A 123,369-nucleotide genomic window follows, 5' to 3' on the forward strand; every position below is an offset into this window, starting at 1 on the left:
TATAGCACCCCACATTGCAAGTTGTGTCTGCATATACTGGTTTTTGTTCTGAACTATTTTAACCTTTCCATAAAAGTTTATGTATTTTTATCTTATCATTCCTTTGCATTTTTGTTGATATGAACTATATAGGTATCCAATCTATATATATAAAACTCAACGTGTCTGTGTGTGTATGTATGTATGTATGTATGTATGTATGTATGTATGTATGTTCCAGCATCACGTCCAAACGGCTAAAGATATTAACATGAAACTTGGCACACATGTTACTTATATGTCAGCAACAAACATAGGATAGGTGGTTTAACCCTTACCCACCCCCATTTGCCATGGTCGGGGTTTTTCTTTAAAGTCCCATTCAACTCTATGGGAAATACATGTTACTTCATAACTTCCAAACGGCTGTAGATATTTCGATAACACTTGGTCACATGTTACTTATATGTCCACTTAAACTATAGGATAGTTAATTTATCCCTTAACTACCCCCATTTGTGAGGGTCGGGGTTTTTGTTTAAAGTCCCATGCAAATCAATGGGAAATGTATGTTCCCACATAACTTCTGTACGCCTGGAGATATTTCAATAATACCTGGTACACATATTACTTATATGCCAAATAAAAATATATGACAGTTAAATTAACCCTTACCTACACCCTTATATAAAAGATGGGTATATTTATATTACTATGATTTTCCTCCCCAAAAGTTTAAGATAGGAAGACCGGGCAACGCCGGGTATTCAGCTAGTATTATATATTTATGAATTTCTTCAATAATGTAATAATGTCATGTACGATACATTATGTGAAAGTATTAAAAGATTAAATTATACAACGAATAATAGATATTGTTATTATCTTTTACCATTTCAAGCTTTTCCCGCACATACTTCATTTAAAGTCCCGCTCTCTTTCGCTCTCCTTTTATACATCTTTTAAATGGTGCATGTGCAAAATGGTATTCTCATACAGTGAGCCCAATAATAAGGGCTCCCACAATCCTAGCTAAATTTTTACATATTTTATGTTATTGAAAATGTACCAGGGGGAGATGGAAAACAAAGGTGGCTGGAAAAATCTAGAACTTCCAGGGGGACAAAAACATTTTAAAAATATGGCAAGGGGATCTCGCACCGTTTAAATATTCCAGACATATTTGAAGCCAGGAATATTCTCAGCCCACAAGGCTCCACCTATAATAAATTTCTGAGCAAACTATCCCTTTAATGAAGAATAACCATTTATAAAATCTTACACAACATTTTCTTTCCCCGCAGAGACTGTGATATCCACTGAGTACACCATTCAAGTTAATCAAGAAGTGAAAATCCCACAGACTATGTGTGCCATTGTGCCTTGTAAATTCACTGCTGACAGTAGAGGGGAATTCAAAAATTCAAAAGGATATTGGAAGGCAAGATTAGTAATCGAAGTAGCTTCTACTGACGGGTCCGAAGTGATGAAGCAAAACTTTCATGCAATCGGTAACCATGATCATGGTGACTGCACCTTGAAAATCACCAATGCCAGGAAGAAAGACATTGGCTCTTACTTTTTCAGATTTGTGGAGAAAGAAGACAGTACAAATAAATATAATTATTTAAATAATCAAGTAAATGTAGAGGTAACAGGTGAGTGCAAATTAAAGGGTAACTAAATCCAATAACCAAAAATATAATATATTGCATCTTTTCCAATCCTAAGGCCCCGTACACACGGTCGGACCAAACCGATGCGACTGGCCCGTCGGACCGCTTTCATCGGTTCACCTCTGAAGTGGCCGTACGGCCTGATATGTGTACACACCATCAGTCCAAAATCCGATCGGGTCAGAAAGCGGTGACGTCAAACACACGACGTGCTGAATAAAACGAAGTTCAATGCTTCCAAGCATGCGTCGACTTGATTCTGAGCATGCGCGGGTTTTGAACCGATGCTTTTCTGTACTAACCATCGGTTTGGTCCAATGGGGCAGCGGTCCATCGGTTCGGTTTTGAAGCATGTTTAGAAATTTTGGACCGAAGGAAACCAGACCGATAGCCTATACACACGGTTGGTTTGGTCCGATGAAAATGAACTTCGGTTCATTCTCATCGGACCAAACCGACGGTGTGTACGGGGCCTTAGATGTGGCTAATCAATTTATTTTTTTCCATGCTATAAACATTTGCATCAAGTACAGGAAATACCTTCTGATCTTGCCTGAAATCTTCTTGTCACTCCCTGTGAACTGAAAGAGAAAAACAATGTTATCTTCTTATATAATGTCCCATCCCTCATATAATGGAGATGAAAAAAAGCAGACATTTTTGCAGTCCAGCCTGGATGTCAACTATAGCTGACTCTATAAATATAGTACACATGAGTGGTTGTTGTCACTCTAGGACAGGAGGTGTGTTATTTGCATTATTATAAGATGAAACCTTGTTAAAAAGCAAACAAACCCATCACATCTAAAGGCAGCTAAGCTGCAAAATTTGTATTAGTTTTTGGGTTTCAATACTCATTGACCACTTCCATACCAGGCACTTAACCCCCTTCCTGCCCAAGCCAATGTTCAGCTTTCAGCGCTGTCGCTGTTTAAATGACAATTGCGCGGTCATGCTACACTGTACCCAAACAGAATTTTTATCATTTTGTTCCCACCAATAGAGCTTTATTTTGGTGGTATTTGATGACCTCTGCAGTTTAAATTTTTTGCTAAACAAATAAAAATAGACCGAAAATTTTGAAAAAAAAAGTTTTGCTTTTGTTTCTGTTATAACTTTCATAAATAAGTATGTTTTCTCCTTCACTGATCGGCACTGATAAGGCGGCACCAATGAGGTGCCCACTTTACTCTTTTTTTTTTGTGGATCGGATTGGAGGTAGGTGTTTGTAAACGGACACAAATCCATTTACATCTGTCACTCCTTAGAAGTGAATGGAAGGTCCAATTGGGTCGGACTGACCGTGTGCAATTACCATGTTCTCATCCTAGGCTGCTCTCTGCTCTCCCCCTGATCACAACAGGGGACACAGAGCAGGGATGTCTTTAATATTGATTGGACCCTGGGCAAAAAAAATCTTGGGGCCCCCCCGCCCCCATGCAATTTCACTCTCCACCTGCTCTGAGACATACAATAAATATCAGCTAGACTTAAAATCTGTTTACTGTATCAGATCAGACAGCAATTGGTTGCCAGAAGTTACATCATATCATTACCGCTTACTGACTGGTTGCTAGAGGTACAGCACATGATTTCTGCTTGTTGATTGGTTGCAAGAGATTACTGTACAGTAATACTGCTTACTGATTGGTTGCTAGAGGTTACAGAACACCATCTCCTCACTGCAGATGAATGCCGCCTTTATTTACATATGATTGCCACTGGCTGCCACTATTTACATATGAATGCTCCCATTATTTGCATATGAATGACTGTTATTTACATGTAAACACATGGAACGCAGGTGAGTCATCTTTACACAACAATGGGGCAAAGGTGGGCAGCATTAGTAGCAGCACTTTACACTGAGATATCGGGACACAGCACATGACTAAAACTTCAAGGGACAAGGGAATTTAAACTGGGATAGTTGGCAAGTATGAGGCAGCTGCTGTGGGCCCCACAACAATGACAGGGCCCAGGGCAGCTTCCCCTTTTGCCCTGCCTTAAAGATGGCCCTGAAACAGAGAGCAATAAAAACTTGACAGATGGTCTAACCCTTTCTAAAAAACAAAAGCTTTGCTTTTGCCTTTACATATATTTTCTGAATGTTTTTTGAATATGTTAAAATGTTTCTACTCATCTTTCTCTCTTAGACATTAGAGACGTACCTGGCTATTCTATTCAGGTGGATCAGACTGTCACTGTCCAGAAGGGTCTTTGGGTCACCATTCCTTGTACATTTACTGCTGATCACATGAAATCCTTTACCGTCTCTAAAGGTCACTGGAAGACGATATGCCAAGAATTTGCAGCCTCCAGTGACAAGTCAATTGTTGGTACAAAGCCAAATTTTCAGTTGATGGGAAATCCAGATAATGGAGATTGCACACTGAAGATAACTGACGCCAAGGTGCAAGATTCTGGAACGTATCACTTTGCATTTGAATATGGGAAAGACAACAACCAGAAACACAGCTATATATCCAAAATGATAACAATACAGGTCACAGGTAGGCTTACTGTCCAAAAAAGTCAACAGCTTATTTTAAGCCTAGGTTCACATTGGTCCGATTTTCCATGTCAAATCGCATGCCTAATCTGTGGCTATTTCCTGAAAATAGAACAGTCCGAATCGGTGCAACGCTGACTTTTACGACGCCGCACCAATCCCCAAAAGTCGTTTCTGCACTACTCTTGGTGACTTTGGGTGTGATTTCAATAGACATCTGTGCAGGAACCATCACAGATGGAAAGCAGTTAATAAAACATTTTACTAATACATGTTTATATATTGAGTGCTGTTCTCTGCCGTATTGTATTGTGAACCCATAGCTGAATTTTTACATATTTTATGTTATTGAGAATGTACCAGGGGGAGATGGAAAACAAAGGTGGCTGGAAAAATCTAGAACTCCCAGGTTGACAAAAACATTTTGGAAATATGTCAGGAAGAGCTTACCATTTAAATATTCCAGACGTATTTGAAGCCAGGATTAGTCTCAGCCCATGAGGCCCCATCTATAATTCATTTCTGGCAAACTATCCATTTAACAAAATCTTGCAAAATTTTCTTTCCCTGCAGAGATTGAGTACACCATTCAAGTTAACCATGAAGTGACAATCCCACAGTCTATGTGTGCCATTGTGCCTTGTAAATTCATTGCTGACAGTAGAGAGGAATTCAAAAATTCGAAAGGATATTGGAAGGCAAGATTAGGTGTCAAAGTAGCTTCTACTGACAGGTCCGAAGTGATGAAGCAAAACTTTCATGCAATCGGTAACCCTGATGATGGTGACTGCACCTTGAAAATCACCAATGCCAGCAAGGAGGACAGTGGCTCTTACTTCTTCAGATTTGTGGAGAAAGAAGACATTAAAAAGAATTATAATTATTTAAATAATCAAGTAAATGTAGCTGTAACAGGTGAGTGCAACTTAAAAGGTAAATAAATCCAATAACAAAAATATTATATATTGCATCTTTTCCACTCCTTAGATGTGGATAATAATTTATTTATTTTATTTCATGCTATAAACATTTGCATCAAGTACAGGAAATACCTTCTGATCTTGCCTGAAATCTTCTTGTGAACTGAAAGAGAAAAACAATGGCCCGGATTCAGAAACAAGATACGACGGCGTATCTCCAGATACGCCGTCGTATCTCTGAGTGCGGGCCGTCGTATCTATGCGCCTGATTCAGAGAATCAGTTACGCATAGATTTCCCTAAGATCCGACCGGCGTAAGTGTCTTACACCGTCGTATCTTAGGCTGCATATTTACGCTGGCCGCTAGGTGGCGCTTCCGTATAGTTACGCAAGGAATATGCTAATTAGGTATTTACACCGATTCAGAAACGTACGTCCGGCCAGCGCATTTTTTTACGTTGTTTACGTTAGGCTTTTTTCGGCGTAAAGTTACCCCTGCTATATGAGGCGTAGCTAATGTTAAGTATGGACGTCGTTCCCGCACAGAGTTTTGAAAATTGTACGTTGTTTGCGTAAGTCGTTCGCGAATAGGGCTTTGCGTAAGTTACGTTCACGTCAAAACCAATGAGGCTTTGCAGCGTAATTTCAAACATGCGCACTGGGATTTTTTCACGAACGGCGCATCAAATACGTGGGGTCAAAGTGAATTTGAATAAAACACGCCCCCATCAAACACATTTGAATTAGGCGGGCTTACGCCGGACGACATACGTTACGCCGCCGTAATACAGGGCGCAAGTCCTTTCTGAATACGAAACTTGCGCCCTAATTTACGGCAGCGTAACGTTTCGCAGATACGTTACGCCAGCAGATAGATACACAAATCTATCTGAATCCGGCCCAGTGTTATCTTCTTATATAATGTCCCTTCCTTCATATAATGGAGATGAACAAAAGCAGACATTTTTGCAGTCCAGCCTGGATGTAAACCATAGCTGCCTCTATAAATATAGTACAAATGAGTGGTTGTTGTCATTCTAGGACAGGAGGTATGTTATTTGCATTATTAGATGAAATACAGAAAAGAAACATCGTTAAAAAACAAACAAACCCATGACATCTAAAGGTAGCTAAGCTGCAAAAATGTAATTCGTTTTTGGGTTTCAATACTCATTAACCACTTCAATACCGGGCACTTACACCCCCTTCCTGCCCAACCCAATTTTCAGCTTTCTGCGCTGTCATTGTTTAAATGACAATTGCGCGGTCATGCTACACTGTACCCAAACAGAATTTTCATAATTTTGTTCCCATACATAGAGCTTTATTTTGGTGGTATTTGATAACCTCTGCGGTTTTTATTTTTTGCTAAACAAATAAAAAAAGACCGACAATTTTAAAAAAAACGTTTTGCTTTTGTTTCTGCTGTAACATTTTATAAATAAGTAAGTTTTTTCCTTGACTGATGGGCACTGATAAGGCAGCAATGACAAGCACTGATAAGGCGGCACCAATGAGGTGGCATCAATGAGCGGGCACTGATATGCAGCACTTATGGGCACTGGTAGGCGGCACTGATGAATGGCACTGATATGCAGCACTGATAGGTATTGATGTGCCTGGTGGCACTGGACGTGGTAGGCATAGTGGGTGGGCACTGATTGGCAGCTGCCTGGGCATTGATTGGCAGCTGTCTTGGCACATATTGCCATTTCCCCCGTGGTCTAGGGGGCATACCTGGTGAATCCAGTGTGGGTGCCCATCCCTGGTGGTCCCAGGGGCATCCTGGTGGTCCTGGGCAGGCATCTGAGGGGGGGCTGCACTGATAAACAATCAGCACAGACCCCCCTGTCAGGAGAGCAGCCGATTGGCTCTCCTCTACTCGCGTCGGTCAGACGCAAGTGAGGAAAAGCCGATCAACGGCTCCTACTGTTTACATCGTGATCAGCCATGATTGGACACGACTGATCACGTGGTAAAGAGCCTCCGTCAGCTTTTTACCAAGATCGGTGTAGCGCTGTGTCAGACATACACATCACACCACCGATCGCAGCGATGCACGCACCCACGGGCGCGCGGCGGCTGTTATCCTGCTGGACGTAATATGACATCCAGTCAGGATAACTGAACCACTGCCTGGCTGGGCGGGGGAAGGGTTTAATGTAAATGTTATGTAATCTTCTCTAAAGTTTACAGTTGTGAGGAAAATAGGAAGTGAAGGTAAATCTTCCATTGGAAGTTCTGGTGACAAGAGACTAAACATTTTGATTTCTGCACTTTTTAAAAAGATTTCCTTTTTACTGTATATCCTGCTGTGTTTCTGGGACTAGAAGTCAAGTGATATCTCCCAAATTAAAATATTTCTTACTCTAGACTTGCTTTAAGTTATTCAGTTTCATACTCCCTTCATTTGGCTCCCATAACCCCAGGGGTTTGGATTCCCTCTGGTTACAAACCCCTGATTAAATGTTTAGAAAAGTCTACAGTCAACTACAGTCAAGTAATTAAGTGGGCGTATTATTATATTTATAATGCATTATGTCATCCAATGGTTTATCAGCTACTCAGGGTCAGTCCCCAGAGAAGGTCCTTTATCACCTTTAGGGTGAAATGCCCAAAATGCAACCCTTCTCCATTAGCTGTGAACTACCCCGTCAGGATAGATTGCAGATTCTACCCTTTTTTTTGCACTGCCCCTCTTCATGGGCTGTGAACAATATCATCAGGAGAGGTTTCATGTTCTGCTCTTTTCTGCCCCCCCCCCATGCATCACATACTAAATATTAGAGGAATTGAAAGCATTATTTACCTGTAAGCATTATTCACCTGCATATGTAAAGGTTTAACTGCAGAGTCCCCCCCCCCCCCCCCGGAGCCCCAGTGACAAATACTTCTAGTAGAGAGATTGTCATACCAAAAGCGGGAAAATCTCTGTGCTCAGTGGGGCTGACAGTTCCATCTTCACACCGCTGACAATGGTCACCAAAGAGAGAGCAAATCTCCTTAAAAAAAGTTTATGATGTGTGCGTTGAACCAAAAGAAGTGAAGCTTGGTTTTGATGGGTGTAGAATGGAGTGTGTATCCCTTCACGGGAGTGTATACGTAATGAAGATATTGTGCCCAACCTTTTGAAGAGCGAGTGCCACTTAAGCGACTTGGTAACCAACCGGTCATGGGCCACAATGAGCAAAGCGGGTGGATGGAATCCCACTCTACTCTATAGAGCCCACTCTACCCTTTTTTTTTGTGGATCGGATTGGAGGTAGGTGTTTGTAAACGGACACAAATCCATTTACATCTGTCACTCCTTAGAGGTGAATGGAAGGTCCAATTGGGTCGGACTGACCGTGTGAAAGGGGCCACTGATTGGGCACCCCTGGTGTAGAATTACCATGTTCTCATCCCAGGCTGCTCTCTGATCAAAACAGGGGACACAGAGCAGGAACGTCTTTAATATTGATTGCACCCAGGGCAAAAAAAAATTTGGGGCCCCCCCCGCCCCCATGCAATTTCGCTCTCCACCTGCTCTGAGACATACAATAAGTATCAGCTAGACTTAAAATCTGTTTACTGTATCAGATCAGGCAGCGATTGGTTGCCAGAAGTTACACTTCAAGGGACAAGCGAATTTAAACTGGGATAGTTGGCAAGTATGAGGCAGCTGCTGTGGGCCCCATAACAATGACAGGGCCCAGGGCAGCTTCCCCTTTTGCCCTGCCTTAAAGATGGCCCTGAAACAGAGAGCAATAAAAACTTGACAGATGGTCTAACCCTTTCTAAAAAACAAAAGTTTTGCTTTTGCCTTTACATATATTTTCTGAATGTTTTTTGAATATGTTAACATTTGTCTACTCATCTTTCTCTCTTAGAGATTAGAGACGTAACTGGCTATTCTATTCAGGTGGATAAGACTGTCACTGTCCAGAAGGGTCTTTGGGTCACCATTCCTTGTACATTTACTGCTGATCGCATGAATTCCTTTACTGGATCTAGAGGTCACTGGAAGACAATATGCCAAGAATTTGCAGCCTCCAGTGACAAGTCAATTGTTGGTACAAAGCCACATTTTCAGTTGATGGGAAATCCAGATAATGGAGATTGCACACTGAAGATAACTGACGCCAAGGTGCAAGATTCTGGAAAGTATCACTTTGCATTTGAATATGGGAAAGACAACAACCAGAAACACAGCTATATATCCAAAATGATAACAGTACAGGTCACAGGTAGGCTTACTGTCCAAAAAAGTCAACAGCTTGTTTTAAGCCTAGGTTCACATTGTTCCGATTTTCCATGTCAAATCGCATGCCTAATCTGTGGCTATTTCCTGAAAATAGAACAGTCCGAATCAGTGCAACGCTGACTTTTACGACGCCGCACCAATCCCCAAAAGTCGTTTCTGCACTACTTTTGGTGACTTTGGGTGTGATTTCAATAGACATCTGTGCAGGAACCATCACAGATGGAAAGCAGTTAATAAAACATTTTACTAATACATGTTTATATATTGAGTGCTGTTCTCTGCCGTATTGTATTGTGAACCCATAGCTGAATTTTTACATATTTTATGTTATTGAGAATGTACCAGGGGGAGATGGAAAACAAAGGTGGCTGGAAAAATCTAGAACTCCCAGGTTGACAAAAACATTTTGGAAATATGTCAGGAAGAGCTTACCATTTAAATATTCCAGACGTATTTGAAGCCAGGATTAGTCTCAGCCCATGAGGCCCCATCTATAATTCATTTCTGGCAAACTATCCATTTAATAAAATCTTACAAAATTTTCTTTCCCTGCAGAGGCTGTGATATCCACTAAGTACACCATTCAAGTTAACCACGAAGTAACAATCCCACAGACGATGTGTGCCATTGTGCCTTGTAAATTCATTGCTGACAGTAGAGGGAAATTCAAAAATTCTAAAGGATATTGGAAGGCAAAAAGCTCCGACGGGACGAAGCAAAACTTTCATGCAATCGGTAACCCTGATGATGGTGACTGCACCTTGAAAATCACCAATGCCATGAAGGAAGACGGTGGCTCTTACTTCTTCAGATTTGTGGAGAAAGTAGACAGTAAAACGAATTATAATTATTTAAATAATCAAGTAAAGGTAGAGGTAACAGGTGAGTGCAACTTAAAGGGTAACTAAATCCAATAACAAAAATATATAGCCAGATTCAGAGGGAGTTACACCGGCGTATCAGTAGATACGCCGGCGTAACTCTGAATCTGCGCCGTCGTAAGTAAGTGCATTCTCAAACTGAGATACACTTAAACCTAGCTAAGATACGACAGCCTGCGCCGTCGTATCTTAGGGTGCAATATTTAGGCTGGCCGCTAGGTGGCGCTTCCATTGAGTTCGGCGTAGAATATGTAAATATACAAAAATGTGGAGTAGCGCTAAAAAGACTGAAGGCCTTCAGATGATAGGAGGCTATGTGAAAGTCCAATGTCAATCAAAAATTTGTTGCACAAATAAGTGAAAAAAACAGATGATTAATGGTCCAAATGTGCATCAAATTTAGAGTGTGACACCCCAATGTGAAACAGAGGAGAAAAGACTGGCTCCAAATGGAAAATGCAACTTGCTGACCCTTACCGAAAAGGAAGGTCCCAACGGACCTAGTCAAGCAGAAATCCCTGGGTATGTTGTAGTAGAACTTGTCTGTTGAGACGATCCCTCCAGGGGTCACAAATCCACCAATAAAGCAACCAGACAGGGAAAAAGACTCATATAGTGTGAATCCGTATGAAAAAAACATAAGTGAATCCCCCAGTGACTGGCAACAGACAGTGTGAACACAAGAAACCACCACCGGTACACACACTGACCCTTACCAGAGCGTATGATCCATCAGGATCAGTCAGAGCAGAGGGGATGTAAACAATAGGCAGTATTGGGACGTCTCAGCCAGTGGTAGAACTGGTAGAACTGGCAGTTCTACCACTGGCTGAGACGTCCCAATACTGCCTATTGTTTACATCCCCTCTGCTCTGACTGATCCTGATGGATCATACGCTCTGGTAAGGGTCAGTGTGTGTACCGGTGGTGGTTTCTTGTGTTCACACTGTCTGTTGCCAGTCACTGGGGGATTCACTTATGTTTTTTTCATACGGATTCACACTATATGAGTCTTTTTCCCTGTCTGTTTGCTTTATTGGTGGATTTGTGACCCCTGGAGGGATCGTCTCAACAGACAAGTTCTACTACAACATACCCAGGGATTTCTGCTTGACTAGGTCCGTTGGGACCTTCCTTTTCGGTAAGGGTCAGCAAGTTGCATTTTCCATTTGGAGCCAGTCTTTTCTCCTCTGTTTCACATTGGGGTGTCACACTCTAAATTTGATGCACATTTGGACCATTAATCATCTGTTTTTTTCACTTATTTGTGCAACAAATTTTTGATTGACATTGGACTTTCACATAGCCTCCTATCATCTGAAGGCCTTCAGTCTTTTTAGCGCTACTCCACATTTTTGTATAAGATTTTATGTTAGTATAACATTTTTGAGTTAGCAGCTTGTTCACTATTTGTTCTTTTTTTGGTAAGCGCACTATTTTCCTTTTTATAGAATATGTAAATGCCTAGATGCACCGATTCACGAACGTAGGTGCGCCCGTCGCAGTAAAGATATGCCGTTTACGTAAGGCGTTTTCCGGTGTAAAGTTATTCCATCAAATAGCTGGCCTAGTCAATGTTAAGTATGGCCGTCGTTCCCGCGTCTAAATTTGAAAATTTTACGTCGTTTGCGTAAGTCGTCTGTGAATAGGGCTGGACGTAATTTACGTTCACGTCGAAACCAATACGTCCTTGCGGCGTACTTTGGAGCAATGCACACTGGAATATGTACACGGACAGTGCATGCTCCGTTCGTAAAAACCGTTAATCACGTCGGGTCACCCCCCATTAACATAAAACATGCCCCCTCATCCTCATTTGAATTTGGCGCGCTTACGCCGGCCCCAAAATAAATAAAAACGAATTTCGGGAGTAACTAAATACATTTATTTTTCGGACGAAAACGAAATTATGAAACAAAATATTTCAGTGTGCACATGTCTAGTGACAAATACTTCTAGTAGAGAAATTGTCATACCAAAAGCTGGAAAATCTCTGTGCTCAGGGAGGCTGACAGTTCCATCTTCACACCGGTGACAATGGTCACCAAAGAGAGAGCAAATCTCCTTAAAGATAGTTTATTACAAGTCTGTGTGTGTTGGGCCGAAAGAAGTGAAGCTTGGTTTTGATGGGTGTAGAATGGAGTGTGTACTGTATTCCTTCAAGGGAGCATATACGTAATGAAGATATTGTGTAAAAGGCCCATGTTCTCATCCTAGGCTGCTCTCTGATCACAACAGGGGACACAGACAGCAATAAAAACTTGACAGATAGTCTAACCCTTTCGAAAAAACAAAAGTTTTGCTTTTGCCTTTACATATATTTTCTGAATGTTTTTTTGAATATGTTAACATTTGTCTACTCATCTTTCTCTCTTAGAGATTAGAGAAGTAGATGGCTATTCTATTCAGGTGGATCAGACTGTCACTGTCCGGAAGGGTCTTTGTGTCACCATTCCTTGTACATTTACTGCTGATCGCATGAAATCCTTTACCGGCTCTAGAGGTCACTGGAAGACAATATGCCAAGAATTTGTAGCCTCTAATAACAAGTCAATTGTTGGTACAAAGCCAAATTTTCAGTTGACGGGAAATCCAGATAATGGAGATTGCACACTGAAGATAACTGACGCCAAGGAGCAAGATTCTGGAACTTATCACTTTGCATTTGAATATGGGAAAGACAACAACCGGAAACACAGCTATATATCCAAAATGATAACAATACAGGTCACAGGTAGGCTTACTGTCCAAAAAAGTCAACAGCTTGTTTTAAGCCTAGGTTCACATTGGTCCGATTTGGCATGTCAAATCTCATGCCTAATCTGTGGCTATTGCCGGCAATAGCACAGTCTGAATCAGTGTGACGTCAACTTTGCGGCGCCGCACCGATTCCCAAAAGTAGTTGCTGCACTACTCTTGGCAACTTCGGGTGCGATTTCAATAGAAATCTGTGCAGGAACCCTCTGTCAAATGAGGGTGTTAGGCAGAAGTTCTTTTTGTATCTTAATGTATTCTATGCATTAACCGCTTCAGCCCCGGAAGGTTTTGCCCCCTTCTTGACCAGAGCACTTTTTACAATTCGGCACTGCGTCGTTTTAACTGACAATTACGCGGTCGTGCGACGCTGTACCCAAACACAATTTGCATCCTGTTTTCCCCACAAATAGAGCTTTCTTTTGGTGGTATTTGATTACCTCTGTGGTTTTTATTTTTTGTGCAATATACAAAAGAACAGTGACAATTTAAAAAAAAAAACAATGGGGGTTATTTACGAAAAAGGCAAATCCACTTTGCACTACAAGTGCAAACTACAAGTGCAAACTACAAGTGCAAAGTGCACTTGAAAGTGCACTGAAAGTGCACTTGGAAGTGAAGTCACTGTAGATCCGAGGGGGACATGCAAGGAAAATAAAAAACGGCATTTTAGCTTGCACATGATTGGATGATAAAATCAGCAGAGCTTTCCTTCATTTCAGATCTTCTGCTCATATTTACAGCAACTGCACTTCCAAGTACACTGTCAGTACAATTTCAAGTGCACTTTGCACTTGTAGTTTGCACTTGTAGTGCAAAGTGGATTTGCCTTTTGTAAATAACCCCAAATATCTTTTACTTTTTGCTATAATAAATATCCCACATTTTTTTTTAAAAGAACACATTTCTTTCTCAGTTTAGGCCGATACGTATTCTTCTACATATTTTTGTTAAAAAAAAAAACGCAATAAGCTTACAGTATATTGATTGGTTTGCGCAAAAGTTATAGTGTCTACAAAATATGGGATAGAATTATGGCATTTTATTGTAAGACTGTGTCGGCTGGTCGGCAAGTGGTTAAGATAGAAAAAACATTTGTGTGTAGAAGCCAACCTTGCACCCCCCTAATTACTTACCTGAGCCACATCTCTCTTCAGCTATGTGCACGAATGTCTAAGCCTTTCCGGGACACTTCTCCTGATTGGCTGAGACACAGTGGCAGCACCATTGGCTCCCGTGGCTGTCAATTAAAGTCAGTCAGCCAATCAGGGGAGAGAGGGGCAGGGCCAGGTTCCAATCATGTGCCTCATCTAAAGTCCCAATTATCTACGCTTGCTGTGTAATGCAGTCATAGTTTTAACTGCTAATTAATGTTGCTGTAATGCTAAGAGTGAATAACAGTAAAAAGAGCCGCAACAGAAGCAGAAGGTTGTTTCTTGTCTGGCTGCTCTTCTTGGCATTTACTGTGTGCTGAAGTGTACTGAAAAAGAAAGGCTGCATGTAATTTGTTTGAAATACCTCACTTCCGCCATCACTTCAATGCAATGTAGACTGGATTGTGTTCCTCCAAGTTCTCTTCCCTTTCTTATAAACCTCTGTCACAAGGCTAAAAGAGTAACGAGCCCAGTAGTTGATAGGTGTCAAGACACCAATAAAATAAATGCATGTAACTTGACATAATATTAAATCTTATCAATAGCACCAAAATGTTTACAACATTTTGTCTTTTAAAACCCTTTTAAATGTTTTTTTGGTGGGGCTTCTTGTAGATGTTAATGAAAAACCTGTAATTTCGGACCCCGGAGTACTCACCGAAGGTAAAAAGGTGACGATAACATGTAATGAGCGGAGAGGCTGCCCCAACGCACTAATTACATGGGAGAATCAGATGGCAATATGGACTAATTCAAAAGACCTGACATTTGTCCCGACTCGGAGTCACCATCAAACTTCATTGACCTGTAAGATGACCTTCCCATCATTCAAGAATTCTACCCAAAAAGAAATCACATTATCTGTTCAGTGTGAGTATAAAATATGTGGCTGGGGAAAAAAACAACAACAGCTAAAATGTTTAAATATAAATTTTCATCTCACCATGTCAGTATATTAAACGCTAATGCCGCGTACACACGATCGGTCCATCCGATGAGAACGGTCCGATGAAGCTGACTTTGTTTAAAAAAATGATCGTGTCAGAACGTGGTGACGTAAAACACAACGACGTGCTGAAAAAAACGAAGTTCAATGCTTCCAAGCATGCGTCGACTTGATTCTGAGCATGCGTGGATTTTTAACCGATGGTTGTGCCTACTAACAATCGTTTTTTTTCTATCGGTTAAATTTAAAACAAGATTGCTTTTATTTAACCTATGGATATATAACCGATGGGGCCCACACACGATCGGTTTGGTCCGATGAAAACGGTCCATCAGACCGGTCTCATCGGTTAGACCGATCGTGTGTACGCAGCATAAGCCTTTTTTTTGGGGGGCTATATTAGAATAAATAGGATTAAAATCTCTGTCAGGTTGTTTTTTCCTATGGCTTTAATAAGGATACCAGACCAAGGAGCTAAGAGTTTTTAACACGGATGTAAATTAATACAAGAAAGCATAAAACATCCATCATGTTTCAGGGGCTCAAAGTTCTCCCTCTTCTTCAGGACATGTTAGGACAAATACAAGGGTGGTTGTAAAAAAAAAAAAAAAAAAAAAGAATGCAGTTCTATGTTGCTCAAATCATATTCAAATTCATCAACTTATATAAGAAACAAAATTTGACAAAAATTATAATAATCAGATTTTTTTTTATAAAGAATGATTATATCATAATTGATTCCATTGTTGATAAAACATATAAAAACCATATTGCTTTATAACTTCTTAAATACATATTTTTTCTTCAAGATTTACTAGTACTCAAATAAATTATAATAGTGTTTAAAAAAATCAGATTTTTTTGTTTGTTTCATATGTGGATTTATAAATTTCAATGTGATTTGATTAGCATATAACTTCATATAGTTACATACAACCTCCATTGTATTTGTCTCATAGCCTTCATAAAAGGGATCTTTTCAATCCAAAAATTTATTGCCCGCTTTATGCCTTCTTGTATGAATTTTTATCAGTAGTAAAATATTTTTGGACTCTTATGCCTCATTTCCACTGAGTGGATCGGTTTGGTACGGTTCGGTACAGTACGCTATTTTGGGTGTTTTCATTATGAAAGCGTGCCATAAATCCGAACCGTACTGGACCATTCTGGGTCCTGCTTCAGACGTGGGGCCATAGAAAATGGAACGGTTCGATTAGGGCGGAGATGCAATACATTCCACTGATTGGTGGACGTGCTAGGCATTTTTTCTAAATCCTGTATGGTCCCTAACGGTCCGATTTGCAGTGGAAATGCTCACGAGAATAGACCGGTCCATTCTAACCGTTCCAAATTTATTGACCCGAACCGTTCCGTTCAGTGGAAACGAGGCATTAGCTTCTTGCTCTGGTGCTCTCATTAGAGCAACACGTTCTAGTACCATCCTCTTCATCTTCCTTCTCTCCTCTTTGAGCTTCCTTTCATTTATCCCTTCCCCCATTCCTCTCCTCCATCCTTTTATTTGTTTTCTATCTTCAGTCTTTATGTGTCCCTGTGATAATAAGTTGATAACTTATTATGTGGAATACGGTACATTTGGTACTTTTTTTTTCTTTCTATGTACCACTTACTTTGTATATGGACCTGCTCATGTACCTATGTCGCCAGGGACCAGTCAACATATATTTTTCTCTTGTTAAAATCAATAAAGAGATACAGTAAAACCTTGGATTGTGCGCGTAATTCGTTCCCGGAAACATGCTTGTAATCAAAAGCACTTGTATATCAAAGCGAATTTCCCCATAAAAAATCATGGAAACTCAAATGATTTGTTCCACAACCATTTATTCATAGGTCCTTCAGTTTATAGTCCGTATAAAAAGATTATAGCCATGTGTGACCATGAAATGTCCATCTACAAATGGAAGCCTCCACAAGGGGATTAAAAGCAAAATCCAGCAGGAGCTCCAGAGTATAAAAGAGAACAGAGGCACCTCTTAATGCCCTGTACACACGATCGGTTTGTCTGATAAAAACGGACCGATGGACCGTTTTCATCGGACGAACCGATCGTGTGTGGGCACCATTGTTTTTCTTTTCCATCGGTGAAAAAAAATAGAACCTGTTTTAAATTTTTCCTATGGTTAAAAAAACGATATACCATATACGTACATGGGTGTCAAATGCCCAAAGCGATTTGGTTCCTTCTGCTGGCCCTACATCACTATTTTGTCCTACAGTGACATGGGAGCCGGAGAAAGAAATATTGACATGTAAAGGAGTACCAAGTATCTGACACTGCTAAAAAAAAATGTTAACCTACATGGGAGTAGTAGGTATTAAAGCTTTTTTTTCAAGCATGGCTTTGATTTTGGGTTTTAAAATAATGACTGATTCAATTTAAATGGTAGCTACAGAATAATTAGGTGACAAAATACTGATCATCTGATGAAACTATAAATGTCTGGTTCTAATGTGTATTGATTTACTTTTGTTTCTGTTTATATTACAGATCCACCTTCCATCATTATTACCACACCAGGTACTGTAGAACATTTCAATAAATGTTACCGCTTTTACTCTTTTATATAATTATACATATGAAACATTGCATAACAAGTTGTATATCTTCTGTAAAGCTAGCATGTGGTGCTCTCAGTTCTTTTTAACATTTTCCAGTGTCTCCTCATCTCCTGTAGCAAGAAGCCCATTGGGGCAGATCCACATACATCTGCGCAGTGCGCAGCGTATGTAAGATACGCTACGCCGCTGTAACTTACTTTGCTTTGGTTTGAATCCTGAAAGAATTTGCGCCGTAAGTTACGGCGGCGTAGTGTATCTCTCGCTGCGTAAGGGCGCGGAATTCAAATTCGGCGGGTAGGGGGCGTGTTTCATTTAAATGAAGCGCGTCCCTGCGCCGAACGAACTGCGCATGCGCCGTCCGTAAAAACTCCCAGGGTGCATTGCTCCAAATGACGTTGCAAGGACGACTCCAAATGGCGTCCAGCCCCATTCATGGACGACTTACGCAAACGACGTAAAATTTTCAAAATTATACGCGGGAACGACGGCCATACTTAACATTGAGTACGCCACCAGATAGCAGCTTTAACTATACGCCGGAAAAAGCCGAACGGAAACGACGTTAAAAAAATGCGACAGCCGGTCGTACGGTCGTACGTTCGTGGATCGTCGGAAATAGCTCTGTCGGATCTAGCCGAGATGCCGTCGTATCTTGTTTTGAGGATTCAAAACAAAGATACGACGCAGGAATTTTGAAATTACGCCGGCGTATCTGTAGATACGCCGGCATAATTTCTTTGTGGATCTACCCCACTGTCTACAGGGCTCAGTAGCTCAACCTGCATTTTATACACACCCAGAGAAAAAAGTTACTTTAATGATTTATTTTCTTGTCAGGAGCATTCATATCAGTTTACTCATTCAGCGTGACCACAGATACTCCCCTCTTCAGCAATTCACCCCTTACATCTTCATCTAGCTTAACGTACATAAAAAAGGTGCTTCCAGGTATAGGAGAGCAGGTGACCACCTCTCATGTGTTCAGGTCTAGTGGCCAATTAATAGTTCCAAGCGCTATCACATGACTAAGACAATGACATCCACCCATCTTACAGGCTCTGATACTAGCCGATAGTTTGGTGCCAGCTGTGATGATGAAGGCATGTTGGGGGATTACTGAAAAAATAAGTATCAGTGGGATGGAGAGGGGTTCACAGACATGACAGTGCCTCTTTAATAGCTGTTTTTTTCTGTCTTACAGAAATACAAAACCACACCAGCACTGACCGCATCACAAATCAGGAAGTGACAGTACAAGAAGGAAGCTCACTGGCTCTGAAATGTTCGGTGGACAGTAACCCAGGAGCTCAGGTGACCTGGATGAAGGGCGAGAAGAGTGTGCTCGTTAAGGGCAACGGGAATGAGGTTATGCTCTATCTGAGAAAAATACCAGCCAGTGGGGCAGATAAATATCATTGCTTGGCTGAAAATAATCTTGGGGCCATGAATCAAACCATCAATATCATTGTACAATGTAAGTATATGTACTGTTGCAAATATATAAATTAACGGTGGTAGGAATATAAGGTATCTAATTTCTAATGTACTGGGAGCATCATCCCAAACAACATAGAAAGTGATGCAGATAAAAAATTAAAGGGACTTTAAATATGTCTAGGATATCATCCTGCATATCACTAACATAAAAACAATATTTTTTTTATATTGTTTACACAAGGTTTAAAAAGATATTGGGTCAAACCAGCACATAGAATACAGTTAAAATCACACACTCATAAAGAGCGAAGATAAAGAATCTGAGTCCTAACATAACTGTGTAGTGTCAGTGTTAGAGTTGAGCGGACACCTGGATGTTCGGGTTCGGACCCGAACCCGATATTTAAAAAAAAAGTTTGGGTTCGGAAACCCGAACCCGAACTCCGAACCCCATTGAAGTCAATGGGACACGGACTTTTAGTGAAATAAAAAAAAATGCGTGGAGGTCCCCCCAAATTCAATAACCAGACCCTTTAGGTCTGGTATGGATATTAAAGGGAACCCCGCCATCAATTTAAAAAAAAAAATGACGTGTGTTCCCCCTAAATATCCATAACCAGACCCTTCAGGTCTGGTGTGGATTTTAAGGGGAACTCCACCCCAAATTAAAAAAATAAAATAAAAAATGGCGTGGAGTTCCTCCTAATATCCACACCAGACCCCTTATCCGAGCACGTTGACCTGGCCGGCACACTCTGCTACGTCTGGGCTGTCCCAGTGACGTAGCAGAGTGTGCGACAGAGGGGGACGGGGTCACATGACGTGTGGCCCGCCTCCGTCATTCGCTGAGCTGTGCTCTGAATGGATGGATCTTCTCATCGCTGGACCAAACACCCGTCACTGCAGAGAACACCTGTCGCTGGAGAAATCACCCGGGGCTGGATACAAGACAACGTTGGAGCGATCGTCTATTTTCACCGCTGGATTTTTATTTGGTTTAATTAATAAAGTAATTTGTTCTACGGTGTGTGTGTTTTTTTTCCTGAAAACTACTATTTACACTTCCTTCGTGAAATGGTAGGGGTACAGTGTACCCCATTACCATTTCACACAGGGGGGGGGCATGATCTGGGGGTCCCCTTTGTTAAAGGGGTTTTCCAGATTCTGATAAGCCCCCTGCCCGCATACCCCCACAACCAGCGGGCAAGGGTTGTGGGGATGAAACCCTTGTCCCCATCAACATGGGGACAAGGTGCTTTGGGGGGCACCCCAAAGCACCCTCCCAATGTTGAGGGCATGTGGCCTGGTGCGGTTCAGGAGAGGGGGGGCCGCACTCTGTCCCCCCCTCTTTTCTGCGGCCGGCCAGGTCAACGTGCTCGGATAAGGGGTCTGGTGTGGATATTAGGGGGAACTCCACCAATTTTTTTTTAAATTTGGGGTGGAGTTCCCCTTAAAATCCAAACCAGACCTGAAGGGTCTGGTTATGGATATTTAGGGGGAACCCCACGTCATTTTTTTTTAATTGACGGTGGGGTTCCCCTTAATATCCATACCAGACCTAAAGGGTCTGGTTATTGAATTTGGGGGGACCTCCGCGCATTTTTTTTTTCCAAACCCGAACTTTTTCCAATTATTCGGGTTCGGGTCCGGGTTCGGGAAAAACCCAAAGTCTGTACCGAACCCGAACTTTACAGTTCGGGTTCGCTCAACTCTAGTCAGTGTATTTCATGGGACCCGTCTCATCAGAACATAGACACATAATATCAATCTTCAATATATTAAAATATATTTCCATAAAGCAAATAAATAAACATAATAAAAACCACATTCAATTGAAAAAAATTAAAGACATCACTTCTCTGCACTGTAGACTGCATTGTGTTTCTCTAAGTTCTCTTCCCTTTGCTATAAACCTCTGTCACAAGGCTAAAAGAGTAATGAGCCCAGTAGTTGATAGGTGTGAAGACACCAATAAAATAAATGCATGTAACTTGACATAATATTAAATCTTATCAATATCACCAACATGTTTGCAACATTTTGTCTTTTAAAAGTCTTTTAAATGTTTTTGTGGGTGGGGCTTCTTGTAGATGTTAATGACAAACCTGTAATTTCGGACCCCGGAATACTGACCGAAGGTAAAAAGGTGACGATAACATGTAATGAACGGAGAGGCTACCCCAACGCACTAATTACATGGGAGAATCACACGGGAATATGGACTAATTCAAAAGACCTGACATTTGTTCCGACTCGGAGTCACCATCAAACTTCATTGACCTGTAAGATGACCTTCCCATCATTCAAGAATTATACCCAAAATGAAATCACATTATCTGTTCAGTGTAAGTATAAAATATGTGGTTGGGGGGAAAAAAAACAGCAGCTAACATTTTTAAATAGAAATTTTCATCTCACCATTTCAGTATATTAAACGCTAAGCCTTTTTTTTTTTGGTTTGGGCTATATTAGAATAAATGAGATTAAAATCTCTGTCAGGTTGTTTTTTTCATATGGCTCTTATGAGGATGCCAGACCAAGGAGCTAAGAGTTTACATTTTTTAACACTGATGTAAATTAATACAAGAAAGCATAAAACAGCCGTCATGTTTCAGGGGCTCAAATTGTTCCCTCTTCTTCAGGACATGTTAGGACAAATACAATACAAGGGTGGTTGTAAAAATAAAAATAAAAAAAAGAATGCAGTTCTATGTTGCTCAAATCATATTCAAATTCATCAACTTATACAGGGAACACAATCTGACCAAAATTATAATAATCAGAACAAAATTATAAAGAATGATTATTTCATAATTGATTCCATTGTTGATAAAACATATACAAACCATATTGCTTTATAACTTCTTAAATACATATTTTTTCTTCAAGATTTACTAGTACTCAAATAAATTATAAAAGTGTTTAAAAAAAAATCTGATTCTTATGATTTTTTTGTTTGTTTCATATGTGGATTTATAAATTTCAATGTGATTTGATTAGCATATAACTTCATATAGTTACATACAACCTCCATTGTAGTTGTCTCATAGCCCTGATAAAAGAGGAGATCTTTTCAATCCAAAAATGTATTGCCTGCTTTATGCCTTCTTGTATGAATTTTTATCAGTATTAAAATATTTTTGGACTCTTAGCTTCTTGCTCTGGTGCTCTCATTAGAGCAACACGTTCTAGTACCATCCTCTTCATCTTCCTTCTCTCCTCTTTGAGCTTCCTTTCATGTATCCCTTCCCCCATTCCTCTCCTCCATCCTTTTATTTGTTTTCTATCTTCAGTCTTTATGTGTCCCTGTGATAATAAGTTGATAACTTATTATGTGGAATACGGTACATTTGGTACTTTTTTTTTCTTTCTATGTACCACTTACTTTGTATATGGACCTGCTCATGTACCTATGTCGCCAGGGACCAGTCAACATATATTTTTCTCTTGTTAAAATCAATAAAGAGATACAGTAAAACCTTGGATTGTGCGCGTAATTCGTTCCCGGAAACATGCTTGTAATCAAAAGCACTTGTATATCAAAGCGAATTTCCCCATAAAAAATCATGGAAACTCAAATGATTTGTTCCACAACCATTTATTCATAGGTCCTTCAGTTTATAGTCCGTATAAAAAGATTATAGCCATGTGTGACCATGAAATGTCCATCTACAAATGGAAGCCTCCACAAGGGGATTAAAAGCAAAATCCAGCAGGAGCTCCAGAGTATAAAAGAGAACAGAGGCACCTCTTAATGCCCTGTACACACGATCGGTTTGTCTGATAAAAACGGACCGATGGACCGTTTTCATCGGACGAACCGATCGTGTGTGGGCACCATTGTTTTTCTTTTCCATCGGTGAAAAAAAATAGAACCTGTTTTAAATTTTTCCTATGGTTAAAAAAACGATATACCATATACGTACATGGGTGTCAAATGCCCAAAGCGATTTGGTTCCTTCTGCTGGCCCTACATCACTATTTTGTCCTACAGTGACATGGGAGCCGGAGAAAGAAATATTGACATGTAAAGGAGTACCAAGTATCTGACACTGCTAAAAAAAAATGTTAACCTACATGGGAGTAGTAGGTATTAAAGCTTTTTTTTCAAGCATGGCTTTGATTTTGGGTTTTAAAATAATGACTGATTCAATTTAAATGGTAGCTACAGAATAATTAGGTGACAAAATACTGATCATCTGATGAAACTATAAATGTCTGGTTCTAATGTGTATTGATTTACTTTTGTTTCTGTTTATATTACAGATCCACCTTCCATCATTATTACCACACCAGGTACTGTAGAACATTTCAATAAATGTTACCGCTTTTACTCTTTTATATAATTATACATATGAAACATTGCATAACAAGTTGTATATCTTCTGTAAAGCTAGCATTTGGTGCTCTCAGTTCTTTTTAACATTTTCCAGTGTCTCCTCATCTCCTGTAGCAAGAAGCCCATTGGGGCAGATCCACATACATCTGCGCAGTGCGCAGCGTATGTAAGATACGCTACGCCGCTGTAACTTACTTTGCTTTGGTTTGAATCCTGAAAGAATTTGCGCCGTAAGTTACGGCGGCGTAGTGTATCTCTTGCTGCGTAAGGGCGCGGAATTCAAATTCGGCGGGTAGGGGGCGTGTTTCATTTAAATGAAGCGCATCCCTACGCCGAACGAACTGCGCATGCGCCGTCCGTAAAAACTCCCAGGGCGCATTGCTCCAAATGACGTTGCAAGGACGACTTCAAATGGCGTCCAGCCCCATTCATGGACGACTTATGCAAACGACGTAAAATTTTCAAAATTATACGCGGGAACGACGGCCATACTTAACATTGAGTACGCCACCAGATAGCAGCTTTAACTATATGCCGGAAAAAGCCGAACGGAAACAACGTTAAAAAAATGCGACAGCCGGTCGTACGTTCGTGGATCGTCGGAAATAGCTCATTTGCATACTTGACATGGATTACGACGGGAACGCCACCTAGCGGACGCCGAAAAATTGCATCTAAGATCCGACGGCGTACGCCTGTCGGATCTAGCCGAGATGCCGTCGTATCTTGTTTTGAGGATTCAAAACAAAGATACGACGCAGGAATTTTGAAATTACGCCGGCGTATCTGTAGATACGCCGGCGTAATTTCTTTGTGGATCTACCCCACTGTCTACAGGGCTCAGTAGCTCAACCTGCATTTTATACACACCCAGAGAAAAAAGTTACTTTAATGATTTATTTTCTTGTCAGGAGCATTCATATCAGTTTACTCATTCAGCGTGACCACAGGTACTCCCCTCTTCAGCAATTCACCCCTTACATCTTCATCTAGCTTAACGTGCATAAAAAAGGTGCTTCCAGGTATAGGAGAGCAGGTGACCACCTCTCATGTGTTCAGGTCTAGTGGCCAATTAATAGTTCCAAGCGCTATCACATGACTAAGACAATGACATCCACCCATCTTACAGGCTCTGATACTAGCCGATAGTTTGGTGCCAGCTGTGATGATGAAGACATGTTGGGGGATTACTGAAAAAATAAGTATCAGTGGGATGGAGAGGGGTTCACAGACATGACAGTGCCACTTTAATAGCTGTTTTTTTCTGTCTTATAGAAATACAAAACCACACCAGCACTGACCGCATCACAAATCAGGAAGTGACAGTACAAGAAGGAAGCTCACTGGCTCTGAAATGTTTGGTGGACAGTAACCCAGGAGCTCAGGTGACCTGGATGAAGGGCGAGAAGAGTGTGCTCGTTAAGGGCAACGGGAATGAGGTTATGCTCTATCTGAGAAAAATACCAGCCAGTGGGGCAGATAAATATCATTGCTTGGCTGAAAATAATCTTGGGGGCATGAATCAAACCATCAATATCATTGTACAATGTAAGTATATGTACTGTTGCAAATATATAAATTAACGGTGGTAGGAATATAAGGTATCTAATTTCTAATGTACTGGGAGCATCATCCCAAACAATATAGAAAGTGATGCAGATAAAAAATTAAAGGGACTTTAAATATGTCTAGGATATCATCCTGCATATCACTAACATAAAAACAATATTTTTTTTATATTGTTTACACAAGGTTTAAAAAGATATTGGGTCAAACCAGCACATAGAATACAGTTAAAATCACACACTCATAAAGAGCGAAGATAAAGAATCCGAGTCCTAACATAACTGTGTAGTGTCAGTGCATTTCATGGGACCCGTCTTATGAGAACATAGACACATAATATCAATCTTCAATATATTAAAATATATTTCCATAAAGCAAAAAAATAAATATAATAAAAACCACATTCAATTAAAGAAAATTAAAGACATCACTTCTCTGCACTGTAGACTGCATTGTGTTTCTCCAAGTTCTCTTCCCTTTGCTATGAACCTCTGTCACAAGGCTAAAAGAGTAACGAGCCCAGTAGTTGATAGGTGTGAAAACACCAATAAAATAAATGCATGTAACTTGACATAATATTCAATCTTATCAATAGCACCAAAATGTTTACAACATTTTGTCTTTTAAAAGTCTTTTAAATATTTTTGGGGTGTGGCTTCTTGTAGATGTTAATGAAAAACCTGTAATTTCGGACCCCGGAATACTGACCGAAGGTAAAAAGGTGACAATAACATGTAATGAACAGAGAGGCTACCCCAACGCACTAATTACATGGGAGAATCAGACGGGAATATGGACTAATTCAAAAGACCTGACATTTGTCCCGACTCGGAGTCATCATCAAACTTCATTGACCTGTAAGATGACCTTCCCATCATTCAAGAATTATACCCAAAATGAAATCACATTATCTGTTCAGTGTGAGTATAAAATATGTGGTTGGGGGAAATAAAAACAGCAGCTAAAATTTTTAAATAGAGATTTTCATCTCACCATTTCAGTATATTAAACGCTAAGCCTTTTTCTTTTTGGTTTGGGCTATATTAGAAAAATGGGATTAAAATCTCTGTTAGGTTGTTTTTTCCTATGGCTCTAATGAGGATGCCAGACCAAGGAGCTAAGAGTTTACATTTTTTAACACTGAAGTAAATTAATACAAGAAAGCATAAAACAGCCATCATGTTTCAGGGGCTCAAAGTTTTCCCTCTTCTTCAGGACATGTTAGGACAAACACAGTACAAGGGTGGTTGTAAAAATAAAAAGAATGCAGTTCTATGTTGCTCAAATCATGTTCAAATTCATCAACTTCTATAGGAAACAAAATTTGACCAAAATTATAATAATCAGAAAAAAATTATAAAGAATGATTATATCATAATTTATTCCATTGTTGATAAAACATATAAAAACCATATTGCTTTATAACTTCTTAAATACATATTGTTTCTTCAAGATTTACTAGTACTCAAATAAATTATAATAGTGTTTAAAAAAAATCTGATTTTTTTTATGTCAATATTTTTTTTTGTTTCATATGTGGATTTATAAATTTCAATGTGATTTGATTAGCATATAACTTCATATAGTTACATACAACCACCATTGTATTTGTCTCATAGCCCTGATAAAAGGGGAGATCTTTTCAATCCAAAAATGTATTGCCTGTTTTATGTCTTCTTGTATGAATTTTCATCAGTAGTAAAAATATTTTTGTACTCTTACTGTAGCTTCTTGCTCTGGTGCTCTCATTAGAGCAACACTTTCTAGTACCATCCTCTTCATCTTCCTTTCACGTCTAAAAAAACTTTTTTCCATGTTATGAATAACAATCGCGTGTACGCGGCACTAGAGTGAATAACAGAATAAAGAGCCCCAGCAGAAGTACATGGTTGTTTCTTGTCTGGCTGCTCTTCTTGGCATTTACTGTGTGCTGAAGTGTATTGAAAAAAAAAGGCTGCATGTAATTTTGTTTGAAATACCTCACTTCTGACATCACTCATCTGCACTGTAGACTGCATTGTGTTTCTCCAAGTTCTCTTCCCTTTGCTATGAACCTCTGTCACAGGGCTAAAAAAGTTTTAAGCCCCAAATCAAAAGGTACTATATCCATGTTGCCTATTTCTGCTCTCTTCTCAAACATCTTCCAGTATATGTACATGGGTGTCAAATGCGCAAAGCTCTTTTTTTGCAAGCATGACTTTGGTTTTGGGTTTTAAAATAATGACTGATTCAGTTTAAATGGTAGCTACAGAATAATTAGGTGACAAAATACTGATCATCTGATGAAACTATAAATGTCTGGTTCTAATGTGTATTGATTTACTTTTGTTTCTGTTTATATTACAGATCCACCTTCCATCATTATTACCACACCAGGTACTGTAGAACATTTCATAAATGTTACCGCTTTCACTCTTTTATATAATTATACATATGAAACATTGCGTAAAAAATTGTACATCTTCTGTAAAGCTAGCATGTGGTGCTCTCAGTTCTTTTTAACATTTTCCAGTGTCTCCTCATCTCCTGTAGCAAGAAGCCCATTGTCTAGTGTTCAGGTCTAGTGGCCAATTAATAGTTCCAAGCATTGTCAGATGCCTAAGACAATGACATTAACCCATCTTACAGGCTCTGATACTAGCCGATAGTTTGGTGCCAGCTGTGATGGATGAAGGCATGTTAGGGGATTACTGAAAAAATAAGTATCAGTGGGATGGAGAGGGGTTCACAGACTTGACTTTCTTCAACTACAAACTATTGATGAATCAAATCCAGTGCCTCAGTCATACATGTCCCAATTAGCCGATAGTTTGGTGCTAGCTGTGATGGATGAAGGCATGTTGGGGGATGACTGAAAAAATAAGTATCAGTGGCACTTTAATAGCTGTTTTTTTTTCTGTCTTACAGAAATACAAAACCACACCAGCACTGACCGCATCACAAATCAGGAAGTGACAGTACAAGAAGGAAGCTCACTGGCTCTGAAATGTTTGGTAGACAGTAACCCAGTAGCTCAGGTGACCTGGATGAAGGGCGAGAAGAATGTGCTCGTTAAGGGCAACGGGAATGAGGTTATGCTCTATCTGAGCAAAATACCAGCCAGTGGGGCAGATAAATATCATTGCTTGGCTGAAAATAATCTTGGGGCGATGAATCAAACCATCAATATCATTGTACAATGTAAGTATATGTAATGTTGCAAATATATAAATTAACGGTGGTAGGATTATAAGGTATCTAATTTCTAATGGAAAGGGAGCATCATCCCAAACAATATAGAAAGTGATGCAGATAAAAAATTAAAGGGACTTTAAATATGTCTAGGATATCATCCTGCATATCACTAACATAAAAACAATATTTTTTTACATTGTTTACACAAGGTTTAAAAAGAAGTTGGGTCAAACCAGCACATAGAATACAGTTAAAATCACATACTCATAAAGAGCGAAGAAAAGAGTCCTAACATAACTGTGTAGTGTCAGTGCATTTCATGGGACCCGTCTCATCAGAACATAGACACATAATATCAATCTTCAATATATTAAAATATATTTCCATAAAGCAAATAAATAAATATAATAAAAAACACATTTAATTAACAAAAATTAAAGACATCACTTCTCTGCACTGTAGACTGCAGTGTTTTTGTCCAAGTTCTCTTCCCTTTGCTATGAACCTCTGTCACAAGGCTAAAAGAGTAACGAGCCCAGTAGTTGATAGGTATGAAGACACCAATAAAATAAATGCATGTAACTTGACATAATATTTAATCTTATCAATAGTACCAAAATGTTTACAACATTTTGTCTTTTAAAACACTGTTAAATGTTTTTTGGGGTGTGGCTTCTTGTAGATGTTAATGAAAAACCTGTAATTTCGGACCCCGGAATACTGACCGAAGGTAAAAAGGTGACAATAACATGTAATGAACGGAGAGGCTCCCCCAACGCACTAATTACATGGGAGAATCAGACGGCAATATGGACTAATTCAACAGACTTGACATTTGTCCCGACTCGGAGTCACCATCAAACTTCATTGACCTGTAAGATGACCTTTCCATCATTCAAGAATTATACCCAAAATGAAATCACATTATCTGTTCAGTGTGAGTATAAAATATGTGGTTGGGGGAAGAAAAAACAGCAGCTTAAATTTTTAAATAGAACTTTTCATCTCACCATTTCAGTATATTAAACGCTAAGCCTTGTTTTTTCTTTTTGGTTAGGGCTATATTAGAATAAATAGGATTAAAATCTCTGTCAGGTTGCTTTTTTCCTATGGCTCTAATGAGGATGCCAGACCAAGGAGCTAAGAGTTTACATGTTTTAATACTAATGTAATTTAATACAAGAAAGCATAAAACAGCCGTCTTGTTTCAGGGGCTCAAAGTTTTCCCTCTTCTTCAGGACATGTTAGGACACACCCCTGCACCCCCCTAATTACTTACCTGAGCCACATCTCTCTTTAGCGATGTCCACGAATGTCTAAGCCTACCGGGACACTCTTCCTGATTGGCTAATACACAGTGGCAGCCCCATTGGCTCCCACAGCTGTCAATCAAAGTCAGTCAGCCAATCAGGGGAGAAGGGGAGCAGGGCCAGGTTCCAATCATGTGCCTCATCTAAAGTCTCATTTATCTACGCTTGCAGTGTACGGCAGTCATAATTTTAACTGCTAATTAATGTTGCTGTAATGCTAATGCCGCGTACACATGACCATTTTTCAAGACGAGAAAAATTCAATTTTTAAAAATGGTCGTAAAAAAACGGTCGTGTGTATGCTCCAGAGAATTTTTCTCGACAAGAAAAATGGGCTAAATTATTTTTAGAAAATGCTCTATATTTTCTTGTCGTTCTTTTTCATGTCATGAAAATGGTCTTGTGTACGATTTAACGAGTGGAAAAAAAGCCGCATGCTCAGAAGCGAGTTATGAGACGGGATCGCTCGTTCTGGTAAAACTAGCGTTCGTAATGGAGATAGCACATTCATCATGCTGTAACGGACTGAAAAGCACGAATCGACTCTCACCAAACTTTATAAACACGAGGATCAGCAAAAGCAGCCCAAAGGGTGGCGCCATTCGAATTAAACTTCCCCTTTATAGTGCCTTCGTACGCGTTGTACGTCACAGCGCTTTGCTCGAGCATTTTTTTTCATGATCGTGTGTATGCAAGGCAGGCTTGAGAGGCAACACGAAAAATCACGTCTAAAAAAACTTGTTTTTTTTCCCATGACATGAATAACAATCGAGTGTAGGCGGCATTAGAGTGAATAACAGAAGAAAGAGCCCCAGCGGAAGTAGATGGTTGTTTCTTGTTTGGCTGCTCTTCTTGGCATTTACTGTGTGCTGAAGTGTATTGAAAAAGAAAGGCTGCATGTAATTTTGTTTGAAATACCCCACTTCTGCCATCACTTCTCTGCACTGTAGACTGCAGTGTTTTTCTCCAAGTTCTCTTCCCTTTGTTATGAACCTCTGTCACAGGGCTGAAAGAGTTTTAAGCCCCAAATCAAAAGGTACTATATCCATGTTGCCTATTTCTGCTCTCTTCTAAAACATCTTCCAGTATATGTACATGGGTGTCAAATGCGCAAAGCTCTTTTTTGCAAGCATGGCTTTGGTTTTGGGTTTTAAAATAATGACTGATTCAGTTTAAATGGTAGCTACAGAATAATTAGGTGACAAAATACTGATCATCTGATGAAACTATAAATGTCTGGTTCTAATGTGTATTGATTTACTTTTGTTTCTGTTTATATACCAGATCCACCTTCCATCATTATTACCACACCAGGTACTGTAGAACATTTCATAAATGTTACCGCTTTCACTCTTTTACAAAAAATTGTATATCTTCTGTAAAGCTAGCATGTGGTGCTCTCAGTTCTTTTTAACATTTTCCAGTGTCTCCTCGTCTCCTGTAGCAAGAAGCCCATTGTCTACAGGGCTCAGTAGCTCAACCTGCATTTTATGCACACATGGAGAAAAAAGTTACTTCAGTGATTTATTTTCTTGTCAGGAGCATTCATATCAGTTTACTCATTCAGGGTGACCACAGGTACTCCCCTCTTCAGAAATTCACCCCTTACATCTTCATCTAGCTTAACGTGCATAAAAAAGTGCTTCCAGGTATGGGAGAGCAGGTGACCACCTCTCATGTGTTCAGGTCTAGTGGCCAATTAATAGTTCCAAGCATTGTCACATGCATAAGACAATGACATTAACTCATCCTACAGGCTCTGATACTAGCAGATAGTTTGGTGCCAGCTGTGATGGATGAAGGCATGTTGAGGGATTACTGAAAAAATAAGTATCAGTGGGATGGAGAGGGGTTTACAGACATGACAGTGCCTCTTTAATAGCTGTTTTTTTCTGTCTTATAGAAATACAAAACCACACCAGCACTGACCGCATCACAAATCAGGAAGTGACAGTACAAGAAGGAAGCTCACTGGCTCTGAAATGTTCGGTGGACAGTAACCCAGGAGCTCAGGTGACCTGGATGAAGGGCGAGAAGAATGTGCTCGTTAAGGGCAACGGGAATGAGGTTATGCTCTATCTGAGCAAAATACCAGCCAGTGGGGCAGATAAATATCATTGCTTGGCTGAAAATAATCTTGGGGCGATGAATCAAACCATCAATATCATTGTACAATGTAAGTATATGTAATGTTGCAAATATATAAATTAACGGTGGTAGGATTATAAGGTATCTAATTTCTAATGGAAAGGGAGCATCATCCCAAACAATATAGAAAGTGATGCAGATAAAAAATTAAAGGGACTTTAAATATGTCTAGGATATCATCCTGCATATCACTAACATAAAAACAATATTTTTTTACATTGTTTACACAAGGTTTAAAAAGAAGTTGGGTCAAACCAGCACATAGAATACAGTTAAAATCACATACTCATAAAGAGCGAAGAAAAGAGTCCTAACATAACTGTGTAGTGTCAGTGCATTTCATGGGACCCGTCTCATCAGAACATAGACACATAATATCAATCTTCAATATATTAAAATATATTTCCATAAAGCAAATAAATAAATATAATAAAAAACACATTTAATTAACAAAAATTAAAGACATCACTTCTCTGCACTGTAGACTGCAGTGTTTTTGTCCAAGTTCTCTTCCCTTTGCTATGAACCTCTGTCACAAGGCTAAAAGAGTAACGAGCCCAGTAGTTGATAGGTTTGAAGACACCAATAAAATAAATGCATGTAACTTGACATAATATTTAATCTTATCAATAGTACCAAAATGTTTACAACATTTTGTCTTTTAAAACACTGTTAAATGTTTTTTGGTGTGGTTTCTTGTAGATGTTAATGAAAAACCTGTAATTTCGGACCCCGGAATACTGACTGAAGGTAAAAAGGTGACGATAACATGTAATGAACGGAGAGGCTACGCCAACACACTAATTACATGGGAGAATCACACGGGAATATGGACTAATTCAAAAGACCTGACATTTGTCCCGACTCGGAGTCACCATCAAACTTCATTGACCTGTAAGATGACCTTCCCATCCTTCAAGAATTATACCCAAAATGAAATCACATTATCTGTTCAGTGTGAGTATAAACTATGTGGTTGGGGGGAAAAAAACAGCAGCTAAAAGCCTTTTTTTTTTGGTTTGGGCTATATTAGAATAAATGGGATTACAATCTCTGTCAGTTTGTTTTCCCTCTTCTTCAGGACATGTTAGGACAAATACAGTACAAGGGTGGTTGTAAAAATAAAAATATAATGCAGTTCTATGTTGCTCAAATTATATTAAAATTCATCAACTTCTATAGGAAACAAAATTTTACCAAAATTATAATAATCAGAAAAAGAAGGATTATATCATAATTGATTTCATTGTTGATAAAACATATAAAAACCATATTGCTTTATAACTTCTTAAATACATATTTTTTCTTCAAGATTTACTAGTACTCAAATAAATTATAATAGTGTTTAAAAAAAAAAATCAGATTCTTATGATGTCAATAATTTTTTTTTGTTTCATATGTGGATTTATACATTTCAATGTGATTTGATTAGCATATAACTTCATATAGTTACATATAACCACCATTGTATTTGTCTCATAGCCCTGATAAAAGGGGAGATCTTTTTAATCCAAAAAATGTATTGCCTGTTTTATGCCTTCTTGTATGAATTTTCATCAGTAGTAAAATATTTTTGGACTCTTAGGGGGTAATCCACAAAGACCCGGCGCAACGTAACTTTGGTCATTTAAGTTACACCGCCGCAAATTACACTAGGTAGTGCCCGATCCACAAAGCTCTTACCTTGAAATTTGCAGCGGTGTAACTTAAAATTGCCTGGCGCAAGGCGTTCCCAATTTAATGGGGCGAGTCCCATTTAAATTAGGCACGCTCCCGCGCCGGACGTACTGCGCATGCTCCCGACGTCATTTTCCTGACGTGCTTTGCGTGGTTTTACGTTGCGCCGGGTTTTGAGAATCGCGACGGGCGTAAAAAAAAAATACGAGTTACGGCGAAAAAAATAAAATAAAAAAAATAAAATGACAGCGACGCGGGGCAGAAGGGTCTGCTTTTACAAGGTGTAAACAGTTTATTTGTGTTTTATTGTGTTGTGTTTTATTGTGTTTTATATTGTGTTTTATCTTGTTAGATTTTTATTGCTTGGACTTTGTTGATTACTCCTAAAGCGCAGGGTTGTACTATCATTAGAGGGCCACCAATTAGTACTTTTGTATACTTTGTAAACAGTTTAGGCCTTGTAAAAGCAGCCCTAATTTTACGATTGCAAACTAATACTTACGGAGAAAAAACGAAGCTGAAAAGCTTTGTGGGTCTCCGTAAGTGCTAATTTGCATACCCGACGCGGCATTTCGACTCGAAATGCCCCCAGCGGCGGCCGAGGTACTGCATCCTAAGATCCGACAGTGTAAGTCCCTTACACATGTCAGATCTTCTTTCTATCTATGTGAAACTGATTCTGTGGATCAGTTCCATAGATAGAAACAGGGATACGACGGCGTATCAGTAGATACGCCGGCGTATCCCTTTTGTGGATTACCCCCTTAGCTTCTTGCTCTGGTGCTCTCATTAGAGAAACACTTTCTAGTACCATCCTCTTCATCTTCCTTCTCTCCTCTTTGTGCTTCCAAGTTCCTTTCATTTATCCCTTCCCCCATTCCTCTCCTCTGTCCTTTTATTTGTTTTCCTTTTTCAGTCTTTATGTGTCCCTGTGATAATGCGTTGATAACTTACTATGTGGAATACGGTAGATTTGGTACTTAGTGGCCAAGCGTGCCATGCGTGCTAAGACTGCAGCGGCTGGTCGGCAAGTGGTTAAGATAGAAAAAACTTTTGTGTGTAGCAGCCACCCCCCTAATTACTTACCTGAGCCCCATCTCTCTTCAGCGATGTCCACGAATGTCTAAGCCTCCCGGAACACTCCTCCTGATTGGCTAAGACACAGTGGCAGCCCCATTGGCTCCCACGGCTGTCAATCAAAGCCAGTCAGCCAATCAGGGGAGAAGGGGTGTCAAGGATTGATTTCCTGACACAATTTCAGGATTAAACCCATTTCTGCCGTTTGATTCAAATTATAAGGTGAAATATGTGGACCAGACAAAAGATATACATCTCATCTTTTCCAGTGTCCAACCAGCAACAGGATGTAGCTGGCCCTGCTCGGCTCTTTTATTGGCAAATGACATCACAAAACATATGCATTCAATTGGTTAGCTGATACATTCACTCCTATTTTACCCTCCCACCTGTGACGTCTGTACTATAGCACATTCCAAAGTCCTTGGGGGCCATCTTATTCACTTGATGGTGGGGGCTATGGGAGGAGCTGGTTAGGAGCAAGGGGCGGAAGTCCATTTTTGGGCATGCTGCCCACATAATCCTTATAAGTCCACGTGTCATTCATACATAAAGAGTTCTCTGCACAGTCGCCATGTTTGGTTTACTTCAGTGAAGTGAGGACAAGGAGACAGAAGGAGGAGGGGGAGGGGCAATTTCCTCTTACAACTGAGTCAATATTTGTTCTTTGGAATGAGGAATTTAGGAGGGAGGGGGGACAGAGTGAGAATGATGAGTGAATGGGGGGGGATAGCAGCTGAATAGCTTTCTGTTGTCTCTTTGTCCCAATGTTGAATTGTAACTTTAAAAACATCATATCTAACAATACTTCATGTAAGGATAATATCTTAGACATGTGCATTCGTTTTAATGCATTTTCGTCCGAAAATCTGTTTTTTTTTATCGTTTTAACAAACGATAACGAAAGTGCAAGAAACGAAAACCGAAAGATCCGACATAAAAAATGCTTTATTTTCGTTTTCGTTGCGGTAAAAATTCAATACAGAGAGATTCGACATTATAGGGAAAAGATTCGACATCATAGAGAAAAGATTTGACATTATAGAGAAAAGATTCGACACTATAGAAATAATAGATTCGACATTACAGAGAATAGATTTCGATTTATGAGAAAATAGATTTGACATTATAGAGAATAGATTACTAGTCATACAACATTAGAATTCTTGTAGGCAGAATACTCGAATGAAAATGTACGATTCGACGTAAAGATTCGACCATTAGACAGAAACCAACAAAGATTCGACGTTCCGGCGAATATTCTTTTGACCATTCGACAGAAACCAAGTATTATTGGATTTTCGGACGAAAGCTATTTCCCAACGAAAAACAAAATAAATCAAAACGATTTTCGGGAGTAACTAAATAAATTTATTTTCCAAACGAAAACGAAACAAAATATTCCAGTCTGCACATGTCTATAATATCTGCATTGCAACACATACCCACACATACATATGCATATTTATCTTATATGGATAATGAATATAAAAACAAATAAACAATATAAAAGAGATTAAACGAATATAAGCAGAGAAAACATTTTAGTAGTTCTAATAAAAGAATTAGCTTAATTCAAAAATAGGAATTTTAGTATAATCTATCACAGTCCCCCCTTAAAATGACTATTTTATCAGTACCGTCCCTATGCTCTCTTTGTCCCTGGTCTGGCCTCCCTACTGTCAACTCTTTTATGTTTTGCATAGCTTCCAGACAGGGCTAATCCGTAGTCCTTCTTCAACGAAACTTCAGGAGGCATTCAAACACTATTCTTTCCCTCACTTGAAAATGTGGTATGTGTTTTTTCTTAACAGGTAAGGACGGTAATGAAGGATACGGTCAATACAACAAAACATTATCGTAACCAATATAAGCAGAAACAAAATTGCTATACCTAAGTACAAATGTGTTATCACCCAAAATACTGTCCCCAGGTAACATTCTAACTGAACCCCTCTTGTCAGCTAATATCATGTATAAGGCCATATGATTTACAAAGTCATTTGTGCAGTGGCCTCTAGGTGTTCAGTTAAACCTTGGAGTGTATCTCTGTTTATAGTTAACACATCTCTGTTGACCATAGCAAACATAATTAATCCAATCTTTATTCCCATTACTAAATTAAATTTCATAAAAGCATCCGTTTCACCTAATTACTATATTTTCCGTCATAAGCATTTTAATTTTGCAGAAGAGCATTAATTTTATATTGGGCCCTTTCCTAAATATTTTATTTCCTAAAGAAACTTATTCATATTGAATTACACTAGTTTTCAGAACCAATTATACAGTATGAATACTCTTGTCACATGACTTGTTTAGACAAACATAGCAGCCCTTGGTTCAGTGTTCAGTACAAACGAACATACAGAAAGTTTCATTGTTCCTCTACATCAGTGCTTCTCAATTATTTTCTGTCATGCCCCCCCTAGGAAGAAGAAAACATTTTGCGCCCCCCGTGCGACTGTAAATAGTATCATTTGTCTATAAAATTGTTATAAGTACACCTCTGCATTACACTGTATCCACATATCCCCCCACACAGTATTGCCCTTCTTCACATATCCCCCCACACACAGTATTGCCCTTCTTCACATATCCCCCCACACACAGTATTGCCCTTCTTCACATATCCCCCCCACACAGTATTGCCCCATCACATATCCCCCCCACACAGTATTGCCCCATCACATATCCCCCCACACAGTATTGCCCCCTTTACATGACCCCATCACATACCCCCCCACAAAGTATTGCCCCTTTACATGACCCCCATCACATATCCTGCACACAGTTTCCCCCATCACATAACCCGGCTTTTCCCCCCACAGCACAGCCCCCACTCCTCATACTTAACATTTCCATATATTGTTCCTCCCTTCCTCCCTCTCCACTCCTACCTGTAACTTTTCAGCGCGGAGAGCAGGAGGAGGGACATTCGTCAAGTGAAGCCGCAGCAGCACTGGGCGGGGTGGGGAGACTTTTGGGCGAACTGGTGATTGGCTGCTAGGACCGCCTCCTAGCAGCCAATCACCTGCCGTCCAACATGACAGGCTGCTACCTCTCTGGTCCCATCCCCCAGTTCAAAAATGTCCCGCCTCCCGCCGTCCGCTCCTCTAACTAGCGGAGGAGGCTGGGGACAGAAGCGGATACTAAATGGCGCGATCGCCGTGGTCCGGAACGAGCCCCCCTTTATGGAGCCTCGGGCCCCCCTATTTGAGAAGCACTGCTCTACATGGATCCAGTTATAAAGGCACAATATTCCTTCCCACAATACATTCGTCAATCCGAAGCCTGGAAAGTGACTTTTTTATCCAAAAATATGGCTCTATCATACTGCATCATCTGTTCATATTGTATCTTTAATTTTCACTATTTTAACTGACCTTCTCAGTCACATGTTGGTCTCTGGTTTCTGCAAACACACAGAAAGGCAATTTTCTACAGCGTGTCAGGCTGTGTAACCTGATCTCTCTGTTGAGAGAGAGACTTTCATTCCCTGGTTTCCTGAGAGAGAAACATCTGCTAGCTATTTAAACCGATTCTTACTACTTTGAGCAGATTGTACAAGCTCTATACCATACTCCATATACAATCGAATTGCATCGTTTTTCTAATTTTTAACCCTTTTTTTTTTTAAAACATATTTGGTTATCTGCCAAAAATCATGCACATTACATTATAATATGACATTTCTTGACTACAGCAGCGACAAAAGATCGTTTAGAAGACAAACTCGCGAAATTCACAGACTAGCTCCAGCCTAATGAACTGTGAAGTGGCCATTTTCACGAGTAACTCCTCCAACCAATCCAAAACCTCCACCCTGTCAGAAACGTCATATTATAAAAACTTTTAACACTCGTTTGTTTTTGTTTTGTTTTTACTATTTTTATAATTTTTAGATTGAACATAATTTTCATATTTTATTATTTTTCCTGGGGAACCTTAAGCAAATTAGAACAATCTACTACCCCAATTCAACAACCAAACCCAAGTTTAGAATCTGTTGTAAACATTGCTCAATCCTCAACTTATTATTATTCTTGCAACCAGATCTGTAGGATTTCCAGGACAGCAAATGAGCGGATTCTACCTCCAGGTAGGTCTGCCACTCTCTTCCTTCCGTGCTTTTCCAATGAAATGGCATGATATGATACCCCCTTGGACAAGCGGAAGAAGAGAAGAAGGGCCGGTGGCCCGCAGAGCACAGAATCCAGAATGGGCAATGGGCAGCGGGCAGGAGAGGACACCATCTGCATTCACAGTGCAATATTGAGCACATGGGGTAGGGGCAGGATGGGGCAAGTTGGAGCAAGGCCTCCAGCAGAGAACAGCATTTGGGCAGGGCCCATGTCTCCACCAGCCGGGGCACCATGGGCAGAACATGAGGGAAATGAAGGGGCAATAACCATAGTAACAGGCCCTGGGTACTATATTACAACAGCTAAACTGGCAACAAGCCCTTTATGTATCAAGTCATGAATCACATACCACCGTCAGGGTATGTAGGCAAGGCTGTCCCACTTAAGGTGGCAGGGAACCCAGTGAGAAATATAGACAGGTGCCCACAGATCACACAATCTAACCGATAAAATGATAAGAAACATAGTCCTCATTTATATATCTAAATCAAGCTCAGTGGAAGGAAATAAGCCACAAAGGTAAGCATTGTGAGTAACTAAAAATCCTTTGCTATACACATGTAATATGCAAAACTCACATACACATTTATCTATCAAAAAAACAGTTGTAATACAGCCTTCTGTCTTTAAAAAAAAAAAACTTTCTCCCAGGCTGTTTTTTCCTCGTAACAGCTAACACATGTGGTCAATAAGACACAGGAAGGGTTAAGTACGCTGTGAGGGGAGGGGGCACAGGAAGGGTTATGTACGCTGTGAGGGAAGGGGGGCACAGGAAGGGTTTCGTCTGTATGGAGGTAAATATTATACACACAAGCATGCATCGACTCATCTGATCTCTATATTACATGTTTGCATTTACAATATTTTGCACACCTTCTATAAATCTGGGTGTGAATTTATTTTCATTTATATATTTATTTATTTTTTCGTCACACACAGGGTGGTAGGGCATCTGTGACACTCACGGTTCACCCTCGCTACCGCACTTCTACCAGACAAGGAAACTGTGCCTCCACCTTTCCATACAGATAATCCCTGAAACAGCCCCATTCAAAGTAACATAAAACAGAAAACGTCAAACAGAAAACATAAACGTCAACCCGGCAGAAAGGGACGACGGGTCGTCTTTAAAAAGATACTTTGCTCAAGAATTACCCGTCTTTGAATGGGGAAAGCGCAGGACGCCTGCATGGAGGTGGACTGCAGCAACGCCTGTCTCCATCCGCACAGACGCGCTCCACCGACATCTCGGGATGCTGCATCTCCCCAATAAAGCAAACTACACTCGTTGGGTGCCAATTGTCAAGGATTGATTTCCTGACACAATTTTAGGATTAAACCCATTTCTGCCGTTTGATTCAAATTATAAGGTGAAATATGTGGACCAGACAAAAGATCTACATCTCACCTTTTCCAGTGTCCAACCAGCAACAGGATGCAGCTGGGCCTGCTCAGCTCTTTTATTGGCAAATGACATCACAAAATCATCATCATCATATACATTCAATTGGTTAGCTTATACATTCACTCCCATTTTACCCTCCCACCTGTGACATCTGTACTATAGCACATGACACATTCCAAAGTCCTTGGGGGCCATCTTATTCACTCGATGGTGGAGGCTATGGGAGGAGCTGGTTAGGAGTAGTGTTGAGCAGAATATGCCATATTCGATTTCGCGATATATCTCGAATATATATTCGAATATTCGAGATATATTCGCTAAATTCGAATATTCGTGATATTTTATCGAAATTAAATGATTGCGATTTTTCGCTATTGCGAATGCGAAAATAATTGCGATTTTTTGATAACTGCGGTAGGAGCACTCTGATTGGCTCAGAATATTCGTGATATTTTATCGAAATATCGCAACATGCGAATGCGATATTTATTGCGCAATTTCGACAAATGCTGTAGGAGCACTCTGATTGGCTCAGAATATTCGTGATATTTTATCGAAATATCGCAACATGCGAATGCGATATTTATTGCGCAATTTCGACAAATGCTGTAGGAGCACTCTGATTGGCTCAGAATATTCGTGATATTTTACAATACAAAATAATTGCGAATATTCGGCAAATGCGGAAGGAGCACTCTGATTGGCTCAGAATATTCTTGATATTCTACAATACAAAATAATTGCGAATATTCGGCAAATGCAGAAGGAGCACTCTGATTGGCTCAGAATATTCTTGATATTCTACAATACAAAATAATTGCGAATATTCGGCAAATGCAGAAGGAGCACTCTGATTGGCTCAGAATATTCTTGATATTCTACAATACAAAATAATTGCGAATATTCGGCAAATGCAGAAGGAGCACTCTGATTGGCTCAGAATATTCTTGATATTCTACAATACAAAATAATTGCGAATATTCGGCAAATGCAGAAGGAGCACTCTGATTGGCTCAGAATATTCTTGATATTTTACAATACAAAATAATTGCGAATATTCGGCAAATGCGGAAGGAGCACTCTGATTGGCTCAGAATATTCGTGATATTTTACAATAGAAAATAAAAAGTGTTTTGCATTGGTGGTGATTCTTTACTCTATCCATCTGTCACAGCCATTTGTCAATCAAACACCTTGAAGATTGAACACGTTCATGCTGCATGCTTTGGACTTTTTTTCACTTCACATATCAAAGACATTTTTATGAAAGATTATTTTTCTATTATTGGGACTATATTTCTTTATATATTTGTTTCACTGTGTATTTCACAAGTTATTTGCGCTTGCTTATTTTATAATTTGCCCACATGTCTTGTCACTAGACATATTTTTTATTCTTGTAGAGCGACTCCATTTTCTGTCTTGTATTAATTTATGTTGTATAACATTTTTGAGTTGCTGCTGTATTCTCCCCTTTTTAAGGTATGCGCAATTTTTTCCTTCTTACAAAAAATAATAATATCAAACATACAAATATTCATAACATACACATACACAAAGCCCCCCCCTTTTGCATCAGAGACAATCAGAATTCTCCTACCACAGTTATCGAAAATTCGCAATCATTTTCGCATTCGCAATAGCGAAAAATCGCAATTTTTTTTTTTTCAATTTGGCAACATAAAAGGATCGCCTCAGCTTAGCTACTCGGCCCAGGGTCTCTAATCATACCAGCAATGCTTTTAGACGTCGATAGGATGTGATCTGTTTTAAAAATAAAATTGAAAAAATTTGAATATTCGGAATTGCGAATATTCACCGCGAAATTCGAAATATAGCGCGATTTCTCGAATATGCTATATTCGAGTCGAATATTCGCAATGCGAATATTCGTGAGCAACACTAGTTAGGAGCTCCCAAGGGGTGGAAGTCCATTTTTGGGTATGCTGCCCACATCATCCTTATAAATCTATGTGTCATTCAGACATAAAGAGTTCTCTGCACAGTCGCCATGTTTGGTTTACTTCAGTGAAGTGAGGACAAGGAGGCAGAAGGAGGAGGGGGGAGGGGCGGTTTCCTCTTACAACTGAGTCCATATTTGTTCTTTGGAATGAGGAATTTAGGAGGGAGGGGGGACGGAGTGAGAATGAGGAGTGAGTGGGGGGGGGATAGCAGCTGAATAGCTTTCTGTTGTCTCTTTCTCCCAATGTTGAATTGTAACTTTAAAAACATCATATCTGACAATACTTTATGTAAGGATAATATCTGCATTGCAACACATACCCACACATACATATGCATATTTATCTAATATGGATAATGAATATAAAAACAAATAAACAATCTAAAAGAGATTAAATGAATATAAGCAGAGAAAACATTTTAGCGGTTTTAATAAACGAATTAGCTTAATTCAAAAATAGGAATTTTTGTATAATCTATCACAGGGGAGCAGGGCCAGGTTCCAATCATGTGCCTCATCTAAAGTCCCAATTATCCACGCTTTCTGTGTACGGCAGTCATAGTTTTAACTGCTAATTAATGTTGCTGTAATGCTAATGCCGCGTACACATGACCATTATCCAAGACAAGAAAAATTAAATTTTTAAAAATGGTCGTGAAAAATGGTCGTGTGTATGCTCCAGAGAATTTTTTGCGACAAGAAAAATGGCCTAATTTTTTTTAGAAAAAAAATTTTCTCATCGTTTTTCACGTCGTTCTTTTTCGTGTGGTGTGTATACTTTAACGAGTGGAAAAAAGCCGCATGCTCAGAAGCGAGTTTATGAGACGGGATCGCTTGTTCTGGTAAAACTAGCGTTTGTAATGTAGATAGCACATTCGTCACGCTGTAATGGACTGAAAAGCACGAGTCGGCTCTTACCAAACTTTATTAACACGAGGATCAGCAAAAGCAGCCCAAAGGGTGGCGCCATTCAAATGGAACTTCCCCTTTATAGTGCTGTCGTATGTGTTGTACGTCACCATGCTTTGCTCGAGCATTTTTTTCATGATTGTGTGTATGCAAGGCAGGCTTGAGAGGAAACACGAAAAATCACATCTAAAAAAACGTGTTTTTTTCTAATGACATGAATAACAATCGTGTGTACGCGGCATTAGAGTGAATAACAGAAGAAAGAGCCCCAGCGGAAGTAGATGGTTGTTTCTTGTCTGGCTGCTCTTCTTGGCATTTACTGAGTGCTGAAGTGCATTGAAAAAGAAAGGCTGCATGTAATTTTGTTTGAAATACCCCACTTCTGCCATCACTTCTCTGGACTGTATACTGCATTGTGTTTCTCCAAGTTCTCTTCCCTTTGCTATGAACCTCTGTCACAGGGCTGAAAGAGTTCTAAGCCCCAAATCAAAAGGTACTATATCCATGTTGCCTATTTCTGCTCTCTTCTCAAACACCTTCCAGTATATGTACATGGGTGTCAAATGCGCAAAGTTTTTTTTTTGCAAGCATGGCTTTGGTTTTGGGTTTTAAAATAATGACTGATTCAATTTAAATGGTAGCTACAGAATAATTAGGTGACAAAATACTGATCATCTGATGAAACTATAAATGTCTGGTTCTAATGTGTATTGATTTACTTTTGTTTCTGTTTATATTACAGATCCACCTTCCATCATTATTACCACACCAGGTACTGTAGAACATTTCATAAATGTTACCGCTTTCACTCTTTTATATAATTATACATATGAAACATTGCATAAAAAGTTGTACATCTTCTGTAAAGCTAGCATGTGGTGCTCTCAGTTCTTTTTAACATTTTCCAGTGTCTCCTCGTCTCCTGTAGCAATAAGCCCATTGTCTACAGGGCTCAGTAGCTCAACCTGCATTTTATGCACACCTGGAGAAAAAAGTTACTTCAATGATTTATTTTCTTGCAAAGAGTATTCATATTCAGGGTGACCACAGGTACTCCCCTCTTCAGCAATTCACTCCTCACATCTTCATCTAGCTTAACGGGCATAAAAAAAGGTGTGGGAAAGCATGTGACCACTTCCCATTTGTTCAGGTCTAGTGGCCAATTAATAGTACCAAGCGCTGTCACATGACTAAGGCAATAACATCAACCCATCTTATAGGCTCTGATACAAGCCTATAGTTTGGTGCCAGCTGTGATGGATGAAGGCATGTTGGGGGATTACTGAAAAAATAAGTATCAGTGGGATGGAGAGGGGTTCACAGACTTGACTTTCTTCAACTACAAACTATTGATGAATCAAATCCAGTGCCTTAGTCATACATGTCCCAAATACCTGATAGTTTTTGCCAACTGTGATGGATGAAGGCATGTTGGGGGATTACTGAAAAAATAAGTATCAGAGGGATGGAGAGGGGTTCACAGACATGACAGTGACTCTTTAATAGCTGTTTTTTTTCTGTCTTACAGAAATACAAAACCACACCAGCACTGACCGCATCACAAATCAGGAAGTGACAGTACAAGAAGGAAGCTCAATGGTTCTGAAATGTTCGGTGGACAGTAACCCAGGAGCTCAGTTGACCTGGATGAAGGGAGAGAAGAATGTTCTTGTTAAGGGCAACGGGAATGAGGTTATGCTCTATCTGAGCAAAATACCAGCCAGTGGGGCAGATAAATATCATTGCTTGGCTGAAAATAATCTTGGGGCCATGAATCAAACCATCAATATCATTGTACAATGTAAGTATATGTACTGTTGCAAATATATAAATTAATGGTGGTAGGATTATAAGGTATCTTATTTCTAATGTACTGGGAGCATCATCACAATATAGAAAGTGATGCAGATAAAAAATTAAAGGGACTTTAAATATGTCTAGGATATCATCCTGCATTCACTAATATAAAAACAATATTGTTTTTATATTGTTTAAACAAGGTTTAAAAAGATGTTCGGTCAAACCAGCACATAGAATACTGTTAAAATCACACACTGATAATGAGCAAAGATAAAGGCCCGGATTCAGATAGGAGATACGACGGCGTATCTCCGGATACGCCGTCGTACCTCTGAGAGCGGGCCGTCGTATCTATGCGACTGATTCAGAGAATCAGTTACGCATAGATTTCCCTAAGATCTGACCGGCGTAAGTGTCTTATCTTAGGCTGCATATTTACGCTGGCCGCTAGATGGCGCTTCTGTATAGTTACGCGATGAATATGCTAATTAGGTAGATACGCCGATTCAGAAACGTACGTCCGGCCGGCGCATCTTTTTACGTCGTTTACGTTAGGCTTTTTCCGGCGTAAAGTTACACCTGCTATATGAGGGGTATCCTATGTTAAGTATGGATGTCGTTCCCGCGTCGAGTTTTGAAAATTTTACGTCGTCGTACTGTATCTGCGATACGTTGCGCCCACCCATAAATAGAGCATTCTATCTGAATCCGGGCCACAGAGTCTGAGTCCTAACATAACTGTGTAGTGTCAGTGCATTTCATGGGAACCATATCATCAGTACATAGACACATAATATCAATCTTCAATATATTAAAATATACTTCTATAAAGCAAATAAATAAATAAATATAATAAAAAAAACACATTCAATAAAAATAAATAAAAATAAAGACATGTTTTAAAAAAAATATACCATCCCAAAAAACAAAGGTTAATAAACCATATAAACTGTCTGAAACACTGGGGTAGAAAAAAAAAATACATATCACACTTGGGGCCCAAAGACGCTCACAGTCTCCCCCAGCATGTGAGAAGGTCCTGAATAAAAAAAACGATAAAAGATATATCATCAACAAGCTAAACAAAACTGAAATGACTCTAAAAATCATAAAATATAGAGTACAGTGTCAATACTGGAATAAATTGTACATGTAGTTTATAGAATCAATATTGGAATGATTTATACTCACATGTAGTGAATACCCAGAAATACAACTGCTATTCATGTATAGACTAGAGATGGGACAGAACTCTTGAACTTTGCAAAAGTTTGGACCCAAACTTTGTTAAAGTCTATAGAACCTGAACTTGAAAAATAGAACCCCCCCTCCATTTTGAAGGATTATATACAAGTTATTGGCCATAAAAAGGTATGGGGGCCCGGGTACTTCCCTGGGGGACATTTTTAAAAGGGGAAGTGATTTAAAGTGAAATAACAAAAATGAAACATTCCTTTAAATATAGTGCCTGGGGGGTCCCATTAGTCTGCATGTAAAGTGTGCGTCTGTACCATGTATAGAACCTGCTGCAGAAAAAAATGACATTTACTGTATAAAGAAAAAATAATTACATTTAAATTACCTGCTAATATCCAATCATGCAGCCTGGTGGGCCAGGAACTTGGGGAGGAGTATCGGCCCTGTCTGATGATCATATACAGAGCTCAACCTCTAGGGGGGATAAACGGGGGGGCCGGGAGGAGTTAGCAGGGCAACAGTTCATTGGGCTTCGGGGAGACCTTGTTTTTCCCTCACCTGGGAAGGGGGCGGAAAGTAAAGGGAGGGTAGAGGGGAGAGGGGTAAGGGAAGAGGGAAATAGCAGGGAAAGAAGGGGGGTGGGGAGGGAAGAGGGGGGAGGGAAGTCAGTAGGGCAGGATGGGATGCCTCCATGAAAAATTACAAATACCGACTCTTCATTGTTAGCTGTGCTTTATACATGCAAGGATTTCTAGATTAAACATAATTTCATACAATGTTCGCAGATTAAATGCTCCTACTAAAAGCGCTAACCTAATGAGAGAATTAAATAGCTCGAAAGCCGATGTAGTTCTTGTAGCGCTACCCCCTCGGGAGCTGCTGATTGTTTTGGGATCGGCAAATTAAGTTACCTCTGTGTGTTGTCTAGGGGTGAAGGTAGTGAGTAGAGCAATAAGCGAATGTCCAGTTCGTAGATAAGGTTTTCTGAATGCTTTATTTCTTGGCCCAACATGACCAACATCAACTTGAGGTAGACAGAAAAGGTTGATGAGGTAAAGGAACTTTGCGGTATCAGGCTTGGATAGAAGGAAAGCAATCCTGCTCTCAGCAATAGTACAGTTCGTCGCCACTCCAGCCAGAGTGGGTGAAGTGCCTCCGGACAGACCCCTGCCACGGGCCTGGCAGCCGGAGTGCCACTTTAAGGTTGCTGGGAGGAACAGGCCTCTGCCACAGACCTGGCTCTGGTGGGGCCTCTGCCACAGGCCTAGAACTTGGATGAGCTAAATGGTTGAGCTAATCCTCCCAGTAAATTGTGCTAGGGTCACCGGTTGACAGTGCAAGTGTACCTGTCAATGTTCCGGTCACCAGACCCCCGATTGGTTCGTTCAAGCCCTTTTGGATAACCTGCCTCCGGGTTCTCCTCTAAACAATCCCCCACCAAACAGCATGCAGCTTGGGATCTCTTCAATAGAAGGGGGACCCAGTAAGTCACTGGGGCCCCTCAGTAGCATTAGTCGCTCCAGGCCAGGAGGGCCCAGAGTCTGGAACTCTGTGTAGTGCGCGACCCCAGGCCAGGTAGGCCATAGTGGTGGGGCCCGCAATGTGCGCACACCCTAAAGGTGGGTGCCGCACCTGGAACCAGGAACCCGCGAAGAACCCAGAACAGCGGCCTCCGCCACAGAAATACTCCTCCCCAGCATGCCCTGCGAGGGAAAACTCCTCTAATTGGCTGCTGAGAAGAAGCGGCTCCGCCTGGACCTCTCTGGTGCCACCTGCCGCCCAGGGTTGGTACCGCATCCCTAGAACGCAGTCTGACCCACAGAACAATCCAGATTTGGCGACAGCCAAATTTAACACAGTTAGGAATGAGAGCAACTTACCTCTCTCATTCCCCCACTAACTTTAGCATAGTGCCCTTACTGAAAGTAAAGGGGGCGCTACATTCTATTACAGGAAACACATTTATTTTCCGGCTTAAACCGCTGAATAATTTCAAAGGACTATCCCCTATGGTACTATGGGGACTCGCCGATTAGTCATGCAAAGGGAGTGGCCATAGGGTTTGCCAGGTTCATCCCAGAAGAGAGAAAACAGACCCAGAATGCGCTATCTAATCTTAAGGGGAAAACTGAATGGAGCAGAGGTCTCCTTGGAAAACATATATGGCCCTAACAAAAACTCTATCAGATATCTAATGAGGGTCATAGCGGAGTTTATGGAATTTAAGAAAGGGGGGGCCATTATGGTAGGGGACTTACATTTTTGTCTGGAGCCAAAGAAGGATAGTACGTTGCATGTACAGGCGACTGGAATAGCCCTGAGAAAAAAATTAAAAAAGAAATGCACTAATACCAATTAGTAGATGTGTGGAGAACACAACATACTAAATTACGGGATTACACATTTCACTCCCCAGTTAATGGGACGTACTCATGAATAGATTTTTTTTTGATTGTGCATAGGCTGCTGGAAGCAGTGGTTAGTACAAAAATTGGATTATCGACCTTCTCAGATCACGCACCTGTGATACTCCAATCGAAGATAGGTGAGGCACAAGTTATGACTGAAGCTGAAAAATGCCTTGGGCAGGAAGGGGGTGAAAGTGCCCTGTATTGAGATGGTTAAAAAAAAAATATGTTAACCTACATGCGAGTGGTAGGTATTTCTTTGCAAGCATGGCTTTGGTTTTGGGTTTTTAAATAATGACTGATTCAGTTTAAACTGTACTATGGAAGCCACAGAATAATTAGGTTTTAAAATGCTGATCCTCTGATGAAACTATAAATGTCTGGTTCTAATATGTATTGATTTACTTGTATTTCTATTTATATTACAGATCCACCTTCCATCATTATTACCACACCAGGTACTGTAGAACATTTCATAAATGTTACCGCTTTCACTCTTTTATATGATTATACATATTACATAAATATTAAAAAACACACAGGATTCACACTAAGGCAGAGCGTGAAGCTTCAGAGCATTGTTTTTGAATGGAGAAGACTGACTTGTCAGTGTTCTCTGGGTTTTGTGCCGGGTCAGGGGCTGGAACTTAAGCCTCGTACACACACACGGTTTTCTTGGAAAAAAAGCTGCTGGGAGAGCTTTTTGCCGAGAAAACCGTGAGTGTGTATGGTTTCTTGTCGAGAAAACTGCCTGGAATCTCGACGAGAAAAGTGCCTTGGGTGGGATGAGGCCTTCAATCCTATGTCCAGGTCTTACTGAAGACCTGCAGGTTGTGTGAGTGTCCAGGTATGCACACTCGTTATAAGCAAGGCTTGGGTAAAGCTTAATGCTCCAGTCAGAAGGTAGGTATGCTCCAGTTTGAAGACAGGTGTGTAATCCGGTCTGGAGTTGAAGGTGCTCTCTCCAAGAGACTGCCCTCCATGTGGGAGATATTCTATGTTCATGGGATTGAAAAGTTGAGGCAGCTACGAGAGTCTGGGAGACCAAGAGAGGGTCTGGAAGACTGAAAATGCTGGGACAGCTTGGAGTTAGAGAGCTTGTGGTAAAAGGAGAATTCTAGCAAAGCTGCGTGAGCCAGGAGAGCCAAAAAGCTGGGTGATACAGTCAGAGGAACTGAGGAAGAGCAGCGGTGTTGCTAAAGAGGAGGCCAGATGGCTCCGTTTTTTCTGTTCTAATTATGATGTTGAAATTCCCCAGGGTGAGTAACTGTGTTTATGGTGCTTTCACTTTATAATTTAACTTAACTTTAATTAAAGTGGGCCAGCAAGCCCCTAAAGTGATACTAAAGTCTTGTTTCTTTTTCTTTAAAAATAACAAACATGTTATACTTACCTGCTCAGTGAAATGGGATTGCACAGAGCAGCCTCGATCCTCCTCTTCTCAGGTCCCTTTGCCAGTGTTCCTGGCCCCTCCCTCCTTTTGAGTGCCCCCACAGCGTGCAGCTTGCTATGGGGGCACCCTAGCCAAGCCACAGCTCTGTGTGTCTGTGCGCCCCCTCTCTCTCCTGATTGAATAACATACTTTGATTGACAGCAGCAGAAGCCAAAGGCGCCACTGCTGTGTCTCAGCCAATCAGGAGGGAGAGTCCCGCATGGCCAAGGCACTCGTGCACATCGCTGGATAGAAATGGGGCTAAGGTGAGTATTAGGGGGCTGATGGGAGTTGCTACACACAGAAGGTTTTTTCATCTTAATGCATAGAATGCATTAAGATAAAAAACCTTCTGCCTTTACAACCACTTTAACTACAGTTTATAAACTGGCTGACCATGAAGCCAGCATGTCAAGTTCTCAGTTCATTTTCATGTTTCCCACATTCTCCTTTTCTGTCTAACAGCGCTCAGTAGCACAAGCTGTCATTTGCACACATGTCAGAGTCACACAGAGTCAGAGAAGGGACCTCGGGGGGAGGGGTTACAGACATGACCACTTTAATAATAGTTTTTTATCCATTTTACAGAGCTACAAAACCCCACCAGCACCAATCATACCACCAATATAGAAGTGACAGTTCAAGAAGGAAGCTCATTGGCTCTGAGATGTTCAGTGGACAGTAACCCAAGAGCTCAGGTGACCTGGATGAAGGGAGGGGAGAACATACTCAGCAAAGGCAATGGGAGTGAACTAATGCTCTATTTGAATGATGTAACAGCCAGCAAGGCAGATAAATATCACTGCTTGGCTCACAATAATCTTGGGGCCATTAATCAAACCATCAATATCATTGTGCAATGTAAGTAAATGTGTTGTTTCCTGTTTTTGTTGAATTTGGAGTCTGGCAAAGAACACCCTCCTCCCACAAACACAAAAAAAATAACGTAATATTGTCTGCCCCAATAGTTAAAATAAACTGTGCCAAATGCCCCAAACACTCACCTAAATCTATAATCACGTGACACGCCCAGGTGCTGAATCTTCTTTTTTCTTTATCTTTTTACTGAATAGTGGGAATGTCCCCCACTAGTTAATGTCTGGTTGTAATATGTATTGATTTACTTTTATTTCTGTTTATATTACAGATCCACCTTCCACCTTTTTTACCACACAAGGTACTGTAGAACATTTCATAAATGTTACCGGTTTCACTCTTTTATATGATTATACATATGAAATATTACATATTAAATAAATATTAAAAACACACAGGATTCACATTAAGGTAGAGCGTGAAGCTTCAGAGCATTGTTTTTGAATGGAGAAGACTGGCTTGTCAGTGTTCTCTGGGTTTTGTCCCGGATCAGGGGCTGGAACTTAAGCCTCATACACACACACGGTTTTCTCAGAAAAAAAGCTGCTGGGAGAGCTTTTTGCCGAGAAAACCGTGCGTGTGTATGGTTTCTTGTCGAGAAAACTGCCTGGAATGTCGACGAGAAAAATAGAGAACCTGCTCTCTATTTTCTCGTCGTGATTCTCGGCAGTGTTTTTCATGCAGAGAAACCCGAGCGTCTGTATACTTACCTGCCTCCATGGAAACCCGCACATGCTCGATGAGTTTTCGGCCAATGTGCGGTAGCTTCCAAGGCATACTGTAGGGTGTAGCAAGATGGCGGTGACGGCATCAAATGTGACGTCACCACATTCTTGCCATTCAAAAGAACGAGCAAGAAAGCTTGCCAGGAATCTTATCAGGAAAAACTTTTTTTCCTGACGAGATTCCCATCCGTGTGTACAGGGCTTTAAAGTTTTAAAGTGTCTTGGCTGGGATGGGGCCTTCAATCCTATGTCCATGTCTTACTGAAGACCTGCAGGTTGTGTAAGTGTGCAGGTGTGTACACTCGTTATAAGCAAGGCTTGGGTAAAGCTTAGTGCTCCAGTCAGAAGAAAGGTGTGCTCCAATTTGAAGACAGGTGTGTAGGCCTGTCTGGAGTTGAAGGTGCTCTCTCCAAGAGACTGCCCTCCATGTGGGAGATATTCTTTGTTCATGGGACTGAAAAAGTTGAGGCAGCTACATGAGTCTGGGAGACCAAGAGAGGGTCTGGAAGACTAAAAAGGCTGGGATAGCTTGGCGAGTCCATGGGACAGAGGGAATCTAAATCCCGGCACCATACAAATCCACCGACAAAATCCTAAAGTGTATGTAAAACCTACATTTTTTTCCATTTGTTTTAGATTGAGTAGGGAATGGTTAGAACTGAGGATAGAGTGAGTTGTTCCAAAGGTTGGACAGTTGTAAACAAATCCCCACCCCAGGTTTTGGTACTAGAGAACATACATAATGTAAATAGATTGTGGACAGGAGTGGATTAATTCCTCACTTCTATTAGAAATGTCTCACTTTGACAAACTCTCAAGTGACCCGCATTTCTATTTTCCAGATTCCGAACCTTCAAACTCCAATATGATTGCTTGGTTAACGGCCACCATTGTCATCATCCTTCTTTCGATTGGCCTGGGAATCTTTGGTTTTGTAAGAAACAGAAAGAAAAGACAGTCTGGTAAAAAGTCAAATATTTATTGTACACAATGTATTTTCTTGTAAATATGAAACTTTTTTTTTAATCTTTATTTAGGGTATTCAGGTTAAACAAAATTGCATTATATCACACATATCAATCAACAACATAAAATGAAAGGCAACAACAGAAACCCAAAAACAATTGTGAACATTAGTGACGTGACAGTCAAGATTGTATTACAATGTCATAATTCAGGAAACTGTGGTCTAGAGACTCCACAACTGTTATGCCCTGTAAGTTAATCGGAACCACGGCAAGAACCACCAAACTGAAATAAGGGTTAATGTTATTGGACATACGTATACCAATGGGTAATAACAATAGGCAGGAAGAACGACCACCTGAAAGGCAAAACGTCCTTATCCCTAACTGGCAGGTACTGAGCCCTTGAACTCAAGGGGACTAAAACAAAACATTGTATATAAAGTGTGACTCTTAGTCCTGGATTTGCAGTAACGGCACCAGTGGGACCCCGCAAACCGATGTAATTGTTTCTTTATTAGAAAAGAAAAGTAGACGACACCGAAGGTGTTAATGGGAGAAAGATAAGAATGAAAAGAGAAAGAACAGTAGAAGGGAAGTCCCGATGGTTACTAGAAATGGTTGTGGCTAAAGGTAAAGTCTCTTGTATGACCGGCCCAGATTTTAAAACTGATCCATTGGCTAGATGTACTGATAGACTTTTAGCCCTTGGTCGCAGAGGAATGTGGTGTTGAGTGGCAAAAGAGGAGTCCAAAAAGCAACTGCAGGCTCCGGAATCAAGTATGGCATTGACCTGGATATTCCCTCTTGGGAGCTATAACAGAATGGGGATAGCCAAATGAGAAGAGTTATGAGGAACAACGGATGTATGAATAGTTGACATAGAACAGCACTTACTGAGCTTCGCTGGGCAAGTCCTCACGTAATGCCCAGGCTCTCCACAGTAGAGGTTGTGAATTCGTCGATGTTGATGTTCCTCCGGTGTCAGTGAGGGACGGAGCAAGCCCAATTGCATCGGTTCTGAGGTATCCACAGGGGGAGTAGTCAGGATCGGGGGAGTTGGATTGGAGAAGGTGGGTACCCGAGGCATCATCCAGGTCAGGCGGGACATGTTAGCGGCTGGTTCAGTCTTGCGCTCTCAAATTGATAAGGGCATCAAAAGTTCCCGGGACCCCTACCCGTGCCAGTTTATCCTTGAGCGGCTCCGAAAGTCCTAAACGGAATTGATAACATAAAGCCGCATCATTCCAATTGGTATCTGAACTCCATCTCCGGAATTCAGACACATAGTCCTCTGCAGGCCTGCGACCTTGTTGAAGAACATGCAGAGCGGCTTCAGCAGTAGCAGCCTGGTGCGGATCTTCGTATAATGGAGACATGGCATGGAAGAAGGTGTCCAGATTATAAATGGATAAGTCCTTCTGCTCCAGAAGACGGTGGGCCCATGCTTGCGGTTCACCAGACAGGACAGAGATGACAAAGCCCACCTTGGTAGTCTCCAGTGAGAAGGTCCTTGGCTGTAGAGCGAAGTAGAGCTTGCAAGCGTTTCTACACGCTCTAAATTTACTCCGTTCTCCTGAAAACCTCTCAGGTATGGGGACTTTGGGTTCTGGTGGTTGCATGATTACTGACGGAGAAGCGGAAGGTGCCAGCAGAAGAGGTTGAAGGAGCAGAGAGAGCATGAATGCGATTTTCCAATCTGGTGTAGCCTTCTTGCAAAGTCCTGACAGCCTGGGTTAGGCCGTCCAGATGTCGGCAGAGTTCCGCCATAGGATCCGTTCCCTGCACAGGCTCAGACATGGCTGCTTGATACTGTCACGCACCTGGTGGTGGAGTCTGATGTGCAGAGAATGGCTACTCTTGCTCCTCTCACTCCGGGGGCCCTAATAGGAAGAACAGGGAACCCGAGAGTGCCGAGTCGCACAAGAAAAGGGGTCAAATCTTTCTGGTAAGTGTGGTATGAGCCCATTTGTCAACATGAATGTGGGGTGTGTTTCTATCACTGGAATACTACTTATATTTTTTCATCACTGCTATTACCTGTATGTAAAATCACAAATATGTACTATTTTTGAAGTTCATGATCAACTTTATATTAATTGATGTTATCTTATGTGATTTACTCTTTGATTTGTCACTATCACTTTGCACCAACCACTTTATTTATTTAAGTTTGCATTTGGATTTATATTTTTATGATATATGAATTCCATGATTATTTGCACTTTTAGTGGAATTCACATGTGTTCATTTTGGTTTGCGCTCTGTTGGTGAGGAGCGAGATACTGTGCCACTTCAATAGGTTGCCTTCACACAGCTCTAAGACAGACACAGAAAACAGCGGCTCAGCATGAAGGACGGGTGTCAGTGCTCATCTGAATGAACCCTTACTTTTAGAATATTTATTTAACCCCTTTAGTATGCTTATAAGGAGTTAATCTTGAAAGCAATGATGTGTGTTGTGATTAATGTTTGTTTTATTATGCAGTTCATATAAATTCAGAACATAAATGGTCAATGAAAATGATGGAGACCACATGTAAGGTATGAATTAACTTTTACAATTTCTGTATGATTGGACTGTGTGCAAGTACAGGACATTGTAGTCCGGTTGCTTTTTCTTTTTTTTAGCTAGAAGAAGGAATAATTCAAATGTCTGTCAGATTAAAATTTTTGTAAACACATATCCCTTCACTTTCTATCCCTGTGACATCAGTACAAAAAATGCATGGAGCGGTTATCACCGGGAAGGGAAGGAATGTATAGCATAATCATTTTATCAGAAGTTCTAAACCTTTCCAATTTTTACTAAAAATACATTTTTCTGATTTTCTTTCTCCTGATTGGAGAGATTATTAGACATGGGCACACTGAAATATTTTGTTTCAGAATTTAGTTTTCTTACGAAAAATACATTTATTTAGTTACTCCCGAAATTAGTTTTTATTTATTTAGTTTTTCGTTGGAAATTGCATTTGTCCGAAAATCCAAATGAATTAAGGTCGATTCTGTCATTGAAGGCTGATGGTGTCTGTCAAATGTTCAAAGAAAATTCGACGGAGCGGCAAAACTGTATGACGCCGCGATCGTACATTTCCGGTCGAATGCCCCGCCTACAAGCTAGCTATAGAATAATTCTAATGTTGTATGACTAGTAATAATTATATTTATTAATTATTATTACTAGTCAACCAACATTAGAATTTTTCTATAGCCTATGGGCGGAGTATTTGACTGGAAATGTACGATTGCAGCGTTGTACAGTTTAGCTGCTCCATCGAATCCTCTTAGAACATTCGACAGACACCATAAGCCTTCAATCGCAGATTCGACGTTTGTATGTTTTTTTGATGCTTTGTCGAATATTTGTCGTTCATGTTGAATTGTCAAGTTAGTTCTAGCTATTTTACTGCTCCTCCTCTTTGGTTACAATCAGCCAATAACATTCATCATCATCATTATTTTTATTTTACTTCCCGCACCCAATTCCAGCAGTGATATTTTCTCCCTATAATGTTGAATCTTTTCTCTCCATGTCGAATCTTTTCTCTCTATAATGTCGAATCTTTTCTCTCTATAATGTCGAATCTTTTCTCTCTATAATGTCGAATCTTTTCTCTCTATAATGTCAAATCTTTTCTCTCTATAATGTTGAATCGTTTCTCTCTATAATGTCGAATCTTTTCTCTCTATGTAGAATAATCTTGGACTAATAGAGTTAAGGTTAGGCACATTCGATCAACGAAAACAAAAATAAAGCATTTGTTTATGTCGGATCTTTCTGTTTTCGTATTCTGTGCGTTGGTTTTCGTTTGTTAAAACTATAACGAAAATACCTGAAATTTGGACGAAAATGCATTCCGATGAAAACTAATGCACATGTCTAGAGATTATACGAAAAATGAAAACATACAACAGTATGGTATGTACCGCAGTAACAGTAGTGCGGTAAATGCAATAAAACCAGTAGTTTAATGAGCATTGTGGATAGCCAAGGCGGCGGTTGGAAGATGAGGTCATATAAAGTTATGTTTGTTACGTGAGGGTGGAGGGGGAGTGATTTCACCCAAGCACCCCTAAAAGGGAGCAAGACTGTGCTCGGGTAAAAGACTCCTCCTGTCCTCGTACGGCGACCTTCAGGCGAACAATCCGATACAGCTTTAGGAAAAACAACAGCTGTACAGGTAGTGCAGAATTATTAGGCAAGTTGTATTTTTGAGGATTCATTTTATTATTGAACAACAACCATGTTCTCAATGAACCCAAAAAACTCATTAATATCAATGCTGAATATTTTTGGAAGTAGTTTTTAGTATGTTTTTAGTTTTAGCTATTTTAGGGGGATATCTGTGTGTGCAGGTGACTATTACTGTGCATAATTATTAGGCAACTTAACAAAAAAAAAATATATACCCATTTCAATTATTTATTTTTACCAGTGAAACCAATATAACATCTCAACATTCACAAATATACATTTCTGACATTCAAAAACAAAACAAAAACAAATCAGTGACCAATATAGCCACCTTTCTTTGCAAGGACACTCAAAAGCCTGACATCCATGGATTCTGTCAGTGTTTTGATCTGTTCACCATCAACATTGCGTGCAGCAGCAACCGCAGCCTCCCAGACACTGTTCAGAGAGGTGTACTGTTTTCCCTCCTTGTAAATCTCACATTTGATGATGGACCACAGGTTCTCAATGGGGTTCAGATCAGGTGAACAAGGAGGCCATGTCATTAGTTTTTCTTATTTTATACCCTTTCTTGCCAGCCACGCTGTGGAGTACTTGGACGCGTGTGATGGAGCATTGTCCTCCATGAAAATCATGTTTTTCATGAAGGATGCAGACTTCTTCCTGTACCACTGCTTGAAGAAGGTGTCTTCCAGAAACTGGCAGTAGGACTGGGAGTTGCGCTTGACTCCATCCTCAACCCGAAAAGGCCCCACAAGCTCATCTTTGATGATACCAGCCCAAACCAGTACTCCACCTCCACCTTGCTGGCGTCTGAGTCGGACTGGAGCTCTCTGCCCTTTACCAATCCAGCCACGGGCCCATCCATCTGGCCCATCAAGACTCACTCTCATTTCATTAGTCCATAAAACCTTAGAAAAATCAGTCTTGAGATATTTCTTGGCCCAGTCTTGGCGTTTCAGCTTGTGTGTCTTGTTCAGTGGTGGTCGTCTTTCAGCCTTTCTTACCTTGGCCATGTCTCTGAGTATTGCACACCTTGTGCTTTTGGGCACTCCAGTGATGTTGCAGCTCTGAAATATGGCCAAAGTGGTGGCAAGTGGCATCTTGGCAGCTGCACGCTTGACTTTTCTCAGTTCATGGGCAGTTATTTTGCGCCTTGGTTTTTCCACACGCTTCTTGCGACCCTGTTGACTATTTTGAATAAAACGCTTGATTGTTCGATGATCACGCTTCAGAAGCTTTGCAATTTTAAGAGTGCTGCATCCCTCTGCAAGATATCTCACTATTTTTGACTTTTCTGAGCCTGTCAAGTCCTTCTTTTGATCCATTTTGCCAAAGGAAAGGAAGTTGACTAATAATTATGCACAACTGATATAGGGTGTTGATGTCATTAGACCACACACCTTCTCATTACAGAGATGTACATCACCTAATATGCTTAATTGGTAGTAGGCTTTCGAGCCTATACAGCTTGGAGTAAGACAACATGCATAAAGAGGATGATGTGGTCCAAATACTCATTTGCCTAATAATTCTGCACTCCCTGTATAACTTGATCAAGCTTGTGAGTGATTACTGATTTGGCATCTGCTTAGATCTAAATAGCAATAGCCAAATAGGTTGGTGATGCCCTTTTGTACACCACCCTGTTTAAAATTTCTATGATTTATTACTTTGCAAAATGTAAGCTGCATTTTTTTTATCACTGGTCCATTCATCATCATCAGTCCACCCTACACCCTTCACCAATTGTCCAATTGATGATCCACTTCAAGTTCCTATTAGAGACTTGGTTATGTTTTTTCTTCCTTTTTATATGGAACTTTATTTCTGACTTTTTAATGTCAGTCGGATATGTGCACTTGCACCATTTAATGTTGGTGCCTCACCTGGTATCTCACATTGTATCTTTAGCGCTACATTTTTTGTTCACTATCTACTAAGCTTTGTTTGTTTGTATGTAGCAGCTTATTTTTAATTTTTTTAGTTAGCGCAGTTTTTTTCCCTAATATGCTCAGCTTGGCAAGCTCCGGAACTGCGCAAGCGCAGTTCCAAGCCGAACCGACCTCGCCTTTTTTTACTGGCACATTCCCGCAACTACGGACATTTACAGACAGTGGAAAAAGTGCCCGTTTTTACGAACTGTCCGTAAAAATACAGACGGTTGGCGACACTTAATGGACAGTAAAATTCTAAATGCTATCAAACTGCTAAAAAAAGATTTCTGGGAAATTAGATTCCAATGACATATAACAAAAAAAAATAAAAAATCCCAGGGTTTGTAGAAATAGGTCTCTACAATTGTACCAGTTATCCCATTGTTTATGGAAAAAGGGCGCTGCGTGATGTAGCATATGATGTATACATTCTATAAGTAGAATCAAATCTACTCTATTTTTCATGACTATAGATGGGACCTCTGTAAATTTCCATTGGAAGTTGATAGCCTATTGAGTAGCTACACAGGCTGTACGTATAAACCTTTCCAAAGTGAGAGAGGGCTCATGTATGGGAGCGAAAAGTAACCAGTTAAGCCCTGTACACACGATCGGTTTGTTTGATGAAAACGGACCGATGGACCGTTTTCATCGGACAAACCGATCGTGTGTGGGCCCCATTGGTTTGTTTTCCATCAGTGAAATAAAATAGAACATGTTTTAAAATTTTCCTATGGATAAAAAAACAATAGAAAAAAACAATCGTCTGTGTGGAAGTCCATCGGTCAAAAATCCACGCATGCTCAGAATCAAGTTGACATATGCTCGGAAGCATTGAACTTCATTTTTCTCTGCACGTCGTAGTGTTTTACGTCACCACGTTGGACACGGTCAGATTTTTGATCAATGGTGTGTAGGCAAGACTGATGAAAGTTAGCTTCATCGGATATCCGATGAAAGAATCCATCGGATTAGATTTCATCAGATATCTGATCGTGTGTACAGGGCTTTAGTCATAGTTAGTTTAAGTGAGCTACCAACTAACTTAGAAGCAAACTCATTAACTCTCCACCATAAAGGCGCTCCCTCTTCGCAAGATCAGAATATGTGTACAAAAAAATTACTTGGGATTGGATAACCTCGGAAACTATTAGGGGAGACAACCGGATAGATTATGTGAAGCTTGGTTGGGGTCAAGTACCATCTCATGAATAGTTTCATGGCTGTTTCTCTAATCGTAAGAGACTTGGTACACTTTCTGGGCTAGATTCAGAAAGAATTTACGCCGGCGTATCTATTGATACGCCGCGTAAATTCAAAGCTGCGCCGGCGTATCTTCTTTCTGTATTCAGAAAGCAAGATACGCCAAAATTATGGTTAAGATCCGACTGGCGTAAGTCTCTTACACCGTCGTATCCTAGGGTGCATATCTACGCTGGCTGCTAGGTGGCGCTTCCGTCGATTTCAGCGTAGAATATGTAAATGAGCTGGAATACGCCGATTCAGAAACGTACGTGCGCCCGGCGGATTTTTTTACGTCGTTTGCGTAAGGCTTTTTCCGGCGTAACGTTACTCCTGCTATATGAGGCATAGCCAATGTTAAGTATGGACGTCGTTCCCGCATCGAACTTTGAAAATTTTACGTTGTCTGCGTAAGTCGTTTGCGAATAGGGCTTTGCGTAAATTACGTTCACGTCGAAAGCATTGACTATTGATTAGGAGCATGCGCACTGGGATACGTTCACGGACGGCGCATGCGCCGTTCGTTAGAGACGTCATTTGCGTGGGGTCATGTTTTATTTACATAAAACACACCCACCTCTTCTCAATTTGAATTCGGCGCGCTTATGCCGACAGATTTACGCTACGCCGCCGTAACTTAGGGCGCTGGTTCTTTGTGAATCCAGCCCCGGCCTCACTAAGTTACGGCGGCGTAGCGTATGTCAGATACGCTATGCTCGCACAAACTTACGGCGGGCTTTCTGAATCTAGCCCTCTATGTTTATCAATGGAAGTGTTCCAGTTCTCATGGGTAAGCTGCAAATCACCTTCCACTTCCCACTTTAACATATAAGGCAATTTAGGATTAGGTTCATCATTAGTTATAAAGGTGTAAAGTCCGATAATGGCTATTATTTAAAAGAGAAAAAAAAACGTATTCGGGTTTTAACTTTGTTCTTCTACTGTATGTATATTCTTACAATGCTAAACATCATAGTACCTATAAATGCTAAATATTTCTGTATTTGGTTAATACATTTTTTTCTTCTTCAAAGGTTGATGAGGGACTAGACAACGTTTATGCGAATATGTCAATGTGATCATGAAGAATACTTCGAAACACCCCTCTCCACAAAAAACAAAAAATGGCTACACAGCATACATATACCGTATCATAGCCATATTGTGTGATGACATTATATTTCAGTGACTTATTCATGGTTTATCAGCAATTTGTATTTTTATACATGTCTTATATATGGCTCATTCTTATACCCTGTATATTTTTCTACTGTATGACATTCTGTACAAATAAAGAATGTATTAAAAAAAAAAGTAACGTGAGTATCATGACACCCTCTATTTTGTGCTTCCTATAAAGAATGTTTTAAAAAAAAATAAGTAACATGAGTATCATGACACTCTCTATATTGCGGTTCCTATAAAAATTGCAAAATTACATCATAAATAACTTCTGTCTGTAGAGGTGGTACTGTGGTGTGAATGCACAAAAAAGGAAGAACGCGACCACATCGATCACGCTGAGTAAGTTGATATTCTTATTTGTTATATTTTATATGTAATATATAACAAGTTCAGAGAGTAGTGTCATAAAACGTCTTAGGCCACGTACACACGATCAGTCCAAACTGATAAAAACGGACTGAAGTTCAGTTTCATCGGTTAACCGATGAAGCTGACTGATGGTCCGATGTGCCTACACACCATCAGGTCAAAAACCGATCGAGTCCAACGCGGTGACGTAAAACACAACGACGTGCAGAGAAAAATGAAGTTCAATGCTTCCAAGCATGCGTCGACTTGATTCTGAGCATGCCCGGGTTTGGAACCGATGCTTTTGCGTATTAACCATTGGTTTTGACCTATCGGTCAGGCGTCCATCGGTCCAATTTTAAAGCAAGTTCTACATTTCTGGACCGAAGGACAACTGACTGATGGGGCCCACACGCGGTCGGTTTGGACCGATGAAACTGAACTTCAGTCCGTTTTCATCAGGTTGGACTGATCGTGTGTACAGGACCTTAGTGATACATTACGTGGTGAAATTATATAACAATTCGTGTGAACTTAGGGCCCTTTCACATCCGCCCCGTGAACCTCCGCTTGCTCAGCGGGGATCGCTCCGTTGATCCCCGCTGAGCCGGCAGATGACAGGGTCGTCCCTGCACACTGTGCAGGGACGCCCTGTCTTTTCTCTGCTCTCCCTCCCCTATGGGGGGGATCAGATGAACACAGACCGTCTGTCCGTGTTCACCCAATCCGATCCACAGACGGATGGAAAAATAGGGTTTTCCTTTGTCTGCAGAATCGGAGGATTGCGGGTGCAATCTCATAGGGACCAATGTATGTCCCTTTTTCATCCGTACACGGATGGATGAAAAAGCGGACATACGGTCCGCCCGTGTGAAAGAGCCCTATATATGTATTTCTCTACTACCACTAGAAAATATTTATGCATTTACACTTATTATTTAAACATCGTAACCTTATTGGTTTTCCCAATCATGATCGGAAACCCCGCACAGGCACAGGCAGAGAATCCCGCACAGGCAGACTTGTTGTCGGAATTTCTGATCGTGTGTACGCAGCATTACATTTCTCTATATTTTCGAGAGCTGTAGCCTGTATTTCCACCATGTCGTACATAGCATATAGGTTGAGGAGCCATTCTTTAATAGTTTAAGTTTTGGTGGATTTCCAATGCCTGGGTATTAGGGTTTTTGCAGCAGTAAGTAAAAATCTTGTTAGGAATCGCTTATATTTTTTCATTGGACCTTTAGTGATGTGTAATAGGCAACATACTGCCATTAGCTGAATCGAAGTTTTGTTAATGTTTTTAATGATCTCACAAACCTTTTGCCAAAATGGATATATAAGGTCGCATTCCCACCAATTGTGGTATGCAGTTCCATTGCATTTCCAGCAAACATCTGCAGCCATGGGGAACTATTTACTGTATGGATTTTGGAAGGTGTATTGTACCTGTTTGTCAAAAGTTTGTATGAGGTTTCTTTTAAAATATAATTTATGTTTGGAGAGCAATAAAATCGCTGCGTTAAAATAAAGTTTATATTTCAAGAGAAGTAATGTTACTCTTGTAAAATATACACTGTATATATATATAAAGATATAGATATCTCTCTCTCTCTCTCTGTATATATATATACCATATTTATCGACGTATATCGCGCACTATTTTCCCATTAAAATAAGGGGAAAATCGTGGGTGCGCGATATACGCCGATAGCCGCTTCCCGCGCTCAGTTTGAAATCCTGCGCCGACATATACCGAGTGCAGTACACTCGGGTACATTCGGTTAGTCTCGGCTTCGCTCGTGCTCACGCATAAACGTCACAGAGCGTGAGCGCGAGTTACGCCCGAGCCTTGCCGAATGTACCCGAGTGTACTGCACTCGGTATATGTCGGCGGAGGCGTTCGAACTGAGCGCGGGAAGCGGAGACTCGACTTGAGGCGCGCGCTGGAGAAGATACGTTACACCGCCGCAATTCTTTACGAATCTGGCCCATAGTTTTTTTTTCAAAATTGTCGACCATTTTTGGTTCATAGCGCAAAAAAAAAACGCAGAGGTGATCAAATACCACCAAAAGAAAGCTCTATTCGTGGGAAAAAAAGGAAGTTTTGTTCAGGTACAGCGTTGGACGACTTTGTCAGTGAGGTGAAGCAGTAGGAAGAAACGATTTGCTGCACACCACAGGAACGTTCCAACGATTTTAGTCCAAAAATAGCAAATGACAGCCAACAAAGACAGAGTGTTTGAACCCAGGAGGTGACGTGTGCATTTCACACTGACCTTCACACTGAGGTCAGCTATTGCTATTTTTGGAATACATTTGTTGTAACGTTCCTGTGGTGTGCAGCCGTTCTCTTCTTCCTATTGATCATCGGTGGGGAGTCACGGCTTGCACCCAGCGCATCCGGACTGTGGTGATTGCTCACCTGGAGCTGTGTCTTCCTTGTTTAAATAAAATGACGGAGTGCTGTATTGCTAAAAATTGCCTGGTCATTAACCACTTCAGCCCAGAGCCTGTTTTTCAGACTTGGTGTTTACAAGTTAAAAACATGTGTACAACAAAAAATTTCGTATTTTTTTGTTCTGTTTCGTCTCGTTCCGTAGATTCGTAAAGATTCGTAATTTTGTAAGACGCAAGTTTTCCTATTCGGACCCGTTCGTATTTCGTAAGATGCAAGTTTTCCTATTCGGACCCGTTCGTATTTCGTAACAGTTTTATTTTCGTTTATACTGAATGATTCGTAATTCTGTCTAATTTATTTTCGTTGATTCGAAATTCGTAATTTTGTTAGATAATAATTTTAGTTTAATGGATTCTTAATTTTGTACTTTTGTAAATACATAGCAACACGCGGCTAATCCATATAAAGATATACTTTCTCTTAAGCCCCGTACACACGGTCTGACTTTTTGCCAACAAACGTCAACATGAGCGTTTTTCAAAAAATCCGACCGTGTGTACGCTCCATCGGACAAACTTTTTCGGTTTCAAAAGTCCGGCCAACTCCCTTCAGACAAAAATCCACGGACGAGTTTGTTTGAAGTCCGATCGTGTGTACGAGGCTTTACACTGTACAATGTGACTCAGTACAAAAGAGATAAGCGGATTGGCTAAGATTTTAAGTAATCACTCACTAACTACACTGCCCAGTGCCCATTCGAAAGAACGATACGAGTACACAAATTACGAACAGACAAAGAAACGGATTTACAAAACACACAAATGAAAATACGAACATGCGAATGAAAATACGAACAGACAAAGGATTTAAAATACGGAATGCAAATCGTTCGTTATAGATGTCATTTTCGTTCTTTTGCTTTTTCAGTGTTTCGTATTTTAGTAAGATTGTCCAATCATACGTTCCTATTTTCAGTTGTTCGTTATTTTGCTTATTCGTAATTCCGTAATTTTCGTATTTTGGTTCTTTCAGCTTTTCGGATGTTCGAATTGATCCGAATGTACGAATACTAACAAATTCGTATGAAAATCCATTCGTTACGAACGGGAACGCACATGTCTAAAAATTACTTAGAACACCCAAACATTATATTATGCACGGTTTAGGAGATATCCCTGTATTTACATGTGCCGACGTCATGCAGCACATGCGCACTTAAGCCAACTGAAGCAGTGGCACTATGTGCCGCTGCTTCAGTTATACTGTGCCGTTCCCGCTCGCATGCGCCAGAGCTGCGATACACGGAAGTCCCTGTGGGACAACATGTCGGCGGCCGGAGGGGGAGATGTGGACAGCTGTGGGGGCTTCAATCGGAGGTAAGAACTACATAATGAGCTAGTATGCTATGAATACTAGCTCATTATGCCTTTGTCTTGCAGGGTCTTTTTTTTTTTTTTCTTGAGGAGGGTTTACTTCCTCTTTAAACAAGTGTGATTTAGTCATTATGTGCACAGGTAAAAAAAAGTCCTGAATTTCATAAAATAATAATAATCTGTATATAAATGTCACGTACCTTGGAGGGTGAGCCCGACGTGCAGGAAGTGGCAGCCGTTACTCCTCTGATTCCGGGACCCCTGGTAGAGTAGACAGGGGGAACGGAAATACAGAGTCGCACAAGTGCCTGGAGTGACGCTGATGCAGGGGCTGGTTGATGCTTCTGCAGGATCTGATAGAGTCTCTGGAAGGCAGGTGCAGCCTGGCAAGTAGCAGACCGGAGGGAAGGTGTTTTGTAGATCAGGCAGCAACAAGTCCCAGAAGACAGTGAAACGTCCCAGAAGCCGGAGAGAAGCTGGACCAGCCGATCAGGCACAGGAAGGTCAAGATGGTAGAGAGGTCGTCAAGCCGGGTCAGTAACAGGCGGGCGGCAGAGTACCAGGGATGAGGTAGAGGGATGGTCAGAGCAAGCCAAAAGGTCAGGGCAGGCGGAAGACAGGGTCAACAGGAACAAGCCGGGTATCAGGATCTGGATCAAGCAGGGGTAACAGGTACTGGTAGGTTCAGGAAACGCTTTAGACCGGACAGCAAGAGGCCAGAATCTCAGGACGCCTTAAGTACCCCGTTTTGGCGCCGAATTGCCGTTTGCGCGCGCCCGTGCGCCGTTGACGCCGGTGCGCGCGCCCCGTGGTACCGCGAACGCGCGTGCCCACGCGCCATTGCCCCGATTGCGCGTGCCCCGTGCGCGCCGATGCGCCGCTAGCGCCATCTGGTGGCTGGGGTATTTCATGACAATAAACTTGCAGTTGATCTTTGCAGGATTTCTATATTCTCTAAAGCACCATATATTAACTGTTGTTAAAATATTTGCTTTAGAAAATAATGAAACAGTTTATAAACTTGCAAACCAAAAAGGCATTTAAAAAAAAAAAAAGGAAACATTTCCAAAAGCTATCACTGTTTCCAATTAGGTCATTATTGTGTTACTCTCTGATAAATCATCATGCCTTAAAAATAACAGACTTTAAAAACAGGATTTTCGCAAATCCAAATCCCAAGATAAAATTCTTTGTTTGTTTAGGACTCGGTCCAATTATCTGAAAAAAAATAAAAAGTATCACACAGGCTTTCACTTTCGATTTATATTAAATCAACCAGTAATTGTTACAAGTAGCATTTCAATTTAAATATTTTTTAAACATTGTAATCATTTACTGGTATTTACTTTGTTGTTTTTATAAAAAATATATATATATAGAAGGAAAAGAGAAGTGGTTAAAGTACATCATGACACTATATTGGGTGTTCCTGTGAGTATGCAAAGTGGCATTCTATCAGAAGAGATGATACTGCGATGTGACTACACAAGAGAAGGAAAGAAGCGACAGCATCACCCTGACTATAGTAAGTGGATACTGTAATTTTATGGGGTTGTGAGTACTGATTTGGCAGCTATCTAATATAGTAGTAGTAGTAGTGATGTCACTGCAACAAAATGATGACATGTATCCAAAGAATAGTAATTGCACTTCTGTAGGGAGGTGAGGTCTCTCCTAAAAAAATATCATACTCGGAGAGCATTGAAACATATTTGGAGATCTTGAAAGAATGATGATATCTCTTTTATAAAATAGTTCAAGATTATAACTTAAGAGCAGTGATGTCACTACTTTAGGATATAACTAATATTTATGTTGCTGTGATTCAAGTCAAGTAAAGCCTAGTACACACAATGGCCCGGATTCACAAAGCACTTACGCCGACGTATAACAAGTTACGCCGACGTAAGTGCAAATGTGCGCCGTCGTATCTGTGCGCAAGACCCACAAACAGAGATGTGCCTAAAACCAGGCTACACCCTGCCGACGTATCTTGCTTATGCTGGCGTAGAGTGGGCGCACATTTAGGCTGTGAGCATGGTGCCGCTCCCATTGATTAGTCATTCAAATATGTAAATGAGGGAAATACGGCGATTCACGAACCTGCGTGCGCCCAACGCAGGCTACGAGAGGTGCGCGTAAGTTGTACGTCCGGCGTAAAGTTAAGCCCCATAAAGGAGGTGTAACCCAGCAGCAGACATGCAAAGGTCTGCACCAGGGAACACAAGCCGGCCAAGCCGGCGTATTTTACGTTGGACGTGTGTCTGGCTGGGCGTAGGTTACGTTCATGGCGTACGCATTGCTCCGGCGTATCTTAGGCAATTGTTCCGACGTGGTTGTCAGCATGCGCAGGGGGATGCGTCCACGTCACGGTGCATGCGCAGTTCGGTAAACTTACTTGTCTGGCGCTCGGACCATCATTTGCATGGGGTCACACCTCATTTGCATGGGTTGGCATGGGTCAAGCCCACTTCCACCTATGCCCGCCTGCGCCTTCGAAACCTAGGCCACGCTGACGCAGCGTTGGGAGCACTGGCTTCCTGAATTCCATGCTTGCCTCTCTGCGCTGCGTCGGCGCGGCGTACGGCGTTTGCGTTACGGCGGCGTAATGTGCGCCCAACTCTCTGTGAATCCGGGTCACTGAGACAAATGATCGTCTGTCTTTTGTTTATTTTTTTGGATGCTAATCTCCATATAGAAAACAAATAGGTTACCAAAGTATGAAAATTCTTGTATGACAGAATAAAAAAATTGGAAGTGATGTACAGTAGGTGACCGCGATATTATATCTAAACGCGGCTCGGCAGCGGTCATATTGGCCCTCTGCGACCCCCGTTACGCGAGCCAGCGCCAAGCTCTGTCGCTCCTCCCGCTCGCCGCCCCCAAGAGATTCCTATGAATACGCTGCATCTCGTGGGGGCAGCGAGCGCGAGAAGTACAGCCTCACAGTGCCGATTTCCAGCACGATCCCATCGCGCTGGAAATACAATCTCGCGGGCACGTACTGTAATGTGTTGTAGTGTATTTGAATTGTACTTTCGGATGAAAACTGTACTGATTCAGGCTGGGTTCACACTGCCGCACAGAGCGGCTCACAGCAGGGGTCTGGTAAAATTTTGGCAAAATTCAGACCTGAAACGGACCAGAAGACGCACAGGACTCCTGTGCAATTCGCACCAGAGTTGCTCCTGAGATGTGTGTACCGGCTCCAAAGAGAGCCGCTCACAATCTCCCGTCATGTGAATTGGATGCGGTGAAACCTGGATCTAATTCGCAATAGTGTGAACCCAGCCTAAACGAAAATCATATGCTCTGGTATCATATGAGAAAAAAAATTGTGTTTGTCCCTTTGGAAAATTTCAGACGACAGCTGTGTACTAATAATGAGATTATTGTACTATCACTATTTTTTGTATGATATTCTGATTGTGTGTACGGGGCTTAAGTTATATTTGGATAACAATGATGCGTTTGAAGTTTTTATGTTTGGACAATAGTAATATCACTCCAGTAATACATACATTTTATTTAGAGAGCAGTGATGCCATATGGTGAAATATCACAAAACCGTAGTAGAACAAAAGCTGGCATTTACAGAGCTCTCGCTGCTGGCAAGAAGTAGTCCGTCAAACTATATAACAAACACAATAAATGACTTGCAACTGTGCAAACATAAATAGTGAATCAATTAGCTAGATTCAGGATGGCGAGCGCATACTTGCGGCGGCGTAGCTTATGGCATTTAGACTACGCCGCCGTAAGTTAGCGAGGCAAGTACATGATTCACAATGTACTTGCCTGATAAGTTACGGCGGCGTAGCCTAAAGCGGGCGGGCGTAAGGGCGCCTAATTCAAATTAGGCTGAGGGGGCGTGTTTTATGTTAATGGGGGGTGACCCGATGTGATTGACGTTTTTCTGGAACTGCGCATGCGCCGTGCGCCTACATTTTCCAGTGTGCATTGCGGCTAAGTCCGCCACACGGGCCTATTGATTTCGACGTGGACGTAAACTACATAAATCCCTATTCACGGACGACTTACGCAAACAACGTAAAAAAATTCGAATTTCGACGCGGGAACGGCGGCCATACTTAACATTACTATTCCATCTATTTGATGGAATAAATTTAGGCCGCTAATGCGTTACGTAAACGGAGTATCTGTACTGCGTCGGCCGGGCGTACGTTCGTGAATAGGCATATCTACTGATTTACATATTCTACGCCGACCGCAATGGAAGCGCCACCTAGTGGTCAGCCTAAAAATTACACTTTAGGATACGAGGGTGTAAGACACTTACGCTGCTCGTATCTGAGCCTAATTTAAGCGTATCTGGTTACCAGAATACGCTTAAATTAGTGCGGGTGCACATTCAGACTTAGGCTGGCGTATCTACTGATACGCCAGCCTTATGCCCCGTACACACCATCACTTTATGTGATGAAAAAAAACGACGTTTTTAAAAAAGTCACTTTAATTGACCGTGTGTGGGGGAAAACGTTGTTTTATGTCTTGTAAAAAACGACCAAAAAAAATTGAAGCATGCTTTAATTTTATGTGTCGTTTTTCAAAACGTCGTTTTTTACTTCACAGAAATTGACCGTGTGTAGCAAAAAACGTTGTTTAAAAAGACGTTTTTACACCCACGCATGCCCAGAAGCTAGTTATGAAGCGAGCTTCAATGGAAAAAGTGGTGAGAACATAACCTCGCTTTGCTAGAACTTTGTGAGAAAAACGATGGTGTGTAGGCAACTTCGTCTTTGAAAATTGAAGTTTCAAAAACGTCATTTTTTACTTCACAGAAAATGTCGTTTTTTTTCATCACATAAAGTGATAGTGTGTACGGGGCATAAGTCTCTCTGAATCTGGCTAAATGTATACGTCCAAAAAATGTAATCTTAGTCCTCTGAATGTGTGTAATAAAAAAATATGTGATGAGAATCCCAAACAAACATTTTCCAAGTCACTGCTGTGTTGATAGACACAAAATTGTGTTCAGTCAAATCTTGCAATCACCACTACTGCGAGGACCATCTATCTACTTAGCCTGTTTGACCCCCCCAGAGAAGGGCGGTCACTGGCTAGTCGGTAAGCCTTGAATTTATCCTTTGGTGACGGGCATCTTCACGTATTGGATTCCACGTATTTTCCTTTTCACACTGGATGTTTATTTGAACTGATTGAAGTTTTCCTTCTTGGGAGTTTGACTGCATTTATCATTATTGATAGATTTTTAATTTTTAATTTCTTATTGATTTTTATACTTTTTTTACATCGTCTTCACTCTTTGCAATACATAGTTTTACTATTTATTCCAGCGCTACACTTTTTGTATATATTTTTTTGCACCTTATATCAGGGTTGTGGTGTTTAGCAGCAGGACTTCCGTTAGGGATTATTTATATTCATTTTCATATTGATTTATTTATTGACTTATATTTTGCACATAGCGCAAATTTTCCACTTTCCCTTCCCTTCTTTACCCGAACATTTTAAATACAAATTTTTATTAGGATTTATAGAATATAATAAATAAGATTGTTGCATTCAATACAATCACTTTGTACAGGCGAACATTTAACAAACAATTGTTCAGAACATGATGACCTAGGCCAGCCTACCCCTAATGGGTACATACTGTAGGACTGGGAGGTCACCTAGATATTCCTTGGTACAACCTATACAACTGGAGTACATATTTGTAAGAGAGGGGGTAAGAAGGGCAGGAAACAAAATTAAAATCTGCCATAACATTTTAAAGCAAGACATGTTAGTAACTGAGTTTGCAACTACCGTGTTTCCCCGAAAATAAGCCCGGGTCTTATATAATTTTTAGGAACCAAAAATGTGGTAGGTCTTATTTTCGGGGTAGGGCTTGCATGCCAGGAATCCCTAGTGTGAACAGAGTAAAAGTGCCTGTAAAATGCTGAAATTCTCTCTATTACAGGATTATGTAATGTGGAGGGTGTGTGTTTCTGTAATAAAATTGTGCAAGTACCTTCTTGGCGCTTCCATGGCTGCCTGAACTTTCTTCCAAAATTCTGAGCACTGTAGAGGGAGGGTGGCCGAGTTCCTCCACTGACACCCAGGAGACAAGTAGAGCAGCGGAGCTGAGTGCCTGCAGACGGGGGGGCAAGATCCCCCACTGACACCCGGGAGACCATGAGAGCAGCGGAGCTGAGCGCCTGCAGACGGGGGGTGAGATCCCCCACTGACACCCGGGAGACAATGAGAGCAGTGGAGCTGAGCGCCTGCAGAAGGGGGGTGAAATCCCCCACGGACACCTGGGAGACGATGAGAACAGCAGAGCTGAGCGTCTGTAGAGGGAGGGAGCCGAGATCCCCCACTGACACCTGGGAGACCATGAGAGCAGCGGAGCTGAGCGCCTGCAGATGGGGGGGGGTGAGATCCTACACTGACACCTGGGAGACCATGAGAGCAGCGGAGCTGAGCGCCTGCAGACGGGGGGTGAGATCCCCCACTGACACCCGGGAGACAATGAGTGCAGCGGAGCTGAGCGCCTGCAGAAGGGGGGTGAAATCCCCCACTGACACCCGGGAGACCATGAGAGCAGCAGAGCTGAGCGCCTGTAGAGGGAGGGAGCCGAGATCCCCCACTGACACCTGGGAGACCATGAGAGCAGCAGAGCTGAGCGCCTGTAGAGGGAGGGAGCCGAGATCCCCCACTGACACCTGGGAGATCATGAGAGCAGTGGAGCTGAGCGCCTGCAGACGGGGGGGGGTGAGATCCTACATTGACACCCAGGAGACGATGAGAGCAGCAGAGCTGAGTGCCTGTAGAGGGAGGGAGCCGAGATCCCCCACTGACACCTGGGAGACCATGAGAGCAGCGGAGCTGAGCGCCTACAGACGGGGGCGTGAGATCCTACACTGACACCCAGGAGACGATTAGAGCAGCGGAGCTCAGCGCCTGCAGAGGGAGGGGTACCAACATTCCCCGCTGACAGCCAGGAGAAGAAAAGGAGAAGAGATCAGCCGAGTGCCGCTGTACCGAGGGGTATGCGATACGATTGTATTGCAGAGGCGCACACCTTTTGAATTGTGTACTATTATAGGACAGTGGATTCTACCTTTTTCCAACCACTTTCAACTAGGGCTTATTTTCGGGGTAGGGCTTAATTTGCAGCCCTTCGCTGAAATCTAGGTAGGTCTTAATATCGGGGTAGATCTTATTTTTGGGGGAACCCGGTAATTTAAGCTTTCACTGTTCTATAAAATGCATTTGTTTGTAAATTCATCTAATGAATCATCATTGTTCACAGGTCATGCTCATTGCACAGTGGTATCTCAGTTTCAGGATGTGGACAAGAAAAGATGGACGCCTCGGGTTACAGCTGGTGACAATTCTGTTCCTCATTTCAATGGGTCTGTGAGAAAATTTTCAGAGCTTTATAGAACATTTTATCAGTATTAACATTCGTTTCCTCATTTCTAATTTTTAGTTATATTTTACAGCTTATAAATGCTTTGGTAATATGAGTATTTCTTTTCTGATTTCTACTATTGTCAAATAATGGCATATACCGTATTTATCGGCGTATAACACGCACAGGCATATAACGCCCGCCCTAACTTTAAGAGGAAAGTTTCAGGAAAAAAACTTTCCACAGCCCCCTGCGTATAACACGCAGGCACAGTTTACCCTCTATCTTCAGGGTAAACAAGTGAGTGTTGTACGCCAATAAATACAGTATATGAATTTTCCATTTCACAATGGTTTTTATGAACAGTAATATATTTATCATATGTGTCCTTCAAACCTTTATGAACAATTTAGATTTGTTTAAGAAAAAGATTATTTAGGTGCTTGAAATCACTTTATTTTTATTTTTTTTATATCATTTTTGTTTGCATTTTTTTATGAATTCGGATATATATATATATATATATATATATATATATATATATATATATATATATATATATATATATATATATACAGTCAGGTCCATAAATATTGGGACATCGACACAATTCTAATGTTTTTGGCTCTATACATCACTACAATGGATTTGAAATGAAACAAACTGCAGACTTTCAGCTTTAATTTGAGGGAATGTACATCCAAATCAGGTGAATGGTGTAGGAATCACAACAATTTGTATATGTGCCTCCCACATTTTAAGGGGCCAAAAGTAATGGGACAATTGGCTGCTCAGCTGTTCCATGGCCAGGTGTGTGTTATTCCCTTATTATCTCATTTACAAGGAGCAGATAAAAGGTCCAGAGTTAATTTCAAGTGTGATATTTGCATTTGGAATCTGTTGCTCTCAACTCTCAATATAAGATCCAAAGAGCTATCACTATCAGTGAAGCAAGAAGCCATCATTAGGTTGAAAAAACAAAACAAACCCATCAGAGAGATATCAAAAATATTAGGTGTGGCCAAATCAACAGTTTGAAACATTCTTAAAAAGAAAGAACGCACCGGTGAGCTCAGCAACACCAAAAGAGCCGGAAGACCATGAAAAGGTTAGAATTGTGTCGATGTCCCAATATTTATGGATCTGATTGTGTGTATATATATATATATATATATATATATATATATATATATATATATATGTATATATATATATATATATATATATATATATAAATATATATATATACACTGTGTCTACTCTCTTCATTTCTTCATTCATATTGTAGCCCTGATCTAGGGGAGAAAGAATTTCTGGACAGGTATTACTGGAACATATAATAATTCACTCTAGAAGCCCACTCTCCAGTCTGATAGTAAGCTGGATCCAGTGGGGATCATGCTCCCAGTAAGATGCAGGAGGTATTGTAGGGGATAATTGTGGGGTGAGATTGTGGGTGGGTGGGATTGTGGGGTAGGTTTGTAGGGTGGGATTGTGGGGTGGGATTGTGGGTTGGATTGTGAATGGGATTGTAGGGTGGGATTTGAAAGGTTAGACTCCCTTACCCATGCAACATTCTATACACTAGAAGAGTGTGTACTGTACTCCCCTAGAGTGATGAGTTCCCGTCACCAAAATGTCATAATATTTGTAAATTGCATTGCAATCAATTTAAAAAGGCAAATTTACAGCCCATCTGTGTTTCTAGACCCCTCCCATCCCCTGGAAACTAGTTAACAAAACATTTTCCTAATACATGTTTATATATTGCATGCTTGTCATGTACTTGGATTGTGAGCCTGACGTGTAAAAGAGAATCTCTCTTGCTGCACCGGCTTGTGGGACCCTGAGGTTGAGACAGTAGCCACAGAAGCACAGTGACACCAGAGTGACTAGGATAAGTCCAGTATTTGGTATGGCTGGGTGCTCGTGGCTGGTGATGCAACAGGCAGACTGGCAGGGCTGGGTAGACCAGAGCTGTGGCAGGCTGAATTGCAGGACAGGAACCGGTGCGATTTGCAGAGCAGAACTTCTGCAGGCAGAGAAGCAGATGCAGAGTCAGGCAGGCCAGGTCAATAGCATTCAGGTGGAAAAAGGCAGAGGCCTCATACACACAACCGAGTTTCTCGGCAAAAAACAGCAAGAAACTTGCTTTTTTTTTTTTATGCCGAGGAAACCGGTCGTGTGTACATTTTTCGATGAGGAAACTGTCGATGAAGTCGTCGAGCCAAAAAAAAAAGCATGTTCTCTATTTCCTTGACGGGAATGGAGAAAATTGGCTTGTCGAGTTCCTCGACAGCCTAACAAGGAACTCGACAAACAAAACGATGTGTTTCGCCCGTCGAGTTCCTCTGTCTTATGTATGAGGCCAGAGAAGCAGGCAGAAGAGAAGTCCAAAACAAGCCAAAGGGGAGATCAAACAGACAAGGTTAGTGAGAGCAAGCCGGGTTCAAGATCAGAAGTCAGCACAGGTAACAGGTTTCAGACACACAGAAGCTGCAAACCAAACAGCAAAGAGTCTTTGGTGCACTCACTTTAAATAGCCCCTTTGGCACCAATGTTGGTGACAGGAGCACGTGTGCGCTAACGTGTCTATGCCTTTCCTGACAGTGCTGTTCTCTCCAGTATTGTATTGTGAAGACATACCTGCATGATGACACGTCACCAAGGAGAGAGAAAGGAGAAAATACAGAAGATGTGCATTAGGGAGGTTTAGACATCTTTTAGAGGGTGCATGTGTGAAAACAAAGGTGGCTGGAAAAATTCCCAGGGGGACAAAAACATTTTGAGAATATGGCAGGGAGATCTCACCATTTAAATATTTCAGACTTTTTTGAAGCCAGGAATAGTCTCAGCCCACAAGGCTCCACCTATAATAAATTTCTAAGCAAACTATCCCTTTCATGTAGAATAACTATTTATAAAATCTTAAAAAAAATCTTTCCCCGCAGAGACTGTGATATCCACTGAGTACACCATTCAAGTTAACCATGAAGTGAAAATCCCACAGACTATGTGTGCAATTGTGCCTTGTAATTTCACTGCTGACAGTAGAGGGAAATTCAAAAATTCGAAAGGATATTGGAAGGCAAGATTAGGTGTCAAAGTAGCTTCTACTGACAGGTCTGAAGTGACGAAGCAAAACTTTCATGCATTCGGTAACCCTGATCTTGGTGACTGCACCTTGAAAATCACCAATGCCACGAAGGAAGACAATGGCTCTTACTTCTTCAGATTTGTGGAGAAAGAAGACGGTACAAATAAATATAATTATTTAAATGATCAAGTAAAGGTAGAGGTAACAGGTGAGTGCAAATGAAAGTGTAACTAAATCCAATAGCACAAATATAATATATTGTATCTTTTCAACTCCTTAGATGTGGATAATCATTTTTATTTTTTCATGCTATAAACATTTGCATCAAGTACAGGAAATACCTGTTGATCCTGCCTGAAATCTTCTTGTCACTCCCTGTGAACTGAAAGAGAAAAACAATGTTATCTTCTTATATAATGTCCCATCCCTCATATAATGGAGATGAACAAAAGCAGACATTTTTGCAGTCCAGCCTGGATGTCAACTATAGCTGCCTCTATAAATATAGTACAAATAAGTGGTTGTTGTCACTCTAGGACAAGAGGTTTGCATTATTATTAGATAAAATACAGAAAGAAACCTTGTTAAAAAACTAACAAACCCATCACATCTAAAGGCAGCTAAGCTGCAAATATTAAATTCGTTCTTGGGTTTCAATACTCAATAATGTAAATGTTATGTAAACTTCTGTAAAGTTTACAGTTGTGAGGACAATAGGAAGTGAAGGCAAATCTTCCAACGGAAATTCTGGTGACAAGAGTTTAAAAATTTAGATTTATGCACTCTTTAAAAAGATTTCCTTTTATATCCTGCTGTGTCTCTGGGACTGGAAGTGAAGGGATATCTCCCAAATGAAAATATTTCTTATTCTAGATGTGCTTTAAGTGATTCAGTTTCATACTCCCTTCAGGGGTTCCAGGGGTTTGGATTCCGCTGGTTACAAACCCCTGATTTAAAGTGTTTTCACAGATTAATTTTTTTGGAAAGTCTACAGTCAAGTAATTAAGTGGGCGTATTGTTATATTTATAATGCATTATGTCATTCATTGGTTTATCAGCTACTCAGGGTCAGTGCTTAGAGAAGGTCCTTTAGCACCTTTAAGGTGAAATGCCCAAAATGCAACCCTTCTCCATTAGCTGTGAACTATAGACATGTGCATGCGTTTTCATCCAAATGCATTTTCGTCCAAATTTTGGGTATTTTCGTTATCGTTTTAACAAATGAAAATGAATGCGCAGAATCCAAAATCCGAAAGATCCGACATAAAAAATGCTTTATTTTTGTTTTCGTTGCTACAACAGTTCGATATAGATAGGAGATTCGACATGACGCTGACAATAGCAATCTGTGTCTATCGAACCTACGGTTGAATGTGCCTAACCTAACTCTATTAGTCCGAGATTATTCTACATAGAGAGGAAATATTCAACATAGAGAGAAAAGATTTGACATGATAGAGACAGTGTTGGGGTAGACCATTTGACATGAGAGGAAATATTCACCATAGACATACATTCGACGAAGCAGCAAAAAACATACAAACGTTGAATCTGTCATTGAAGGCTTATGGTGTCTTTCGAAAGTTCTAAGAAGATTCGACAAGAAGCTAAACTGTACGACGCCGCAATTGTACATTTCCAGGTCAAATACTCGGCCCATAGGTTATATAAGAATTCGAATGTTGGTTAACTAGTAATAATAAATTATAAATACAATTATTACTAGTCATACAACATTTGAATTCCTCTATAGCTTGTGGGCGGAGCATTCGATCGGAAATGTACGATTGCGGCGTCGTACAGTTTAGCTGCTCCGTCGAATCTTCTTAGAACATTCGACAGACACCATAAGCCTTCGAAGACAGATTCAACCTTAATTAATTCGGATTTTCGGACGAATACGTTTCTTAACGAAAAAAATAAAATAAAAACGAATTTCGGGAGTAACTAAATAAATGTATTTTTCGGAAGAAAACAAAATTACTAAACAAAATATTTCAGCGTGCACATGTCTAGTGAACTACCCCGTCAGGAAAGATTGCAGATTCTACCTTTTTTTTGCACTGCCCCTCTTCGTTAGCTGTGAACAACATCATCAGGATAGGTTTCTCGTTCTGCTCTTTTATGCCCCACCCCCCTATCCTAGAAGTTCCCAAGGCCGTTGTCTTTTCTGTCCATCCATTGGTTGGTCCAGCCCTGATATATCTGCATACTAAGATTTTACAGATCAAAGGCAAGGACTGCACATCACATAGCACAAAAATGTATCAAAGTTATAAATGGGTTACCGTTATCCCTGCATCTCACCCATGTAAAACCGTATGCATCACATACTAAATATTACATGAATTTAAAGCATTATTTACCTGCATATGTAAAGGGTTAACTGCAGAGTGCCCCCCCCCCCCCGAGCCCCAGTGTCAATTACTGTACTTCTAGTAGAGAGATTGTCGTACCAAAAGCTGGAAATTCTCTGTGCTTATGTGTGTTGGACCATAAGAAGTGAGGCTTGGTTTTGATGGGTGTAGAATGCAATGTGTATTCCTTCAAGGGAGCATATACGGTACGTAATGAAGATATTGTGTAGAAGGACCATGTTCTCATCCTAGGCTGCTCTCTGATCACATGGGACACAGACAGCAATAAAAACTTAACAGATGGTCTAACCCTTTCTAAAAAAAACAAAAGTTTTTCTTTCACCTTTACATTTTCTGAATGTTTTTTGAATATGTTAACATTTTACTACTCATCTTTCTCTCTTAGACATTAGAGAAGTAGATGGCTATTCTATTCAGGTGGATCAGACTGTTACTGTCCAGAAGGGTCTTTGTGTCACCATTCCTTGTACATTTACTGCTGATCACATGAAATCCTTTACCGGCTCTAGAGGTCACTGGAAGACGATATGCCAAGAATTTGCAGCCTCCAGTGACAAGTCAATTGTTGGTACAAAGCCACATTTTCAGTTAATGGGAAATCCAGATAATGGAGATTGCACACTGAAGATAACTGACGCCAAGGAGCAAGATTCTGGAACGTATCACTTTGCATTTGAATATGGGAAAGACAACAACCGGAAACACAGCTATATATCCAAAATTATAACAATACAGGTCACAGGTAGGCTTACTGTCCAAAAAAGTAAACTGCTTATTTTAAGCCTAGGTTCACATTGGTCCGATTTGGCATGTCAAATCTCATGCCTAATCTGTGGCTATTGCCGGCAATAGCACAGTCTGAATCGGTGCGACGCCGACTTTGCACCGATTCCCAAAAGTAGTTTCTGCACTACTTTTGGTGACTTTGGGTGTGATTTCAATAGACATCTGTGCAGAAACCCTCAGGCCTCGTACACACGACCGTTTTCCTCTACATAATCTATCAAGAAACTTGGTGGCAGAGCTTTTTTGCCGAGGAAAACGGTCGTGTGTATGCTTTTGATCGAGGAAACTGTCGAGGAACTCGACGAGAAAAAAAGAGAACAAGTTCTCTTTTTCCTCGACGGGAGTCTCAATTTCCTCGCCGTGTTCCTCGTCGGGCTGGTTTTCGACGAGAAACACGAGCGTGTGTATGCTAAGAAACCCACGCATGCTCAGAATAAAGTATGAGACGGGAGTAAAAGTAGCGTTTGTAATGGAGATAACACATTTGTCACGCTGTAACAGACTGAAAAGTGCAAATCGTCTCCGACCAAACTTTTACTTATCACGCAGTAACATGAGATTAGCAAAAGCAGCCCCAAGGGTTGTGCCAGTGGAATTGAACTTCCCCTGCCGTTGTATGTGTTGTACGTCACCGCGTTTGAGAACGAGGAGAATTGGTCTTGACAGTGTGTACGCAAAGTAAGCTTGTCAAGTTTCTCGACAAGCCTAACAAGGAACTCGTCAAGGAAAACGGTGTTTCAATTACGACAAGTTCCTCGGTCGTGTGTACGAGGCCTCACAGATGTCTGTCAAATCGCCCCCGAAGTCGGAACTGCATTGCCTTGTTGAAATCATAACAGTTCCGACTTCAGCAGAATTTGCACAATATACAATATATGCAATATACAAAAGAACAGCGACAATTTAAAAATGTGGGTTATTTAAGAAAGGCAAATCCACTTTGCACTAAAAGTGCAAACTACAAGTGCAAAGTGCACTTAAAATTGCACTTGGAAGTGCAGTCACTGTAGATAAGAGGGGGACATGCAAGGAAGATAAAAATACAGCATTTTAGCTTGCACATGATTGGATGATAAAATCAGCAGCGCTTTCCCTCATTTCAGATCAAGTGCACTTTCAGTCCAATTTTTAGTGCACTTTGCACTTGTAGTTTGCACTTGTAGTGCAAAGTGGATTTGCCTTTTGAAAATAACCCCCAATATCTTTTACTTTTTGCTATAATAAATAGCGTATTTTTTTTTTAAAACAACAACAATATTTCTTCCTCAGTTTAGGCCGATATATTTTTCTACATATTTTTGGTAAAAAAAATCGCAATAAGCGTTTATTGATTGGTTTGCGCAAAAGTTATAGTGTCTACAAAATAGGGGACAGAATTATGACATTATTATTGTTATTTTATATTTTTTTACTAGTAATGGCCGCGATCTGCGATTTTTATCGGGACTGCGACAAATATGGTGGACAGATCGGATACTTTTGACACATTTTTGGGACCATTGACAATTTTATAGCGATCAGTGTTATAAAAATGCACTAATTACTGTAAAATTGTCACTGGCAGGGAAGGGACTAACACTAGGGGGCGAGGAAGGGGTTAACTGTGTTCCCTCTCTGTGTTCTAACTGAGGGGGGATGGGACTTACTAGGGGAGATGACAGATTACTGTTCATACATTGTATGAACAGACGATCAGTCATTTCTCCACTAAGAACCAGGATCACACACAGATCCCAGTTCTCGCTGTGTCACAAGCGATCGCGGGTGCCTGGCGGGTGCACTCACATCGCCCACTAGTCCCCAGGGGACATGTATAAATGCAAAAAAAAGTTTTAAAGACAGCCGTTTTTTCGGGAGCAGTGGTTTTAAATGACTTTTTATCCTTCAGAAATTACACTTTGTGCATGGACAGTTCGAAACACGGGAAACAAGCGCTGCTTTACAGGCATACTTTACACACTCCCTAGGTACTAAATTTAAAGGAATATTTCACTTTATTGTTTCACTTTAAGCATTATTAAAATCACTGCTCCCAAAAAAACGGGCATTTTTTAAAACTTTTTTTGCATTGATACATGTCCCCTGGGGCAGGACCCAGGTCCCCAAACACTTTTTATGACAATAACTTGCATATAAGCCTTTAAAATTAGCACTTTAGATTTCTCCCATAGACTTTTCCAGGGTGTTCTGCGGCTTTTTGAATTTGCCGCGAACACCCCAAATAGTACGCTGTTCCAGGAACAGGCAATGTTCAAGTCGGACATGAGTTTGACTCGAACTTGAAGCTCATCCCTAGTCACAAGGCTAAAAGAGTAACGAGCCCAGTAGTTGATATTTGTCAATACCAATAAAAGAAATGCATTTATCTTGACATAATATTAAATCTTATCAATAGCATCTTTTAAAACCTTTAAAATGTTTTTTTTGGGGTGGGGCTTCTTGTAGGTGTTAATGAAATACCTGTAATTTCGGACCCCGGAATACTGACCGAAGGTAAAAAGGTGACGATAACATGTAATGAACCCAACGCACTAATTACATGGAAGAATCAGACGGGAATATGGACCAATTCAAAAGACCTGACATTTGTCCCGACTCGGAGTCACCATCAAACCTCATTGACCTGTAAGATGACCTTCCCATCATTCAAGAGTTATACCCAAAAAGAAATAACATTATATGTTCAGTGTGAGTATAAAATATGTGGCTGGGGAAAAAAAACAGCAGCTAAAATTTAGCAATTTTTAAATAGAGTTTTTCATCTCACCATTTCAGTATAATAAACGCTAACGATCGGAAATTCCGACAAGAAAACCGTGGATTTGTTTCCAATGGAATGTTGGCTCAAACTTGTGTTGCATACACACGATCACACAAAATTCCGACCGTCAAGAACGCGGTGACGTACAACACTACAAAGATCTGCAAAAAATTAAGTTCAATGATTACGAGCATGCGTCAAATTGATTCCGTTGAGCATGCGTGTTTTTTTGCGCGTCGGAATTTCATACAGACGATCCGAAAAGGAACTTTTCCTATGTGAAAAATAGAGAACCAGCTCTTAAATTTTTGCTGGTGGAAATTCCGACAGAAAAAGTTAGATGGAGCCTTCACATGGTCGGAATTTCCGACCAAAAGCTCACATCCCAGAAATTCAGAAATTCAGAAATTCCGACAAGAAAAACGTGGATTTTTTTCCGACGGAATGTTGGCTTAAACTTGTGTTGCATACACATGGTCACACAAAATTCTGACCGTCAAGAACGCGGTCACATACAACACTACGACGAGCCAAGAAAAATTAAATTCAATGCTTCTGAGCATGCGTCGACTTGATTCCAATCGTGCATGTTTTTTTGTGCGTTAAAATTGCATACAGATGATCGGAATTTCCGACAAGAACTTTTCTTGTCAGAAAAATTGAGAATCAGCTCTCAAATTTTTGTCGTCGGAAATTCCGACAGAAAAAGTCAGATGGAGCCTACACACTGTCGGAATTTCAGAACCAAAAGCTCACATCGAACTTTTCTTTCTGTGTACGCGGCATTTGGACTAAAATGGCATTTTTGTTTTAGTCCCATTTTAGTCTTCTGCAATTGTTTTAGCTTGAGGCCCCGTACACACGACCAGTTTCCTCGGCAGAATTCAGCTTCCGACCGAGTTTCTGGCTGAATTCTGCCGAGTGTGTACACTTTCGGCCGAGGAAGCCGACGAGGACCTCGGCGAGGAAATAGAGAACATGTTCTCTATTTCCTCGTTGTTCTATGGGAGAACTCGGCCCGCCGAGGTCCTCGGCGGCTCCAGGACTGAACTGGCCGAGGAACTCGATGTGTTTGGCACGTCGAGTTCCTCGGCCGTGTGTACGGGGCCTCAGTTGTATTTAGTCAACTAAATCTCCAGCACATTTTAGTCGACCAAAACTAATTTTAGTCATCTAAAATCTAATGAGTGTAATTAAATTGTAATGCATTTGTTAACATTTCTCTACAATTTCCAAACTCATTATATACTGCTGGAGTGAAAAAGTGAATATGTTATACATTATGGAATTGAGGTATGAACATGCACTACAGACTAGTGTTAATTTTGAATTCATATTTAAGTTTAGTTTTAGTCTTTTGACTAAAATGGCATGTTAGTTTTAGCCCCATTTTAGTCTTTTGACTTGACGTGATTGTAGCCGTATTAGTGCAATTGTGACAGAGAAAATTGAGTACTGTCCGTGATACTTTTTTTATTTACACTAACATACAATTTTTCAGGCCAAGCTTTCGGGGTGTTTTCCCTTCTTTAAGGTCCAAGCAGTACTGATTCACAATTTTTTTGGCAGAATGTTAAAACAAAACAAGAAAAAAAAAATCTCTGCGGGAAAGGAGGAAAAAAGAAAAAAGAAAAACAAGCATATGCAAATCAATGGTAATAAAGATAGCAGCAGTTAGTGAGATAAGACAGTCGGTTTTCTGTATATCGAAGTGTGAAGCTTGTCATCCAGGATGTATACTAGGAAGTTGGCATGTGTCTAGGAAGTTGACATGTGTGTTCGAAAAATCAATTTTTAGTTTGATAGATGGGTGAAAAGTGTTGATCAATGAGAAGAATTGGTTTAGATTTTCTTCACCTTCAGTCCATATCATAAAGATATCATCAATATAGCGATAATATCTGTAAATTTGAACTAAGAATGATAATTATTTTTGACACAAAAACGAATGGCCTAAATTTAGATATTGGTTTCCTTACCCATTATACTACAGTTTTATGACCCCCTCTGTGACTAGCATTCCCCCCCCCCCTCAAGTCTATAGCTCTCCCTCTGTCTTATCTCACTAACTCTGCTGCTATCTTTATTACCATTGATTTGTATATGTTTGTTTTTCTTTTCTTCTTTTTCCTTTCCCTCTTGTTTTGCTTTAACATTCTGCCCAAATAATAGTGAATCAGTACTGCTTGGACCTTGAAGAAGGGGAACCACCCCGAAAGCTTGTCCACGAAAAATTGTATGTTAGTGCAAATAAAAAAAAGTATCACGGACAGTACTCAATTTTCTCTGTCACAATTGCACTAATACGGCTACAATCACATCAAGTCAAAAGACAAAAATGGGACTAAAACCAACATGCCATTTTAGTCAAAAGACTAAAACTAAATTTTAATATGACTTCAAAATTAACACTAGTCTGTAGTGCCATTTTAGTTTTAGTCGTATTTTAGTAATCTCAATTGTTTTAGTCGTATTTTAGTTGAATACAATAGTTTTCTTTTAGTCTACTAAAATGTTTTAGTCGTTTTAGTTGATGAAATTAACAATGGTTTTTATGTGTCCCTGTGATAATACGTTGATAATTTACTATGTGGAATACGGTACATTTAGAACTTATGTTTTTTTTTTTCTTCCCATGTACTACTTACTTTGTATATGGACCTGCTAATGTACCTATATCACCACGGACCTGTCAAAATATATTTTTCTCTTATTAAAATCAATAAAGAGATATTGAAATTAGGGCAACAGATTCCAAACTCTGGAGCCCCTATCTGAAGGAGTACCCTGTTTGTGTCTCACCAAAGCCATTGTGGTTTACTTACTAAAATTTGGTGCACCTCTGCATAGAAACCAACCAGCTTCTAGGATTTTTTTCCAAAGCTTAATTGAACCTACCATGGCTACCATGCACAGCTGAACCAGATTTTACTCCCCAGTTTTGGTAAATCAATCCCATTGTGTCCTGTCTGAATGTAAGGGACTTTCTTTAACTACAAACTACTGATGAATCAAATCCAGTGCTTCAGTCATTCATGTCTCAAATTTTCCGTTTACTGTCTGTATAACACTAGGGCGACTTCCCGTAACTTCCCGTTAGGGAAAGAAACCCTTTCAAATTGAGGGAAAGTAGTGGAGGATTTGTCTTCTATTCCCTGTCTGCTGACTTCTGATCTTCCCTCATTGTCAGGGAAGATCAGAAGGCGCCTTGGGGGAAACATAGAGGCTGAATCTTACAAACGCACAATACAGATGGCAATACAAACCTGGTAGAAAGTTTTACCATTCTTTGCTATAGCCAAAACAAAATACACTTTGGCTTTGGACTCTCACTTCTACCATGTTGCAACAAGCAAATTAAAACTTCCCCCTGAAAGTGTTTGTTTTATCTTTGAGTGTTCACCGGTAGGTTGAATCACCCACCAACCTCTTATATCTCTTGGAGAACCAACTGGTGAGATGTCCTGGCAGTAGACATGTGTACATGTGTGATTTATTTTGTCTCTGAATTTCCTTTTGTTCCAAAAAATACATTTGTTTAGTTACTTCCGAAATTTGTTTTTATTTATTTTGTTTTGTTAAAAGTACAATCGTCCGAAAATCCAAAATAAATAAGGTTGAATCTGTCAATTGAAGGCTTATTTCTATAGAATGTTCTAAGAAGATTCAACGAAAGCAGCTAAACTGTACGACGCCACAATCGTACATTTCCGGTCGAATGCTCCGCCCACAAGCTATAGTAGAATTCTAATGTTGTATGACTAGTAATAATTATAGTTATTAATTATTATTACTAGTCAACCAACATTAGAATTCTTCTATAGCCTATGGTTGGAGCATTTGACCATAAATGTCCGCTCACAGCAATCTTATGTTTTTAGCTGCTTCGTTGAATCTTCATGTCTCTATAATGTTGAACCTTTTCTCTCTATGTCGAATAATCTTGGACTAATAGAGTTAGGTTAGGCACATTCAACCGCACGTCGAATCTTCTATCTATATTGAACTGTTGTCGCAACGAAACGAAAATAACAATTTTTTTATGTCAGATCTTTTAGATTTCGGATTCTGCGCGTTTCTCGCAGTAGTCTGTGTCTCTTCTCCTTCTGGTAGTCCACAGGTCTTAGCTATATTTCCCATTTACTACACTATTTTACATTCCAATTTCGGCAGTGAAGGGTGACACTATCTTTTTTTTTGTAATGGCTGTATAGTTTTAATTTGTGTAGGTAGCTGGGCTCCTTTGCTGGTCCAAACTCCTAGGTTAGATCAGCGCTAAGTGATTCTATCATTATTTTAAACCCCAAATCAAAAGGTACTATATGCATGTTGCCTGTTTCTGCTCTCTTCTCAAACATCTTCCAGTATACCTATATGGGTGTCAAATGCCCAAAGCTGTTTGGTTCCTTCTGCCGGCCCTACATCACTATTTTGACCTACAGTGACATGGGAGCCGGAGAAAGAAACATTAACATGTAAAGTTTTTTTTTTTTTCAAGCATGGCTTTGGTTTTGGGTATTAAAATAATGACTGATTCAGTTTAAATTGTACTATGGTAGCTACAGAATAATTAGGTGACAAAATACTGATCATCTGATGAAACTATACAGGTGAAACTCGAAAAATTTGAATATCGTGCAAAAGTTCATTTATTTCTGGAATGCAACTTAAAAGGTGAAACTAGTATATAAGATAGACTCATTACGTGCAAATAAAGATAGTTCAAGCCGTGATTTGTCATAATTGTGATGATTATGACTTACAGCTCATGAAAACCCCAAATCCACAATCTCAGAAAATTAGAATATTGTGAAAAGGTGCAATATTCTAGGCTCAAAGTGTCCCCCTCTAATCAGCTAATTTAGCCATAGCACCTGCAAAGGGTTCCTGAGCCCTTAAATGGTCTCTCAGTCTGGTTCAGTAGGAATCACAATAATGGGAAAGACTGCTGACCTGACAGTTGTGCAGAAAACCATCATTGATACCCTCCATAAGGAGGTAAAGCCTCAAAAGGTAATTGCAAAAAAAGTTGGATGTTCCCAAAGTGCTGTATCAAAGCACATTAATAGAAAGTTATGTGGAAGGGAAAAGGGTGGAAGAAAAAGGTGCACAAGCAGCAGGGATGACCGCAGCCTTGAGAGGATTGTCAGGAAAAGGCCATTCAACAGTGTTGGGGACTTTCACAAGGAGTCAGTGCATCAAGAGCCACCCCACACTGACAGATCCTGGACATGGGCTTCAAATGTCGTATTTTTTCTTGTCAAGCCTCCTGAACACCAAACAACATTAGAAGCGTCTTACATGGGCTAAAGGAAAACACACCTGGTCTGTTGCTCAGTGGTCCAAAGTCCTCTTTTTCTAATGATCTAATTTTTAAACCAAGGACGCAGAGTATGGAGGAAGAATGGAGAGACGCACACTTCAAGATGCTTGAAATCCAGTGTGAAGTTTACACAGTCTGTATTGATTTGGGGAGCCACGTCATCGGCTGGTGTTGGTCCACTGTGCTTCATTAAGTTTGGGGTCAATGCAGCCGTCTACCAGGAGATTTTGGATCACTTTATGCTTCCTTGCACAGACGAGCTCTATGGGGATGCTGACTTCATTTTCCAGCAGGACTTGGCACCTGCCCACACTGCCAAAAGCACCAAAACCTGGTTCAATGACCGTGGGATTACTGTGCTTGATTGGCCAACAAAATCATCTGACCTGAACCCCATAGAGAATCTATGGGGCATTGCCAAGAGAAAGATGAGAGACATGAGACCGAACAATGCAGAAGAGCTGAAGGCCACTATTGAAGCATCCTGGTCTTCCATAACACCTCAGCATTGCCACAGGCTGATAGCTTCCATGCCACACCGCATTGAGGCAGTAATTGCTGCAAAAGGGGCCCGAACCAAGTACTGAGTACATATGCATGCTTTTACTTTTCAGAGTCCAAATATGTACAATCCTTGTTTTATTGATTGCATGTAATATTCTAATATTTTCTGAGATTGTGGATTTAGGGTTATCATGAGCTGTAAGCCATAATCATCACAATTATGACAAATCACGGCTTGAACTCTCTTGCTTTGCATGCAATGAGTCTATCTCATATATTCGTTTCACCTTTTAAGTTGCATTAGTGAAATAAATGAACTTTTGCACAATATTCAAATTTTTCGAGTTTCACCTGTAAATGTCTGGTTCTAATGTGTATTGATTTACATTTGTTTCTGTTTATATTACAGATCCACCTTCCATCATTATTACCACACCAGGTATTGTAGAACATTTCATAAATGTTACTGCTTTCACTCTTTTATATAATTATACATATGAAACATTGCATAACAAGTTGTATATCTTCTGTAAAGCTTGCATGTGGTGCTCTCGGTTCCTTTTAACATTTTCCAGTGTCTCCCCATCTCCTGTCGCAAGAAGCCCATTGTTTACAGAGCTCAATAGCTCAACCTGCATTTTTATGCACACCTGGAGAAATAAGTTACTTCAATGATTTATTTTCTTGTCAGGAGTATTCATATCAGTTAAACGGTGCTCAAAGAGTCGCCATTGGGCTGGACTTTAGAGGCATAGAAAACAATGTGAAAGTTTGAAAAAATAACAATTTATTGAAAAAAGTACATGGTATAATCATAAATATAAAATTATACAATTTGTACAGTGAGCCCTTGTGCATCAACGCGTTTCACCGTTAGGCTTCTTCAGGAAACAGTCAAGGTTCAAAGAAGTAACAAAAAGAAAGAGAACGAGTCTCACTGTCCGGTGGTCAAAACGTTTTAGATCAAAAATATCCAAAATATATGGCGTTCCGAAGGACTGCAGAACAACAATCAGTAGATCCTGTTTACATCAGAATTTGAGCATTGCTGAGCAGGGTCATGTGAGCCTCATATATGACATCAAGCAAGGGACCATATCAAAGAGATCCCAAGTATAGAGGAGAATAACCGACACAGAACTCCTGTATGCTGATGGGGTATTCAATAGCCCAGTTTTACATAATATCCAAAAAGGAAGAATATCAGTGATATGGCGTGTGGGTATGCCCCTGGTCTGCCAGACTGTCTCCCAGGGGCATGCCCGAATGCCATATCACTGAAATACCACATTGTTTTCTATGCCTTTGGCCCAATGGTGACTGTTTGAGCACCGTTGTTCTTGTTTCCCCTCTAAAATTTACAGATGTGGCATGGGAGAGCACCTCCAATTGTGTTCAGGTCTAGTGGCCAATTTATAGTCCCAAGCGCTGTCACATGACTAAGGCAATGACATTAACCCATCTTACAGGCTCAGATACTAGCTGATAGTTTGGTGCCAGCTGTGATGGATAAAGGCATGTTGGGCGATTACTGAATAAATTCTGATAAAGTGGGATGGAGAGGGGTTCACAGACATGACAGTGCCTCTTTAATAGCTGTTTTTTTCTGTCATACAGAAATGCAAAACCACATCAGCACTGACCGCACCACAAATCAGGAAGTGACAGTACAAGAAGGAAGCTCACTGGCTCTGAAATGTTTGGTGGACAGTAACCCAGAAGCTCAGGTGACCTGGATGAAGGGCGAGAAGAATGTGCTCAAGAAGGGCAACGGGAGTGAGGTTATGCTCTATCTGAGCAAAATACCAACCAGTGGGGCAGATAAATATCATTGCTTGGCTGAAAATAATCTTGGGGCCATGAATAAAACCATCAATATCATTGTACAATGTAAGTATATGTACTGTAACAAATATATAAATTAACGGTGGTAGGATTATAAGGTATCTAATTTCTAATGTACTGGGAGCATCATCCCAAACAATATAGAAAGTGATGCAGATACAAAATTAAAGGGACTTTAAATATGTCTAGGATATCATCCTGCATATCACTAACATAAGCAAAACGTGATCGTGGGCACAAGAGGCAGATCAGGGACGTGTGCGTGTGTAAACACATAAATCCCTGTTCTGTGAAGAAAGGCAGATCGTGAGTTTCTAATAGCTGGGAATCTGTAATTTCCTCTAGGTCAGTCTCATCCTCCAACAGATAGAAACACACCTAGGGAACACAATTAACCCCTTAGTGTTAACCTCTTCCCAGCCAGTGAAATTTTTACAGTTATCAGTGCATTTTTATAGCACTTATTGCTGTAAAAATGACAATGGACCCAAAAATGTGTCAAAAGTGTCCGATGTGTCCACCATGTCGACTCTTTTTCATGTATCTATAATGTCGAATCTTTTCTCTGTATGTCCAATCTTTTCTCTTTATATAGAATAATATTGGACTAATAGAGTTAAGATTAGGCACGAAAACCAAAATAAAGCATTTTTTTATGTCGGATCTTTCGTTTTTCGTTTTCTGTGCTTTCGTTATGGTTTGTTAAAACGATAAAGAAAATACCTGAAATTCGGACGAAAATGCATTCGGATGAAAACTAATGCACATGTCTATTGATTATATGTCACTGCGTTTTTCACTATTAAGTACAGGCGTCTGTAACACTATTTACCACATCAGCACTGCGCTTTAAAAGCTAGAGCCATTCCTACTTCCATCCGCTCTAAAATCATTATCTCACCTAGGTGAAATAAATCAGGTAGTGGCAGCTGCTTAAATTAATTATTTAAGGGCGTAAAAACTCTATACTCACTCACAGGCAATATTTGGTCCTATTGCGCAGATTTATTTTTCACTTTCATACTTTAGTATTATTTTGTATTTTGAATTCAGTACAATATATAGTGTGGAACTCACATTTAATTAAATAACTGCATATGTCTATTTTATTGTAGCAGACAATACAAAGTATTTTGTGATTGCTGGTGTAGTCGGAATTGCTGCCCTCTTGTTGGTTGCTGTAACACTGAAGCTTCTGTTGCGTAGCAGGTAAGATATTATTATATGTGGGATGATAACTTTTTTTTGGCAAATAAACTGCTATAACCAATCAGAAGCTACCTCAAATAAACATTTGTTTTAAAGTAATGGGGTTACACCGTTTGTTATTTTACAAATTACGTAGAGATGAACTAAAGCTGACAAATAGTAATCATGTCTTCTTTTTTGTTTGTTTTTTGTTTTTTTACTTGGTTTAGTCAAAGGTTAAAGAATAAGATACAATCTAAATTAAATATATTGATACACATCTTACCTCTTGATGAAATGCCTCCAGTGACAGGGATAGAAATATGGGGCCAGATTCAGGTACAAATGCGTTATGCTGCGGCGGCGTAATGTATCCCATTTACGTTACACCGCCGCAGGTTTACAGCGTAAGTGCCTGATTCACAAAGCTCTTACCTGTAAACTTGCGGCGGTGTAACGTAAATCCGCTCGGCGCAAGCCCGCCTAATTCAAATAGGGCGGGCACCATTTAAATTAGACGCGCTCCCGTCCGTCAAATTATCCGACGTGCATTGCGCTAAATGACGTTGCAAGGATGTCATTGGTTTCGACGTTAACGTAAATGGCGTCCAGCGCCATTCACGGACGACTTACGCAAACGACGTGAATTTTAACATTTAGACGCGGGAACGACGGCCATACTTAACATTGGCTAGGCCACCAAGAGGGCAGCCTTAGTTTTACGCGGCGTATCTCGACAGAAACTACGTAAATTTAGAGCGACGGGTAAATCGTACGTTCGTGAATCACCGTAACTAGTCATTTGCATATTCTACGCCGACCGCAATGGAATCGCCACCTAGCGGCCGGCCTAGAATTGCATCCTAAGATCCGACGGTGTAAGTCAATTACACCTGTCGGATCTTAGGTCTATCTATGCGTAACTGATTCTATGAATCAACCGCATAGTTACGACGGGCGGATCACAGAGATACGACGGCGTATCAGGAGATACGCTGTCGTATCTCTTTTGTGAATCTGGCCCTAAGTCTTTATACAACCCATGCCTTCAGTAGAAGGCATGTGTACAAAAATTATAAAAACAGATGGTCAGATTGGTTTCCAAGGCTACAAACAAGAATATCAAATTGTTCCTAATTTTTTTTTATACATTTTTATTTAACCACTTGCCGACCGCGGCACAAAATTTTACTTCGACAGAATGGCACAGCCAGGCAAACGGGCGTACAGGTATGTCCCTTAAAATTTTCCGCCGTGTGGTCGCACGACCCTGCCACGATCTCTGTGACCGCGCCCGTGGGACCCGCGGACTCAATGTCTGCCGGTGTCCCGCGATCGTGTCACGGAGCTGAAGAATGGGGAGATGTCAGTGTAAACACAACATCTCCCCGTTCTTCCTAGTGATATGTCACTGATTATCTGCTCCCTCTCATCGGGAGCAGTGATCAGTGACGTGTCACTCATAGCCACTCCCCCTAACAGTGAGAATCCTAGTGGTTAACCCCTTCCCTGCCAGTCACATTTACACAGTAATCAGTGCATTTTTAGAGCACTGATGGTTGTATAAATGTGAATGGTCCCAAAATAGCGCCAAAAGTGTCCAATGTGTCCGGCATAATGTCGCAGTCACGATAAAAATCGTTGATCGCCGCCATTACTAGAAAAATAAATTATTAATAAAAATGCAATAAAACGATACCCTATTTTGTAGATGCTATAACTTTTGTGCAAACCAATCAATAAACGCTTATTGAGATTTTTTTTTCCTCAGTTTAGGCTGATACGTATTCTTCTACTTATTACCAAAAATAAGTAGAAGAATACGTATCGGCCTAAACTGAGGAAATTTTTTATATATATATATTTTGGGAGATATTTATTATAGCAAAAAGTACAAAATATTGTTGTTTTTTTTTTCAAAATTGTCGCTCTATTTTTGTTTATAGCGCAAAAAATAAAAAACGCAGAGGTGATCAAATATCACCAAAAGAAAGCTCTGTTTGTGGGGGAAAAAAAACGTAAATTTGGGAGCCATGTCGCACGACCGTGCAATTGTCAGTTAAAGCGACGCAGTGCCGAATCGCAAAAAGTGCTCTGGTCTTTGGCCAACCAAATGGCCCGGGGCTGAAGTGGTTAAAGAATTCAATGAGATCACAGAAAACTGATCAAAAATATTATCAGCCATGGAGGAATATTTTTCATTGCCTTATTACAGAGACATTGCATACATCGATATTCTTTGGTCTGTCGTGTGCTTTGTAGAGTAATCTATACTAATACAGACAACTTGCTGTTTTTTTCCCCCTCCATATTACAAAGAGAATATCTGTCCACTGGATAGGACCAGGGCTTTTTTTCAGGGGGCCTGCTCACCACAGACACTTGTAAACACAGAAGTCTGGTTTCTGCCCTCTGTGCGTAACCCCCTGAACTCTGCACTCTGTATGTAATGCAATCCTGGTATTTAATGCCCCTTTAAGACCCTCCTACTGTTCGTGGAATTTGACTGACCACACCCACTTTTTTATGTGATTTGGAGGGTGTGTGTGGGTGAAAGGGTTTTGGGGGGTCGTGGTTGAGTTCCAGCACCTATTGCTTGAGAAACAAAGCCCTGGATAGTACCATCTCATAGAATTCAAATTTTTAATTAAACAACAAAACCAATAATAAACAAATGACCAAGGGGGAGGACAAGGAGGAACACACTAAGGTTGATAGTCCCCATAATTGGGGCCCAAAATGTGTGACAAAAGGGGGACAGAAAGTCCTTTGCTGGGATTATGTGGAGAAGAAGATCATAACATGGCTATTCAGTTCAAATCTAGTAAAATGTAGGGAAGAAAAAAAAAGGGGGGGTGGCCAAAATAAAATGGGGGCCATCAGGGAACCAAGGCAACCACAGTGTGTCCACAGAGGTAGAAATGTAAAGAGAATTGCCCAACATTTCTCTCACTCCACTCCGGCCATCAATCTCTTGCCTTCTTCACAATCCATTAACATATGCCAATGTTGCCAAGTCTTGTGAAAAGTTTCTTGCATGTTCTTTTGAGATTTAATTCAATATATACTGTGTATATGAGTGAGTGGAAAACGTATATAGCGCAACACATGCAAACTGAATCGCTTCTGGGCGCTTGTATCCATTCCGTGAGTGAAACCCTTTGACCTCAGAAGAGATGGGTTTTAATCTTTCTCCTGAAGGCCAAGTGGTCCGACTCCAATCGAATGGTGGTTGGTAGAGCGTTCCACAGTCAAGGTCCCTGGACTGCAAACCTTCGATCTCCTTTGGACTTGTATCTGGCTTTGGGTATCTGGACAAGGTTTTGATTGGTGGATCGCAGAATACGATTGGGGTTGTGAGCTTTTATTTTTTCGCATAGTTATTGGGGGGGCGTTTCCTTGAATGCACTTATGCATTAGACAGAGTGCCGTGAAAGTGATTCTGTCTTTTACTGGCAACCAATGAAGGGATCTCAGTGAAGGTGAGATTGATTCCCATGTTTTTTTTGCCAGTCCCAAGTTGAGCGGCTGTATTTTGAACGACTTGCAGACGAGTGATTTGGTATTTAGGGAGTCCGAGATAGAGGGCATTTGCATAGTCAAGTCTGGAATTGATAATTGGTCCCACCACGACTGCAATATATATATATATATATATATATATATATATATATATATATATATGTATACATACACAGTATACACACACAAGCACATCAAATGTCTGTTAACCGTTTGTTATATTTAAAATTTACTATCTCAAAGATATGATGTGGGTTAAATGAAAGTTATTTGACTAAGAGTGAAAGTTCTAATATAATAACATTTATTAGGAAGTAGTTGAAAGCATCTATCTAATACACAAACATCTATCTATAGCAGGGATATGCAATTAGTGGACCTCCAGCTGTTGCCAAACTACAAATCCCATCATGCCTCTGCCTCTGGGTGTCAAGCTTGATGCTGTCAGAGTCTCGCTATGCCTCATGGGACTTGTAGTTTGGCAACAGCTGGAGGTCCGCTAATTGCATATCCCTGATCTATAGTCTTATACCAAAGGAGGAAATAGTAGGTTAAAATACAAGAATACAAGTATATTCATCAAAATACAAACAGCAAACAAACAAACATATGACAAGCAGGTATACCTTAAGCGCTAGGAGATGATATGATATTTACCTCTAGTGATGGTCCTGGGCCCACATCAGACTCATGACTCCTCTACTCTGTCTGTTATTCCCAAAAATATAGGCCCATCTCTCATTGACTTGAATAGGGCCACCCTGATTGGTAATTATGTTGGCCATCTCCTCCCTGCGAGCGTATCTTCGCCAAGGTTGGACAGTTTCCTCTTCCCTTAATTTAGCATAGCTCAGCCCCTCGATAGCACCTCCTCTCTTGGGTTAATGAGTTAGTGATAATTAGTTTGAAGAGAAATTAATTATAGAGAAGGTCATCACCTTCTCTTGAATGGGGCACTTACATATGCATGGACAGGGGGAAATTGTCCATTGCTGAACAGATCAAATAAATATTCTCAACATATCAAACACCCTTTGAAATGGATAAATGGTTGGTTAACCACTTCCCGACCGCCTCATGTAGATATACGTCGGCAGAATGGCACGGACAGGCACATCAACGTACCTGTACGTGCCTGCCTAGAGGTGGGTCGGGACCCCCCCCCCCGCTACACGCGGCGGTCGGGTTCCCTCGGGGAGCGATCCGGGACGACGGCGCGGCTATTTGTTTATAGCCGCTCCGTCGCGATCGCTCCCCGGAGCTGAAGAACGGGGAGAGCCGTATGTAAACACGGCTTCCCCGTGCTTCACTATGGCGCTGCATCGATCGAGTGATCCCATTTATAGGGGAGACTCGATCGATGACGTCATTCCTACAGCCACACCCCCCTACAGTTGTAAACACACACTAAGTGTACACTAAATCCTACAGCGCCACCTGGGGTTAACTCCCAAACTGCAACTGTCATTTTCACAATAAAGAATGCAATTTAAATGCATTTTTTGCTGTGAAAATGACAATGGTCCCAAAAATGTGTCAAAATTGTCCGAAGTGTCCGCCAAAATGTCGCAGTCACGAAAAAAATCGCTGATCGCCGCCATTAGTAGTAAAAAATAAATAAATAATAAAAATGCAATAACATTTTTTTACCAAAAATAGGTAGAAGAATACGTATCGGCCTAAACTGAGGGAAAAAAAATGTTATATATGTTTTTGGGGGATATTTATTATAGCAAAAAGTAAAAAATATTGCATTTTTTTCAAAATTGTCGCTTTATTTTTGTTTATAGCGCAAAAAATAAAAACCGCAGAGGTGATCAAATACCACCAAAAGAAAGCTCTATTTGTAGGGAAAAAAGGACGCCAATTTTGTTTGGGAGCCACGTCGCACGACCGCGCAATTGTCTGTTAAAGCGACGCAGTCCCGAACTGTAAAAATACCTTGGGTCTTTAGGCAGTATATTGGTCCGGGGCTTAAGTGGTTAACAAAGAGGACTACAAGGCCTTTACCTAGCTAATGAATTCGGTCTTGTCAAGTCTACACACTCAGATGGTATCTCTTCTTTGCATTGAATATTATGACAGTTAAATAGCAGAGCGTCTCCCATAACACATCAACACCCAACATTCCTGCAAGTCAAAAGGAACTGTTAAATGAATTAGATCTTCTCATTCAAAGCTTGTCATATATTTACATCTAGCTAGGTTAAACCCTTACTAACAACAATATTACATACACACTAATCTTATTTCTTATTCTAAACTATATATATATATATATATATATATATATATATATATATATATATATATATATATATATATATACAAATATTCACAGTAGCTAATGGAGATTACTCATAAACTCCTCATAAAGCTCCTCATGTTACTCACACCAGTCATTTGTACATTGTTAAACTCTTAGGACCAAGAACACTGAGGAAGAAAATAAAGCCAAGAATCACATCTCTACAGATAACCAGTATGATTGCAAACCAGACGACTTGTATGAAAACACAGAATTTGGCAGTGATGCTAAAAAGGTGAAGTTAATGTTATTAATGTAAAAAAAGCTTGCATTAATGGATGTTTATATATGCCTTCTATGCATTTTGTTTTAGATATTATTTTTCAAGAAGCATATTTCATGTTCTTCAGTGTGAAGCAATTTAAAGCAATAGTAAATAAAAAGAAAACAATAATACAATAATTGATAAAATATTATGTGCATAAATTCAAAATGAAAAAAGTGTAAATGTATAGCAAATACAATCCATATATTGTACACATCATTCCACAGTGCTGTCCAATCTCCAAGGGATTTCCCCCCAGGAGTATAACAACAAATAAGTTTATTCACAGATATAACCCCAGTAGAAAAAGACTCACCAAATGGAGATGACCAGTTAACTGTATAGGCTGGTCATTAAAGTCCTGTTATTAAATTCGCTACTGGTTTCCTTTCTCCAATGGCTATGGCTTATATTACCTTCATAAATAGTCATGGCATGTAGGGGGGATCATAATGTAACACCATTTATTAAAAGAAAGGGAAATCACAAACACAGTGCTTCACTTAGCACTAAGTACAAAAGACTTAGGGCCAGATTCACAAAGGGGATACGACGGCGTATCTCCTGATACGCCTTCGTATCTCTGTTTCTATCTATGCAACTGATTCATAGAATCAGTTACGCATAGATATCCATAAGATCCGACAGGTGTAATTGTTTTACACTGTTAGATCTTAGGATGCAGTACCGCGGCCGCCGCTGGGGGGAGTTTGCGTCGTAAACCAGCGTCGGGTATGCAAATTAGGAGTTACGGTGATCCATGACGGATTTTCGCGTTCGCTACATCGCCGCTAGTCTAGTTTCCTGTCGCAAATTTAGTCGTCGTTTTGGGTGCCCTAACTTTAGTCAGCAATCGTATTGCTGTCTAAAGTATGGCCGTCATTCCTGCGTCGAAATTTAAAATTTAACGTCGTTTGCGTAACACGTCCAGGAATACGGAAGTACGCTACGCGCGTCGCCGTTCTAAAAAATGACGTCACAGCGCGCAAAGCATGACGGGAATTGCGAAACGGAGCATGCGCAGTAGGTCCGGCGCGGGAGCGCGCCTAATTTAAATGGCACACGCCCATTTGAATTGGCACGCCTTGCGCCGGAGGCCGCCGGCGTAGTTTTCATCGCAAGTGCTTTGTGAATCAGGCACTTGCGATGAAAACTTGCGGTGGTGTAACGTATCTACGATACGTTATGCCGCCGCGATTCTACATGAATCTGGCCCAGAATACTGTACATGAGGAACGCACCACTCATCCTAACCTGGATTTGCTTGGAATTTATGAATGATATATTTATATATATATAACTATATATTTTTTATTTTGGTAGGAAACAAAGGAAACAGAGTACAATACTGAACCCACGAACCTTTATTTCAATTTTGAAGAGGAGTCTGTTCCTTTCGAAGAAGAGTCTGTTTATGCAAACACATGAGTTTTCCCTCAAGATATATCAAGAATGCTTTGGTGTATTAGCAATTAACAATGTGACCTCCATACATAAGGTTCAGTTTTCAGTATCCATCAAATATACTATCTGCCTGCCAACGTGTTCTACTCTTTTTGTCAAAGTAAGAGCTCTTTCCCACATTGACAATTGTTAACCCTCCATGGATCCTTCCTTCAATGCCATTGATGGCATTTTAACTTTGTACTCAGCCCCAACTGCTTTTGCACATTATTCCTGCAATATTTACTGTACACTTCTCTTTAGGAATAAATATGCCACCTTTTCAAACTCAATGGGAGACAGATTGTGACGCACCTTTATCAACAGAGGAATGGAAAAAAAGAGGTTAAACTAAGTTCACTGTCGCTAAAGAAGAGGTTTTTGTTTTTCACAAGGAGACTGTGTAAGTCTTGTCTCTACCATCTTCCCAGGTTATAAATTAAAGATTTGAACACTTAGTAAAATAAACAAGATAAGGGAACCATGAGCTTACAGACCTAATTGGTATTTCCAGAATAAGCTACGAAACAAGAGGGCTTATTCAAAAATTAAACTATTGTATTATATATTTTAAATAATCATTTTTCTTTCATATTATGTTTATGTTGTATCTGTTTTAATATTTAAAAACCCATTAATGCATATATATCATTATGGTACATGTTGCAAACATGGTATTCTATTAGTGAGAATGTTCATGAATAACTGTTATGCTTGTCGTTAGAATAATGACTTCAGTTTCAAGGAATTTAATAGCTTCAGCTAAATGGTGTGGGGTAGACTTTCTCAACCTATATATTTCCAGGAGATGCTAGGATGGCTAGGGAAATTGACACATGATTGTCAACCATTTGACAATTAATAGTGTTTTACTAAGCCGAGGACAGAAGGTCATGAAAATAACAATAAAAGTAATTTCTTATACAACACTGCCTCTAGAGGGTAAAGATAGCAAGAATTCAAGATGGCCGCTAGACTTGGTTGTCATTGTAACATATAAAACACAAAGTCATATTACCGTATTTTTCGGTTCATAAGACGCACCTGACCATAAGACACACCTTAGTTTTAGAGGAAAAAAACAAGAAAAAAAAATTACATTACTGCTTGCTGATTGTTTTCTAGAGGTTACTACAGATTGTCACTCACCATTCAGTTGCTAGTGGTTACTGCACACTAATTGCCTGCAATGCAGTCCCCCTCTGCAAGTTTTTCAGTCCTGCTGCTTTAACAATCCCCACCCCCACTGCTCACAGAAGAAGGGAGAGGAAATGGAATGTACACAGACACAGCCCGCTCTGTGTGTCTTTCATCTCTCACTCAGCTTGTGCTGCTGCTCAGAGAAAGAGGGGGGGACACAAAGAGCCTGCTCTGCTGTGAGAAGCTGGGAGAACACGGCAGACAAACCGAGACATCCAGCTCAGTCTGCCCAGAGAAGGAGGGGTGTACACGGACAGCCTACTTTGCATGGCTGTCTGTGGCTGGGAGAACGCAGACTCTGCCTGGAGAAGGAGGGGGAACAAGCTCCCTGTCACGGACACACAGATGCTCCCGTCCTGACAGCTGAGGAGTTATGCGGCTGGCTCAGCATTCGGCGGCAGGAGGCACGGGGGGGGGGGGGATTGGGCGGCCGGCCGGTCTATATTCGCTCTATAAGACGCACAGGCATTTTCAACCATTTTTTTGTGGTGAAAAAAATGCGTCTTATAGTCCGAAAAATACGGTACATCATCAATTACATAGTAGTGACACACACACACACTTTTTGAGTAGGATTAAAGTAGCTACCAATAGCAGAAGGGGAGGCTAAAAAGATCTCAAAATGCTAGAATGTGGGGAGATGCTAGGCTAAAGGAAGATCTTGGAGGAATTTAGAGAGAGAGACTGGGAGATCTTGAAAGGCAGAGAATATGTAGGAATGTTGGCAGCAGTCCCTTTGGGACTCACCTAACTTTAAGCTTCTCAAAATGACAGAATTCTTAAGTCCTGGTAAAGTATTTATCTTTTTTTTTGTGCACCTTTTTGGTAATTGAATTGTTTTTGCATATACATTACTAAAACCATTTAAATATATGGCAGAGCAAATTGGAGTTGTATTATTTTTAACTGCAGTATGAAATAATTATATTCCAAATATTAAAAGACATACACAGTTTTGTCTGTCTTTAAAAAGCTTAAGCCAAAGTTTGTACAATGGTTTTGTCATGATATGTGTTTAGAAATAGATTTATTCTAAATTTAAAATAAGTCTTGATTGGATTATTAAGCTGTGCACAATATAACATTTTGATTTTGTCTGTGCATTTTAAAGTGTAAAGTTAGAAGATCTGTTTGTTTTGAGAAGGTATCACATCGTACTAAAGTAAACACCAAGGGGCAGATCCACAAAGAAATTACACCGGCGTATCTATTGATACGCCGCGTAATTTCAAATTTTGCGCGTCGTATCTTTGTTTTGTATCCTCTAAACAAGATACGACGGCATCTCGGCTAGAACCGACAGGCGTACGTCTTAGTACGCCGTCGGATCTAAGCTGCAATTATTCGGCGGCCGCTAGGTGGCGTTTCCGTCGAATTCCACATCGAGTATGCAAATTAGCTATTTACAGCGATCCACGAACGTACGACCGGCCGGCACATTTTGTTTACGTCGTTTGCGTTCGGCTTTTTCCGGCGTGTAGTTAAAGCTGCTGTTATGAGGCATACTCAATGTTAAGTATGGCCGTCGTTCCCGCGTACAATTTTGAATTTTTTACGTCGTTTGCGTAAGTCGTTCGCGAATAGGGATTTGCGTACAATGACGTCACCGTCGGAAGCATTGGCTTGTTCCGGGTCAGTTTCGAGCATGCGCACTGGGATACCCCCACATGTCGTTTACGTCGGGTCACAACGTATTGTCATAAAACACGCCCCCATTACATCCATTTGAATTCCGCGCCCTTACGCCGCCAAAGATACACTACGCCGCTGTAACTTACGGCGCAAATTCTTTGAGGATTCGAAAAAAAAAGTTACGGCGGTGTAGTGTATCTTAGATACGCTGCGTCTGGCAGAAGATTACGCGCAGGTACGTGGATCTGCCCCAAAGTTTGTGGAGTCACGGAAAGCTATTCACAAGACTAACAAGTCTTAAATATACCCAGTGTCATCCAAGTATTGAAATGTGGTATTTTGTAATATGAGCTTGTGTAGAAATGTGAATATTATCTGTATCATCATTTATCTTTGATATTTAGAAGTATATGCATTTATTTCTAACAAGAGTGCAACACCAGGCCTAGATGCACAACTCAGCGCCACAGAACTAAGTTGTCTCTGAGAAAGCTAATTGACAGTAGAATGCATAAACAGAATAAATTAAAATAAAATAAAATAACCACTATCACTCTTTAAAAGGATATGGAACAAATATGGAAAAAATATATGCATTTATTTGTATTATCACAAAATATACCTGATATTAATGTGCACTGTATTTTTAGTTAATAAATATATATATTTTAAGTATATCATTTGTGTCACTTGTCTTCAAAATAGCATGGATAAACTAACTTGAATTTCTTTTTTGTATTAATGAAAAAAATAAAAAATTTCCCAAAACAAAGATTTGCATTATTTCATAAATACAATACTGTTTTATTATTTCAGTATAAACATTCTGACAAGCACAAGAGCATAATTATAAAATCGTATTTTTGCTATTGCCCCTTGATGCTCAAAGATTTTTTTTTTCTTTTTATACTGCAGTGCACAAAAACAAATCACCAAAGTGATCACACACAAAAAAGTCCCAAAGAGGAAGGGGGCAAGGCTGAGTCCTACATTCAGCGTCTATATACGCAAATGTTGGACTCAGGAGCGCGCCGGCAAGGTAACCAACCCCCCTGGAGAGCGCTTCTCTTAGGGGGTTATACAATCAGCGACAGACCCTAGAAGTCGAGAATCAGGGTCACTCTGTGCAAAACAAACTGCACAGTGGAGGTAAGTATGACATGTTTGTTATTTAAAAAAACAAAGCCTTACAATCACTTTAACTGTCACAAAATATGGGATAGACTTTTTTTCTTTCAATAATTTTTGTTACTTTTTTTAAAATAAATTATACAAAACATAGTGGGGTTATCACATAAGTTCAATTTTGATTGAACATTGAAATCCTATTGATGAAATACTGGGGGTGATAAAGAGCCCAAATCTCACAATACGTTTCTCCAGCATAGTACATGACTGTCTTCTTGCAAGAGTTGGCTTACTTGGTGTTCCCAAGATCTTGATGGAAGTAGGGTAAGGTACGTATATTTTTTTTATTTTTAAAAAAAAATTTAAGGAGTTAATGTGTGGTGGGATGCTATTGAATAAATGTACCTTGCATTTTATTATAAAATGACATAGCAAACAAGCTGTGAATGTTTGGCCAAAAAAATTGCAGATTTGCTGCTAGAACTAACAAACAATCTTTAATGCAATGAATTGCATTTCCCCTAGTTGGCTGAGTCACAAAAAGCCAATTTGAGAGCAATTAATAACCAACCCCCTTATCTAAAAAAAGGGTTGGCTACTAGCAGTCATATTACCAGTGTGGGTTGGAGCTGATAGGGAAAGATGACAGTTCTGTGTAGGGACAAATACTATTTTTTTTTATTTATTTTTTTTCATTTTGGGCTTGGTACATGTGCCCCATGGCCGTGCTGGTTTTCTAAGTGTTTTATTTACTTTGCTTATTAGCCTTCATTTCCATGAACGTTTTTTGACGTTTTTACAGCCACTTTTCTGAGCTTTTTTTGCAGCTTAAAAACGGCTCTCCATGTTAGTCTATGGCCTCATGCCCACCATGACGTTTTTGAGCTGTAGATGACTAGGCCGTTTTTAAGCTGCAAAAAAACCCCAGGACCAGTGCGTTCTGAAGCTCCAGCCTTAGAGCTGTAAAAACGCTAAAAACGCTACCGCTGCGTTTTTGAACTCCAACTAAAAAAAAATAAAAACATGGACAGGCATTTTTAAGCTGTAAAAAAGGCAAAAAAAAAATGTCTGTAAAAACATCCATGGAAATGAAGCCTTATGCCCCGTACACACCATCACTTTATGTGATGAAAAAAAACGACACTTTCTGTGAAGTAAAAAATGACGTTTTTGAAACTTCAATTTTCTAAGACGAAGTTGCCTACACACCATCGTTTTCTCACAATGATCTTGCAAAGTGAGGTTACGTTCTCACCACGTTTTACCATTGAAGCTTGCTTCTGGGCATGCGTGGATGAAAAAACGTCTTAGAAAACGACGTTTTTTGCTACACACGGTCAATTTCTGTGAAGTAAAAAGTGCACTTTTGAAAAACGACACATAAAATTGAAGCATGCTTCAATTTTTTTCTGTCGTTTTTTACAAGACATAAAACGACGTTTTCCCCCACACACGGTCAATTAAAGTGACGTTTTTAAAAACGTCATTTTTTTTCATCACATAAAGTGATGGTGTGTACGCGGCATTAGCCTTACAAATATAGCCAGCATTTAATAAAAGCTTTTCCCCATAAACTTCAATTGGAATACTGATTTATCATCGTCCTTTAGCGAAACCATTGATGACCTCAATTGATTTTGTGCTTTTGAGAGAACATTTGCATTAAAGAACTCTGTTATGTCTAAATTCTCTTTTAAAATAGAAATTATGGCTCATACATCCACGCTGCACTGTATGATCATTCTATTTTCATTGTTTGCTCGGCCTCTCTCTATACCCTCTCCCGAAGTAAAAGGTTACACGATCTATGCTATACCATAGTCTGACATATTTCTCTGATCCTGATTTACTGTGATCTAGAATTCCTACCCTTCCCCTTCCTGTTCACCTCTTTACTTAACCAATGAAACCCAACAATGTTGATGCATTGTCTTTCCTGTATTGTATCGCTCCACTTGTCTTTTGTTTACTGACATGCAATACAATATATACTGAGTCTACTGATATACACTACATTACCAAAAGTATTGGGACACCTGCCTTTACATGAACATGAAATTTAATGGCATCCTAGTCTTCGTCGGTAGACAATATTGACTTGGCCCACCCTTTGCAACTATAACAGCTTTAACTCTTCTGGGAAGGTTTCCAGAAGGTTTAGGCATGGGTCTATGTGAATGTTTGACCATTCTTCCAGGAGTGCATTATTTAAGGTCAGGTACTGATGTTAGAGAAAAGGTCTGTCTCACAGTCTCCTTTCTATCTTACCCTAACAGTGTTCTATCGGGTTAAGGTCAGGCCAGTCAAGTTCCTCCACCCCAAATCATCCATGTCTTTATGGACATTGCTTTGTGCACTGGTGCGTAGTCATGGTGGAACAGGAAGGGGCCATCCCCAAACTGTTTTCACAAAGTGAGTCACGGCGGACGGCGGTGATACAACTAACGCAGTACCACCAGTGGAAAGTGTATCCAGGCGCTTACTCCTGGCATCCCTGGCCACAACCCAGCATCACACCCTTTTCCAAAGCTTATAGGGCAAATTGGAGAGTGTTACCTATAGAGTTTCTGAGAGCTGATTCTCCCCCGGGATCCTGTGAATTAAAGGCCGTGGCTGGGCTATAGCCAAACGCACAGTTTGCTTGCCCTCTGGTAAGCGGCCTCATTTATTGGTGCAGGGATCACTCTAATCATTTTTACCTGTCACTTTGGTGATGTGGCTTTCCATGAATTACCTGCATGAGTGTACCTACTAAAGGATCCATACTGACTGTTTTGATGCTGATGATATTCATTTATGGCTGACCAATTCACCTTAATTATGATTATTTATTTAATTGTAATTTAAATTTTCTTATTAATTGTGATTATTGTGGCGCAGCTTTGTTTTTTCCATTTTTGAATGGATATTGAACGGATTTGAACCATAATTCCTTCCTCCTTCAATTAATTTGGACCAGTGCACAAAGAAAGTTCCATAAAGACATGGATGAGTGAGTTTGTGGTGAAGGAACTTGACTGGCCTGCACAGAGTCCTGACCTCAACCTGATAGAACACCTTTGGGATGAATTAGAGCGGAGACTGCGAGCCAGGCCCTCTCGTCCACATCAGTGCCTGACCTCACAAAAGTGCTTCTGGAAGAATGGTCAAACATTCCCATAGACACATTCCTAAACCTTGTGGACGGCCTTCCCAGAAGAGTTGAAGTTGTTATAACTGCAAAGGGTGGGCCAACTCAATATTGAACCCTACAGACCAAGACTGAGATGCCATTAAAGTTCACGTGTGTGTAAAGACATGCCAGCCAACACTTTCTTTTTAATATAGTGTATACTGAGTCTATTGATATATGTTACCTGATGTATTACATGATGTAACTGTATTCCCTTTGAACATTAATGTAATTCAATAAGGAACAATTGAACAATAAATCAACTAGTACATGGTACAAATAACATTTCAATTTGATCTCAGTAAATATTTTTAAATGTTGTATTAATTGACTGGTATTTCCTGTGTCCGTTTTATAAAAATGTATATACTCTCAGAAGGAAAAGAGTATGTGGAAGTGGTTAAAGTACATCAGGAAATCCACTATATTGGGTTTTCCTGTGAACATGCAAAGTAGCATTATAAATAACTTCTAACAGTAGAGATGATACTGTGATGTGACTACACGAGAGAAGGAAAGGAGTGACAACATCGCACTGACTATAGTAAGTCAACATTCTTATGGTGTTGTGAGAACTGATGTGACATCTGTCTAATATAAAACATACTCAGAGTAGTGATGTCACTGCAAAAAAATTATAACCTGTATTCAAAGAATAGAAATTTGCACTGCTGTGTAAATGGAGGGGTAGAGGTCTCTCCTTAAAAAAAAAAATATCAAAAAAGTCATACTCTGAGAGCAGTCAGATAGAACATGTCTTGAGATCTTAAAAGAATGGTGATATCTTTTTTATAAAATAGCTCAAGTTTATACATGAAGAGCAGTGATGTCACTATTATAAGATATAACTGATATTTATATTGCTGTGATTCAAGTCAAGCAACTTATATTTAGATAACAATAACGTTTTTGACGTTTTTTAGGTTGGACAGTAGTAATGTCCTTTAAGTATTACGTACTAGACATGTGCGCACTGAAAGATTTATTTTCGGAATTTAGTTTTCCTCAGAAAAATAAATGTATTTAGTTACTCCCGAAATTCGTTTTTATTTATTTTGTTTTTCGTAAAAAAGATGCATTAGTCCGAAAATCCAAATTAATTAAGTTTGAATTTGTCATTGAAGGCTTAGGCCAGGGCTCATAATTTCAAGTCCTGAGCCACTAGCCAGGCCTCAAGAGTTACTCGCCACCAGTTGCCCCACCTAATTCATACACTGCCCTGCGCCTAATTGCACCCGTAAACACGCCCTCGTAGATTATCTCATGGAATGACAATTTTATGCAGAATCAAGTTACAAAATTAAATATTACCAACAACAACTTTAACAAAATGGGACAGGGCACTGGGAGCAGACCAGAGGGACAGGGCACTGGGGGCAGACCAGAGGGACAGGGCACTGGGGGCAGACCAGAGGGACAGGGCACTATAACTGGGTCTCTTCCCCATTCTCTTGCTGTCTCCTCTGCAACTTCCATCCATCCTCTCTCTCTCTCCCATTCATCTCATCATCAGGAGCCTGTGTGTGCGGCTCCACGCTTGCATGTCCCCACTTCCCCCTTTTATTCAGGCTGGCAGAGAGGAGAGGAGCTGCAGCACAGCGGGAGGGAGTACAATCCAGTGCTGAGATCCACACAACTGCACAGCCATTGACACCATAGCACTGCGCACACTGACAGCGCACAGCACACATTGAGACCAGTCTGTTCACAGTGCTCAGGCTAAACTTACAGCACAAGGAGAAGAAAACTGCACAAACTAGAAGGCTGCCACTCTCATGTCAGGGCAACTTTCATTGAGCGCTGCACCGGAGTGGTAATTTTTGCAATCCTCCACCTCACTCATTACTTTCTGCTCTCCAGCTACATTGGTCGGGGCCCGGGGGAGGGGGACAGGCTCAGAGAGGTCATACTGTTAGGTCCCATGGCTTAATGAGAATTGTAAGGAGAGCACCTGTGTACTGCTCTGCCTGTGCGCGACTCACCAGACTACTTTTCCCGAGCATGCACCTTTCCTCTTCGGCCGCCAATCTCATCGGGACTCTAAGTGTAGGCACAGATTTGAGGGAGATTGGTCATGCAGCCCTGTCATCACTCGCCCCCAGCTTAAATCCACTCGCCAAATGCTAGTAGGCGAGTGGAAATTTTGAGGGCTGGCTTAGGCCACGTACACACGATCGGTCAAAACCGATGAAAACGGACTGAAGGACCCTTTTCATCGGTCCAAACTGATCGTGTGTGGGCCCCATCGGTCAGTTAACCTTCGGTCAAAAAATGTAGAACTTGCTTTAAAATTTTAAATTTAACCGATGGACTGATAACCGATAGGTCAAAACCGATGGTTAGTATGCAAAAGCATTGGTTAAAAAAATGCTCAGAATCAAGTCGACGCATGCTTGGAAGCATTGAACTTCGTTTTTTCAGCACGTCGTTGTGTTTTACGTCACCGCGTTCTGACACGATCGTTTTTTTAACTGATGGTGTGTAGGCACATCAGACCATCAGTCAGCTTCATCGGTTAACCGATGACAACGGTCCTTAGGACCGTTCTCATCGGATGGACTGATCGTGTGTACGCGGCCTCATGGTATCTGTCGAATGTTCTAAGAAGATTTGACGGAATCTTTAAAAAAAAAAATATATATTAAAAAAAGAAAAATATTCGACGGAGCAACGAAACTGTACGATGCCGCAATCGTACATTTCCGGTTGAATGTTCCGCCTACAAGCTATAGAAGAATTCTAATGTTGTATGACTAGTAATAATTATATTTATTAATGATTATTACTAGTCAACCAACATTAGAATTCTTCTATAGCCTATGGGCAGAGCAATTCACCATAAATGTCCGCTTGCTGCGATCGTATGTTTTTAGCTACTTTGTCGAATCTTCATGTCTTTCTATGTGGAATCTTTTCTCTCTATGTCAAATATTTTCTCTCCAAGTCAAATTTTTTCTCTCTATGTCAACTCTTCTTCATGTCTCTATAATGTCAAATCTTTTCTCTCAATGTCGAATCTTTTCTCATTATGTAGAATAATATTGGACTAATAGAGTTAAGGTTAGGCACATTCGACCGCAACAAAAACGGAAATAAAGCATTTGTTTATGTCGGATCTTTCGGTTTTCAGTTTCTGTGCTTTCATTATCATTTGTTAAAACGATAACGAAAATACCTGAAATTTGGACGAAAATGCATTCGGACGAAAATGAATGCACATGTCTATTACGTACATTTTATTCAGAGAGCAGTGATGCCATAAGGCAAAATAGAACTAATTTGCTAGGAATAGACTATGATGTAAATTTTACTAGAGCGCTATAATGGCAGATAAGAGTTTAGCAAATGTTTTCTTGGATTATTTAGGATGACTCAACACTGCATCTCAGAACCAATCGTTTTTGCACAAACATTTTATTTTCTTGAAGTGAAATTAGCTGATGTAAAATTTGGAAGAGAATTTTTTTTATAAGTTTCAAAACTTATGTCTCTGCCACTCATTTACCGGACTAAAATGCAATAGTATTGCCCGACTGCAGTTCTTATGATGAAATCCTAGGAACAATGAACTTCCCAAATCTGATGAGAGAAGGCTCCAGCATGGTGCACGACTGTCTTCTTGAAAGATTTGGGATACTCACACATTAGAGTAACATTTTTAAACACAAAATTTTAGTAACTCGATGCTCATTTATAAAATGTTGTTAAGACGGTATTGAAGCTCTGTTTTCAGAGTTAAAAGATTGTTTTTCTGCCACTCACATCTGTTATTTTGCAGTGAAATGTGAGTCCGCATAGATAGTTTACACAGGGTTGTATGTGAATAAAGTGCATACTATACAGTGCCTTGACAAAATATTCATACCCCTTGAAATTTTCCACATTTTGTCATGTTACAACCAAAAACTTAAATGTCCTTTATTGGGATTTTATGTGATAGACCAAAACAAAGTGAAACATAATTTTTACAAATAAATATGTGAAAAGTGTGGTGTACATTTGTATTCAGCCCCCTTTACTCTTATACCCTTAACTAAAATCTAGTGGAACCAATTGCCTTCAGAAGTCACCTGATTAGTAAATAAAGTCCACCTGTGTGTAATTTAATCTCAGTATAAATACAGCTGAAGCCCTCAGAGGTTGGTTAGAGAACCTTAGTGAACAAACAGCATCATAAAGGCCAAGGAACACACCAGACAGGTCAGGGATAAATTCACGCTCTCATGTGCTGCTATATTGCCTAGATCCATGCATTAGCTGGAGGGATGGCAATTAATATCATATATAACACTCTTGAATGTATGCTATGATCAGATATTGTAAATACGCATTTGTTTTTACTTGTTTAGAATGCCTGCTTAAGCTCCTGAGGAAACAAAATAGCGCAAAACATCTATAGTTCCCACCTTGTTACCGGCAGATGCATTACTGGCGCTTAATGTTTATGGAATTGGCTAGGGCCTCTTGGTGTTGTAGTTTGTGACATTAGTGCACTTTAGTAGGTTAGTACGTTCACTGAAAGATATTTTATATATCTGTCTATGGTTTAGGATTATTTGTGATAACATTAATATATTTTTAAGAAACTGTTGTCTTCGGGTGCCAATGTCCATTGTTTGCTCAAATTGTATATATGTATAATATATTGTATATTCTTAGCTTATTTTCCCTTGTCTCCAAGAAAAAAGGTACTTAAGAAGTAGTACATGCAAAACGTGTCGACCTCTTGGACTGTTTCAGGAGTTATTTGTATATCATAAATTTATAGGTGCTATCACAAGAGATGTAACTGTAATTGGGATTTTTCCCTGTTTATATTTTGTTTATATTTTGTTATGTGTTATTGTAACTGTGTAAGAAAAATGTTATTGGAGTTTTTACATGTTTATGTCTTCCCTGCTACCGGTAAAGTCTGTAAGTTCCTTTTTGGTGTTTTGTTGTACATAATTAGGATGTTGTACAAGTAATGGCGACTTTGATTATATTATGTTTTCTGACCTCCCTTAACTGCTTAATAAGGAAGATAGCCCTAAATCACGGCAACAAAACAGGGTCATAATTGGTAGATATTTATCAATCCATAACAGGACGCATCTGAACAAGCACTTTCATGGCAGGTTCACCAGGTATTATTTAAAAAAAAAAGCTGCAGATTTAAAAAGATTGAAAATATATTTTGATATTAAAGTAACATTTTACAAGAGATTTTAGCAACAAGAGTTAGAGCCGGTTCACACAGGGGCAGCATGACTTTGGGGGCGACTCGGCAAGGCGATCTCAAGACGACTTAAGAGGTGACTTGCAAAATTGCTTCTGTATTGAAGTCAATGCAAGTCGCCCCGAGTCGCCCCCAAAGTCGTACAAGAACCTTTTTCTAAGTCGGAGCGACTTGTGTCGCTACGATTAGAACGGTTACATTGAATAAAGCGGAGCGCGACTTGTCAGGCGGCTGAGTCGCCTGACAAGTCGACCCTGTATGAACCGGCTCTAACAAGAGATAGTAACTACGTTTTTACTGACCTATAAAATAAATTTGATTGTACATGCATCTAATGACTCGTAATTGTCCATAGGTCCTGCGCATTGCACAGTCGTTATAATTTTCTGGATGTGGCCAAGAAAAGATAGAAGTCTGGGGTTACCGCTTATGACAGTTCTGTTCCTCATTTCAAAGAGTCTGTGAGAAAAAAATCAGATTTTTATAGGACATACTGATTTTTATCAGTATTACCATTTGTTTCATCGTTTCTATTATTCATTGATATTTTACTACATATAAATGCTTTAGTAATATAAGTATTTATTTTCTAATTTCTACTAATGTCAAATACATTTTCCACTCGCCTACTCGCAATTTGTGAGTGGAAAATGAGGGCTGGCGAGAAGCTGAGCTGCCAGGGAGAGCACCGCCGGCGGGCGGGGTTGTTCGGGAGACGTTATTTCAGTGTGATGTGAAAGAGAGTGTAAAGGAAGAGTAAAGCCGCGGGATCGCAGTGGGGTAAAACACGCTATAACAGCTGACATTGTCTCAAATTCCCCAAAATCCAGTGAGGCTGGATTTTGGGGAACAGGGAGGCTGGATTTTGAGGCACAGTGAGGCTGGATTTTAGGACACAGTGAGACTGGATTTTGGGGTACGGTGAGGCTGCAACTTGGGGCACAGTGAGGCTGCAACTTGTTTCCACCATGCAGCCGTGTGCCCACCAATGCAGTCTTGTGTCCACCATGCAGCCGTGTGCCCACCAATGCAGTCTTGTGTCCACCATGTAGCCGTGTGCCCAGTGCCCACCAATGCAGTCTTGTGTCCACCATGCAGCCGTGTGCCCACCAATGCAGTCTTGTGTTCACCATGCAGCCGTGTGCCCAGTGCCCACCAATGCAGGCTTGTGTCCACCTTGCAGCCGTGTGCCCAGTGCCCTCCATGGAGCCTTGTGTCCACCTTGCAGCCTACCTGTGCAGCCAAGGAGAGGAACAGGAGAGCCGCCCAGGTGATCAGAGTGCAGCGGGGGAACAGTGATAACAGCTTTCATTTTAATAGCCGTGTTCCCGCCACGCAATGTCATATACAGCCCTGCCCCCTGGCAGGGGAACTTTGATAGACAGATCACCCGTCCAATCCCAGTGACGGGTGATCTGTCGAACAAAGTCCCGGGACCAGGGGGCGGGGCTGTATCTGACAGCGAGCGGCGGGGAACACGGCTATTGAAATGAAAGCTGGGAGGCTCTCTCTCTCTTCCCCCTCCGGCCTCCGTGATCGCTGGGAGAAGGACTCCCATTTGACACAGGCTGACGGCTCGCCCCCCCGACTCCCAGGCAGCCCTTCCTTGCCAGACCTCAGAATCCAATCACAAAATGCGAGCAGGCGAGTGGATTTTTTGAGGGCTGGACTGAGGGATGGGTGAACATCAAATTGAATGAATGGATTGAAATGCCTGATCAAAGTCCGGGAGACCAGGCGCAAAAAGGTGACTCGAGTATAAGTCGAGAGGGGGCATTTTCAGCACAAAAAAAATGTGCTGAAAAACTCGGCTTATACTCGAGTATATACGATAGTTGTGTTCGAATTCAACATGACAGATTTTTTTTTTTTCTAATAGCAGAGAAGGGTAAGCTGTATTCTTCAGAAGTTTTTGTGTACCTCTTAGTTCATAATCATTTTTTTTTATGTTTTGAACATATTTTAAATGTCCAGAAATTAGATTTATAAATTGTTTTAATCAACGATTCTAGTTCGTCAATTGGAATGTTGATTTTTTTTCAAGCCGGGTTTTGATTCTCTCTCTCTATTGCGTGGAAAAGCATGCAGTGTGAAATTTGCATTTCCCGTGTTTGTGGAGCACGATTTGACAATACAACTGGGCATTCTGAAATAAATAAAAGCGAAATTAAGTAACTTGTTAATAAAAAAATATGCAATAAAGTGATGGAGAAGGAAGAAATGACCGAGAGTGGTTCGTGAACAATAAATTTAATTAATTTATGGAGAAGGGATAAATAACACAGAGTGGTGCATGAAAAAGAAATGTGATGATTGGATGGACAAGAGTGAAAAGAGAACAATAAATGGATCTACGCTGACGACACTCAAATCTATTTCTACCCCTCATCTCACTCCATCATTCTCTTCACGCATCACTAATTTACTATCATATATATCAGTCTGGATGTCACAGCACTTCCTCAAACTTAATTTATCCAAAACCAAACTTCTAATTTGTCCTCCCCCACGTGCCTCCTCCCTCGATCTCTCTGTCAAAATCGAAGGCACAACTATCAGCCTATCCCAGCACGCCAAGGTTCTAGGTGTAGTCGTGGACTCTGAGCTTTCCTTTAAGCCCCAGATCCAATCACTGTCCAAATCTTGCCGCCTCAACCTCCGCAACATCTTCAAAATACGCCCCTTTCTAACCAACGACACCACAAAGCTCTTAATTCACTCCCTAGTCATCTATCGCCTTGATTACTGCAACTCCCTCCTCATTGGCTTACCTCTCCATACTCTAACCCCCCTTCAGTCCATCATGAATGCTGCTGCCAGACTCATCCACCTTACTAATCGCTCTACTCTCCTACTCCTCTCTGTCAACCCCTCCACTGGCTTCCGCTCACCCAACAAATTAAATTCAAAATACTAACGACAACCTACAAAGCCATCCACAACTCTGCCCCTAGCTACATCACTGACTTAGTTTCCAAATACCAACCTACTCGTTGTCTTCGTTCTTCGCAAGACCTCTTGCTCTCTAGCTCTCTCATCACCTCCTCCCATACTCACCTCCAGGACTTTTCCAGAGCCTCTCCAAGCCTATGGAACACCTTACCCCAATCTGTCCGCTTATCTCCTACTCTAGCTTTTATACCAGTGGTTCTCAACCTTCTAGTGCCGTGACCCCTTGATAACATTTCCCAAGTTGTGGGGACCCCTAACAGTAAAAAAAAAAAAATCGTAGCATAGGTTGTCAGCACCCAAGGCAAGACATGTAATTTGTACCCCTAACCCGCGGAAATTTTGCGCTCCCCGAGTCCCTTCCACTCCTACAGTATTAAAACCCATTATGGTACATTTTAGGATGTACTACTCTTCCTCGTTGTTCTCCTTTCTTTCTTTTTTAATTCTCTCTATCCTAATTTCTTTTTTCCCCCATCCCTCTCTCTAGCCGTCTTTCTTGTTCTTTCTCTTCTTCTTTCTCTCCCTTTTTCTTTGTCCCTCCACCTGTTTTCCTCTCCCTTCCATGTATTCTCTATTTTTATTCTTTCTCTTACTCCTTGGTGGGGGGAGTTGGGATGAGTGGCAGTGCTGGGGGGAGTTCTGATCAGCCAAATTTGGTGCTCTTGATCAAGGTCATCTGCTGATCTGAGAAATGTAGTGGGGAATTTTAATGGCAACTATAATCACAGGTAGTGTTACTTACTGTGTCTCTGGGTTCACTGTGTCTCCGACTTTGTGGTATCTCATAGCAGTGACACCTATGCCGAAATCAGGAGATAGGGTCTCCTCCAGCCCCGCCCACTTCACATTCATCACCAGTCAGCTGACCTCTAGTCTCTGCCCCCCAGCCATGCTGTGAACTTAATGGGCGGCTGTGAAGATGTTGAGATGGGCTCCAGGTACAGCCCAGCTAGGCGGCCACAGGCTCCAGCAACAGCCCAGCTGGGCGGTCACAAAAGGCTGGGAGAGCAGCACAGGCTTCAGGAACAGCCCATGATCCTGTGACCCCTGGCAAATCGTAATTCGACCCCCAAGTTGAGAACCACTGTTTTAGACAATCTCTGAAAACCGTTATCTTCAGAGAAGCCTATCCTACCCACACCTATAGAAAAAAAAGTTGTTGTGTTTTTTTTTCCATTTTGTCCATCTGATCATCCCCCACATATACTACCCTTTGTTCCACTTGACCCTCCCTTCTAGACTGTAAACTCTAACGAGCAGGGCCCTCTGATTCCTCCTGTATTGTAATTGTACTGTCTTCCCCGATGTTGAAAAGCGCTGCGCAAACTGTTGGCGCTATATAAATCCTGTATAATAATAATAATAACGAGCAAGAAATGTGATGAATGCATCTAGCATAAATATATGAGACAGAGTGAAGCGTGAACAAGAAATGGGATGATTGCATGTAGAATGGATACATTTATTTTTGGTTTTAATTGTCATGATATAAAATAAAGAGTGTGGGGGGGGGGGACTTTTGGTGGACGTGATTTATTTTTGGGAGGGGGGGCAGCATTTCATTCCTGGGCCCAGGCAGCACAATGTCTTGGGCCAGCCCTGGTGAAGAAGATAACAGACTGAGGGATGGATGAGCATATCATGGGATGGAGGGATAGAAATGGGAGAAATGGGACAGGGGGAAGTGTGAGGAAGATAACAGACTGAGGGATGGATGAACTGAACAACAAATTGGATGAATGGATTGTAATGAGAGAAATGTGACAGGGGGAAGTGTGAAATAGATAAAAGATTGAGGGATGGATGAGCATATCATGGGATGGAGGGATAGAAATGGGAGAAATGTGAAGGTGGGATGCATTAAAAAGTAATAGTAAACCTAAGGCAATGTTGTGGGGGAGGAGGCGTTTTTGTTTGTATTGTACAGGAGGAGGAGACATACTGTACAATGCATGATGGTGAATGAGTACAGTAAAGGCATTGATCTAAATATATTTCCTATATTATAATATCATTTAGAAAAAGCCATTAATTGTATATGTTAACCACTTATGGACAGAAGGTGTTTTTCAGATTCGGCGTTTACAAGACTAAGGCCCCGTTCACACCTAGGCGTATATACACCTGTAGTGTGAACGCCGCTGCCGCCCCGACACGCCAGCGGGATGCTTTAGCATTGCCCTCTATGGAGATGGTTCACATCTCCACGCCGAACGCCGGACGCCTGACGTCTGCCGCCTTAAAAAAGGCGTTCGGCTGGGAGATGTGAACCATCTCCATAGAGGGGGTCACAGGCTGCATTCACAGTCGTGGTACAAAACGCCGCTATTTGCCGCCGCAATTCGTGGGACAAAACGCCGCGATTCAGTACGCTATAGTGTGAATGGAGCCTAAAACATTTTTTTTTGCTAGAAAATTACTTAAAACCCTCAAAAATTACATATTTTTGTTCTAACACCCTAGAGAATGAAATGGCGGTCATTGCAATACTTTTTGTCACACCGTATTTGCGCATCGGTCTTACAAGCACACTTTTTTTGAAAAAAAAACACTTTTTTTTTACTGTTAGGGGTCCCCACAACTTGGGAAATGTTATCAAGGGGTCACTGCACTAGAAGGTTGAGAACCACTGGTATAAAAGCTAATAGAGTAGGAGATAAGCGGACAGATTGGGGTAAGATGTTGAGATGGGCTCCAGGAACAGCCCAGCATTGGTCTTACAAGCACACTTTTTTTGAAAAAAAATTCACTTTTTTTAATTAAAAAATAAGACAACAATAAATTTGGCCCAATTTTTTTATATATTGTGAAAGATAATGTTACGCCGAGTAAAATGATACCCAACATGTCACGCTTCAAAATTGCGCCAGCTCGTGGCATGGCGTCAAACTTTTACCCATAAAAATCTCGATAGGCGACGTTTAAAAAATTCTATAGGTTGCATTTTTTGAGCTACAGAGTAGGTCTAGGGCTAGAATTATTGCTCTCGCTCTAACGATCGCGGCGATACCTCACTTGTGTCGTTTGAACACCGTTTTCATATGCGGGCGCTACTCGCGTATGCGTTCGCTTCTGCGCGCGAGCTCATCGGGACGGGGCGCTTTAAAATATTTTTTTTTTTGTTTTCTTATTTATTATTATTAATATTATAATTTTTTACACTGAAATAATAATAAAAAAAAAATGTATCACTTTTATTCCTATTACAAGGAATGTAAACATCCCTTGTAATAGAAAAAAAGCATGACAGGTCCTCTTAAATATGAGATCTGAGGTCAAAAAGACCTCAGATCTCATATTTAGACTTAAATGCAAGAAAAAAAAATATGGAAAATTTGTCATTTAAAAAAATGACAACAAAAAAATTGTCTCTTTAAGACGCTGGGCGGGACTGACGTTTTGACGTCACTTCCGCCCAGCAAAGCTATGAGGACGGGTGGGGGCCATCTTGCCCTCACTCGAGTCCTCACTGATCAGGCAGCAGCACCCGATCTCCTCCGCCGATACCGACGGCTCCGGTAAGCGGCGGAGGGCGCGGGAGAGCGGCGGGAGGGGGGGGCCCTCTCCCGCCACCGATAACGGCGATCTCGCGGAGACCGCCGTTAGCGTTTACACGGCCGCCCACTGTAAAGATGGATACCTTAGTTGTGGCAGCAGCTGCTGCCGTTACCGAGATATCCATCTTTAAAAAGAGGACGTACATATACAGTGGGCGGTCGGTAACTGGTTAATATATTATTTGGTTCTACATTACATTTTTGTTTTAAAAAAAAACTTTTAACTTTGCTGAAAATATACTCTAGACAAGCCCACGATTAGAAATCCTAGTTTCACTCTGAACACAGCAAGGGGGGCCGGGCAGTAAAGAGTTCTGCAAAAGAAAACCAATGCACAGAAGGCGGAGCTACAGCATCGTAGAGACGCTCACTTATCCCCTGCATCTGTTTCTGTGAATTATAGACGGGGTCTTCACGCAGGTCACGCAGTGCTGTAGTCATAGGGAGGGGGCGAACACGTTCTGTTTTCCACCATGAAAAACGGCTCAGATTCTAGTGGGAAACAATAAGAAGAGAGACAGGAAACTGCTTTTTACAAGCTGGATTACTGTCATTTTGAGGGGAAATAGAAGGAAGAGGTATGTGATATTGCAATGCACTAGCTTACAGCAAGCTACTATTTAAGCATAAAAAAAAAAAAACTTTAGTGTCTCTTTAACCACTTAAGGACCGGACCAATATGCTGCCTAAAGACCCAAGGGGTTTTTACAGTTCGGGACTGCGTCGCTTTAACAGACAATTGCGCGGTCGTGCGACGTGGCTCCCAAACAAAATTGACGTCCTTTTTTCCCCACAAATAGAGCTTTCTTTTGGTGGTATTTGATCACCTCTGCGGTTTTTATTTTTTGCGCTATAAACAAAAATAGAGCGACAATTTTGAAAGAAATGCAATATTTTTTACTTTTTGCTATAATAAATATCCCCCAAAAACATATATAAAAATGTTTTTTTTCCTCAGTTTAGGCCGATACGTATTCTTCTACCTATTTTTGGTAAAAAAAAATCGCAATAATCGTTTATCGGTTGGTTTGCGCAAAATTTATAGTGTTTACAAAATAGGGGATAGTTTTATTGCATTTTTATTTTTTTTACTACTAATGGCGGCGATCAGCGATTTTTTTCGTGACTGCGACATTATGGCGGACACTTCGGACAATTTTGACACATTTTTGGGACCATTGTCATTTTCACAGCAAAAAATGCATTTAAATTGCATTCTTTATTGTGAAAATGACAGTTGCAATTTGGGAGTTAAACACAGGTAACATTTAGGGTTCACTTTGTGTGTGTTAACAACTGTAGGGGGGTGTGGCTGTAGGACTGACATCATCGATCGAGTCTCCCTAATAAAAGGGATCACTCGATTGATGCGCCGCCATAGTGAAGCACGGGGAAGCCGTGTTTACATATGGCTCTCCCCGTTCTTCAGCTCCGGGGAGCGATCGCGACGGAGCGGCTATAAACGAATAGCCGCGCCGTCGTCCCGGATCGCTCCCCGAGGGAATCCGACCGCCGCATGTAGCGGGGGGGTCCCGATCGGACCCCCGACCCACGTCAAGCAGAGGATGTACAGGTACGTACATGTGCCTGTCCGTGCCATTCTGCTGACGTAAATGTACATGAGGAGGTCGGCAAGTGGTTAAGCTTAGTGAGGTTGAGTATACCTAGTTTCTTTCTCAACTAAATGCTTGTCTTCCTCCCCTTTTTTTATGTTTTAAAATGACAAGAGACATTTTGGAAGACAGTTGTGTCTTTATTTTATATTATCAATGTCCTGGTATCTTCATGTATCACATTTTTTTGGATTGTACTTAACATTTATGCATTGTTCTTTAGCCAACCATTGTATACATGTCAGTTTGCATCTATACTTGCACTTTCTTCAAATCAGAGACAAAGGGCCAGATCCATATACATTTAGTTCCGCACAGCGTATCAGAGATGCCTTACCTTACCTGGCGCATTTTCGAATCCTCAGCGATTTTGCGCCGTAAGTTACGGCGGCGTAGTGTATTTCTGGCGGCGGATTTCAAATTGGGCAGGTTGGGGGCAGGTTTCATTTAAATGAAGCGCGTCCCCGCGCCGAATGAAATGCGCATGCGTCGTCCAGAAATTTCCGGCCGTGCTTTGCGAGAAATGACGTCGCAACGACGTCATTTTTTGAATTTAGACGTGAGTTACGTCCATCCCTATTCACGGACGACTTACGCAAAGAAAAAAAATTCAAATTTCGACGCGGGAACGATGGCCATACTTAACATGGCAATTACATAGTTACATAGTTAGTCAGGTTGAAAAAAGACACAAGTCCATCCAGTTCAACCACAAAAAATAAAAAAACAAAATAAAAACACAGTAAAATCCTATACACCCAACTCCATACCCACAGTTGATCCAGAGGAAGGCAAAAAACCCCAGCAGAGCATGATCCAATTTGCTACAGCAGGGGAAAAAATTCCTTCCTGATCCCCCGAGAGGCAATCGGATTTATCCTGGATCAACTTTACCTACAAATCTTAGTACTCAGTTATATTCTGTACATTTAGGAAAGAATCCAGGCCTTTCTTAAAGCAATCTACTGAGCTGGCCAGAACCACCTCTGGAGGGAGTCTGTTCCTCATTTTCACAGCTCTTACTGTGAAAAAACCTTTCCGTATTTGGAGGTGAAATCTCTTTTCCTCTAGACGTAAAGAGTGCCCCCTTGTCCTCAGTGTTGACCGTAAAGTGAATAACTCAACACCAAGTTCACTATATGGACCCCTTATATATTTGTACATGTTGCTCATATCCCCCCTTATTCTCCTCTTCTCAAGAGTGAATAAATTCAGTTCCTCTAATCTTTCCTCATAGCTGAGCTCCTCCATGCCTCTTATCAGTTTGGTTGCCCTTCTCTGCACTTTCTCCAGTTCTCCGATGTCCTTTTTGAGAACTGGTGCCCAAAACTGAACTGCATATTCCAGATGAGGTCTTACTAATGATTTGTACAGGGGCAAAATTATATCTCTGTCTCTGGAGTCCATACCTCTCTTAATACAAGAAAGGACTTTCCTCGCTTTGGAAACCGCAGCTTGGCATTGCATGCCATTATTGAGCTTATGATCAACTAAAACCCCCAGACCCTTCTCCACTACAGATCCTGCCAGTTGTACTCCCCCTAGTATGTATGATGCATGCATATTCTTAGCCCCCAAGTGCATAACTTTACATTTATCTACATTAAACCTCATCTGCCACTTAGTCGCCCAATTAGACAGACCATTGAGGTCGGCTTGTAAATTGGAGACATCCTGCAAGGACGTTATTCCACTGCATAGCTTGGTTTCATCTGCAAAGACAGAAATGTTACTTTTGATCTCAGACCCAATATCATTTATAAATATATTGAAAAGTAAGGGTCCCATCCCCATACCGGCTTATTATTTTAGAATAATCCAAAAAAGAGTTTCATCCTTCATATGGGGCTCCTCCAAACCAAGAATTAAACCCCAAACCCTGCATTTACCCAAAGTTAACGGAGGTCTGGGTTATCCCAACTTCTTACATTACTATCATGCGGCACAATTAGCAAATTTAGTGAAGTACCACGCAAAACACGAGTCACCACTGTGGGTGGCTATAGAAGCGTTAGAAAGCGACCCTATCTCAATTTCCAACATGCTCTGGATCTCCCCAAAATTACGCAAATATGTAAGTAATCCCATTCTTAAACACTCACTATCCTTATGGGACAAAATCAAATCTAAGCACCGTCTACAATCCCCGCACTCGCCATTACTCTCATTCTTCAAGAACCCTGCATTTTACCCAGCGTGGGTTTATCCTGGCACTTTCAAAGAATGGGTGAAAAGGGATTGCACTCAAAAATATAAATTTTTAAATTCTTCTTCCATTATTCCCTTCCCAACATTATGTGAATCATATGGTATCCCTCAAAAGGAACTATTCAGGTACCTGCAAATAAAAAACTTTTTTCAACCCCTGGCGGACACATCTGCCCTGCCAACTCAGCTGTCAGTCTTTGAAACCATTTGTACAAAAGATCCTCACGCAAGAGGCCTGATATCTGCCATTTACTCCCAAATAACTACACAACCCAACACTGGGAAACTTTTATATGTCCGCCGATGGGAGGAGGACTTGAACACAGAATTGAGTGACTCGGACTGGAGTCAAATATGGTATAATATCAAAACAGCATCCCCAAATGTGATAGCGTCAGAGACAAATTACAAAGTGCTTTCTAGATGGTACTTGGTGCCAGCTAGAATTGCTAAATTTACACACAATTACTCAGAACTATGCTTTAGGGGATGCTCTAACATAGGAACTTATTATCACACCTGGTGGTCGTGCCCGAAAGCGCAAACATTTTGGTTGAAAATATTTCAAATAGCTAGAAAGAATATTACTAACAGGAAAGAATATTACGCTAGACCCCAAAATAGCTTTACTCAACTTAAAACCTATTGAACTATCGAATGCACAATTTAAACTTATAAGACAACTTTTTACAGCCGCTAAGCAAACACTTGCAAAAGCATGGAAATCCCCAAATTTGTCAGTGGAGGAAGTTCACACCAGAACAAATACAGCAATGACTCATGCCAAAATGTCGGCCATAGACACGGACACGATTACCAAGTTCGAACAAGAATGGAAACCTTGGATTACTTATACAATGTCTAATACTTTTAATAATGATGTTTTGATGCCATGGTAGCCCAGCCATTGTAGCGATTGCTGCATTTCTTGCATAATGAAGACGTCTCCCGGCCTAGTCCTGCAGACTCCCTTGCATTATCCTCTCCCTCCTGTCCCCCCCCCTTTTTTGTTTTGTTTTGTTTTTGTTTTTGTCTTTTTTTTTGTCCTTGCGTTATGGACCGCAACAAGGATTACAATACATATTCTACTTTAGCTACCTTTGGTGGATGACAAATGTTGAAGCTTTCACTGTGGTACATGATAAGCAGACCTATTATTGGATATATTAATATGGAATATATGGCATTAGGTTAAACTTCGAGTTACTCTACCACGGAAATATTATACTGTAAGAACGTTATAAACTTTTTCAACAAGGACACATCGTTATTGTTATAGGAAATTTTCAAGATAACATACATGCGAAAGAATTTTCTCCTTAATTGTAATGTTTTTTATTTTACAATGTTTGAACAATTCCTTTGACAAATCACAAATAAAGATATTTGACAAGGAAAAGTAAGGGTCCCAGCACTGAACCTTGGGGTACACCGCTGATAACCTTGGACCATTCAGAGTAAGAATCATTAACCACGACTCTCTGAATTCTGTCTTTCAGCCAGTTTTCTATCCATTTACAAACTGATATATCCAATCCTGTAGACCTTACCTTACACATGAGCCGTGTGTGCGGAACTGTATCGAACGCTTTTGCAAAATCCAAATATATCACGTCCACAGCCACGCCTCTGTCCAGGGTTTTACTTACCTCTTCATAAAAGGAAATCAGGTTTGTCTGACAACTTCTGTCTTTCATGAATCCATGTTGTCTGCTGCTTAAATAGTTTTTTTCCAGCAAGAACTCATCCATGTGGTCTTTTATTAAACGTTCCAGTATCTTCCCAACTATAGAAGTTAAACTAACAGGTCTATAGTTACTTGGTAAAGACTTTGTTCCCTTTTTAAATATGGGCACCACATTGGCCCTGTGCCAATCCAGTGGTACTATTCCTGTCTTTAATGAGTCCCTAAATATTAGATACAGTGGCTTTGAAATGACAGAGCTCAACTCACCTAGGATCCGTGGATGGATGCCATCAGGTCCAGGTGCTTTATCCACCTTTATTCTGTCTAAATATTTCTGGACCATATCACTTTTGAGCCATTGTGGATTTGAGGCTGTGTCACTCCCACCCCCATTTTGGACATGAGCTCCCCCATGCTCCATTGTATACACAGAGCTGAAGAAAACATTTAATAAATTTGCCTTCTCTTTGTCCCCAGTCACCCACTCTAGATTATTTTGTAAGGGGCCTACATGCTCAGACTTCACCTTTTTACTATTAATATATTTAAAGAATTTTTGGGGGTTTGTCCTACTATCTTTTGCAATCTGTCGTTCGTTTTGAATTTTTGCATCCTTGATTTCCTTTTTGCATATCCTGTTATATTCTTTGTAACATTTAAACAACACTAGTGTTCCCTCATTTTAATATTTTTTAAAAGCTACTTTCTTATTGTTTATAGCTTTTTTAACTTTGACCGTGAGCCACATAGGTTTTATTTTTAGCCTTTTAAACTTATTGCCCATGGGAACATACTTTGCAGTGAGGTTCCACACAGTCTTTTTGAAGAATTCCCATTTCTGTTCTGTGTTCAGCTGTGCCAATTCTATCTATACGCCGCAAAATACCAGCTTTAACTATACGCTGGAAAAAGCCGACTACAGACGACGTTAGAAAATGCGACGGCCGCGCGTACGTTTGTGGATCGTCGTAAATCGCTAATTTGCATACCCGACGCGGAAAACGCCACCCAGCGGACGCCGAAGAATTGCATCTTAGATCCGAAGGCGTACAAAGATGTACACCTGTCGGATCTAACCCAGAAGCCGTCATATCTTGTTTTGAGGATTCAAAGCAACGATACGACGCGGGAAATTTGAAAGTACGCTGGCGTATCAGTAGATATGCCGGCGAACTTCGTCTGTGGATCTGGCCCAAAGATACTCGGCCGGATTCAGAAAGAAGATACGACGGCGTATCTCCTGATACGCCGTCGTATCTCTGAGTCCGGCCGTCGTATCTATGCGCCTGATTCATAGAATCAGGTTACGCATAGAT

General features: G+C 40.6%; 2 protein-coding genes across 3 annotated transcripts; both read left to right on the top strand.

The window, feature by feature from the left end:
* The first annotated feature begins 14,743 nt into the window (after nucleotides 1-14,743).
* Nucleotides 14,744-60,829, top strand: LOC120916352 (hemicentin-1-like). Its single transcript, XM_040327267.1, has 21 exons — nucleotides 14,744-14,989; nucleotides 17,575-17,604; nucleotides 18,847-19,119; nucleotides 21,173-21,427; nucleotides 23,349-23,378; nucleotides 24,697-24,969; nucleotides 25,653-25,907; nucleotides 27,334-27,363; nucleotides 27,895-28,167; nucleotides 28,844-29,098; nucleotides 30,756-30,785; nucleotides 31,375-31,647; nucleotides 32,322-32,576; nucleotides 43,538-43,567; nucleotides 44,324-44,596; nucleotides 48,629-48,658; nucleotides 50,221-50,493; nucleotides 50,780-50,809; nucleotides 52,076-52,195; nucleotides 54,687-54,742; nucleotides 60,610-60,829. Exons 1-21 carry the CDS (start codon nucleotides 14,854-14,856, stop codon nucleotides 60,652-60,654), a joined length of 3,225 nt encoding a protein of 1,074 aa, XP_040183201.1. The 5' UTR covers nucleotides 14,744-14,853; the 3' UTR covers nucleotides 60,655-60,829.
* Nucleotides 60,830-66,275: 5,446 nt separating this feature from the next.
* Nucleotides 66,276-99,280, top strand: LOC120916353 (sialic acid-binding Ig-like lectin 12). 2 transcript variants are annotated; one of them, XM_040327268.1, is made up of 10 exons: nucleotides 66,276-66,407; nucleotides 72,165-72,267; nucleotides 75,218-75,571; nucleotides 78,127-78,483; nucleotides 80,973-81,215; nucleotides 87,525-87,554; nucleotides 88,733-89,005; nucleotides 90,076-90,169; nucleotides 96,096-96,213; nucleotides 97,567-99,280. In XM_040327268.1, exons 2-10 carry the CDS (start codon nucleotides 72,168-72,170, stop codon nucleotides 97,669-97,671), a joined length of 1,674 nt encoding a protein of 557 aa, XP_040183202.1. In that variant the 5' UTR covers nucleotides 66,276-66,407; nucleotides 72,165-72,167; the 3' UTR covers nucleotides 97,672-99,280. The 2 variants fall into 2 exon arrangements, with proteins under 2 accessions (XP_040183202.1, XP_040183203.1); XM_040327269.1 differs by lacking the exon at nucleotides 80,973-81,215.
* Nucleotides 99,281-123,369: the final 24,089 nt, after the last annotated feature.

This window comes from Rana temporaria, chromosome 10 (genome assembly GCF_905171775.1).
Source record: "Rana temporaria chromosome 10, aRanTem1.1, whole genome shotgun sequence".
Taxonomy (NCBI): domain Eukaryota; kingdom Metazoa; phylum Chordata; class Amphibia; order Anura; family Ranidae; genus Rana; species Rana temporaria.

Bases quoted from the DNA above. Each gene is read 5' to 3' on its own strand.
- LOC120916352 (XM_040327267.1), top strand. From the start codon at position 14,854: ATGGCAATATGGACTAATTCAAAAGACCTGACATTTGTCCCGACTCGG. The intron at 25,908-27,333 runs GTGAGTATAAAA...TTTATATTACAG, and splicing joins AATCACATTATCTGTTCAGT to ATCCACCTTCCATCATTATT. The intron at 30,786-31,374 runs GTACTGTAGAAC...TCTGTCTTATAG, and splicing joins CATCATTATTACCACACCAG to AAATACAAAACCACACCAGC.
- LOC120916353 (XM_040327268.1), top strand. From the start codon at position 72,168: ATGCTCATTGCACAGTGGTATCTCAGTTTCAGGATGTGGACAAGAAAA. The intron at 75,572-78,126 runs GTGAGTGCAAAT...TTTCTCTCTTAG, and splicing joins AGTAAAGGTAGAGGTAACAG to ACATTAGAGAAGTAGATGGC. The intron at 81,216-87,524 runs GTGAGTATAAAA...TTTATATTACAG, and splicing joins AATAACATTATATGTTCAGT to ATCCACCTTCCATCATTATT.